This window comes from Populus alba, chromosome 4, assembly GCF_005239225.2.
Source record: "Populus alba chromosome 4, ASM523922v2, whole genome shotgun sequence".
Taxonomy (NCBI): domain Eukaryota; kingdom Viridiplantae; phylum Streptophyta; class Magnoliopsida; order Malpighiales; family Salicaceae; genus Populus; species Populus alba.
In genome coordinates this window covers 351694-461043 of record NC_133287.1, presented here as the reverse complement: position 1 = coordinate 461043, position 109350 = coordinate 351694, and the positions used below count along the sequence as shown (strand labels likewise).

At 35.3% G+C, this 109350-nt stretch overlaps 17 protein-coding genes, 1 long non-coding RNA gene and 1 other non-coding gene across 28 annotated transcripts; 7 read left to right on the top strand and 12 right to left on the bottom strand.

Annotated features, from left to right (window-relative positions):
* Positions 1-9752: 9752 nt before the first annotated feature.
* LOC118058398 (plant UBX domain-containing protein 4) lies at positions 9753-14812 on the bottom strand. 3 transcript variants are annotated; one of them, XM_035071105.2, is made up of 5 exons: positions 14558-14809; positions 13409-13705; positions 12920-13126; positions 12466-12561; positions 9753-11164 (listed from the first exon to the last, which is right to left on the bottom strand). In XM_035071105.2, the coding sequence occupies exons 3-5, from the start codon at positions 13118-13120 to the stop codon at positions 11039-11041; spliced, it is 423 nt and encodes a 140-aa protein (XP_034926996.2). In that variant the 5' UTR covers positions 13121-13126; positions 13409-13705; positions 14558-14809; the 3' UTR covers positions 9753-11038. The 3 variants fall into 3 exon arrangements, with proteins under 3 accessions (XP_034926996.2, XP_073264682.1, XP_073264681.1); XM_073408581.1 differs by having other exon boundaries at positions 9753-11248; positions 12920-13705; positions 14558-14812; XM_073408580.1 differs by having other exon boundaries at positions 12920-13705.
* A 4898-nt stretch (positions 14813-19710) lies between these two features.
* On the bottom strand, positions 19711-22688 carry LOC118058393 (plant UBX domain-containing protein 4). The gene is made up of 4 exons (XM_035071101.2): positions 22458-22688; positions 21626-21911; positions 20504-20599; positions 19711-20289 (listed from the first exon to the last, which is right to left on the bottom strand). The coding sequence occupies exons 1-4, from the start codon at positions 22607-22609 to the stop codon at positions 19906-19908; spliced, it is 918 nt and encodes a 305-aa protein (XP_034926992.1). The 5' UTR covers positions 22610-22688; the 3' UTR covers positions 19711-19905.
* Positions 22689-23663: 975 nt separating this feature from the next.
* LOC118058396 (uncharacterized protein At4g22160) lies at positions 23664-24431 on the top strand. Its single transcript, XM_035071104.2, has 2 exons — positions 23664-24167; positions 24258-24431. The coding sequence occupies exons 1-2, from the start codon at positions 23749-23751 to the stop codon at positions 24304-24306; spliced, it is 468 nt and encodes a 155-aa protein (XP_034926995.1). The 5' UTR covers positions 23664-23748; the 3' UTR covers positions 24307-24431.
* A 68-nt stretch (positions 24432-24499) lies between these two features.
* LOC118058387 (uncharacterized) lies at positions 24500-32418 on the bottom strand. 2 transcript variants are annotated; one of them, XM_035071095.2, is made up of 14 exons: positions 32265-32418; positions 31998-32155; positions 31725-31889; positions 31404-31534; positions 31099-31243; positions 30732-30994; positions 29923-30047; positions 26633-26676; positions 26202-26333; positions 25996-26073; positions 25402-25484; positions 25197-25319; positions 24891-24951; positions 24500-24812 (listed from the first exon to the last, which is right to left on the bottom strand). In XM_035071095.2, the coding sequence occupies exons 1-14, from the start codon at positions 32359-32361 to the stop codon at positions 24645-24647; spliced, it is 1773 nt and encodes a 590-aa protein (XP_034926986.1). In that variant the 5' UTR covers positions 32362-32418; the 3' UTR covers positions 24500-24644. The 2 variants fall into 2 exon arrangements, with proteins under 2 accessions (XP_034926986.1, XP_034926985.1); XM_035071094.2 differs by having other exon boundaries at positions 32232-32417.
* Positions 32419-34107: 1689 nt separating this feature from the next.
* On the bottom strand, positions 34108-35397 carry LOC118058390 (uncharacterized). Its single transcript, XM_035071098.2, has one exon. The coding sequence runs from the start codon at positions 35241-35243 to the stop codon at positions 34164-34166; it is 1080 nt and encodes a 359-aa protein (XP_034926989.1). The 5' UTR covers positions 35244-35397; the 3' UTR covers positions 34108-34163.
* Positions 35398-43269: 7872 nt separating this feature from the next.
* On the bottom strand, positions 43270-49011 carry LOC118058388 (pyrophosphate--fructose 6-phosphate 1-phosphotransferase subunit beta). Of its 2 annotated transcripts, XM_035071096.2 has the most exons (16): positions 48761-49003; positions 48485-48646; positions 48279-48400; positions 47814-47867; positions 47604-47710; positions 47363-47468; positions 46456-46519; positions 45970-46058; positions 45357-45488; positions 45053-45223; positions 44845-44960; positions 44559-44670; positions 44281-44365; positions 43979-44023; positions 43727-43795; positions 43270-43589 (listed from the first exon to the last, which is right to left on the bottom strand). In XM_035071096.2, exons 1-16 carry the CDS (start codon positions 48933-48935, stop codon positions 43513-43515), a joined length of 1686 nt encoding a protein of 561 aa, XP_034926987.1. In that variant the 5' UTR covers positions 48936-49003; the 3' UTR covers positions 43270-43512. The 2 variants fall into 2 exon arrangements, with proteins under 2 accessions (XP_034926987.1, XP_073264910.1); XM_073408809.1 differs by lacking the exons at positions 43270-43589; positions 43727-43795; positions 43979-44023 and having other exon boundaries at positions 44289-44420; positions 48761-49011.
* Positions 49012-51334: 2323 nt separating this feature from the next.
* On the top strand, positions 51335-52608 carry LOC118058395 (probable transcription repressor OFP9). The gene has a single exon (XM_035071103.2). It carries the CDS (start codon positions 51793-51795, stop codon positions 52261-52263), a length of 471 nt encoding a protein of 156 aa, XP_034926994.1. The 5' UTR covers positions 51335-51792; the 3' UTR covers positions 52264-52608.
* Positions 52609-55176: 2568 nt separating this feature from the next.
* LOC118058386 (uncharacterized) lies at positions 55177-58368 on the bottom strand. Its single transcript, XM_035071093.2, has 6 exons — positions 57696-58368; positions 57450-57599; positions 57036-57215; positions 56730-56774; positions 56083-56666; positions 55177-56010 (listed from the first exon to the last, which is right to left on the bottom strand). The coding sequence occupies exons 1-6, from the start codon at positions 58198-58200 to the stop codon at positions 55348-55350; spliced, it is 2127 nt and encodes a 708-aa protein (XP_034926984.1). The 5' UTR covers positions 58201-58368; the 3' UTR covers positions 55177-55347.
* Positions 58369-59534: 1166 nt separating this feature from the next.
* LOC118058400 (uncharacterized) lies at positions 59535-63161 on the bottom strand. Its single transcript, XM_035071106.2, has 6 exons — positions 62122-63161; positions 61846-61995; positions 61588-61764; positions 61267-61311; positions 60610-61142; positions 59535-60279 (listed from the first exon to the last, which is right to left on the bottom strand). Exons 1-6 carry the CDS (start codon positions 62648-62650, stop codon positions 59644-59646), a joined length of 2070 nt encoding a protein of 689 aa, XP_034926997.1. The 5' UTR covers positions 62651-63161; the 3' UTR covers positions 59535-59643.
* Positions 63162-65599: 2438 nt separating this feature from the next.
* Positions 65600-68083, bottom strand: LOC118058402 (plastid-lipid-associated protein, chloroplastic). Its single transcript, XM_035071107.2, has 3 exons — positions 67485-68083; positions 66446-66641; positions 65600-66099 (listed from the first exon to the last, which is right to left on the bottom strand). Exons 1-3 carry the CDS (start codon positions 67961-67963, stop codon positions 65785-65787), a joined length of 990 nt encoding a protein of 329 aa, XP_034926998.1. The 5' UTR covers positions 67964-68083; the 3' UTR covers positions 65600-65784.
* Positions 68084-72513: 4430 nt separating this feature from the next.
* Positions 72514-73925, top strand: LOC118058403 (uncharacterized). Of its 2 annotated transcripts, XM_035071109.2 has the most exons (2): positions 72514-72908; positions 73067-73925. In XM_035071109.2, exon 2 carries the CDS (start codon positions 73115-73117, stop codon positions 73748-73750), a length of 636 nt encoding a protein of 211 aa, XP_034927000.1. In that variant the 5' UTR covers positions 72514-72908; positions 73067-73114; the 3' UTR covers positions 73751-73925. The 2 variants fall into 2 exon arrangements, with proteins under 2 accessions (XP_034927000.1, XP_034926999.1); XM_035071108.2 differs by lacking the exon at positions 72514-72908 and having other exon boundaries at positions 72925-73925.
* Positions 73926-81017: 7092 nt separating this feature from the next.
* Positions 81018-83198, top strand: LOC118058404 (1-aminocyclopropane-1-carboxylate oxidase). The gene is made up of 4 exons (XM_035071110.2): positions 81018-81336; positions 81475-81701; positions 81836-82169; positions 82595-83198. Exons 1-4 carry the CDS (start codon positions 81232-81234, stop codon positions 82883-82885), a joined length of 957 nt encoding a protein of 318 aa, XP_034927001.1. The 5' UTR covers positions 81018-81231; the 3' UTR covers positions 82886-83198.
* A 1518-nt stretch (positions 83199-84716) lies between these two features.
* On the bottom strand, positions 84717-87799 carry LOC118058405 (protein CLMP1). Its single transcript, XM_035071112.2, has one exon. The coding sequence runs from the start codon at positions 87430-87432 to the stop codon at positions 85075-85077; it is 2358 nt and encodes a 785-aa protein (XP_034927003.1). The 5' UTR covers positions 87433-87799; the 3' UTR covers positions 84717-85074.
* Positions 87800-87915: 116 nt separating this feature from the next.
* On the top strand, positions 87916-89773 carry LOC118058407 (uncharacterized). Its single transcript, XR_004689173.2, has 2 exons — positions 87916-88351; positions 89033-89773. It is a non-coding gene; the product is annotated as an uncharacterized lncRNA (long non-coding RNA).
* On the top strand, positions 88301-88429 carry LOC118058431 (small nucleolar RNA snoR111). Its single transcript, XR_004689178.1, has one exon. It is a non-coding gene; the product is annotated as a small nucleolar RNA snoR111 (small nucleolar RNA).
* Positions 88746-90659, bottom strand: LOC118058406 (inositol diphosphatase DSP1). Its single transcript, XM_035071113.2, has 5 exons — positions 90200-90659; positions 90018-90111; positions 89434-89491; positions 89302-89345; positions 88746-89216 (listed from the first exon to the last, which is right to left on the bottom strand). The coding sequence occupies exons 1-5, from the start codon at positions 90427-90429 to the stop codon at positions 89019-89021; spliced, it is 624 nt and encodes a 207-aa protein (XP_034927004.1). The 5' UTR covers positions 90430-90659; the 3' UTR covers positions 88746-89018.
* Positions 90660-93814: 3155 nt separating this feature from the next.
* LOC118058408 (E3 ubiquitin-protein ligase COP1) lies at positions 93815-98287 on the bottom strand. Of its 2 annotated transcripts, none has more exons than XM_035071114.2 (13): positions 97742-98287; positions 97510-97587; positions 97224-97379; positions 96808-96990; positions 96413-96570; positions 96259-96324; positions 96036-96114; positions 95644-95799; positions 95266-95364; positions 95057-95161; positions 94563-94742; positions 94277-94387; positions 93815-94201 (listed from the first exon to the last, which is right to left on the bottom strand). In XM_035071114.2, the coding sequence occupies exons 1-13, from the start codon at positions 98009-98011 to the stop codon at positions 94034-94036; spliced, it is 1809 nt and encodes a 602-aa protein (XP_034927005.1). In that variant the 5' UTR covers positions 98012-98287; the 3' UTR covers positions 93815-94033. The 2 variants fall into 2 exon arrangements, with proteins under 2 accessions (XP_034927005.1, XP_034927006.1); XM_035071115.2 differs by having other exon boundaries at positions 97224-97383; positions 97742-97961.
* Positions 98288-99040: 753 nt separating this feature from the next.
* LOC118058409 (ubiquinol oxidase 4, chloroplastic/chromoplastic) lies at positions 99041-102871 on the bottom strand. Its single transcript, XM_035071116.2, has 9 exons — positions 102652-102871; positions 102368-102554; positions 102082-102175; positions 101595-101710; positions 101014-101122; positions 100246-100314; positions 99679-99750; positions 99548-99595; positions 99041-99397 (listed from the first exon to the last, which is right to left on the bottom strand). The coding sequence occupies exons 1-9, from the start codon at positions 102813-102815 to the stop codon at positions 99171-99173; spliced, it is 1086 nt and encodes a 361-aa protein (XP_034927007.1). The 5' UTR covers positions 102816-102871; the 3' UTR covers positions 99041-99170.
* Positions 102872-104553: 1682 nt separating this feature from the next.
* LOC118058410 (uncharacterized) lies at positions 104554-108946 on the top strand. Of its 4 annotated transcripts, none has more exons than XR_012169637.1 (5): positions 104554-105107; positions 105299-106429; positions 107181-107626; positions 107811-107999; positions 108228-108946. XR_012169637.1 is itself a non-coding variant. In XM_073408571.1 (5 exons), the coding sequence occupies exons 2-3, from the start codon at positions 106334-106336 to the stop codon at positions 107430-107432; spliced, it is 348 nt and encodes a 115-aa protein (XP_073264672.1). In that variant the 5' UTR covers positions 104563-105107; positions 106293-106333; the 3' UTR covers positions 107433-107626; positions 107811-107999; positions 108228-108716. The 4 variants fall into 4 exon arrangements, 3 of the variants coding, with proteins under 3 accessions (XP_073264672.1, XP_073264671.1, XP_073264670.1); XM_073408571.1 differs by having other exon boundaries at positions 104563-105107; positions 106293-106429; positions 108228-108716; XM_073408570.1 differs by having other exon boundaries at positions 104563-105430; positions 106296-106429; positions 108228-108716.
* The last annotated feature ends 404 nt before the right edge of the window (positions 108947-109350 follow it).

Sequence of the window (109350 nt, the reverse complement as noted above, 5' to 3'; positions counted from 1 at the left end):
AGGGTGTTCAAAAAAACCAACCAACCGATTAAACCGAGAAACCAAGAAAAAATTAACCGAAAAAACCGAACCGATAGAAAAAACCGAATAAACCGATTAAAATTTTTTAAAAAACGACCCGGTCCGGTTCTGTTCCGGTTTAAAAAAGCTTAAACTGATTGAACCAGACCAAACCGAACCGGGTTAATTGAATCTAAAACAAAATATAAAAAGAAACATCCTAAACCTAAATAATAAATACCCTAACCCTACAAAACCTTTTCAACCCGCCGCCCCCCCTCCAAAACTTTTCCAGCCCGCTCACCCTCCCCCTTCCCTTTTCCCCCTCCCAAAACCTTTCCAGCTGCTCACCCTCCCCCTTCCCCCTTCCCTTTCCAGCAACCCCATCCCTCCCTCCCCGCTCTCTCTCCCCCCTTCCCCTTTTCCAGTGCCCCTACCCCTCCCTCTCTTCCTCTTCTCTGTGCACAAGGCTTAAAGCAACTCATTTTCTCTTATATTGTTGCCTTTCTACTCTCTACTTTACAGGATGCTATTGAAATCTTTGTTAACATGTAGTTGTGCTACTATGGATAGATCCAGTGATTTTGATTCAATTAAGGGAGATTTTTCAGATCTCAACCGAAGAGCTTGAATTCAAAGTTTTCAACAAGGATTTTTTTGAATGTGATTCGACCAAGTTTGTTCAATGATTGTGATTCAGCCAAGTTTTCTTTTATTTAATTAGTTTTGGTTTTTCTGGTTTCTAAGGCTAAAAAACCGACCCGAACCGAACAAAATCGGTTCGGTTTGAATCGGTTCTCGGTTCGGTTCGGGTTATATTAACAAGAAATGGTATTTTCCAGTTCGGTTGAATTTTTATGTTAAAACCGGACCGAACCGGACCTTGAACACCCCTACTTCGGATATTACTAGATTTTACATCAGCACCATGTTGCGTGGAAATTTTAAAAGCTACCTTTTATTTAATTTCATGACAATTAAAATAAATACTTGTAAGAATTTGAAGGACTTCAATTCTGAAGGGGAAATTATATCTCTCAAGTCGAAGTCCTCGATTTTTGTTTTGTTTTGACAAAAAAGATATTTTTAAATGTTTTCAACGGATACCCAAAGTAATTAAAATAAATATTTGCAAGGATTTTAATAGTTTAAATTAAGAAGGGATAAATATTATTTCTCGAGATAAAACTCCCACTTTCTTATTAATTGTTTTCAAGAACATATCTTTTTTTAATTAGTATTACATTTTTTTTAAAAAATAAAAACTCATCATAATCTAAAACACAAGTTACAATAATAAAATTATATCTTCATAATTTTTATGGATTGTATGAAAACAATAAGAGAATAATTAATTGGTGAAAACTATATAAAAAATATCTTTTTTTATTCTCATTGGAAATTCATGTATAATTTTATTTTAAATTTGTTGCATATTACATTCATGTATAATCATTACCAAAGTACTGCAAATATATATAACTATAATAACTAATCTTGGCATGAAATAATAAAAAAAAAATCTCAAATATCATTGTAATTATTAATTTAAAAATGAATTTATCTTATATTTTTAGGGAAAAAGAAAGAAAGAAGAAGCGTTTATAGCCTTACAAGATAGGACGCCGACCTTCTAAATAAATTTTTAATGGTACTTGAACTGCTACCATATCAAGAAATTGGACTCTCTTCTCCTGGTAATCAGATTTCCATCAATTGAAAAGGAAAATGCAAGATCTCTAGTGATCTTGCCTCGAATGACAAAACACATGTAAGCTCACTCAACCACGAGCCAATTTTATATATATATTAGAAGAGTTTTAAAAAATATTGAAACTTATTGTTCTATATTCAACATAAAAACTCCGTATGTCTACTGGCTGTAGCTGTGTTTTATTTAAAACGCGACTCGCAATCGTTTGATAATAAAAAAAATCGATTTAATATACATGGAACCCACATAATTTTTACTTTTAAAATGTTGTAAATAAAAAGCTATGAAAACCTGCTTTTCATGTATTGTAGACTATAACGAACAGTGCAAGCACTTGCACTGTCCGCAGCTAGTTTTTTTTTTTTAAGTGTATTAATTGTATTAATTTTTTTATAAAAAAAAACTAGCTTAGAGAATTAAATTCATTCGCGATGTGAGTAATATTTTTTTCTTGAAAAACTAGTATAGAGTGAATTAAATTCACTCGCACAGTATTATTAATTTTATATCTGATAATATTTTATCTAATTTTATTACACGCTCAAAAAATTATGAAAACTGTAGTTCTTATCGGATGTATTTTGTACGTAATAGAATTATAAATAGTTTAATGGAATAATAAAAAATATTTTATATAAAATATTATTTTTTTTCATGATGTAATAGGAGTAATTAATTTTACAATATTTAAATTTAAAACCATCAATATTAATATATATTTTTTAAAATTATTTTATAACCTTAATTTCAAAAGCATTTTTAACCAAACACATTAAATTATTTTTTTTAATTTTAATTTCAACCACAGTTTTAACCAAATACTAATTTTTTTAAAATAACCTTAATTAAAAATATTTTTTATAAAATATATATTTTTTTAATTATTATAATAATTACAACAATTATCATAATACCGAACATACTCAAAGAAGATGCATTACATTGAAAAACAACGCTAAGAACAACAGCATGAATACTCTACGGCTCATGGACAAGCCAAGACGAAAAGAAACAGAACGAAGAAAATCTTTTTGCAGGATTGGATGGGAAATGTGTAGCTTTTCTTGCAGCCTAATTATTAGGTTAGTCATAGTCATAGCATCTAATCCAAGCTGTTTTAGTAGCAGAGATGAAAGGTGGGTTACCGCCGATTAAAAAGCTGATAAAGCTTGTGGGACAGTCCGAATGTCTCTGCTTCTCTCCCTCTCTCTCTCTCTCTCAGAGAAAAAAAGGATGGATGGCAGCTCTATCTTCAAAGAATCATGGCTCATGTTCTGCAACTTGTCTCTTCTTCTTACGGGAATAGTAGAGTGCAAGCGGAAGGCATTTAGCCACAGGACCTGCATACGGAGAGAGGGGAGACTATTGTCCATGTACGTATTTAAATACTGTATTTTTTAAAATTATTTTAATGTGGAAATGTTATTTTGAAAATCCACATCCTCTTGAGAACCTATAATATAAGAAAGGAGAGACCTAAGGTGCCTTTTCTTTTGCTAGTCATCAACTGGTGGTGATGGTGCTTTCTTTTGTTTTATGTGGTGAACCTTGATTGAATCCATCATCATGTGCTCTCCATTTTCCTTTTTATGCCACTGTCTAGTCGCTTGGAAAGACGGGGAGTAAAATATCCTTTATTCCCTACTTTTGAACGAAATTATAACATGATCTTTCCTCTTTAAAAGCCTTGATTTAATCCCCTAATTGTTGTTTTCTGTTGATATTTCTCTTAAAGTTGATTGGTTCTTCTCTCAGTCTCCACTATCTGGTTTTTTCCCTAAGAATTTAAAACTTGAAACGGTAGCTAGACAATGCCGGCCAACAAGAGTCAAGGAGCTAGTTATAGGTAAACCTATGCCTAAATATTTGTTTGTATTCTATCAAGAAAAGGGATATGTCCATGAAAGGCAAGCAAGGTTAATGTCATGTCGTCCATATGCAAACCCAAGCATCTGATCCTGTTCAAGAACAGAAAATCTACAAGATCCGCAAAGTGGTGGCATCGGGTCCAGGAAGTGTGTGGTTCCTGATGGAGCACAAGCTGGACACGATGCTGGGTTTTTTTACAGGCTCTCACACAAGCTCGCATGGGAACATAACTCTTAAATTCTTTCTTTGCAGTTTGCATATGGCAAGGATTGTTATTCTAAAAGACAAGAGTTCTGTACGATTTCTTCCTAATGATAAAACTAATATATATATATATATATATATATATATATATATATAATATTAGATTATCAATTCAAGGGTGTATTCGTTTTGTGAAAAATATATTTTCAACAATTTTTAATATTTGGCAAACACTGAAACTGGTCTGAACGAGAGATATTTTCTCAGTTTTTTAACCTAGCACCAGAAAACAATTTAGGACTAGAAGGTTTTGGATTTAAATCCTGAAAGATGCTTTAGGGGTTTTAAGGAAAATTTAAGAAGCACAAAAGGGTAATCATAAACCATTAGCAACAGGTGAGTGTTTCAGGGGTTAGGGTTAGGGCAAGGGCGACAATTTGGAGAGGGAGAGAGAGAGAGGATCACAGTACGCGAATCCGTCACAACAGCGTAAGAATAAAAGGGAAGCAAACAAGAGAAAAGCTGAGAGAGAGAGGAGGTACGTCATCAATGAAGTTTTGGTTCATGAAGGCTGTTGAGAGCAGGGGAATGCAGAGGGTATATTATTATCGGGAAGGGAAAGGAAGGGACAGCAAGCCCTAGCTAGGAGAGGAAGGCCCTTTCAACCTCCTGTATTATTAGCTTTTCTGATCCACTTTACGTCTTCTCCATCAACAGTTGCATGATATAACGTAAAGGGTTTTCTTCCTTTTTTTCAGTTTTGTACATTTTCTCCTTCAATTTAAAGTCTATTTAGACATTAGATTAAAGCAATAAAACAAAGGAAAACAAAACATTAATCTCAATATTTAGGTACCCTACCTCATCAATACAAACAACTAAAAACACCTCTCCCCCTCTCTCTATATATATATATGTTTATATTCTCTTTGATATGGAAATATTCTGCACGCCATCACTTCTGGAAATGTTCGTACTCCATATATTTCTCTAATTCCCTCCCTTACGAGTTGTCATAATCAACAAGAACATTCAAAACAACGAAGAAGACAAGCCAGTAAAATTTATTGCAGGTCCACAGAATCCCTAACATCTCTTGTATATATTGCAATTAATCCAAATTACTCAATCTTGTCCCACAAAAAGGGGGCAATAGCTATGAACAAAATTTATAAGCGGCTACCCAGCTCCGATTTCCTTTCCTCTTTGAATGACCCCATTAATCTTAAGAGATCATTTGTGGTCCACTTGGCTTGCAATAAATAAAGCTTTAGCTCATGCTCAAAATTAGGGCATGATTTAGCCTACCATCTAGGGTTTGTTGTCCTATCCTATCATCTCTTTTTTCTGTGTGCGCACATAAGGGTGGGTTTCGAGCATGTTTGATGATACCTTATCTTAGCTTTTTTTTAATATTTTTTATTTAAAGATATATTAAAATAATATTTTTAAGAATTTATTTTTATATTCTGCCATAAAATACAAACGAACATGATGGCAGAACCGTCAAGTACATGACATGATTATTAGCTGAGCTTAAATTAATTAACAACAAGGCAAAGATATGACCCATTAATATTTTTATATATAGGATCCACGGGTTTGAGTGTGGATAGCTTATATGCAATGATCTTAAGTTTCTACGACTCTCTCTAATAATTCTAATTTAATTTAATGTTTGAGATTATTTTAAATATTAATAATTAAATTTTAAATTGAATTTAATTTCTAAAAATAATTTAAAATAAATTAAATACTAACCCTTTTAACTTATTATACTAAGAATTAAATTAATATTAAATTTAGTTTCTTTAAAATATTAAGTCTTGATTAACCTTTATCCAGATTGATATCCAATTGGATAATCTTTCAAGTGATGCCTGTTAATTTATCCACACGCACCTTATTTAGTTCTCTTAGAGAAATGAAGAAAATTTCATGTTTATAGAACGACCAAATGCATCAAGCCGTATACTAAACCTTGCAAATTCCAACATTCCAGGAGTGTCCATAGCAGCTGCTGTAAGGATTTCTGCTTGATGGCAATCGCATGCTCGCGTTCCTTTACAGCTTATGAGATGAGTTGTGGGTCTCATCAAATCAAAGGCCTTACTCGACCGTTATTACAAGAACCACCTGATTACTTGAGATTAATGATAATTGCATGCTTTTGTTCATTGACAGCTTATAAAGGCATAATTGTCAGGGGAAGGAGGAGGTGTTATTTGAGGTTTTAGGCATGGAAATGATAATTAAGGCAGCTACTAATGATCTTGACAGCAGGCCAGTAGCTACTGTGGTGTCAACTTATCTAGATTCAACTTGGAGGCCAACATGGTTGGCAAACAGTAGATGAACTTGACCATAAATGGGATGTTATGATTAGTGTAAAGTACAGTCAACTTCTAAATCAAAGAGAAATTAGCCATCAATGGAAACACGTTTGATTAGTGGGGTCTTAATTTTCTTTTCAAAATTGTATGCGCAGCATATTGCAGAAGATCTTCAATCAATGCAACCACCACTACTCTAATTATTTTATCGATCGATTTCACTTAGAAAGTTGGATGGCACCACACTTACTGGTTTACTTTATATCGCGGATATCAAAGTGATCAATGTGTTTCCCTAATGGTCTAGATGGGTCCATAAATTTCCTACAGGAAGATGTCAATGCTTATCTGCTTCATGAACAGCTAGCTTACCTTTTATATATATATATATATATATATATATATATATATATATATATATATATATATATATATACAATATACTACAAGGCGTGCGGAAAGCACTGTAGCTTCCCACGCCTTTCACTTAGTAATATATTATTATATTATAATTATAATTATATTATATTATATAACTTTTTTTTTAATGAATTTTTTTTGTTTGATTTAGTTTAATAATGTTAATTTTTTTTTATTTAGTTACCAAATTTTCATAATACGAATCTTGGATTTGATGGGTTAATCTGGTTTGACGAGTTAACCTGAATTTTTTTTAATTAATTTTTTTCATTTAGTTTAGTTTGTTAATGTTAATTATTTATTTATTTAATTATTAGACTTTAATGATACGTATCCTAGGCTTGACATGTTAACTTGGTTTGATAGGTTAATCTAGTTAATTATGGGTAAACCTGTCAAATTTTTTTTCTATTTAGTTATCAAATTTTCATGGCGCGAATTCCAGGTTTTACGGGATAACCTAGTTTAAAGAGTTAACCCAATTAATTCAATTTTTTTTTATTTTTCTTCATTAGTTTTTTTTTCCTGTTGGTTTTTTTCTTTTTAATTAATCTATTTAATTATTATATTTTTATGACACGACCTTATAGTCAGACCCACATCCAATATTCTTGGGTCCGGTATTGTAGCTAGACTCACTTAAATTTGGGTCATGCAAGTTTAATGTTATTATTAATATTATTCTTAGGTCAGGTGTTGTAGCCAAACCCAAGATTCTTGGGTATAACTTTGCAGAAAAACCCAAGACATTTAAATCTTAATTTTTTTATATATTTTTTATATAAAAAAAATAACCCGCAGCATTGCGCGGGTCAGGGTCATATAACTAGTATATATATATATATATATATTGTGGACATGAATCCCATCCTTTGTTTATATTGTGCCCTAATTTTGTAGTTTTTCTTGGCTGAGAAGAAGTGTTGCCCATAGATTTTGTAGATTCCTTTAAAAAAAAAAACATTTTCACGTCTCTTTTTGTCATTTTAATATATACAAAAAGAGAGATGAAAATGTTATCATTGACAACAACCCAAGATAAAAAGATAGGAATTAGAATCGATTCAAGCAGAGTTTTAAGGAGTAAATAACCCAAAAAAATTAGAGTCAAGCCATATATTCACAAATTCTATTCGCACCTTGTTTTGTAAAACCATCAACCATATAATTAGCAGCGCGCAGAACATGAGAGAAAAACATAGAATTCAATTGTGAAGAAAATCTAAATGCAAGGATAAAAAGCTTATGAAATTATCATGGCTTATTCATCTAGTTAATTTTAGAAATAAACTTTACCATGACAAAATCATCTCTTAAAAAAGATAGTTCAAAAGCTTTAATCATAGCTAGCAACTAAGCTTCATTTGAATCTTTAATCCCAAAAAATCAAATAAAAAGCCAAGCACTAAGCTTTTAGGATTGTGAAGAACCTTTTTAATACCAGCAAGTCTAGGATGTGCCAATGGAATAACCATCAACAATCCATTATAACATATGAAATCCAAGGTAAATAATGAAATGAAAGCTTTAACACTCTTGTTATTTGACTATCGAATCAAACCATCAACAAAAATTAAAAAATCAAAAGCATGATAAAAAATATCAAAGTATAAAGCTTTAATCCACACAAAGTCTAATTAGAATTATGAGAAAGATGATATCATAGTTAAACCGAGTATGATTGAAGAGTTACAATAATAAAAATCAAAGTATAAAGTTTTGACTCACACACACAATTTGGTTAGAATCGGGAGGAAGGTGATATCATAATTTGGTTGATTATTGTTAAAGAGTAATTCATTTTGAAAAAGCCTAAGATACCTTGAGATTGCAAAGAAAAACATGAGCCAAACTTTTTTTTTTTGGAGTTTTTCATAAACAAGAGATTTCTATATATTGATGAAATAAGGATAGCATGTTTTATGGATAGCACCAAGATAAACTCCTCTAGTCAACAAATTTAGACCAAATGAGCAAGTGATTATTGTGAAGATAGTAAGATTTACACAGAAAAGGAATAGAGATGAAGAAAAGCAGAAAGTGATTATGTTAAACAGAGAAGAAGAAGAACTTTAGCACTGATTCTTTTATTAATTGATTACTGTTCTCTTATCTGACATATATTTATGTATGCTATAGTAGAAAGGTTATACATGTTATCTATTTTCTCTTTATTTACATTGAAATAATGCTAACTAATTCTCTTAACTGACAAACAATACTAACAACTACTAACAACATTTTAACAATTTTATTCTCTAATCTTTTGACATGTGGCAGGATTAGAGCCTTTGATATCTTTACAATTATGACATTGAATAAGTAGATGATCCATTAATTCCTCATACGCGAAACATAATGGTCAAAATGCATCACTAGCTTCAAGAATATCTCGCTTAACCAAGACTCATCTAGTATTGATTTTACTAAGAATAGCCATCCAACAAAAAAAAATTCAATCTTTGGAGGAACAAATCCTTTCCATACCCGATTAAAAAGAATCAAATGGACACTCCATGAGATGATAAAAGGCCACACATAGCTTAGATTTGAATAAATAAACACAATTAAAATTTGTCTTCCAAATCAATTTATTATCATCGTCACTTGATAATAATATATTAGATAACCTATCAAAGAGAGCATCAAATGAGTCAATCTCTAAAAGCCTTTTTCCATTTGATTCTATATTTGTGAAAATCCATTGCACATATCCATATTAGCAATTGAGCAAACAAGATCTTCAAATAGACTAAAAAGTCTAGGAAACTAGATAAGAAGGCATGTAGTCTCTCAATTACACATCATTCCAAAAGCTAGTATCATGAACATTACCAACCAAAACACAAACATCTTTATTGATAATATTATGAAGTTTCTACAAATATTGACAATCTTAGACCATGTGCTACCATTAACCACCAATAGATTTGTGCGTCCATTTATTTTTGTATTTTAAAAGTATCTTAAAAGAATAATTTTTTTTTCAAATTAATTTTTTTTGGTGTTTTCATATTATTTTTATTGTGTTGATATCAAAAATAAATTTTAAAAAATAAAAAATTATTTTGATACATTTCATACAAAAACACTTTAAAAAACAACTACTATTATAATACCAAACGAGCTCAGCCGCAAACTACAATTTAAAATAAGATTGGTTATGTAAACAAACGACCCATAAACAGGACCATCCTAGTGTGTGTGAGATGGCGAGTTCTTGATCGAATTGATCGGGTCATGTAGGAACAAGGTTTAAGTCTACTGGTCTGTTAGGATGCCTCAGCTTGTCTTGAATTCTCAAAACTTTTGTCGCTTCATTTGTGCAGGGGTAGAGAACCTGTCATTGTCTCGGTAGTGCTACCTGAGACTCTAGGAAAGTCGGAATAGAAAAGTACTCATCTTGAGATGAGCTTACTACTTAGATGTTTTCAGTAGTTATCCGCTCTGGAGTTGTGTGTGTATGTGTATAAGTTAGTAAATGAATTGTCTTGACCAATTTCATGCTGGTTAGGTGCACCATCTCAGATATAGCGCAACTGAATTGAGCATGGACAAAATGCAATTAAATATTTTTTCATGTTATAGATGGTTAAAGCTGGGATTTGGAATGTAAAATCAGGTAAGGCTGTGATGTGATGCATGGTTTGCACATGGGCTTAGAGGGACCCTTTAGTCGGGTGAGCCCTAACGAGGGAAAGAAAATTCAAATGGGATCGAGCACAAATGCTTCTTCTGGCCGACAAAGGAAGCTTTATCATGTCTAATCCATGGCACTATGAATGGAGATGGAAACGATGAGGAGTGTCTTGAGATGCCTCACCAGGTCACTGTGATCATGAGATGCCTTACCAGGTAGTGAAATCAGATACCATGCGTGCATCAGCAACAGAGACAGGCTTCTATTGGACTCAAACAATATGTGGTACTCCCACATAGGAGAATTTCTTACTTTTCATAGGATGTTAGCTTGGCAAAAAGAGACATTTATTAGATTGTTAACTTGGACCTGCAATTCTGGGCTTGAATCTGATCTATGGGATGGAGTGTAACTGAGTCGTCCTGTAAAGGCCAACATTCCTTTCCTCGGTTCGGGACTCGGCTTGTAAGAGATTGGTCTCATCCAGCAAGGTATAATAAATAGTTCCATATATCAGTCATATGCTTCAATCCTCTTCACCAAGTTGAGGCATGCTTGAATGAACAGACAGATGAGAGAGAGATTATATTTTACTGTGGTTTGTACCATTGTAGGGAGGGAAATGATACCAGCAGTGATGGAAAAAGTGGGAAGTGAGAACATGTCAAGCAAGCAAAACAACAGCATACAATTTACAAGACAACGCCGAAAACTCAACTCCATCGTCCAACCGTCCAGCCACCAAAACCCTCCCTTTCGTATATAAGGAAACGGATATTTTTCATAAAATTGGTTAACTTACTACAAGAGACAGCTCAATAACAACTAGAGACAGCGTGCGGCCTTCATGCAGCTTTGCTACAATTTCTGAATAACAACTAAACTGGAAAGGTCTGCCTGCTCTATTTTCTGAGAGTTGGATAAGTAAGAAGCTTCGGAGGGAATCCCATCAACTGCAGCTGATAATTCCGAGCACCCCCAGGCCTGGATGCATCAATGGAGGATCCAATGTCATTAACTGTGCGGCTATTATTGAAGTGGGCCACCATGCGGGTCCCATCAGCCAACCTAAGTTGAATTGATGCATACACTCATGTCTTTCAAATGCACATATGTGAAAGCATGTTGATGCATTTTTTGGACAAGAACTATCAACTAGAACACTGAATTGGTATTGACAAACAGGATGGTAATTTCTAAAGTTCCACAAAGAATTGTTAGTCTTAGGCTCCGTTTGTTTGCAGGAAAGTGAATTTCTTTTGGAAAGTGAATTCCTGGAAAGTGAATTCCGGGAAAGTATTTTCCGATGTTTGGTAGTGTTATGGAAAATGAACTGGAAAACACTTTCCAGTGTTTGGTTATGTCATGGAAAATGAGCTGGAAAATAACTTATTAATATTTTATTTTTCTCAAGTTTATTAAAATAATAAGAAACAAATCTTACAAATTAAAAAGTTGAATGAGAATGAAATTGAAAAAAAAAATATAATTTCATAAATTATCTCAAATAAAACAAATAATAATCAAAATAATAGGGATCAAATCTAAAAAATTAAAAAAAATGAAAAATGAAGAAATTAAAATAATAATAATCAACATTTCATAAATTATTTCAAATAAAATAAGTAACAATCAAAAGAATGAGGATCAAATTTGATAAATAAAAAATTTAAATAAAAAAATGATAAGGAAAAAGCAAATAGCAATTATAAAAATAAGAACTAAAGTTAATATAAAAACAAAATTTTAAGAGATGAAATTGAAAAATAAATATTCAAAACAAAATATATATAGCAATCAAAAGTTTGAGGATCAAATTTGATATAATCAGCAAATAATGACATTTCTAAATTTTTCACAACTTCTGGAAAGTGTTTTCCCCTCAAATTTTTCAGGAAAACACTTTCCTGAAAACCAAGCCAAATTTTCCTTTTACTGGAAAGTGTTTTCCATTGACCAACTTTTCTACTGGCAAACAAACACAAGAAATTTTGGAAAGTGATTTCCCGGAAACCATTTTCCGGAAAACAAACACAGCTAAAAGGAAAACACTTTCCTGAAAACCAAGTCAATTTTTTTTTTTTGACTAAAATTGACTGGAAAGTGTTTTCCGTTGACCGGAAAGTGTTTTCCGCTGACCGGAAATTGTTTTCCGTTGACCAACTTTCCTAATGACAAACAAACACAGGAAAGTTTGGAAAATGGTTTCCCGGAAACTACTTTCCAGGAAACAAACAAGGTTAGTAAATACTAAGAAAAGAAAGCTGGTAGAGAGAGAGACTCACCGGGCAGTTTTGATCCCTCCTAGTCAAATTGTCATGAACCGAAGACCTTCTATCAGCAGGTTCAAGCTCCTTTGGACACTCAGACTTCCTTATGCTCTGAGATATAACAATATCATAACATCACCACAAACAATACAGATGATGACATAAGGGTGAGGGTGAAAGCACAGCACAACAAAATAAAACAAAAGCTGCACTAGTTTATGTTGCTACAAGTGAAGGTTCAAGAGTATATAGAAAAAGAATCCCAGGGATGAACTACCTATGTAACTAGATCTGTTGATTCAAGAAACATAGTGAAAAGACACTGATTGAGAATGCTTTATTAAACACATGCTTTGAATTTTTTTCAAACACAGCAGAGTGCTGGAAACAGATATCTCCAACTCCAAAGCAAAAGTCCACCTTCTGAAAAAAAATCTTTTATTTCATTTTAAACCAATGTTGCTATTACCTCTAAGAAAGATGCATTTTCAGGATCGTCCAGCCTCCTCAAGGGGCCATCTGTTGGAATATTGTCAATTATGTTGACATTGTCAAAGAAGGAGGCTTGTTGGTGGCAACCACCAACCTTGACTTTGGCAGCCATCTTTGTAGAAGAAGAGATGAGTTTGGCAGCCACCATTGATGACAAAGGAGCAAGAGGAGCTGTCATTGAAGCCTATAAATAGACACCAAGAGTGCATCACAAAATGAGAGAGAGAGTCTTGTAGGAGAGCTACAAAAGAGAGAAGAAGAGAGAAAGAAAGAGAAGGGCTGCCACCAGCAGCCCTGCTGCCTTATGCAGCTGCTGCCCCATGTAGCAATGAGAGATGGGAGTTGAGTGAATGTGATCCTCCTTCATGTGTTGTATTCTTTCTCTATCTCTAAATAAAATGAACCTCTCCCATGGATGTAGGTAATTTGCCGAACCACGTTAAATATTGTGTTTCAGTGTGCTTACCCCTCCGATGAGCAATTATCAGTACATCACCGTTCGCCGGATTCCGCCCCATCACCATCGTCTACAGTGAAACCTTTAGTCCAGAAAACAATATTGTGAACAACAGCCTCAGGTTGTTGAGGAGCAGATGGTACAGTCTCACCGGAGAGTAATATTCTACCAGTTCCAGTAAAGCTTCTTCAACTTGAAGATTGATTAAGATTCTCCAGAGGACCTCCAACGGCTCCAAGTTGTCTAGCTTGATTGAAAATTGCATCCACATCATTACCTTTTGTAGGATCTTGGACGAGCATATCACTGCAACAATAAAAATTAGTGTTAGAAGTATGAGAAGTACTTAAATATAAACACATTTCATACATGGGAAGGAATAACCAAGGGATTCGAGTCAGATAAAAGTAAATGATAGACATTGGCATAGCAACTAAAGCTTTATGTGCAATCATGTGAATTTACCAAAAGAGTTGGATAATATCAGGTGCCACAATTACAGGATTGAAAGAGCAAAATCTCAAAAAAATTGAATTAACAAATAGTTGAGAATATGAAAATAAGCAAATATCAAATTTTGTTCTTCATAGAATTATGAAAGGTTGAAAATTACAAATGCTTCGAATACAAAATATAACGGATTTACTGATGACACAACCTGATAAAAACAAGGCCGAAATAATGCTAAAAATGCACAAAAGAACCATCATCTATACACATTCCAAGACCATAAAGCTTTCTCTGGTCAGCACCCAGTCTACAGGCCTAGTCTTGAGACTCTGAATAAGGTGCTTCTTCTCTACCTATGCTACCGCTACAGAATCAAGTAGGAAAAAGTGAGCTCTATAGATAAATCCCATCGTCATCCAGACTCTACTAATGCTGTTATCCGGATGCTCTTGGAACCTCCCCAAATGCATTTTCAATACAGCGAGCTCAGAGATTACTTCTAACCAGAATCAAAATGAAAATTAAAATCCATCCAACAGACAGAACTGTTTCCACAGGCCAACAAAACTAACACTGCACTAATAATATCACACTGTGCGACACACCAAAAAAGACTGCAACTTTATATTAAAAATCATAACTTTGAAAAAGCAGAAGAAATAAATTTGAAAATAAAGTTAGGTTCAAGGGAGAGTAGTTGTTTGTTGCCTTTTCTCGCCACCAGTGGAGTACTATTCAGGAGCATCCTCATCATCGCTGTCAGATTCAGGTCCAGTCCACCGGTCCAGATCGGAGAGAGTACGGATACTGCCTGCTCCACTGCATGAGGGCTTTGCTGGTTTCTTGTCCCTTTAAACCATTGTTTTTTGCTTTAGATTGATTTGTGGAGACTCGATGAGGTAGAAAAGGAAAGACAGGCGCCTCAGACCATCAGATATTAATAATGATAGTGTGGTGAACAACTCATTTGCCATTTTAATTAGTACTTTAAACACATGTATACAGTCTTATTTTATTATCCGAATGGAATAAATAATGCTAATATGAGTGGATGTCTTATTCAGTCATAAAAATTTAGAATTAATGGCTACGACTTTTTAAATACATGAACATTTTAAGACTAACATTTTTTTATTTTATTTTAGGCAATGAAAGCCTCTGATAAGCAAGGGAAGATACAGCACCCTGCATTAAAACGTGATTTACCATCAGCTCATAAGTTCATTTCCAATGCAAGAACAAAACACAAGGCATTTAGCTGTCAAAGTAAATCCAAATGGAGTTCGACAAGCTGCACATAAATAACCCATACCCTCCAAGTTCAGAATTGGTGTGCAAGAAGAAAGAAGGAAAGAAAAATTACGCTCAATGAGTACGTACCTTGATAAAGCTAGCTAGAAGATTCTGCAGAAAATAAGCAATGCCCAGAAACGTGTCCATACAAATCTGTTATAATAAAGGTAAACAAAACTCCAACAAAAGCTAAAAACCTGAAAGAAAACCCTCGAATCAATCCCAGTAAAGCAAGTTCCTTTACCATGAGAAGCTCGAAATGACTGACTGGTCAGACTAGAAGAATCACCACAGCGACCAAACCCAGAAAATGATCCAAAAGAACGCAAAAACCTTCTCGAAATCGAAATCGCAAAGCCATAACTCCTACTGACTATAAAACACAGAGCTGTTAGTAGCTCATAATGCATTAAAATAACACATGAAAAGTTACTGCAGCAACTAGCATCGCATATTTTGCAGTACTTTTACATTGGGAGAGAGTAAAACAACATACAAAACTTGATATGTTAATTACCACCTCTAAATGAATCTATATAATAATTTAACTATCATCATGAAAATGTAGGGTTATGGCATGTTTATGGCGAAGAGATGAGCAAATTCCGGTTTCCTTAATTTTTGCATGAATTACCACAAAAGATTCAGTAACGTTTTGACTGAAATTTGATTCTGATGAAACATCCTTAAAAGTCTAATGAAAAAGCTATTGACGATGGAGAGACTCTTGCAATGAAAGTGCAAGGCTTCATGGAGTTATATATAGATCAATGAGACTCTAAAAGACCACCTCATTATGAACTTACCCTATATTTGCATAAGGGAAGGAAGAGATTATATGAATACAAGTTCAGCAACTTTCTTGTATCGACTCAGAAACCTTCATACGGGGGTTTAGGGTTTCTTTGACGAAGATTGAAGAACGCTTGTGAGCTCCAGAAACTCTAACACATACCTTGTTCATGCTCATGAAATCTGACATTTTGATCAAAGAGTCATAACATTACCTATGATATTAATGAAATCCATTCGAAAAACTAAGAGCTTAATAATTAATTATTTAGTTGTAAATGGAATGGATTGCACCTTTACACCGAATGAATATCCTAATCCCTGTTTTCACCTGAACAAAGACTTTCTAATTAATGTCTAAAGAAACCGGCATATTAGTGCTCATTTTAGACTCAGCGGTCTATCTTGCTCCAAAGCCAACAAAGTATGAAGAATCTATGTGTACTTGTCAATACTTATAGCTATAGGCCAGCATTATCTGTACATGCAGAATGTACGAGAAGCATATCTTCCTCTCTTATCACCTAGAACGGAGACACCACCATGGCACATTGCAACATTTTACTCACAATAAGCTTCCACAGCCTTCACATAGAGCTGTATGAATCAAATGATGCAACACATGACAGAAACTACTGCAATATTTGTGTGCTTGAATTCATAACTTCAATTCATATGACTTAAGTTACTTGACATGAAGTAAGGGCACTTTCAGTCAGCATCATTTGATCGCCAAGGCAGACTTTCCTTTGAAGAAGAACTTCGTGATTATTTCCCACAATTGGTCAACCTTTTCCGGTATACTCATGAGTTTTGTTGTAAATTTTAACTGTTGAATGGTAGCTGGTTAAGGTATGGTGACTAAGTCGACTGGATGAACTTCCTCCCAACTTGGTTTGTTCTTATTTTATAGTAGTTTGTAAATGGTCTTGTATGTATCTCCCGTGCTGGTTTGTCATTACTTTCATGGCACTAGAACTTTATTTAATAAAATTCCTCAATTATTAAAAAAAAAAAACTAGAAGAATAATAAAAAACTTGCTAAAAAAAAAACTAAACCCACAAATATAATCAAGCATAATAAACCCTGTATAAGAGAAGTTATAACAAGACAACTACAATATATTCTCTAAGAACTTCCTGCTTGGCATGATTTGCAACATGATTCTTCTCTCTAAGAACATGTTTAAAACACACAAATTGAAGCTTATTGCATGCATTGGAAATATTATTGAATTCAATTTGGAAGTGCCAATCCCAAATATTTTTCCTTTTAATCCAGATAATGGCATTATAAGAATTTAACTCCATAATTCATTGATTTATAAAAATATAGCTGCAATTATTACTCATAAGTATAGCCTTTTGAATTATCAAGACCTCGGCTTTGTTAGATTGTTAGATTTCATATTACATATGGAACAAGAAAAAATACAAAGAGATCTCCCTTCTAATCTTTGAGAACACCATCAATTCCTAAATATTCTAATTTATTATTTAAAGACACTTTCACAATCTACTTCATCATACCTATAAGAGGAGGTAACCAAGAAGAATCACTTCTTATATTTGTCTTGTTAGTCCATATAAAAAGATAATTTAATCAACAAAGTAAACTTAACCTAGTATAGCAGAAAATAATAAACATCATCCTAGTCTATTTCATTCTCATTAACAATGATTATTATAAGCTTTCCAAACATACTAAACTATACCAAAGAAAAACAAACACCGCATTTTTTTTTTGCATAGATCCCCATACCACACCATCTCGTATCAAGAAGAAATCATTTAGAGTTTGAGGTAAGATTAATTGTTGTCCTAACCAATCTACCACTCGAGACCATAGCTTTTAAACCATCTCACAATGAAGTAAAACATGAGTTGTAGTTTCAGTCTTATTTTATAAAAATAACAGTTTAAACCATTATCTTCTAACATACATCTTCGATTCAGAAAGTCTTTTGGAGGTAATTTATTTAAGATGGGAAGTCATACATGAAACTCTATCTTCGGGGAACACCAAAATACTATATATTTGATAGAAAATGTGTTTCTCATGTCAAAAGAATTGACTCAAGAAAAGAAGTGCAACTCTTAACCAAAAAAAAACTCTTCAGATTTAGTCTCCAACTCTCGTATCATTAACATTTTGGCATAAAGATATGCAATGGTGGTTAAAAAGATGTTTATTTAATAAAGGTGTTAAATAGTGGTTGCAAATAAATATGAAGAGAAAAAATTAATACCAGTTGAAGAACTATAAGCTAGCTATTGGTTGTTGCCTCAAAATAAAAAATAGAGAAATAGGAGCCATGTCTCCCTATATTTCATGTTTGAATACAAAAAACCCCTTTAAAACTATTCTAAGTTATAAATTTATTTTATTTTATATTTTTATTCAATCAAACACAGTTCTATATCTTATAAATTTATCTCTTTTGTTTTACAACACTAACAAGATGTAACACAAAAGTTTAATTTTTGATTTTTTTTTAATAACCCTAGATTTTAACAACAAGATTTGTATAATTGAGGGCATATTTGGTATAGTAATAGCTTTTAACCTTAGCTTGATTTAAAATCTAAAAAACTCATTTTATAGCCTTTGACTTTTATTTTTTAAAGGGCTTTCCATAAATTGCCAAATAGGCTCTCATTATTATTTGTTGGACGTCCTGTTGTCTTAGTAACACAAATATTTTAGGATTTTTAAGAGCTGTTAGGACCTTTGGCTCTAAGAGAACATCTATTTGGTAAAATCCCAAATGAAATACTTTGAAAGCCATTTTTAAAACTAAAAGCCAGAAGCTATAAAATAAATCTTTCACTGTTTTTACGTTTTGTTCAACTTAAAAACATTTTGACACAGTATTCATTCTCAAACACCTTTTCCATCAACTCCCACAGCTACATCCAGATTTATCAGTCACCAAAAACCACACTTGAAATCCCAAAGTAGGAATGGGAATTGAATTACGATTAGTAGAGTGTTATTCGATTCCGTTGGATCAATCTTTGTTTTAGAGTTATAATCCCTTTTTCTTAATGTAATGTATGAATTTCTAATTTATAAAATATTTTTATAGTTTTATGAAGGAATTTGAAATTTAAACTTTGTTTTATGATTGATAAATGAAGACCAAAGCTGAATTTTTCTAAACCAAAGGGATGTAAGAGCTATATCATCAAAAGTACATGGATTAGAATAAACTTTTTGTTCTTTTTTTTCCTTCAAAATAACCACATGTTTTCAACACCTATTTTCATTTCCCCTAACTTTTATTTGATCAATTACTAACAAATCAGAACCAATTGTCTATTAATTTGATATTGAAATGACTCAACTAAGAAGAAAAAAGAATGGAGAATAAAAAAAAAAAAAAAATGCTCAAATCCATGTTGAGAGCATGTTTATTATTGCTGTCACATCATTTTTAAAATTTTAAAATAATTTTTAGTATTTTTGAATTGTTTTGATGTTTTAATATAAAAAATAAAATTTTAAAAAATACTTAAAAAAATCGTGAGGGCATTCACAAAGCAACCGAAAAAACAGGAGGCACCGGCTTTAGTTTTTGTTGTAATTGTAATAGTCAGTCATATACTTCAATCCTCTTCACCAAGTTGAGCCATGCTTGAATGAGCGGCGAGGAGAGAGAGAGAGAGAGAGAGTAAAATATATTGTGGTTTGTACAATTGTACGGGAGAAATGATATCAGCAGCATGAAGTGGGAAATGAGAACATGTCAAGCTAGCAAAACAAGAGCATACAATTTACAAGACTGCAGAAGAATATATTTTCGAAACACAAAACTCAACTCCATCGTCCAAGCAACCAGCCACCAAAACCCTCCCTTTTGTATATTAGGAAACAGATATTCGAGGTCTTGATGTTCATAAAATTGGTTTAATACTACAAGAGAGCACAGTAACGACTAGAGATAGTATGCGACCTGCATGCAGCTTTGCTAGAATTTCTGAATAACAACTGAATTGGAAAGGCCTGCCTGCTCTATTGTCTGAGTTGGCTCAGTAAGAAGCTTCGGAGGGAACCCCATCAACTGCAGCTGATAATTCCGAGCACCCCCAGGCCTGGATGCATCAATGAAGGATCGAATGTCATTGACTGTGTTGCTATTATTAAAGTGGGCCACCATGCGGGTCCCATCAGCCAACCTAAGCTGAATTGAAGTCGATGGCAGCGTTTCATCCACAACCAGGCCCATTAAAGGGGCTGGAGCAGAGCTTAGAGGAGCAGAATCAGCTGGTGGTTCAGATGCAGGTGAAGCACTGCTGCTTCCTAGAGTCCTCCCTATACCTTGGAATGCAGCATGGCGCTGCTTCTCTGGTTCCTGCAGGAAAACAATAGCAGAGTTTTGGTACAACTCAAACACCCATGTCTTTCAAACGCTTACATGCGAAAGCATGCGGGTGCATTTTTTGGACAAGAACTATCGACTAGAACACTGAATTGGAGATTACAAACAGGATGGTAATTTATAAAGTTCCAGAAAGAATTGTTAGTCTCAGTAAATACTAACAAAGGGAAGAGAGAGAGAGACTCACCGGGCACTTTTGGTCCTTCCTAATCAAATTGACATGAACTGAGGACCTTCTATCTGAGGGTTCAAGCCCCTTTGGACACTCAGACTTCCTGATGCTCTGCAATAAAACATAATAGAACAATATCATAACATCACCACAAACAATACAACTGCAGAAATAAGGGCACGGGTAATATGTAGCTGGAAAGTAGACTGAATTATTGACAATCTTGCTAATTTTCAGCAAGTTATAAAATGGTAACTAGCTGGAAAAAAAAAAAAGGAGTTGAGGAGTGCAAGCCAACCCTCATGTGGAGGAATAGTGGACAGCAACATAATGATTATAGAATTGATGAGATTGTTGAATTACGAAGACAAGTTGAGCTCCTTACAGGGCTTGGACAACAAATGGTTCTTCCTAGTGTGGTTGATCATGAACTTGAGAATTCACTTGTTTTGCTACCTTGCTGATTTTCAGCAAGTTCAATGGTATGCAGCTAGAAATGTTGACTAAATTGATGATTTAGTTCCTGATTTCTAGCAAGGATTGTGGGCAGCTTTCAGTTGAACTTACAATTGGGTTTTGAGCCATAGCTTTTGACTTCTTTGTCCAAGTCATGGCTGTAATTTTTTACTATTGTTGTTAGGTGTTTACAAGATGTAGGAAGTTTATAAATTAGGCCTTAGATTGTATTCCTAAGTAGTTTTGAATGTCATTTTATAAAATAAATTTTAGAAAAAAGCTTCTTTCTAAGGTTTATGTATTTGTTCTCAATTCCTATCAATTCCTTCATTCTAATTCCAACTTTTCCTTTGATACAAATTTGGATCACATCAATAGGTAAAAGTAAAACACAACAAAATAAAATGAAAGTTGCGCTAGTTTATGTTGCTATAAGTGAAGGTTCAACAGGATGTGGAAAAAGAAGCCCAAGGATGAACTACCTATGTAGCTAGATCAATATGAGCCATTGTTGATTCAAGAAAAATAGTGGAAAAATTGTGATGGAGAATGTTGCATTCATCACATGCTTTGAATTTTTCTCATAGTAGAGTGGTGGAAACAGAGATATCGAAATCCAGAGCAAAAGTCTAATTTCTGAAAAAATTCTTTTATTTCATTTTAAACCTTTATTGCTATTACCTCTAAGAAAGATGCATTTTCGGGATCGTCAAGCCTCCTCAAGGGGCCATCGTCTACAGTGAAACCATTAGTCCAGAAAACAATACTGTGAACAACAGCCTCAGGTTGTTGAGGAGCAGATGGTACAGTCTCCCCCGATAGTAATCTACCAGTTCCAGTAAAGCTTCTTGAGCTTGAAGATTGATTAAGATTCTCCAGAGGACCTTCAACGGCTCCAAGTTGTCTAGCTTGATTGAAAATTGCATCCACATCATTACCTTTTGTAGGATCTTGGACAAGCATACCACTGCAACAATAAAAATTAGTGTTAGAAGTATGAGAAGTACTTAGTTCTAGACAGAATTAAAATGAAAATTAAAACCCATCCAACAGAAAGAACTGTTTCCACAGGCCAAGAAAACTAACAGTGCACTACTAATATCACACCGTGCGACACACCAAGCTGTAAAACCCAGAACCCGTTTCCACACTATACCTCCACTCAAGGGTCTAATTCTCAAATGCCCAACTTTCTACTCCATGCTTTTCAATGTTTAAACTTTCAAGTATCACTCTTGCCATGACTAAAAACACCCCCCCCATCCATTTTTCTTCTTGAAAAATTCATCCTCGACCCTCAACACTAAAAACACACTTCATAATTCAATCAATTACCACTATTACCCCATCAATTAACAGACAAATCAAAGAATTCATAAAATTATAAGAGAATCCCATTTTTGCTAACCCAAAAAAGACTACAACTTTATATTAAAAATCAAAACTTTGAAAAGACAGAAGAAATAAATTTGAATATAAAGTTAGGTGCAAGGGAGAGTAGTTCTTTGTTTACCTTTTTTCGCCACCAGTGTAGTACTCTTGAGGAGCATCCTCATCATCGCTGTCAGAGTCAAGTCCAGACCGCCGGTTCAGATCGGAGAGAGTACGGATACCGCCTGCTCTACTGCTTGAGGGCTTTGCTGGTTTCTTGTTCCTTGAAGCCATTGCTTTTTACTTTAGATTGATTTGCGGAGACTCGATGAGATAGAAAAAGAAAAGGACTGCTTAGAATCATCAGATATCAATAATTTCGGTACAGTATATTATATTTATTTTTTTAATCCATGTACAGCGATTGGTTTTTTTTTTATTATTATTATTATTGTTTCCTAATCACTTTGCTTACCCAGGGGTGTTCGGAATTAAGTTTTAATTTTTTTTTTTTTAAATTTTATATTATTTTTTAATTATTTTGATGTGTTAATATTAAAAATAATTTTAAAAAATAAAAAAAATATTTTTTTGATGCATTTCTAAAAAAAATATTTTAAAAATTAATCGTTATTATACTTTCAAATACCTCTAAGATTATTATTGTTAAATTATACTTTAAGCTAATTATTTATATAAATAAATATATTTATTAAAAATTTTACAATCTTGATATACCTAAAAATTTAATTTTATATGACAGTGTAGTTAACAAACTCATTTGAAGTTTTAATTAATATTTAAAACAAGTGAATGATTTTATTTTATTATTTGAGTCTAATAAATAATGCTAATTTTGTAAAAAATAAAAAACAATCTAGATTTATTTTGTAATACGAATGGATGTATTTTTTAATAATAAAAATTTTAAATTAATGGCTATTATTTTTTTTAAATACATAGCAATTTTGATAAGCATTTTAAGGAAGATAAAAAAAAATCAAAATTTATTTCTTTTTATAATTTCTCATAATTTTAACTCTCTTATATTAAAAAAGATATTAAATGATGTATTTTTGGGATAAAAAAACACTTTCAGCTGCACTGCCATACACAAATTTATTGCTCTCTTTCAATGGAAAAAGTTTGAATTCTAATGGATTCAACTTCCTTAATTATGATTTAACGTAGCTAATCATCCTATTAGGTAGTATGAAATTCATTAAATTTCCTTAGGAATGATTGGAAAAAAATAAAATGGAAGTGTAGTTAGCTATTTGGGCCACTGGCTGCTTCAATCATTAAAAATATCAAAAGGTTCAGTCTTGTTGGTGGGTCCTATTAACCACGAAGTTAGATGACGTGGCAGCATCTTCACAAATGGGTGACTGTAATAATGGAGAGAGAGAGCGTTATTGAGCAAAGCTTTTGTGATGGCAGACGCAGCCGATCGAACCAGACAGAACAGGGCCGAGGAGAACCGCTTAAAGCATGCCTGCGACGCTGGAATGGTGTCTGGTGAAATCCCTTCAGACAGTGAGGATTCTAATAATCCACCGAGTTCTGACTCTGTAAGCTCCGTGTCACCACCAAGACTTGCTGATCTTGCAGCGAATTTCCGAGTCTTTTCTGAGACAATGGCAAGGATGGACCTTGCGGAGATGGAGATGATCAAGGCAAGAGAGGCTTCAAGGCTGGAGGCAGAGAAGAGGAGGATGGAGTTGGAGGCTGAGTTGACTCGAATGATGCTGCAGACTCGGTTGCGGATCGCTTCGATTGTGGCAGGGAAAGGAATGGGAAGCAAGAGGAAACGAGCTGGTGAAGAAGAGGAGGAGACGCCCATCTCGTCAAGGTAACGTTCGTGCTCTTTCAATGAAAAAGTCTGGAACTTTAAGCTGTTTGTTAATCGATTGACTCACTGAGTTGTGATTGGTGAATGCAGGGAAGGAGCTTTGCTACTAAATTTGCTACAATGCAACAACTTCTTTTGAAGTCTATCCATGGCAATCTGACCCTGATTTCTTGTCCTTTTCTTTTGTTTTTAACGAAAAAAAATGTCTGCTTGATGTTCTCTCTGTCAAGAATGGACAGAGCAATAAAGAGATTTTGCATCCAATCTTTGCATTATGTTTGATGGTGTCGTGTAATGAGCATGGGACATCCTAATCCTAAGCACAGCGAAACTTGAAATTGGTCTTCTGCTGAATTATTTACAAGGACTAGTTTGCATGCTCCCCATAAGAAACTATATCTAGATATGATTGTTGGAACACACCTTATATACAGAGATATACCTATGGTTTGTGTCTCTATCACTGAAATCACCTCTCTAACATGTATCCAATTGAGGTTTCTGTGGGCGCATGATAGAACCTTGGCTTTTCTGTTCTGCAATACTAGCTAGAGCCTTCCTTCGATTCATGGCGCTCTCAGTGTATTCTGCCAGAGGTGGAAGATTTCCTTGTTCTCCATCTTTACTCGCTTGTCCTCGAATTATCTATCAGACGCCACAATTACAAACACATGTAAACAATACCAATGTGAGGTTGAAAAATGTAGATGCTTAGTTGGTTACCTTCGATGCCCATGACCGTTCTGCCTGTTGACACACATCTCTAATGTCTCTTCCAGACATGCTGAAGCCAGCAAGAGCAAACATGGGTGTTAAAGAAAATGGAAAAAGACTCGCATGTTAAATAAATGATCTCCACATATGGGCCAACACGTATTCAAATTACCAAAATCTTTTCAAATTAAAGAAGCACTATGAGGATACAACCATTGCACCCCTCCCTCAAAACCATATTTTTAAGAATTTTCTATTTAACAATTTAAGAGAATGACGGAAGAATTTGATTTGAACGAGATCTGTCAATCTTACTCCTCTGTAACTCTAGCAAATTCCTCCAACTCAGATTCTGTTAGGTGCTTCGCATACTGGGCAGCTATTTCCTGTCGATTCTGCCGATCAGGTAGGCCAAAGGTAATCATTGAATCAAACCGACTGAGAACACACATAAAACTTGTTAGAAAACTCTCCAATTGACTCAGGTGAGATGATCAACATCAACTTTTCACTGATATACCTGATTAAAGCAGGGTCAAGGTCTTGTTTTCTATTTGTGGCGGCAATTACTACCACTTTCTTATCCTGTTCAAATCCATCAATCTGAAAACAGAGAAAGTCTATTTCATCAAGGACAACACAAATTTGGCTGATACCATCCATTTAAGTTCATGCAAGTTAAGCTCATGAACAAGCATCCAAACAATTCTATAAATGCTACTTGCACAATATAAATAAAACACATATAGGAAAAAAGCCTTTATAACGTAAAGGAGCGTGAAATCTAGGGCTCAACATGAGATTGGATTTGGGAAAAAATTCTAACATTAATTTGCTACTAACAATTAAGAATAGAGACTCCCAAATGCCCTTTATAAACAAGTCAAAATTTTAAGCATTTTTTTTACTAGTATAGCAAGTGCATTCTTACTCCAAGAGTTTCAGAAATTGATAATATAACCTATAGTAATGACATTAATAAAAAAAAATAATGAAAGAAAGGAAAGGCCGGGGCAGGACCAGGACCCTTAATAATGAGAAGAGAGTCTTATGTCCTTAGCAGATAATAAAGGCTCAGATTTTTGTCCCACAGAAAACACAAGCCCATTTTTACCTGTCGCAACAGAACTGACAAAATTCTACGAGTGGCTTCATGCATTTCACTGTCTCGAGCAGCAGCAAATGAATCAACCTGTTACAATTTTGAAAAGAAACATGAAACCAGATTGTTTAGATTTGCATTTATTTCTAGAAATGGAGCATAATGAAAAAAAATAATACTGTGTACAGTATCAAGTGCACATCACTAGCATATGTTACCTCGTCTAGAAATATAATAGCACCATTAGGGATCTCATTTGCAAGTGTGAAAACTTTTCCCAGCAAGCGTTCACTTTCTCCATAGTATTTTGACATGACAACCTCCAGTGGTACATACAACAATGGGACACCCTGCCAAGGCATATGCAACAGGCATGTCTTTTCAGTATTGACTCATTCAGAAACAAATGCAGAGTGATATTTTTTCCCCATTGAGAATCTATCAAATCTACGTTCTATGCAACCTTCCTCATCCTAAAGCAAGTAATTCATGTGTATAAAAAGGTTTTCAATGCACATTAATCTGCTAAAAACTTATTTAAAACTGTAAATCGTAATTCTAAAAAAAGTAAAACTAATGTTCCAATTAATGCACAGTGATGGCTAAGATGAGAACTGTTAAAATTTTCCATAAACTGCCAATGGCTCACCGCTTGAGTAGCAATGACCCGTGCACAAGATGTCTTCCCTGTACCTGAAATTGATCACAATTTTTAAGTAAGCTGCCCACTCCATCAGCTAATGAGAATTTTCAATATATAGGGTCTTAAAGCCAAAGTAAGCATGCAGAGAGGAATGCTGACAAATGACAGATAACTATAAGGTCACCTTATTCAATGTAACTGCTCTTATGGGGACACCGGACTTAAGACATTTTTTATACAATCATATGATCATGGACGATGGAGGATAGCCCAAACCATTGAGAGATTGGGTTTTAACTAATGTTTTAGTTTAATTTATTTGAACTTTTAGTTGAGGTTTATTAATTAGACTTTATTTGTTGGGCTTGATTTAATTATTGTTGGATATTTTATTTCGTGAGCTATAAGCTCAATTGTTTGTCCTAGTTAGGGTTTTAGTATTTATATCCTACTTTTTTAAATGTTAAGGGGTTTTGATGAATTGAACAAAAATTGCAAAGTTGTACTTTTCCAACCCCCATTCTTCTCTTCTCTGGTTTTTTCTTTTCTTTCTTTGGCTTTTTCTTCTTAGCCTTCTCTTTTCTTTCTTATTAGGCTTTAAATCTTCTTTTCTTCTACATCAATTTTGGTATTAGAACAAGGCAATTAATTGTTCTCACAATTAAACAATTCATGGGTTTGTTCAAATCCTCAAATTCAAACCATTCATAAACCCTAGATTTTATAGATATCATTATGTGATTAAAAAAAAAGTGTCTTTTGCCTTCTATTTACTAAAAAATAAAATAATCCAAACATGCCCTTTTGACCCAAACACTAGTCATTTTTCACCTTCCCCACACCACCAACCATATTATTCATAGATCAACCCAACAACACTTCCTTAAGTAGCCGGCAACAATCATAACCAATAGATTAGATCAATCCGCAACAGTCTTGGCCTTTTTTGAGGAATGGTCACAACTTCAGTTTTGTTTTTTAGCATTGATGAAACTTCCAACATGGACGGCTTATCAATAGGATTTTTTTGGACACATGATAGTGCAATTTCTAAGTGGTTGATTAATTTACAAGAGGACATTGTATTAGCAAGCTTTGTATTCATGATCTCCATGCCTTTACCATCTTTCCGCAACTAATTTTTATTTGTAAATTTTATTTTCTTTTATCTTATCTTAGTTCAAAAAAATAAGTGGTCAAAAGAACAAAAAAGTTACAGTATTAAAAAAAATAGAGTGAAAAAGTGACAACAACAAACAAGTCAGGCAACATCAGCATTACATCGACAACATTTTACATGATTCGAAAAGGTCCATCCATGATTGAATTTGACAATTTGAATCTTTAAGTAAATTTCTCTATCTTTTGCTTTGTTGAGTTTTACTTTTCTGGTTTTACACTTGTCATTTAAAGTTGTCATTAATATTATTTTTTATGCCTTAAAAAAAATCCCACCTTGCATTTTTATTTATTAATTTTTGCTCATCAACCTCTTTCCTCATTGATATCTAGTATCTAATCCTCTTTGATAATTATGAGTCCTTGTTTGCGATATTGTGATTGATTAATCCTTTGCACTCAAGGATTTAGTAGTACATGCTTAAAAGTTTATTGGTGTATTTTGTTCTTGATTAATCTCCACATTAAAAAAAAAATAGAATTAGTTTTACTTTTGTATTGTGATTTCACTTGCAGGAGTTATATGTGATCTCAATTCCATTTCTAAGTTAATGTGGCATGCATTTATGAATAGTCATCTAGTATCTAACTTTAAAGTTTAACAGCTACCATGGATTCAACTTTAGTGATACTTTAGAGCTGATCATGAATAAAACATCATAGAGTTTCAAACCATGAGGTTGGGTGTAGTTAGATATGCTTCGATACAATCTGTCGGAATTGAAGATTGGAGAATGACTGCTATTTTTCACACCTATATCAAGGATTCAAACTGCTCAAGAGCAATATCATCATGAATAAGGGATAAGAATTTAGGGAGCTCAACAAACTGCTCAAGACTTATGACATGTTGGATTTCAAGCATAAGAGACAAAACATTAGGGAGCTTTGGAGGTTGAGCTTTGGAGCTTTGGAGGTTCAAAATCTATATCCATCCAGGCTTCAAAAAGTGTGTGTTCCATTCCTCACTCCAGGTCATATAAGGTTCATGATATATATTAGACATGAACGGTGTCCTTTGAAAACCAGTCATGAATTGTAAGTGAGTAGTGCTAGACTATTCAAAGTGTTGCAAATAATTAAATCAAATATTTATGTCATTAAACTACCACTAAACTTTGATATTAGCTCTACTTTTAACATAAAAGACCTCGTTATATATAAAACACAACAGTCTATCATTGATTCTCCTTTTGATACCCCCACCACATTATCTTTACCATCGACAAAAAAAGAACATATTAATGCTACTTTGGATGTACAAATGTTTTTTTACTAGAGATGATGAACTTTAGCGAATCCCAATATATGAGCTCGACGACTAGATTCAGACTATATTTGGATTATCAGAGAGACATCACAAAGATTAATCATGATCTTTTGGAGCATTATTGAAGCCGCCTTGAACCATACTCGACAGGGTCGAGTTTCTCCAATTCCAAGATGATTGGTGGAAACATAGGACCCGAGACATTGTTTACGCAATTGTATGATCATGGATGATGAAAGGTAGTCCAAACCATTGAGAGATTGGGCTTAAGCTTATATTATGGTTTAATTTATTTGAACTTTTAGTTGATGTTTACTGATTAGGCTTTATTTGTTGGGCTTGATTTAAATATTGTTGGTTATTTTATTTCGTGAGCTATAAGCCCAATTGATTGTTTTAGTTGGGGTTTTAATATTTATATCATACTTTTCTAAATGTTAGGGAGTTTTGTTGAATTGAATAAAAATTACAAGGTTTCAGACTTTTCTAACTCCTATTCTTCTCTTCTCTGGCTTTTTCTTCTCTTTCTTTGACTTCTTCTTCTTAGCCTTTTCTTTTCTTTCTTATTAGACTTAAAATCTTCTTTTATCTTGCATCATACTCTATCCAAGACCACAAGAAATAATACTAGTAGTTTTGGGTAAATTGTCTGACAAGTACACAAAGACCACAAAGCAAATACATTCGGACCAAGTTTAGAGTTGAGGCTTTGAAGTGGCATACTTATATATGTGCAATTACCCTTACAGCATGGCAAATAAGAAACACGGCTGATGGAACAAGGAAAATTGCTCATATAGATTAATCACTCAATATCTTTTGCTAAGGTCTGGACATGATAACAAACCTGGTGGACCTTCAAAAAGCACAGCTCGAGGTCTATTTGACTCAAACTTGCGCCGAGTCCCACGAGCAATATCATCATATACTTCAGGACTTTGAAGAGCCAATAAGATTGTGTCTTCTATCTCTCTAACAACCAGTTAAATATAAACATTCATGAGCACTTCCATGCATTTTATTGGATGCATCACATAACATATGCATATAGTAAAGGGAAAAAAGATGATGCAAATGCAAAGATAAGACATGGAAGAAATAAATATGCTATCATGCTAATGGCATACATTCTCTAAACTCAACATACAGTAGATTGACCAGTCTTTGTGGCTCTATCAAGACATGCAATAGCAACTGAACAGCATAGCCTTCACAGGTTATGTTGCCTAAACCAGGGACCTATAATTTGGGCCAAACAAATAACTGCATGACCAGCAATCAAGAGTCTTTTAAGTGGAAGGTGAGAAGAAAACCGATTCTTGATTGTTAGCCCCAACACAGGGCATGCATAGGGATGAAATCTCAAAACTTTTGCATCTCAAATAAAATAATTAGGCATCTCTATGGATCCCAACATCAAGCTTCAGTTATTGAAAGAACAATTCATAGGGGGGAAATATGACAGTCTATCCTTGCAAGGTTTTTTTTTTTTTTTTTTTTTTCGTATAATTGTTTCCGTGTCTTTAAATTATATGCTATTTCATTGTGATTTTTAGCCCAAGATTGGATTTCAAGCCAGAAAATAGAATAAAAAATTATAATACAAATTTGAAAGAATTAAAAGAGATGCATTATGCACACTCATGCTCTGCATACCTTTTTTGATGATCATATCCAGCAATATTTTCCCATGATATATCATTGCTAGAAGAATTCACAAGGGGTTCATCAAGTCCATATATTCTTACTCCCATGGACTCTAAACTGGCAACTGATTTGTCTGCAGATGGCACCCGTGCAGAACCTTCCGCTGGTTTTCTGTCCAGGGGCCTTAATTTACTACCAGCTAATTGTAAAGCAGACACAAAAGCATCAAGCTCTGTGGTGCTCAAGCTCCCACTCTTTATAAACTCAACTTCCTGCAAATGATGTGTATATTCATAATCAGCTAATGCACTATTTCGGATGTGTAAGAAGATCTTCATAGTATTGTAAATCAATGAATTTACAAAAATAAACTCACAGGTTTATCTGAACTTATAAGTGAACGAAATAAGAGGATGCATAGATCTCCCTCAGGCACTTTCATATCTCCTGAATGCCCCCTTTCCCCACTGATTTCCTTTTGTTTTTCTGGATAATTAAGTGTTAATTGCCAGGCAACTGCACTGGAATTGTGCACACAAAAAATCAGATAAATTTAGCATAATTCAAGCAATGAATGACTAGGAAGGGAAAAAAAACAATAGAATTAACAAGTCTCTATCTAATTCAAAACTAGATATTACTCCATACGGAAAATACAGAGACACTGAAACTGCATCTCACCTGTCCCAAGCACGTAATGACATATCTGAACCAGCACCACGCTCATCGACCTTCACTCCAAGATTAGAAACAAGGTTTGCAATCAACTGTGGCGTATCACATGCAGGTGGAATTTGGAACTTGATTGTAACCTACAATGCAACATTTAATCCCATTACTGTTGTCATAATGTTGATTATACATAGATTGAATTACATTGCAAGACTTCAATTTTTTACGACAAGACATAGACACTCTTAAGAGGAAAACAATAATTAGTCAAAAATGCATTTTGAAGTGTGATCACAATAGCTGTAGCATCACCAAATACTAATCAATAACCTTTTGGCCCTTCACAGCAATAGTGAAGCGAGGATAAGACCCATATTTGATTCCTTTGCTTTTAAGCAACTCTTCAATTCGCTGCCGTTCTTTCTTAGCAATCTCCTCCAAGTCACCGTAACTCGAAGGAGAAGATTCCGATGGCAAAGGAGGTTTACTAGCATTCTACATAAAACCAAATTGACCAAAAATTAAAAACCAAATCAAAGATTGCATCTTCTTAGCATATAAGTCATTATTTAGCAATAAAAATAATAACTTATGAAAGAAAACCTCATCAGAATCTGCATGGGCTACTTGTAACATTCCAACTCCAATGAAACTAGCTAGTAATGCTGGAAATAAAGTGTTCGGCAGCTCATTAGCATTAGAAGCCCATCTGGGCCGTAGAATTTCTGATGAACTTGAATGAATTTGGTGATTAAAAGAACCTGCATTTATCATTGAATTAACACCAAATTAAAAACTTCCTAATCATAGCTATAATCACAATAATCAAGAGCTTACGGAGAAATAGAGGGGTGGGAGGAGGAAGGTCACATGAGGTGGCACGTGAAGGGTTTAGGGTTCTAAGAGAGGAGGAGGGGATTGTTCGCCATGACCTAGTTGCTCTCGCGAATCCACTCAACACCGCCATTGCCTCCTGCTTCAGTCTCTGTGTGTTTTTTTTTTTTTTTTTAACAAAAATTCGATCTTTAGATTTTCTGAAGTATCTTATAAAGTAATTGATTTTCAGACCATTATGACAAGTGGATGATGACTAGACTTATGGAAGCCCAACGACCTTAATCTAGCCCATCTTTGTGTTTGAGTTTCTATGAAAGCCTAGTCCACTTATACACACTGATTTAGGGCATGTTTATTGTTTGCTGCTTTACCAATTGAAATCATGTGAAGAAGGCATCCACATGGGCTCGTCTAAACAAAGTCACTTTGATGTGCAAAACAATTGGAGATCGAACGCGGCTCATGCCCGATATTGGGTCTTGGAAAGGAGAGTCCTGCCTCCATCTCAAGCCTGGTAGGACTCTCTACAAGGAAGGGGGGAAAGCTCAGGAGCTACTGCCCCTAAAAGGACTGCATAAACATGGCCAGAAGAATCAAGTGTCGAGCCTACCACGCACCATGGAATGAATATTGGAAGGCAGGAATTGCTTATGGATCCCAGTGGGGCTTCGTAGCCATGTGGGTAGCAAAAAGGGTGAAATTAAGTAGCTGAAGGGCAATGGCAAACTCATGTGACTGCAACTTCTTGAGAGCTTTTCTTGCATTTATCAGTGGAGGTCCACGAAACAAACAGAAAACAACTACTGTTTAGTAGCTGGTGGTGGTGGCCGCCACAATTCACACTTATTAGTTTGAGCATGGCTTGCCACGACAAGAAAGAAGCATGAGCACCATGCTAATAAAAACATTGACCAGGTAGAATTTAATGAATATAATTGGAACTGCCATGTTTACCTGTCCCCTCCCCTAGCTTCCTTTCATAGCTGACTCCCGCCTTGTGTTCTTCACTACGTGAATTTGTTTGACTAGACAGCAACAAAAGAAGGGGGGACACATGGGATGAGGCATCCACTACTCGCAATTCAAATGCGAATCGGGAAAAACAAATGCAGAAAACCAAGCTCATATTATATTATGGGTCCATCGTTCATTCATCTCTATCTTGCTTCTGATGTAAATTAATTTTGTCCAGCTGGGTTGACAATTTGCCCGAGGTCAGTCCCCGTTACAGCACTCAAGATCACAAGACTTCTTTCACTCTTTCTCCCTATCTGGACTTGACGCGTGTACTGTTGCTCGAACAGCAGAAGATAGCGATGATGAAAAGCACAAGCTCAGACAATGATGAGCTAACCCCTGCGTATGCTTCCTTAATTTTGATGAAACAACAAGGGTTTTGATCCTTCCCCATTAAGTAGTATTTTTTAATATTTTTATTTCGTTAATTGGTTTTAAAATCTACACACTAATTTCAATATTTAAATTTAGAAGAAGAAAAAATCATATCTTTTTAACCACCCATTAGTACTCTTTCAAAAGTATATTTATCTTAAAAAAAACTTCAAATTTATATTATTTCTTTTAATGGGTTAATATAAAAATTAAAATAAATATTAAAAATTTATTTTAACATATTTTCAAATTTAAAATATTTTTACAAAACACCATTATCAAAAAAAAAAAAAAACATAATAAAGTATTAAAGCCAACACAGAATGTCTTGAACAAATTATTAAAAACACTATGTCTACAAGAAAAATTAGTAACCTTTTTCTTGTAATTGTACAATACGATTGTTGGTGAGAAAACTAATTAATTAACTCTGTTTACTTACACAAGGAAGAATATAGAGACTTGATACACAGAAAAATACATCTAAATCAAACCTTAAGAGAAAAATATATAATTAGAGTGTCAATTAATTACAAACTCTTAATGAACCTTTTTTGAGAAGAGGCTGCGAAAATTGAAAAGATTGCCACCGTTTCCAACATTTATGGTGCTATTGGTAGCATTACTACCATCCGTACTGCTACCACCAGCAACATTTTTGCCACCGCCGCTGCCGCGGGCACCAATAGCACTATTTTCATCACTTCTACAGCTCAAATGGTTTCTATAACCAATACACACGGGAACATTTACATTCAAAACCTTTGCTCTAATGCTGCCATTGCCATTTCCTATGTTCTTACCGCGGCCAGGCTCGGTAACTTCTTTTTTGCTGCTCAATTTTTCACCACTCCGAACCACGGGTTCGGGGAAACTAGTCTTCATACCGGAACTACCTCCACGTCGAGCCTGCCAAACCGGGCTGCTCCGACCCACATGGACACCGGGTCGACTCGGACTACTCGGCCAAGACTTTCTTGATTTGGATTCCCCTGCTGAATTACTCCTTGAACAAGGGGCACTGCTAACCTTCCGGGTTCCAGGAGCCCCGGGAAACAACTTGGGTCGGGTCACACTGTTCCCTGCGGATCTACTGCGTGAAAATGGCCATATGTTGATGATATTCAACTCAGCTGAACTCGCTCCACTCTGACTCCTTTTCTCTCTCTTCTTGTCTCTGTCTCTGTCTTTATCCTTTTCTTCTTGTTTCTTGGCTGCTGTTGAAGTTTTCTTGTCACCTTTCTTGAATATCATATCTCTCCATCTCTTTGAGCTTGAGGTTGGCTCTATGGTTATGCTTGCTGGTGAAATTTCTGGTCCAGGGTCAGGTTGAGCGTTGGGTGGTTCGGGTTCGGGTTCGGGTGAGTCAGGGTCAGGGTGGCTGTTGTTATTGTTGTTGTTAGGTTGGTGGAGGAGGTGGAGAGGGAGGAGGACACCATCAACAAAGAGCTCATCAGCAGAAACAAGATTTGGTTGAGGAAAAGATGGGTTTCTGACCATCCAGAACTCGAATTCGGGTGAGTTTGAACAAGTGCTTGTTCTCCTCCTCCTTCTAGCACTGCTGCATGGAGAGAGGATTACTTGAGGTTCTTTAATGGATATTCTTTGTGGGCTGTCCATGTTGTTGGAGAATGAGAGAGAGAGGGGGGGGTTTGTTTTTGAGAGGAAAGGGGAGGAGTGTTCTTGGGGCTGAGCTGAGTTCCGAGTTCGGTGCAGCTTGACCCTACAAGAGCAATAAACAAAGGAGAATGAGCTAATAAAAATGAGGAGATAGGGAGGTTAAAGGTTTTCGGTCCATTATATATGCACCCATGCAAGAAAAAGAATTAAGAGATTATTATTTTGAGATCTTTTACATATTAAATTAATTTTTTTTTCCGATTATATATTAGAGATAAACTATTTTTTTATAGAGAATTATATAATGAGAATTTAATTCCTTACCGTCGTCTAGCATAGGTTTAAATTAAATTTTAATTATATAGGTGTTAATTATATAATTATTTTCTAAACAGTGCTTGTATAAAGCAATATTAAAGTCTTGTTTGTCAATAAAATCTTTGTTGTATTTAAAACTGTGATTAAAATTAAAAAAAATATTTTTTTAAATATTTGTTTGAAGCAATATATAAACCATGTGGAGAAGGGAATATATACCAGTACCCTTTTTCAACGATAAGATTTTCAAAAACCTAATGTACATCATAAAAAATCTCTCTTTCACAATAATTTCTTTGAACTTGAGTGTTAATGATCTTAGATATGATCAATTGGGAAGATGATGGCTACATCAAATCTACACACGCACCTTCTTCATCATGTTGAAAGATGCATGGATTATAAGATAGTAACAAGGTTTTATGTATCTGCAGCTTAGCTATTTGCTAGTGAAACATGTCGGTTGACAACTTCTGTCAAGATCATAACAACTGTGGATTATCTCATGAGAGGTCATGATTATCATCATCGTATACACTCATTTTTTCCACTCCAATTAAACGAAGATATCCATAATTATCTTTGATTGCTTTTCATTTTGGAATAAAAAAGGGTGTTGTTCCATTGTTTTTTTAGCCTTCGTATTGTCATTTTCACTTGAAAGGGCACATGCAAGGATTTGAGCTGAATTTCAATTAAAAAACAACACCATAGTAAGAAACACACAAAAACAAACCCATCGAGGAATCTGAGCCATGGGATACTTGAATCTTGGAGCTTTTTGGAGATGGTTATGATAATATATACATACCCTACGAGAAAGGGAGGGGGGGTAATTTAATGACAAGAGTGGGGGTTGACCTCAAGACGGAAGGGGGGCCCTACATAGTAATGGGAGAGTGATGTCAAGTCATGGCAATTAAGTGGGGATAATCCATATGAGGGGGCCCATGTTAGATTCATATATCCATGCCGCCTATTCATATAAGTGAGGGTTCTGCAGTTTCGATCTCCTCTTGTATGTACACACAGAATGTTTTACTAGGTTCGCTTCTTTCTCCATAGTTTATTTTAGTGGAGGTCCAATATATATATATATATAAATATATATGTACGTATATCCCTGCTCCACTTTCCTTTGCCTAGATGACCAAAAATTTATCGAGCTTGATTCTTGAAGCACTCGTGGAACTGGATTGTCCATAGTTAGAGGTATATTTTGTTTAGATTATCTATAATTAATTTTTGAAAAGAAGTATTAGTTCTTCAATGTATGTACGTAGTTGCATCTTAAACCTGTCCAAATGCATTGTTAAACGGATCTTTGATTAGGGTTTCTTGTTTGTGGGAGATGAGACGAGGTGGGTTCGAGGAGATTTCGAAAGGCGGTGTTAGGTGACAGTTTCTGTAGCAGCCAAGCGAACAGGGTGGCCTCTTATGGAGGATATTGCTAATGGTCCCTTCTCCTTTTAAGAAGTAATAACGTGCGTGATGATCATCATCAATTGCTTTGTGGAAGACGATAAAATTAACACCGTGGCAGTAACGGGAGTGGACCCACCCTGTTCCATAAAACCACCAGCAAATCTCAACCATTCAATGCATTGAAAAGTCTAAAGCGGGAGAATATAATCAATCATTCGATTGAAAACACCCTTTGCCAAAGTGGATGCCTTTTCTATGCATGGGATGATGAGAATTTACTCCCTACTCCCTCTTTCCTACCTATTTCTTTGCTTGTTTAAATATTTTAATATATATACATATACATGCATGTGTGTGTGAGATTTATTGAAAAGTACTTGAAGAAATGAATATTTTAATAGTTTTTTTTTATATATAAAAAAAAGTGATTTAGGAATTGAGAATAATTTCCCGTAAAAGAAATGACAATAAATTATAGCAATAAATACCTCACCAAGTCTCTTCAGGCTCAACTCAGAAGTCCTTGGGATGGAGGATACGCTAGCTGGCCGAGGCCATATATATCCTAACAATCTCCATCATGCCATGGCCATACATGCAAATTAATGGGCACCACTCTCTCAACTTCAATATGTATTAGGTTTAAGGTTACAATATATAATTAATTAATTGCACATCAATTAAATATAAATGAATCAGGACACAATATGTCTAAGATCGATGATTACCACGTACCCACCAACATTAGGGCTTCAAGTCTTGAATTGAATATATGTATGTGCGCTATCATTAACGTTTAGATAATTGCATGAGCTATGAATTGTCTCATCTTTTTTCACACAGAAACCTCCAAGATGGTACGAGCGATGCCTTGCGAAATGGACAAATTTTCACGATCTTAATTTCTACCACAAGTGTATCAATATATACATGGATTTGAAAGTGAGACACCTCCACTATTATTATAAAAAAAAAAAAAAAAAGATTTGGAAGTGAGTGAAACGTCGTCCCTTTGTGTTTGTTTAGTAGCAGGATGTTAAGTTTTTTTTTTTTTTTTTTGTAAAATTGATTTTCAATTAAAAATATATTAATATTATTTTAGATTTTTATTTTTAATATCAGCATATCAAAATCATCCAAAATACTTAAAAAAATATTAATTTAATATTTTTTCAAGCAAAAAACAATTTGAAAAACACTTTAATAAACAGGATGAATCACATTACCAAACAGAACCCGATGCAATTTCCAAGTGCGCATAATAAATAATTGATTAACATACCATGTCTTATCTTCTTTACAATAATACATATATATCTAGCTAAAGATCAGTGAAAATGACAATGATTCATGTCATGATGGGTTCCACAAAATATCAACAAAGGATTTGAACCATGTGATGGAGAGATATATAAAATAAAGTCAAAGGTATAAAAATTATAATCCATCACACGGTTGCATCATGAAAATATTGCTGAGAATCAAAGGGAAGGGAGGAAGAAAAACGGGGGTTTACAAGGCGACAACAAGAGTGGACCCTTGGGAAACAAAGGGACGATGGGTAAGTGGTTGGCTGTGAGCTACTAGCAGTGATGGTGAATATTTGGTGGGACGTCGGACGCTTGGGAATCTAGCTAGCAAGAGAGGATGATAAGAGAAGAGAATTATGCGTGGCAGAGATGAGTTTTATATATTGTTAATGGCGTTTATTTGTAGGGTACATGATGAGCCATGTGCATGCAAGAACAAACACTATTTCATTAACCCTTTTGGGTCCCTCCGATCCACTCTCCTAGAACATACCCCTCCCTTCTCTCATTCTTCAAATCTTGATAGCAACTGCCCCATGGCTTTTTGTAGGTAGCTGTTTGTTTTAGCCCTGTAATGCCTCGTTGCCCTAATCAATGATCGTCTGCTCACTTGTAATTCCCTTTCACGTTTTAGTCACTACCAATCAATTGTTTCTTGCATTGATCACCGGCCGGCCGGTATGCTTTCCTCTCGATCTCGTGATATTGAACTCCTTACACTCCATGCGCATGCAAAGAAGCAGTCGACATCCATTAATTCAGATCTCTCTGTCATGGTCTAGATAGATAAATAGCACATAAAATTAAAAACACAACAGAAAGGCAATACCGGAAGCACCGAGGAGGATACCCTACAGAAAATGTCAAAGGGATGCATGCTTAAGATCAAGAATGTACTTATAAATGCTGGGATAGCGATAAAGGGTATCCCGAGTGATGAACAGACGAGAAAAAGATCCAGCTTCAATATCCTATTGAAGATCACCCAAGACTTTTCCAGTTAATGGCTCCTGGTGTTAATTTGCATTATTGAATGTTTGAAGGAGTAGGATCTGCAGCTAGTGCATGATCAGTAGCATCCCAAAAGCACATAGCAAAAACCTACAAAAAGGCAGAGTGCATCATGTGGGGTGTGGCCATTATTTGGTACGCAATCTCTTGACACCCTGTTCAATCATCAACAAGTTTAAACTAGCTTCAGATCAGGAGAGATTACAAAAAGGGGAAAACGTTTTTGTTTTGTTTTATTGATAACGATATATATATTATTTGGTCAGATTTAATGTATCAAGACTAATTTCTTTTTCCATTTAGTTTTGTTTGGTGACAAATACATTCATCAGAAAATATTTTTTGCTTTTATATTTATGACTGGATTTAAAACATGAATAACAAATCTTCTTAGTGGTTGTTTTTATCGTTGAAACTGTTTTTTAAAATGTTTTTTTTTATTGAAAAAACATTAAATTTATGTTACTTAGATACTTTAAAATAATTTTAATATATTGATGTTAAAAATAAAAATAAAACTTAATTTAATATACTAAATTAAGTTTTGTTTTTATTTTTAACATTAATACATTAATATATTTTAAAAAAATATTTGGAAACACACTTTAATCAGTATTCCTGTTTTTTTTTTTTTTTTGTCAAGTTACAGACTTTCATATCTTGTATAAAATTAATTCATGCAATCCCTGCACTCATGCTTGTCCAGTAAGAATCAGATTTTAGATGAGAAAGTTGACAAGAACGAACCTTAAAAAGCCGGTGGAAAGGGGATATTACATATATATATATATATATATATATATATATATATATATATATATATATATATAAAGCAACACAATAATGCAAATTAAGGAATGTTTAGAAAAAGAAATTATGATGATATTGAAAAACCTTAAGGTAGTCAGAGACACCATGATCCTTGATTTTACAAGGACACAAAACACTTGACATTTGAATTATGATGCCCTAGAACTAGAAACTACAAAGTGAGTACTGTGCAAGAGGATCTCTTTGTCTGATTATACGCAGCCCTTTCATGGGTTCTCGGATATTCCTGTACTTCATGAATTCTCATTTCCGCATCTAAATCAAAAACACTTTTATTCTCGAACTTCAAAAATTATGTAAATTAAGTATTTTACTATTTTTTAAATTTATTTTTTATATAAAAATTTATTTTATTATTTTTTAATTCCTAATTAAGAGAGGAAAAAAAAATATCACCAGATTTCAGGTGAAAACAATTTAGGCCACAACAAATATCAAAATTTGTGTAAAGTTCTTTTTTATCAAAAAAGTTCATATTATATTATTTTTTTTTACCTTTAAAGTTCATGAAAAAATAGATCTGAGCTTGGTCATACTTTTTTTTTTTAGTTGATTTCAGTTTTCGGAACAATTTTTTTGGGTTTTTTAGGTTATTAATAGGTTTATCACACTTCCTAAAATGTTTTGGATCAAAAATAAATTGAAAAAACAAGTTTTTGAATAAAAAACTTAAAGCCTTGATTTTTCGACCACTACAATGCCTAGAATCTAGACAATTGCACACGATGTGTTGTTAATTTGCCTCAGTAGACGATACATTATTTGATTTTGTTAAAAAAAAAATTTGAGACAAATGACATTTTATCAATTTAGTTAAAAAAAAAAAAAAGTCACACAAGTCCAGACCTTTTCTAGATTTAGTAAAAAAAGTTATTGATTTTTTATGCTAAACAATATAAATTTTTTGAATTTACTTTTAAATAAAATAAATTTGCAGAAAATCCCATGAAAACCCTCTCAATTCCTCTCTATTTCTATACAACTCCTTATAGAAAAAAAAATTGATCTGGATAGTTGTTGTCGATGATCAAGTTTAATTAAAAAGAGATTTGAGTATTTCTTTTTCTATTTTGCTATTTCTCCCATAATAAGAGTAAAAGAGAGGAGTTAGAAGGAATTTTTTAGAGTTTTTTTCATCAATTTTTCAATAAAACCCTGATAGAAGGGTATTTTTTAAAAATCATATTATTTAAAGGTGAAAAATCAAAGATTTCTCTGTTGAAAGGGCATTTACTTTCTTACTAAATCTAGGAAGTTTTCAACAATTTGGCCTACTACGTAAAAGCCGTTTCAATGAATCAGAAAAAAGGAAAAGAAAAAGCCAGTCACAGAAGCACTGCTGCTACCATTTAAAGGAATAGCAGCAGCAACGGATATGTTTTGGGTGTTTAATGGTTACAAAATGGAGGAATTATGGCTGTTACAAATTACAATCACAGTTAATTCATGGAGGTTGGAAGAATAATAACAGAGGCAGCTGAGTAGGTGGTGTTGGTGAGGGTAAAATGATACCACCATTAATAACCTCCTCGAGCCATAGCATGAAGTTACAGTCACTGCTAGAATTTGGGTGGTCCCATGAACCTGTGCCATGGCTTTAGCCTTTATGTCTCAAGCGTTGGAAAAAGTAACATAGCCATAGCCATTGATGAAAGTGTGAAGCTAGAACGAAAGCTACACACGAGCATGATTATGGGGACATAGGTAATGGTGATGACTAAATGTTTGGTTTGGAGTCACACACCATGTGGCTCGTAGCACAAGACCTTGGGTTTCACTTCATTTCTTCTCTGTCCCTCCCTCGATGATCACACTCTTGACTTTCGATTGCTTTTGGTTCTTGTCACTGTAAAAAGGAGTTCTTTAACCTCTATTATATATTATACCACCTTCCTCTTCCTTCCAAGTTCCATCTTGTTTTTTCATCACCATCCGATGAACAATACACACACACACTTCCTTTTTGGGTGGCTGTGATGTGATGTGATGCGATGCTTACCCACTTCAAGATGTTGTAAAGGACACCAAATTTGCAACTATTCTCTTTGGTTTCACATGCAATGAGCGGTTCTTGCACCTTGTTGTGAACCATTATTGCATGGGAGAAGGTCATGAATGAGCCATGGTGCTTGGTGGTTAAGAGTAGAGAAGATATACAACTCTCCTCTATTGAAGCAGATCACTTGCATCATATGTGTATAATAATGAATTCCTTATCAGTCCAGCTAGTGTTTTTCTTTTATCACAGTTCATCTACCGATATTCATACACCAAGACTAAATCCATTCTCAAAAGGGGTTTTAAGCAGGTAAACTGTTTGAAAATTTATGTTCTTACATAAAAAAAAAATTATTTTTTATGATCTATCTCAAGATTTGTTGTTGATAATAACGTGGGGAACATCCAAGATTATTATTAATTGCTAGTCAAGATGGCGAAGATCAATTGCGAAATATAATATTACCACCCTGAAAGACTACCGGAATACAAAAAAGAAGCCGTACAAAAGGGAAAAAGTTCATCTTTATAAAAACATAAATAAAAAGGAAAAGGTGGATGGAGAAGCATGCCAAGCTCCATAAAGGTTAGACATTTTCCAATAACGTGTGAAGAGGGATCTAAAAAGCCAAATAAACAGGGCATGTGATTCATGGAAATTCTGGACGTGAAAGCATAAAAAAAGAACGAGAAAAAGGCAAAGAAAATGGATGCTCTGTTTGTTAGAGAAGAGCTCCAAATCCTTTTTGGGATGCTTTGTTTTCTGTCTTGATTGAAAAAAAAATAAGAAAAAAAGTGATCAAAATCCTTTTTGGCCTGTTTCAAAGTGAACGCCGCTGCCAGAATCACACACAGCCAGAGGGAATGAAGACAGTTCTGCAATGATCTTTCCTTCTCTATCCAGAGCGGAGTAGATGCTTGCTACTTTTATCATAGTGGGGACCCAAACACAAGTCCACGGACTATAATTAACTTGCTCTACTCGAAATCAAATCTTGTCCTGCTGGTCTAACAAGTTTGATTCTTCTGCTGCTTCTTTCGACTTGATGGGTTCAAGTACTGGATCTTAAATGAATGTGTTTCTTCAATGGAACAGGCTGGGACTGGTAGCCTATTTCTTTTTCCAAGAAACATTTCTTTAAAACTATAATTTTAGTGAGAAAAGACAATATCACAAGCTTCATATTTTACAAGTGCAGTCGATGGATGTAGAACCGAGTTTTCCAAGGACCATCATCCAATAAAAACACATACAAAATCCACAACTCTAACTCAGATAACAGCATCAAAAACCAAGAAAACGAAAAGAGGATCTCATGCATGTCCAGGAAACTTTTCAGCCCTTGAAGAACATTAATTTGCATCTATCCATATGCCTAAGCATGAGCTCCCAATTCCAGTCGTAAAGTGTGACTAATGGCATCTGATCCTGGGCCTGTGAATTGGATGGGACCTGAGATTCAATCAAAACAGATAATCAATCACAAAGGATGATGATATAAAGTGCATGTTTTACAAGGATTAAAGTGTATTAAAACTCCTATCAAGATGGCCAAATAAAGGATACTGTTTGGTAAATTTATGACTCACCAGGACTAATGTAGCGATTATTGATTGCCCACTCATTCTTCAGGGATTCAAATTTTTTGAAAGGACCACCTGAAATCTCATTGATAGCATGTAAAATTTGCTGAACAAGTTTCTAGTTTGAATCCATGTTAGTGATCAGTGCAGAAGCCATTTATAATGAATGATACAGAGGTCATAGTTACTATCAGAAGTGAGATGGCACTATGTATTAAACGATTTAGGAGAGGAGAGTGAATAGAAAAGAGTTTACACCTTCGAGTTCCACCATTGCCTTCTTGATCACAGGCTTGAATTTACCTGAAAAAAGAATAAATGTATATAAATTTGATAACCTTTTTATCATGAAAAAGACAGGGAACTCCAAAATGTCCCTAGATTGGTCAACTAAAAGTTCTGTGAACTTTTTGAAGCTTATATTAGATCTCAATAACCCAAGGTCCTAATGCAGAATACTTTAACCCATGACTTGATTTGTATATTCCAACCAGGAAATGAATGTGCCATGGTCAACACAAACACGACTGTACAAAAAATGCTAAAGAACAGGAGAATACCATGTCTCCTCTCTACGTCCATCAAAGAAGTCAACGCAGTCCCACCAACAGTCCATTCTGCAACAGGAGCGCCCAAATTCCCAACCTGGAGACGTAACAATATTAAATTAAAATATTAATTCAGCAGTGCCAGAACTTTCCTGTTGCAAAAACAGCACAAGTTTTTAGTAGTCTTATAGCACTCAAAAAAGACAAAATAAAACTAGAAGGAGAAGGAAGAAGGAAGAAGAAAGAAGAAAGAAGCAAATAAACAATGTTACAAATGTAGAATCACTCACCGATGATATCAGCCCAGTTTTTCCACTATGAAGGAGAGCTCCAGCACCATAGCCCAAAGCATAGCAGTATGTAGCATCAAAGTTTGTTGGCAAACCACATCTTCCTTCATACCTAAGTACAATCCAAATATCAGGAAATCTATAACTAATCCTACACTAATTTTTTCATTACATTCCAGGATAGGAACAATGTCAAATGATTTTTCCAAACAGATCATGTAATATCAGACCTAGAAAATACTGACTCAAAATGGAGAATAGATTTGTAGTTAATAGAGATAATTACCCGAAGAAGTGGGACTGTCCTTTGAAAATGCAATTGTATTGACCTATCTGCTTCCTCTTCTCCAACTCAGTCTCAACCATTTGAATAAGCATTTTCTCTGTCTCAATTTTGGCAACCTTAAGGTAAAAACAAAGATATGAATGAATAATGATGCCAGCTTAATTCAAATGGTGAAAAACAGACATAAAATGGGACATATAATAAATACCTGGACATTTCCATGTGGATCTCTTTCAAGCATCAATTGTTCTTGAATTGCTGGTGGCAAAAATTCAAAAAGCTGCAGGGATTGATTTGTAAGTTTCTTTTTCCACAGCCCGTCTTCATCTACCACATCATGTGCCAAAATCTCATTTAGTTCAGCTATAAGGTACTGAACCTGAAAAGAAACACCCAATAAACATTGCCACTTCAATAGATAGCTGTAGATTGAAAAATGAACATCACATTAAGATAAAATAAAAATAAAAAATAGGAGCAGTGCCACTAAAGTTACAAAAGAAGTAACCTACCTCAGGAATGAAATCAATTAAACCTTCAGGAACAAGAATCACGCCATAGTTATATCCAAGATCAGAACGTTTACAGATTATATCAACTATGTAATCTGTAACATTTTTCAGTGTCAGCTGCTTTGCAGCAACCTGCAACAAGATAAAACAGGGTAAGAGAATGTATATGGGAAGCTTTTCTTCAAATGAAAATAACTGAACTGCAGATACCACCAAAATGATTTTTCCTGAGAACTTTTAAAAATTCATATCTATCAAAGTGAGCACTCTCATTTGACAGCCCATTGCAGGGGCCAATCAATTACTAAGCTTTGCAATCAAAAGTCAAAATAACCTCAACTTTCCCATATCAACTTGAGCATTAATTACTAATGAGGTTAGGTCAAAGGATCAGTTTGGACAAGTCAGCTAACATAAAATGGAGACCATAATTACATGCAGCAAAAGAAGGATACAAGGTACTTGAAACTTGTCAGAGTCCAAAGCAATCACCAACTATGGAACAGAGGTTTTTTCACAGAGATGCAAAACACATGATGCACTGATAAATTACCAGTAAGCAAACTCAACCAATAAAATAATTGAAACTGAAGAAACAAATTAACAGAAGTACCTCTTCTCCAATGATGGTGATGTTTGGATGAGTTTGCAAGGCACACTCCAATGTAATGTGTGAAGCTGCACGTCCCATAAGCCGGACAACTGCAGCAAGCACAAATTAAGAGTAATCATTACTTTCAATAATTGTTAATATGTATAATATGCCTGTGTACATTCAAGATAGTATGGAGAAAGCAAATTCATTATAGCATATTGAACTCAATTTGACACAGGTAGTTTAAGCTGTGTGGTTGCATGAGAAACTAAAGATTTCAGGAATAAATACAACAAAGTGACAACGTGGAAAATACAGAAGTTAGAGCCAGTTCAAGCACAGGTATTTGGTGAAAGAACATGAAAGCACAGTTTAAATTGCCATCTGCACAATACTATATGGAAGGAAAATCGAACACAATTAGCTAACCTTAATATCATCTTCACTTCAAATTCATTAACAGAGAAAACAGATTATTTGGAGAAAAATTATGTATTAACTTACAATGATAATATTTTCCAGTTGATCGAGCATCAATCATGACATTTCCAATCATTTCTGAATATATCTGCATGCACCAAGAATATTATCAATGTTCTATAACATTAAGTTAGTGACAAAAAGGATATCTAACTACCAATGGCATTACGATTGGTTGTGACTTCATCCCATGACAGCATTATTGAGAACACAGACAAAATAAGTTGACTGTACACGCTATTAGAATCAAACTGAAAAGACTTGCAGCATGGCATGGGAAGGATAAGATTGAAAACTCCAAAAGTAGTTAATCAGAAATACAAATTGCATACAAGCAATAATATCGATTCAGCAGGGACTTCACTGTTGAGTGCGCAAAATAAACATCCATGAAATGGAACAACTCAGGCATGGTAGGCCAAGCAAGTGTTAAAGGCAAGAGCAAAGACTACCCCTGCACACACACACAGAGGCACATATGTGTGTGTAAATATATACTGCACACGTGTGCACATGCAAATATATATACAGGTGAAGACCATAAATAACAAAATTGAGATTCTACAATCTATAAATAAAGTGTCGAGCTTTGGGAAATTCACATTTGTATAATGAAATTCTATACGATATATTGACATTTTTAGGAGAGTCAATAAAATGAAACAAATAAGGTTAAAAGCAATAAATTTTCAAGAAAAGATAAACAAGTTTAGCTCAATCGTCAATAATCTGTAAGGTTTTATATACAGAGATAATTTCTTGTGCTTCAAGCATGGTGTTTCCATCCAATCACAAATAATTTTTAAGCAGATCTTCATGAAAGAGTAGAATCAAGTAATTCCAACAACAACTACATTCTTTAACATGTAATATAGGGAAAATCTGATATACTAACATTTTGATTAAAATAGAAAAGAATACTTATATTTACCTTGCAAGCAGTATCAAATCCAAAACTGGTAGGAACCTCCTTGGATTTCAAATCACCATCAATGGTTTTTGGGCATCCCATCACCCGAGTTTTCAAACCTTTAACCCTGATTGAACCATAAGGGAAACAAAATTTATACCAAAAGGGCTCCTGGTAGTTGAAAAAAGTTCTCTTCTCATTCCACAGTATTAACATACCAATTCAAAAAATATTCCAACAACAAACTTCCATCAAGGCATACCAGAAGTCTTCAGCAAGGAGGCAAGCATTTGTGTTTGAGTCATCCCCACCAATAACAAGAAGCCCATCCAAGTCAAGTTTCTTTGCTGTTTCTTCAGCTTGTTTGAACTGCAGTTCACACCCATTAATCCTCAGCAAGTCTTAAGAAAAAAAATAATCACAAAACCTACAGAAAAAAGTCTCCACTGGGAACAAGTATGGAAATAGTCACCTGCTCAGGCGTTTCAATTTTGTCTCTTCCACTGCAGATCATATCAAAACCACCCTAAAAAAAGATACAAGAATAAAATCAGATACAAACTTCCACTTAATACTGCATGTACACCCGTAAAAAAATGGATGGACATTCAATAACTATATTAGAATGGAGTCAAAACAAGTACAGGACAAGAAAAGAATGAGACCCATGTTTAAGCTAACTTTCACACAGGAAAGCCTTCAAATTGCACTGAACCAGTTAATAATCCAACATCTAAACTAACTACATCTCATATCGCAATTACCAATACACACTCTCGAAGCATCTCAATCACTAAACTCTGTGCATTATTAACTCAAAACCATCCCACATAACTGAAAAATTAACAATTTCCAATAAATATATACTTACAAAAACATTGATCCAACTTACAATTCGAAACCATCCCACATTCACTTGAAAAGAGGAAAACTTTACCTGATTTCTATAAGGATAGATATAGTCGGCATTCAATTCAACATATTTGCACTTCATGATCCCAGCTGGACCTCCCTTAAACCCATACAATATACTTCCTTTCGCCCGATCCTGCAAATAATCTAAACTACCACCACCGCCAACCAATCACAAACCCCACGATACCAAACCATAACAGCTACATTTCGTTCAATAAGATGACTTACCGAAGATTCCAGAAATAACATTATGACCACCAGGTGCTTGTCCACCGGACAAAACCACACCAATCTTCAACTTCTGATCTGAATTCAACGTGTCCACATCGTTTGGCACCAACTTTGCTGATGGTTGCCCAAACAGCTTCGGAAACAGCTTCGCTATCTCATCTGCCAAAAAAAATATATCAAAACTTCAGATATTTAATTAATTAATAAACGGTTTAATCAGCACAACACTGATCAATCTGTGAAAATAGGGAAGTGCGGAGAGACGAAAATGACCAGGATTGCCGGCGGCGGAACTACGAGTGCCGTCGACGATTTTGAAAGGGTTTTTAAGGACAGAAGGTAGAGGGAGCGCGTGATCGATACGGCTGGATTGGACTTCGCTGTAAACAGAAGCAAAGCGACCGCTGGCCCGAGCGGAGTCGCCGTGAATTACAAAGGCAGGAGCCATGTTTGGCAGTTACACCTGACTGAACTCTCACTTTAGTTTTTTTTTGTTATTATTTATATATATTGTAAGAGAGAGAGAGTGAGAGCGTTTTGTTTTGGTTCTGGGGTCTCAATGGGATTTCCGCCCAAAATAGTCCCTAAAGTCTTGACATGTAGTCAATCGAAGCCTAATTAACTAGTTGACTTTCTTTCATCCACAAATACATGGAAGGATAGAGGTGGGTGTAAGAAGGGAAAATACAAGCCTTAATTTGACAGATATTATAGAAGAGTAACTGATTTGAACAAATATTCCTAATCGAGGGACCATGTGGGGGGGGGGGATTGCGAGATGTCTCTTCCTCCCTGGGAAGAGACTTCGATAATTAGCGGCCTGGCCCACGGTTTTGAGGGTATTATGAAGATATGGATGACTGGAGTGTTAGACGTGGCGTGATGTAAGAATTGATTGGGTACAAATGGACGGTTCTGATTCTTTTGTTGAGTTTGCTGTGGGTACCTAACCACTGTGTTGTTGTTGTTGGTGGGCGGCGCGTATTCTGTAAACGCTATAGGATATTCCAGGATACTTATTGGATAATGATCCACAATGATCCCAAGCAAATTACGTAATTGTTTTTGTGTATATGATAAAAATAGATTAAAAAAAGTTATTAATTATAGTATTTTTTTTTTTAATTTGAGTGAAGAGTTGATGGTATCCTGTATTGTCTTTTACATGGATACATGTATTATTATGTTTTATAATGTATTTGGTAATTATAATATATAATATTTTTTAAAAAATTTTGTTTGAAAATATATTAAAATAATTTTTTTTTAATTTTTAAAAAAACTAAAAAAAATCCAATTTAATATTTTAATAAATTTTTTTAAAGATAAACACATTTTTAAAAAGAAATTAAAAGTAAAAGCTGCTACACAAAGTGATAAGCGCAGGTAATTGCACAATGTGCTGGGTGTTGTTTTTGCTATTTTCACTCAAGTGGAAGCAAATACTTTTAAGTAATTGTTCGATTGCTATGTTTGTCTATTGCATCCAAAAACACTAACCAATTAAACCTCAAGAACCTTTGATAGTAGCTAAGAAATAATGCAGTCAAATTTGCTGACATAAAACTATTACACTGCTGAACGGACAGCTAGTAGCATGCTTTAGGCTATGGAAGTTCCGCAAAATGAAACAAGAATCCAAGGAAAGGCCAGTTTCATCTCCTCTCCGCCGCATTGCATTCACTGAAGCTCCCTTGCTGGTGTTATGCAGTGTAGATGCAAATGCTCTGGCTATGAAAGTTTCTGCTCAGGTACTTGGAATACAGACCACGGAGTGATCGGAGGTCGGAGATAGGTTGCTTAGTGGCTAACCGACTCGCCTTCTTCACCTGACGAAAAGTAGCCATTCTTGTGGACATTGCAATGAGTTATGAGTCGCTGGTTCTTCCCTTTATCTGCCCTACATGTTCTGAAAGGCCAGGGAACAGTTGTCATTTGATTAGTCTATACTGCTTCTTTAATGGCAATGGCCTTAATTAATTAGGCTTTATTACCTTCGTGCTAATCATTGCGCCAGCATGTGGTGTGCAGCATTTAGATGACAACAAGTTGCTTTAAAGAGATAAAGCATATCCATTAATTAATTGAGAGCAAGATTAGTTATTCATGGTGTACCACAATGATTATCACATGCTAAACATTCCCATTTGATCTTTGTTAACAAGGAGGAATCCATTAAAGAGATCGATTCCCCTGTCTAGCTGTGAGAATCCATGTAAGATTTCTTCCATGATTGCACCAACCCTTCATCGATTCAGTTCATCTCATCATCTAGAAGTGGTTACAGAGGAGAATCCTGGCTCCATTATGAAGCAAAACTCAAGAATTAATACGTGCTTTGTCTCTCATCCACTCACAGCCTTCCTCGATAATCATTATGTTAATTATCGCCATTTGGACCACCGTCATCAGAATGTGGTGAAGTAGTTCACTGTTTTTGCCTCAAAAATCGTCAGAACAGATCTAGAACTGGATCGCAGCTCTTTGATTACCATAACCTGACAACTAGATGCTACATGAATAAATCTTGCATGGCATTTACGTCGTCAGCCATCCCAAACCGTCACTTCCCTATTTCATTATCAGTATCCTAGGGCAAAGCTTGCTGCGAACACGAATGTACACAATTAGGTAAAGGACTGGAGCTAGAGCTTACTAACGAGCTGTTCTTTCAAACTTTTAGAAGAGGAAAGCTAGGCCAACAGTTAATAATTGAAAGCCTTTATTGAGACTCGAGAGAGATGGTGCTTTCTACCTTAACTAGCAAGGATGGCTTCTTTAAAGAGGGGAGCATGTGGGTCAAAAGGAATGTCTTTGCCCCATAATTTAATGGATAATCACTTTAACATCATCTTCAAATTCATGATTAGTCCTCCCCACCATGCCAACAACAGCCTTCGCTTCAATCCTTGAAAATTCAGCAAGTACACCCGAACTGATTCGTACCAGGCACGTGACACCAACCAAGAATTCTGTCAAGGCAGTGCTTCCTTTCTTAATTAATACAGTATCTTAATTTAATCCCATAGGCTTATTGGAACCTCATACTTTCAAAAGCATGCCACCTAACACTGCCATATCAAGGGAATTGTTAAAGGTCTAGTTCACATCATAATCACTAGCTCAATAAACAGACCAAATGTGCTTGCTTTTCTTTCTCAGACAACCAACCTACTAATCTCATAAGTTATGTGTACATCTTTCTACATTCAAGACATAATCATGCCTGATCTGACCCACTTGCCAATTGTGCATAAATCATTTTGTTTTTGTGCAAATCTTCCTTCATAGCTCCCTGGTTCAGGATGAAAGCATCCAGGGTAGACAGGAAGCAAAAACTTCAGCAAAGAGGATGCAAGGCCTTCTGTTGCAGCTGCAGACTGAGTGTCTCTTCTTCTGAGGAAGCTGAGAGCTCGAATCCCGATCGGTTTGCATCGATCTCAAGCCTCGCACATGCGATGGTACAAGAGAGACTAGACCAGATGATTAGAGAAAGGCAAGAGGCAAGACAAAGAGAGAGAAGAAGGAGACTGAGAAGTGACGGGACCAAGTTTATAGTAATGGTAGCTATGGAGAAAAGCTCTTACGATCCAAGAGAAGATTTTAGAGAGTCCATGGTTGAGATGATCATGGCAAACCGGCTACAAGAGCCAAAAGATCTCCGTAGTCTGTTGAATTATTACATGTCAATGAACTCTGAAGAGTATCGTGGAATGATACTGGAAGTTTTCCACGAGGTTTGCACCAATCTGTTTTTATGCTGTAAATGCCATTGATGGACAATCTTGTGAAATCTTTTAGATGTTAGTGTTGTTAGTCAGCATTCTCGGTGGATGGTTACTCGAAGGTTCAGTCCTGCCAAGAAAGAGAGTAGTCTTATGTTAATAAGCATGCTGTAATGCTACAACAAACAGTACTATCCAAAGCTCAATCAGAATAGTCAAAAGGTTATTTATCTTGATTCACTTCAAGAGATTTCGTCATTGGAGGTTGAATTCAGCACTAGGTTTTTGCAGATCAATTTCATGGAGTTAATGCTTGAACTGTTATTAACTTGTAGTGCTGATAAATATTTGAACAGAACATGTAAGCAAATTATTCACTTGGAAATGATTCTTCAATGCACCAAAGTTATATATATTTAGAATTTGCAATAGCTAGCCAAGTTTAGATTCATCATCCTGTATATTGATCTGACCAACTCTCAAGCAAATTATACTGTCACTAGTCAAGTTTAGATTCATCATTTTGTATATTGAACTCACCATGTCTAAAGCAAAATGTAGCAAGCCAAGTTCAGATTCATCATTCTGTATATTGATCTGACCAACTCTCAAGCAAGATATATTGTCACTTGTAAAAAAAAAAAAAAAAAAAAAAGAAGGACCAATAACAAGAAATCACTGGTTAAATTTACACCCATATTTCAAGAATTGAAGGGTTTTTGTTAAAAAATAATACAAATCATATCTTAGAATCTTATCTAAAAGTTTAAGCTTTTAGATTGAATTGGTTCATTGACATAGTACCAGAGTCTTGATAATGATCAAGCAGTCATGAGTTCGAATCTCATCAATTTCATTTATTTGATAAAAAAAATTAAGCACAAGGTAGTATGAGTCTGTGCAAGTTTCAAACCTGAAGGGCTTTTATTTAAGGATTTGTATTAAAAAATAATATAAATTATATTTTAAAATTTTATCTAAATGCTTAAATTTTTAGATTGAATTGATTGTTTTTTTTTATCTCTTGAAATTGTGATGTTGTTTATGTATGTGATGGGTAAAGTAGAAGCAGCCAAGTTGCCTTAATGATGCATTAGGGCAATTAGCACAATCATCTTGTCTACTTTCATATACTCCCCTGACATGCATAGACTGTCCTGCAGCTAGCAATAATGCAATCCCTTATTGCAAGTAAAGAACGTGACCACAAATAACCAATCACACTCATCAGAACATTATAATATTTGGAATCCTTACAATGCAAAAATCAATAACTTATTGCCTCATTCTTATAGACATCATACTTGTAATCATCCATGGTGGTAGCTGTTTACAGACAGAAACCAAAAACTTGGTGCTAATGGATACGTACATGACCAGCATCACGTACAGATTGATGAAGAAATTGTGAAGACTTTATTGTAGCATAATTATATGTGGGATATTCATGGAATATGTGCGAATCAGTGGATATTATAACTTTCCTTGTTGTATATCATAAGAATGATTGTTGCTCCAAATGCTACCATCAACATGGTCACGGAGAGGAAGAGAAATGTGATCAATCCTATCATCAACTTATCAGGAAGTGTATGTTTGAAATCTTTAAATCGAAATGGCGATGAGAGGATAGAGAAAAATGTAACTACTGATGTCAAAGAGAAGGTAAGGGAGAGCACGTCCGTTACAGTGAAAACCATACGAATAATGGTTTGTTGAGGAGGACAGGAACACCAGTGCTCTGATTTGAACCTCCTGGAGCTTTGTAGGCTGCAGCAAAGGCAACGGTGGCTATGAGAACCGCCACCACGGAGCAGCCTTCCGCTGTGGTCTTTAGCCATTCTTTGGCTAAATTACGAAGTTCAGAATTTGCACCAACGAAAGACCCTTCTGCAGTGAGCTTCTTAGTGCTCTCTTGATTCAGGAAATGGGATGAAGAGCCGCGTTGGCCCAGTTTTCCTTGTTGTATATCGTCAAAATGATTGTTGATCCAGATGCTACCATCATCATAGCCACAGAGAGGAACAGAGATGTGAAGCCCGCCATCAACTTGTAATGTTGATTTCAACAGAACAGACGCTTACGTTTGTATTGAAAAAAAAAAAAAAAAAAACTTGCAATTGGACTGCTGTCCATTTCATTTAACACAGCTTGCATCTTGCCATAGATTTCAAAGCTGCTAGCTGCTTGATGCTTTCTGTGGTGACGCTTGCCACCATCTCCCGCCGAATCAACTGCAAATGATTGAACATGTTCTATAAGCATCCAAAGGGGTTCTCAGTTAATGAGTTTAAATTGTTTTGAAACTTCTGTAATTTGACATGTCTTTTGAGGACAACAAAGGCTAATAGTATCACGCATTGGAGACAGTGGTAGAGCACCATTAGAAGCAGGTAGCCAAACTATTGACGCAATACAGGAATCTAACAACGACGTTTTTCTTAGTGAACAAACAGAACTTGAAAGAGCAAAACCTATTAGAGTTTTGGGTAATTGAAATGAGATGATCGGAAGCCATTATGTTATAAGAAAACAGTGCAGCATTACACACCAATTAATCACCCTATTTTGGTCTGCATGAACTGATTCTGCGTAATAATTCTGTAAAGTCCTTCCTTGCCTGTCAGCGAATTATTTCCATGTTCAGCGAAGCTAATTATGTAAAAGCTCACTTAATTCATCACCATCCTCAAATTAAAATAAAACAAAATAACCCAATTTGGAAAATTAAATTAATTTCTCCAATTTCTTATTATTCCTTCGCAATCAAATAGATGGAAAGCAAAATCAAAGGGCCACATTGGTAGTGAGTCCCCCGGCCCGGTTTCTATCAGCTTATATGAAAAACACATGAAAACTAAGTATCAGCTCTTAGCGGCATAATTGAGGGTCTTGAAGGGGTGAATTGCTGTTTTTTTCTGAGATTGTTGCATGTATATTAATTCAATTGGGAGATAGTGGCCATTGGAAAGGATTTATACTTTCTTGCGGTCAGAGAGATCAGGTACCCTTTTAATAAAGCTTGATAGCTCAAAACAGATAACAAACACCTTGGAAGGTTATTTTAAGGGAGGTTAAGAGATAGGGGAGCAGTAATGATAGAAAAGAGTGTAGGAAGACTGCTTATAATTCATCTCAACGCCTCTTGCAAATGGAGGACAGAGTGGCCCTAACCAAACTAAGGACGGAGTTAACAGGAACCCTGATGAGATTGATTGAGATCTTCATGGCTTTCATAAATGTCAAATACAAAGGGACCTGCAAGATAGCAAATATGCTGACCGGAAGGAATGCAACGGTGTAAATGAGAAGCGTAGTCCAACGTTTCTTCAAATGAACAATGAGCAAAATGGTCGCGGTGAATGTAAGCATCATCACTGCGACCGAGAAGAAGAGGAAAGAGAAACCGAGTATCAGTTTTAGAGGGAGAGAGTGGCGGAAATCCTGAAGCTGGAATGGGGAAGTGAGGATTGACAGGAACATTACAACAGAAGTCAAGGAGCTTGCCAAAGATAGAACATCCATGACAGTGAAAACCAAGAAAATAGGATCATGCAGGAGGACAGGAAGACCGGTGTCTTGATTGGATCCTCCTGGTACAGTGTAGGCAGCAGCAAAGGCAACTGTGGCAATGAGAACAGCAACAGTAGAACATGACTCTGATGTCCTCTTTAGCCACTCCTGAGCTTCCTTGAGGAGTTTAGCGTGTGTTTTTTCGAAGAATTCTTGAGCAGTACTCTCATCCTTGGTGCGGCTGCGGTGCATTTCATAATGGGGAGGAATTATCTTCCGCACACGCTGCATATCATCAAATCAGTATGGAATTGAACATGTTCAAGACAAATGAATGTAAAGAGACAAATGGCTCACATCAAACCAATGCAGTTCCTCTTGTAGTTGGAGTGCAGGACCAGGCAGGGTTCCTCCACTGTAGTACTGCATGACAGCAACATGGTGCAACAAGGTGTAGCCATTTTTGTCGATCCGTCGACGCAACCTGGTCATTGGTATTTCCATCTTCTTGACCATGTTAAATATCTCTTTTTGACGGTTCTTAATAGCCACATGCATTATGTTCTGCCCCTTACGACTAACATGTTCAACTGCTTGAGGATATACATCAAGTATCTCTTTAACAATCTCTACTATTCCATTGCTAGTTGCTAATAGCAATGAGGTTTCAGCTTCACCGTCTAAATTGTTTGCTTTTGATTTACCCGGGGCTTGTGCCAATGATGGAGGAGTTGGTGCCGAGCCAGCTTCACCTCCTCCTCCTCCTCCTCCTCCTCCTCCTTCTTCTTTTGCTGCAGGGTTCACAAAGCTTATCTTTCCTATGTCTTCTTCGGTGCTGATATGTTCCCATGAAGTGTCGTCTGCAATCAATAGTTTGGCAAGCCTTAAAGCAGATTCATGTTTTCTCTTCTCTTTCCTGATATTTTCCATCATTGGCCAACCTGTTCAACTTCATTCATGAGAGAGAGATCAAGAGAGAAAAATGAGAGAAGGGAGGAGATCACCTATACGAAAAAGGCTCCATAGTGATTGATTCATCTTCCTTAGAACTGCAAAAATGGGAGTTGTATATCAAAATTTGATAATCACACATAAGACCAAAATGTTGAGTTGTAAACAAATATATAAAAATAAAAAAAATAAAAATAAAAAACCCTTTCAGAACATCAAACAACTTTTCATGCAAAATGAATAAGAAATATATGAAATTAATTCTATCTGGCAAAATACACTGTAGGAAAACATCAGGACAAACATGTGGCAAAATACATTGCAGCAAATGTTTATGGAGTTGTAAGAACATAGCATACCTGAAGAAATTTTTTGTATTATCATAAAGAAGAAGTCGACAAAAACTTTAAGCATTTGGGGGAGATTGGAGTCTCTTGCTTTATCACCATCCTCATCTTCTTGGTCCACAACTAACATACACTTATATCTGTCTTCGTCACCACTGCTGTCTTTCCTCTCCGCATCATCATCGGGAACACCTAGAAATCACCATCGTACGCCAGTAAACTAGTTAACAAATAATCTGGTTTAATATGTTATGGGGAGAGAGCACATCTCATTGATTTGTTATGCCAATATCACTTTCTATTTTTTCCTTAATCTACCTTATATCAGCGACAGTGTGTGTCGATTCCTAGTATACATGACCATGTTTCATTTACAATGTGCATGGCCTTGAGAATGTATGCAAAGAGAAGGAAAGATGGCATTACAATAATTAATGAAACTCTTCAGGAAACCATAGCTGCTCCCACTCTTGAATGCAGATGGATTACTTGAGAGCAGCTGAAGCGCTATCTTCCCCTTTCCGTCTTCTGCAGCAACCAAGCCCGGGTACTTTTTAGCTATCATATATGCCAGATCTGCAATAACAAATAGTTTGACAATGTAATAGCTAGTAAAAATTATTATCATTCAAACATAAGAGCATATGCAGGATGAGTTATAGTTGTTCCTACCAAAGAACTCGGCAAGGATAGTCATGTGAAGGATGGTAGTTTTGTCGCTCCTAGACAGATGATGTTCAGCTTCCTCTGGACCTTCATTCTTCACTTCACCAGCGAGAAGCTCGAACATTTCAGGTTGACCAAATTGGGCTGCTTTAAACAGAGGCATTTCACCGTACTTATTAGGCATGGATAGTAATAGTGGTTCCTTCTCCAGCAATTCCTTTACTAGTTTTGTCATGTTGGTGGAAGCAGCTTCGTGGAGTATGGTGTCTCCGAACACATTCTCCCGAGTCAATATTGTTCCAGGATCTTTGATGTGATGCTTCAAGATTTCGCTGGCAATTCTTTCATGCCCCATATTGATCGCCATATGAAGGACTGTATCTTCACAGACAGTCATGCTGCTTGATGGTTCCTCGGACATCATTGCATATTGACGTATCACTTCTGTCTCCTCACCCTTCCGCATACTTTCATATAAGCCTTTAAACTTACGATACTCATCGAAATCCATGTCTCTGGCTTTGTCTGTGATGGAATGCGTGAGCAAGTCGTTTATGTGTTCAATTAATTCTCCCTCATACAGCAATATATAAATCCCACACACCAAGTATGATCAGTGGTTGTCATCGTGTTTCACATTCCTTCTTTTTAAATAATCAAGCAAAGAATCACGTCTACTTTCTTCACTTTTCCTTTCGGAGTCCATTTACTCTTGATAATGTTACAAACCAAGACTTCTCATTTCTTTTTCAGAGCACTAATCACTAGAATATAAACTCTCCAAGAATTCTCATATCTTCTTCAGATTTGTAATCATCAGAATGCCAACTTTAATAATATGTATGGTCCATTAGTTTTTTCTTTTCTGCTTAACGCTCTTTATGTGTTATTCAAGCTTGAAGGCTTTGCCTTTTGCTTTATGCTTTGAATCTTGCTTCTTCTTCTTCTTTTCCTTCCGAGACACGTTAATTCCTTCTGCTATGGACTTGATTGTGATAGGATATTGGTGCAGGTGTTTATGATCGATCTCTAGTTACGGATCTGGAACAACTGGTTTACATGGATAGCCTTGAAGAACAACTAGGTTACGTGGAAAGCCATGAAAAAATATTTATGGACTGAAGGGACAAGTCTAAGCTTAAAAAACCGGGGTTGTATGGAGTGATTGATCTTATAAAAAATACATAACTTTCGATATGATTATTGAATCATGTTCAAGTTTTGCTAGGAGTTTCCCAAGGCCTATTTCTATAGGTTAGTCAGCTTGCTATAACAACTTATGGTTTGAAAGACATCAAATTTAGGCCTAGAAAGTACTCTTCAGTCTAGTTTAGGATTTTATTTATTTATTTATTCTCAAGTTACATAGTTAATTTAGGTCTTTTTAAGTTTATTTAAGGGGTTTTAAATTATAGGTAGGCTACTTGAAGAGAAAATATTTAAAAATAAAATTTTTAATTAAGATTTTTGCATAGTACTAACTCTATTTAGCAGGATTTTGTGTTGCTTATAATATCTGCTTTTCTGTGATGTTTCTCTCTGCATCAAATATTTTATGGACTTACAGTAATGGAACTTTTTTTCCCATGGCAGGTCATCTTTTTTCTTTTTTTTTTTTCACATGTAAAAGCAGAAAACTTCTATAGCTTTTAAACTTCGTTCAAATTATCATCTAAAAATTCTATATATCTTCACAAATTCGTGGCATGATTGTATATGTTTTATCAATCTTTTTGTTAGTTTGATGATGAAGAGTACTTGTAGTGCTGTGCAAATAGAAGTTCAGGAAGCCAAAAGGATGTAGCAGGCTAGCTAATTCCACAAATAAGAAGGTAAAATCTGGACCGAATTATGGGGAGGAATATGATATTTCCATACAATATTTCTGAAAACATTCATCAAATGGAGAAACAACAAATTCCACAAGACTTGCTACCTTGTAGCCAGAAGCTCATCAGCAACAATATTTCATACATTTGAACGAAGGTAGAGAGTCAATGAAACTCCATAGCATACCCTTCACAGTAAACCAAGCAATATTGAGATAAAGAGGGAACTGAAGCACAAGGAAGATTGTCACTGGGCAGCAAGCAACTGTGTAAATTGGAATTGCAGCCCAATGAAGTCTCTGTCTGATCATAAGCACAAGAGTTGCTGCGAAAGCAACCATCATTGCCGTAACAGCAAAAAACAGAGTAGTTAAACCCAGGACAAGCTTCAAAGGAAGAGACGTCTTGAAATCTTGTTCGTTCATGTTGGATGTCATGATGGACAGAAACACCACCACCGAAGTGAGGGCAAAGCACAATGATATTGTGTCTGAGATTGTGAAGACATGAAATGGAGTCGTGTCGATAAGCAAAGGATGGCCTGTCTTTGAGTTGGACCCTCCTGGAACTGTGTAGGCAGAGGTGAAAGCAACTGTGGCAATTAGAACTGCAATTAGCGTACAAGCCTGTGTTGTTCGCATTAGCCACTCACTCCCGTCTTTCACCAACCTTTCGTGTTCAGTGGTGAACAATTCTTGGGCTGTCTGTCCTTTCTCGTTCCGATGATTGACGAAATATGGAGGCACAATTTTCTTCACCCTCTAAATAAATTGGACAAAGGAAAACTAGAAGTTAGTTTGTTATGCAATCTGGTGTCATAAAATCTGAGGCATTCTGCCTTCAAACGGCAAATGTTTGCAACTGTTTAGCATGCCTGCTTCTAATTGATATTGCGTTTCTATTGCAGCATTTACTTGTTTGTTTTGTACGTCCCTATGAGGCCATATAAACTGCAGTCTAGGTAACTAGAAGGCAATTTAAATGGGAAGAAAAGCTACCTCAAAGCATAACGTGCCACACCGAAGGGGAAAAAAGCTATGATAGGCAGTATACATGGAAATTTTGAAACCTCAAGTGAGAGAATAAAGCACCTTAAACCACTGAATATCGGACTGCATGCGTAGGGCATCTCCTGGTCTGTCCCTATGATGAGTCTCGCCTAGGTATGCAGCTTGATGCAAAATACTGTCACCATTAAGCTTGATTCTCCTCCCAAGCCTGGGCATTAAAGCATAAGATAGAAGAAGGTCCAAAATTTCTTTCCTATGGCATCTGGCTGCAACATGAAAAATGCTTTCATCCTCCTCATTGATGTGCTCTATAGCCTGCGGATACACATCAAGAATAACTTTTATAATCTCCACGATCCCATGTCTTGTAGCTGCAATAAGAGGAGTCTCCTTGGGAGAGGTGGTTTTAATTTTCTCAGGAGGTTCCGAAGGGAACTGGTACTCTTCTTCTCTTTCTGCTTCATCTACCTTGTCGTGAGAGAGGATTTCATAGCCAGACCTCCCATGGTTTACATTCCACCATGTCAAGTCTGTTTCAGCTAATGTTTGGACAAGTTCAAGCACTCCCTTTTGCTTCTTTTTTATGCCCCACAATTTTTTAATAGCTGGAAATCCTATCAAAATATCCATGCTATATAAGAGCAACAAAGTTGAGTTGCATCCAAAATTCGCTCGAGATTATTTATACTTGCAGATCATTAATGAAAATATAACATTTGTAGAAAAGAAAATGCATACCCTTAGCCATGCACCTCAATACGCCATGGTACATCTTTGAAATTGCTGCAATTTTTCATCAAATTACATGGTTAGTCGAAGAAGATCTATGACAACTTGAAAATGGAACAAGAACCTTCTTTAAATGAAACCAGATAGAGGATCTGAAGGTGATTTATTTTCAGTTGCATGACAAGAATGAACAATCAAAAAACAAACTATAACTTGAAGAATGCCTATTTTGTAGGAGATTCACTGGAAATAAGACAGATTCTTGAGGAAGTAAAGTAAATTTATCGCACATGCCAGTATTTTCTTTCAATCTGAAGGGACAGAAAAAACCTGAACCAGCATTGTTGGATTGGTGGGAGAGAATCCTGCCATGGCCACTCTCCAAATCTTGTCCCTGACTCGAATGGAGCTTTCCACTTTCCTTGACGTCGTCGCTATCATCCAGCTCCTTGTCATCATCACTATCACCAAGCTCCTTATCATCATCACCGCCAATATCTGGAAGGCCTATTGAGAATCATGAAGTTATAACAATTTCCCAGGGCTTAGAGATACCATTGAAAACCATAACAAAAGCTGCAAACATACAAAAATAAAGAAGTCTCTGCAGCTTTCCCATGGGATATCCACTCTTGAAAGCAGATGGCATGCTAGCAAGGAGTTGAAGACATGACATGCCATTCTCATCCATCGCCACCGGAAGGTATGCATCCCATGCTGCCAATTGCGATGCTGTTTCTGCATTAATTGAAAAAACAGAAATTTAAAGCTACATGCCTTCCCTTAAAACATATAGCTGTTAATTCGAGAAGAGCATCACAAAATAATGAAAACAAAATTTCCGAGGTTAAGTGAAAGAAATACCAAAGTATTTGCCAAGGACCGCAATATGAAGAATGGAGGTTGAATCGTGTCTCCTACGATGAACACCCTTGTTCATAATTTTAGAACACAAAAACCTCACCATTTTGGTTCTGCCAAATGCAGCAGCCCTGAAGAGTGCAGTTTCTCCTCTGTTGTTCATGATTTGGAGTAGGTCGTCAGAACAATCCTCGTTTTGCTGTCCATCATTTGTTGTTCTGCAATGGAGATCTCTATCAAAATTCAACAGGATCTTGGCCATTTCCACATTGCCTGTGGCCGCTGCCTCGTGAACAGCATTATTTCCATACACATCAGTTACCTTGTAACTGAATGGTGGTGCGTTATCCAGTAAATGTTTGAGCAGTTTCTTGTCATTACTGTGGACTGCAATGTGAAGTACAGTGTCCTTGGTGACAGTCAACGGAAAACCTGCAGCTTCAGGATGTTTCTCGTAGTACCTTTTCAAGCTTTCCCAATCTTTTTTCATGGCAGCGCGATAGGGCTTTGTTATTCTTGCAACACTTCCCATCTCTTGATTGCAACCTCGCACGCACGCACACTCACAGGGAGTGACTTCAGTAGTTTAGCAGCATGTATAGCCTTCTGAAGATGACTGTTCTTTGCTTTATAGACGTAAAGTGCATCCTGATTCCGAGTTAATAGCATCTACTTTGCTTGCAGCTATCACCTAGAATCCTGATATGCCTACAGGTAATGTTTTATGCTGTGTTCCTTCTTTTCCCTTGGCTTTATTAGCATTAGCATTAACAATTGTTAACATTATTATTAATCAATTGCCATTAACAGTAAAAAGAAAGTGAAAGAGGATATGGGTTTTACTGTGTAATCCATGTTCATCCAGATTACTATTTATGGCATTGTTCACCGTGCAGTTCCCTTCCTCAGTCCCTCGAATTTTTTTTTCTTTGATTTAGCCATCCAACTTCAGTTTCTTTCGATTTGTTTCTCAATAGTCCTTTTGTTACTGTCCTTGATTTTCCCTCTCTCTTCGGATTGTGTATCATCGCGTGGCTCGTATGTCGAGGATTGTTTTCAAGAATGAATTACATGTCGATTTTACCTGAGTGAATTTTTAGTAAAAAAAACAAATTAAAAAAAAAATGGACCAAAAATTGACAACAATATAAGGATTGTGCATTATCATATATGTGAGGTGTCGATGATTGTAATGAATTGAATGAGATTTTGATTTTACATGAGTGGGTTTTAGTAATTGTTAAAAACAAAATTGAAAAAATAAAAATAAAAATCTACATCTTTTTTCCATGTTTACTATTCAAGTGGCGTGTAAATCTACACTTTAATCCCTTGATTTTCATTTTGTTTACACATGGTCCCTTTTATTTTTTGTTTAAGTCTCAATCTTTATTTGTTTTATGTCTTAGTCCCTGAAAGTTGATAGTAGAGAGAAAGTTGCTAAAAATACTTGAGGAGAGAGAGTTTTCAAATGACTAGATTTTGACCATTAATAATTTGATTTTGGTGTATATGGATTTTTCCTTGAAAGATGAACTCAATATAGATGGTTTCCACTTTTAATATGATGTAGGCGGGGAGCAAAGGCTGGTAAGAAACATAGAAAATATGGATTTGATGAGTGAAAAGATTTGCAAGTATGAACCCTAAACTTGTAGATTTATTCTAAAAAAATAAAGTTTAATAAAGTCTACATCTTAAATGAGATTTACAATTTTTTTAAATATCGTAAAAAATTGACATCTACTAGGTAATAGTATTATAAATTATAATCCTAAATCATAAAAGAAAAGAACATGATACATAAAATCCAAGAAAATCAAGGAAAATTGGCTCAAGCAAGATCTTCTAATCCTAATTTCAAGAAATTTGTGTAGCAAATGGACAAGTAAAGTTGGTCTACTATGGTACTAGATCTTGAAAATCTCTTATAAAAATTTAAGTCTTATCCAACATTTAAATAAAAAGTTATGGCTTTTTAGCTATCATGCAAGTCCGATGCGACCAGATCTTCTTTTAAACTTAATTTTATCTCAATGGCTTATACAAATATTTATTAGGTTAACTACATAATTTATTTATGGCAGCTTCATGTCTGGTTGTGACATATCTCTGTTTAACTATTCAAAACTTTTAGTTTCAACTCACTCGACTACATTACAATGATACTAGAAAAAAAAAGAAATTTGATCTCGATAATTTTTCTTTATTTAGTTTGATTTTGAGTTCTTACATCAATTATAATTTTTTTTGTTATTATAATCAGAGTTATAAAGGTTTATGAGACTGTTTTTTTTTCATATATTTTAAGATGAGAAGTCTCATCTATCCAAAAAAAAAAAAAAACAGGTGTGTCGACATGGGTTTTCATGTGGGCTAGGCATGCATGTCCATACATGTCTGACCCTTCAGTTTTTTATCTTGTGACTTTTTATAATGAGATTCTTTTTTAAATAAATTCATTTAAATGTTATTTAAGTAATTATATAATTATGCAATTATTTTCAAATAATATTAGTATTTTTATTGTAGTATTAACAATTATATACCCTAATACATTAAATATTAACTTTTGTAAATTTTATTGTTAATTTTTTATATAATATTTCTTAAGTTTATTATTGTTTTATTTTTTAATACATTCATGTAAAAATTATCAATTCATTTTTTTTATATTGTTATTAAAAACTTTGTTTTTAAGATTATGATAATTTTTTTGTTTTAAAACAACATAGTTTAAGTCAAATATATTTTTGGTTAAAACAATATGTTAACAAAGGAGAATTTATACTACCAATTATATTTTTTTTCAATAGAATTTAAATTTCTTACATTTCTGATAAAAATCTATTTAATAAATAAAAGCAATCAAAGATTCACATATAATAAAATCAAATGTTTTCATGTGAATTTATTTAACTTCCTGTTTTAATTTTTAATTAGCATTATAAATTATCAGTTTATATAATTCTTATTTTATTTTTTAAATGAAAAAAGTTTTATATGGCCAACATAGTCTTCTATTACATTAAAAAATTAATATATAATAACCATGTAAACACTATTCATATTCATATATGAATAATGATCTTTTCAGACAACTTAATTAAACATAAATATTGTAATAGCAATTATTTTTTAAAAATATATTTTAGTTGAAAATATACTTGAATAATATTTTTTTTAAAAGAAAATATAAAAACATAAAATATTTAATTTAAAACCAAAAAACATTCAAAAACACTTTCTAACATCTCCAAACAAGAGGCTATTGTACATTGTTTTCCATTATCGAACATTCACAAATAAGTAGCTTCTTTCTGTTTTCTCACTTTTATAGAAATGAAGGAAACGATCAGTCCTCGAATTCCATACAAAAGTAAATGTAGCTCCATCAGCTATCATGGTTCTTCAAGCGTAGAGGCAGCTTTACTTGAACAGAAACTTTGGGGCAAAGTACATGAAAAGTGTATAAACCCTGTTAAAATGGGGAAAGGAGCCTTGTCATATCCATTAAAACCATCTTCATCAAGTTTTCTAGTTTCAGACATATATTATTACATACATAATTTAATATCTCCTTCGCAAAGCAGCACTGTACGAAAAGGTGGAAAAACAGGGGGAAGAAAAGAAAGAAATAGGATATTTCTTCTTTTTTTGGTATGTTCAGGGTGTCAAGAGGGGACTGCCTTCCTTAATGAGCACAAATATACTGCCAGCATCACCTCTTGAGATCCGAAGGTCATCGTCAAGGTATGTGGTTAGCAACCATGATTCAGCATTCCTGTTTGGGATAGAAAACTTCAATGGTGGTTGGCTGGAAATGGTCTTTGCAACAGATGAGGCTGTATCCTGCACCGAGGAGATTATGCCTCTGAAGGGTGTGAGGTCGATCGTTTGTCCCAGAAGTTCCACATTTTCCGGCAACTCTATTGAGTCTGTCAGCTTGGGAGTCGCAATAATGCCTTCTTCAAACTTGATCTAAATCAATAGATGAATAAATTGACAACGAATGTCAGGCCAATTTTCAAAAACTAATATTTTCCAATAAAAAAGAGAACATATTGAATAGAAAATTAAAAAGATCAATTGGTTTCAAGTGTTAATTAAGTGGTAATTCTTTCACTGGTTAAAGTCTTGCTTGCAGTAAAGTCTAACGCCTAAATGTAGAAAGATAATTTTGAAACATTTAGAAGACAAAGAAGAGAGTGAAATTCTACATTGAAAAGCTCAAGAAATGATTTCATGTTGATTGATTGGTATTTCTAAAGTTTTTGCACCATTAAAATGGAGATAGGGGATGTTAGACATGTAGTACAGAACAAACCTGCACACGCTTGGGGCTTCGGACTTCAAATTTGGCATTGGTACTAATGGATGTAGTAGCCAGCGGCCCTGAGAATTGCACAGAATTCTGGACAGTTAAGTTCTCCGAGTCGATCGTCTGAGATATTTCCTCAACCTTTACCAATGGCAGTGTACCACTTGACAGCAATGGGAACAAGCCCGCAAAAGATGTGTATCTGCAGAAGCACAAGGTCTCTAAGTACATGAACAGTCACCAAATCAAAATCCAAAGAGAGACTAAAGCTAGTGGTGTTTTGTGATTCAGATCTAGTTTTGTTCGAGAAGACTAAGTACGAGATGGCATCAGTCACAGTTCATGCTGAATCGAACTCTATAATAACCATCAACAACAAAATCCATTAATTATTTTGATCATCTTTACTCGCTTTTTAGGGGTCATTGCTTGGCAAAATATATAATAGTCCACGCTTCTGTAGGACTATTAACAGGTACTGGCTTTTTTTTGCCACGGTAACTAAAGCAGAATGAAGAATCGATTATGGGCTTCCTGAATCGAAGTATATCAAGAAATATGTTTTACATTGTTTCAAAAAGAATGGCTTCTTCGTCATTATTTTTCTCTTCAATTTGTCCCCCCATACACCAGTAGCTTTAAATGCGTGCTTCATAAGGAGGTAAGGAAGGCTAGTTCTTGAGGGAACATCAAGAACTAGTTCAAGGAAGATTATCATTAATGAGAGAGAAACAATACAGTCGGCACTGCAGCGAGCATAGCTCGGGACTGCAACAAGCATGAAATACAGAACGAGCAAGAAAAGTGAAAGTAGAAACCTGGAAAACCATTATGGTGGGCCTCAAAACTAAACCTATGGTTGAAACTTGTATGGATTCAATAAGCTTTTGTATCATAATTAGATGATTAAATCTTGGTGTAGGCAGCTGCGCCCAAACCAGAATACTACATAGCAAGATGTCATCGGCTATATTCAGTAATACACACACAACAGATCCTAGTTTTATATATATATATAAATATATAAAGAAAAAGAAAAGCTTACGCAAGAATCCATTTGCCATTGAGCAGAGTCAAGGCCTCAGTGGGAGCAGGATTGGGGTTTCTGGCTTCAAGCTGAGTAATAAGCTCCACAACCTCAGCTCTAGTCTCACTGGTAGCATTCAGTCCACGATCAGTCCCATAAAAAGTATCCACCAGCTGTCCCTTCAAGCGATCAACCTCTGCCAGCTCTTTCAGCTCCTCCTCCCCCTTCTCAGCCAAAGCAACCGGAGGGCCTTCATTTTCTGGACTCCCCTCGCCCTCATCCACAGCCTTAACCAAGAAAAGATTCCTTTTCTTGGTGGGTTGCTCTCTGGTTACCAGAATTCTTGGTTTCAAGATCGAATTGTTGCTTGTTGGGTTGTTCTTGATCGAGTTTAGAGGGATAATCGAGGGTCTTGAAGAACTAAAGTGGGAGAATAGAGGTGTTTTTGAAGAGAGAGTCTTGCATGGAAATTGATTTAATTGAGAGATGGCTGCCATTTCTTTGAATTTTGGTTTCCAAGACAGAAGAGAGGTGGGTTGTGTTCTTTGAAACAGAGTATCGAAGACAGGCAACTAAACTATGATGTTGTCACCCACCCGTTGTCCTAAACTTGTAAAGATACGGACAGTTATAAATAGCTTGCACCCGTTTTCGGAATTACCATTTTATTTTATTTTATTTTGTATATTATCTCCGTTAGCTTCGTCCTGTCCCTTTAATAAATATTTCTTAAGCAACGAGATAGATATAAGAGTACTATTACAAGAGAGCATTTTTTTTATTGTAATATATTAGAGAGGTTAACGGTTGAATTATTTTTAAAGATTAAATTTTAGTTGAAATTCAATTCTTAAAATTTAAAATAGTTGTATATATAAACTTTTATTAAAATCTCTAAATAAAGATTAATCCATAATGTTCAAAGTATGTTGTTACAGATATTGAAATTATAGCAATGCCAAACTTCACTCTCTCGTGTTTTTTTATGTTATTACATATGAATTATATATTAAATAATACTTTAAAAAACGTGAAAAAGCACTCTAGCTTTTCTCATGCCGTCTATACTTATATATTATAATTATATTTATAATAATATAATAATAATAACATATACTAAAATACTAGCTGTCTTTTCTTTCTTTTTTATTGTTTTTTTTTATTTAATTTTTTTTTGCTTTTTTGCTTTTTTGTGTTTTTTGCTTTTAATAATTTTTTTTTAATTTAGTTTGTTACTGTTAATTTTTTTTTATTTAGTTATCATATTTTTATGACACAGATCCCGAGTTTAATGGATTAACCCGAAATTTTTTTTATTTTTTTCTTTTTAATTAATTTTTTTCATTTAGTTTAGTTTGTTAATGCTAAATTTCTTTCTATTTAATTATCAGACTTTCATGGCACGTATCCTAGACTTGACAAGTTAACCTGATTTGATGGTTTAACCTAGTTAACCTGTCAATTTTATTTTTTTATTTAGTTGTCAAACTTTCATGACATGAATTCCAGGTTTGACGGGTTAACCTGGGTTGAAGGGTTAATCCAGTTAATTCAGATTTTTTTTTTTTTTCTTCATTAGTTTTTTTCATTGATCTATTTAATTATCATATTTTTATGATACGACATTGCGGCCAGACCCACATCCAAGATTATTAAGTTTGATATTGCAGCTAAATTCACTTACACTCATGTATCGCTTTCTCTGCGCCTGTACTTATATTATAGCTATATTATAATAATATAATAATAATAACATAGATTAAAATACTCTGAGCTTGTACTTTTCTTTCTTTTTTGTTTTTGTTTTTTTTTGTTTTTATTTAATTTGTTTTTTGCTTTTTTCTTTTAATAATTTTTTTTAAATTTAGTTTGTTAATATTAATTTTTTTTATTTAGTTATCAGATTTTCATAACACGGATCCTGAGTTTGAAGGGTTAACTCGGAATTTTTTTTCTTTACTTTTTAATTAATTTTTTTCATTTAATTTAGTTTACTAATGTTAAATTTCTTTCTATTTAATTATCAAACTTTCATGACAAATATCTCAGGCTTGACGGCTTAACCTGGTTTAACGGTTTAACCTAGTTAACCTGTCGATTTTTTTTCTATTTAGTTATCAAACTTTCATGACGCGAATCCCAGGTTTGATAGGTTAACCTAGGTTGAAGGGTTAGCTCAATCAATTCAGATTTTTTTTTCCTTATTCTTCATTAGTTTTTTTTTTCTTATTGGTTTTTTTATTAATCTATTTAATTATCACACTTTTATAACATGACCTTGCAACCAGACCCACATCCAAGACTATTAGATTTTGTGTTGCAGCCAAACTTATTTAAACTTAGGTTATGCAAATTTAATATTTATTATTAATATTATAAATATTATTTTTGGGTTAGGCGTTACAGTTAAACTCAGGACTCTTGAATATAACTTTATAAAAAAATCTAATATTTTTAGATATTTTTTTTTATTTTATCTATGTAAAATAATTTAATCCTCAACCTTGCGCGAGTTATGTATCCAGTGTCTGTGTGTATGATGTGACTGAGATTATGTTCATGAAAATTTGATTTATAAAACTGAATGAGAAACATTTAATTATTAAGATTAAATAAAGAAGATAATACACATACTTTTAAGATAAGTTAAGAAGAATAAAATAAAAAAAGGGGGGGTAGCTGCCGAAGTCAGTCGGTAGTGTCTTCAGCCGCAGACACGTGGAGAAACGAAGGAGAGGGAGACCATAGCTGCCAAGTCAGTCGGTAGTGTCTCCAGCTATAGACACGTGGAGAAACGAAGGAGAGGGAGACGAAGCAAGGTGCCGTGAGGCGGAGAAAATCTTGGTGTTTTTTGGAGTAGACGAAAACTCTAGAATCCTCTGTTGCTTGTCATTTATTGGTGTCAAAAATATCTTAAAATGTTTCTTCTTTTTTTTAATAATAATAAAAAAATGATATTATTTTCCAGCAATAAATGTAGTCGTGTTGAATTTGGCATCCTGGAATCGGGAAGATCACATTTTTGACATCTCTGGTTTGTTATGAATCATGAGGTTTTAGCCTTCCTCCAAAGAACACACTTGCTTCACTCCATATCATATTTTGATTTTGTAATTGAGTTATTTTTTTTAAATATTTTTTATTAAAATAATATATTTTTTTATTTTTTGAAAATTATATTTGAAATTAACACATTAATATAATTTAAAAACATTAAACACATATTAATTTGTAGCAAATAAAAAAATAATTTTTTTTTTAATTTTTTTAAAAACATAAAAATAAACAAGGTCTAAATCTCCATCTCTTTGTTTTTATGCTATAAAGTCTTCACTCGTTTTAACCTCTTTTGTTTTTTAAAAAGGGATTTTTCACTTTAAAAATATTATAAAATAATATTAATTATCATCGTATGAATATATGTAAATTTTAAATTTTAAATTTTAATATTATAAAATAATATAAATAATATATTAAAATCTCACCCAATAATTTTAGACTCTTATATCCACGTATGGAAAGATGAAATTGCAATCATCTACGTTAACCAAGAACCTGTTGTTCGTTTTTTGGACGGGGGGACAAGCCATTTTGCAGGCTATCTTGTTTGTTTGGCAATGATCCATTGTCCATCTCTACAAGGCCTTGTTTTGTTGGGCCAGGCCTTCGAAGCAAACATGGATGGGATATCAAACAATTGGAGCTGGAGAGGTATGCCCAGTACTATACACGTGGAGTCCACATAAGGCCTCATCTCTACAAGGCCTTGTTTTGTTGGGCCAGGCCTTCGAAGCAAACATGGATGGGATATCAAACAATTGGAGCCTCTCCAAAACACCATGCATTGTGAAAAGCCCCTCATTTCTCGTACGTAACTGCCCCATGGTGCAACAACAAGGAAATGCTATACCACAGATTGATAGGGCTGAAGAGGGATGCCCTGTACTATACACGTGGAGTCCACATAAGGCCTCATAGCTGGTTGAAAAAAATGGAACAATCATTGACCCAAAAATATTCCTTATATCCGGATATTTGACTCTATATTATGACTAAAAAGATAATAATAAGTCTTAAAATAAAAAAACTATAGTCTATATCCTAATCAAGGTATCCTAATCAAGCTATGTCTAAAGATTGCATATCTAAATAAGATTTTTGGTGGTGGGCTTGCACTAATTATGCAGCGATATTAGGGTTTTATATCATGGCTTAAATTCTAAATCACGGCAATTATTGACCTCGAAAAAAGAATCCCCATGCATGCTAGCTGTAATATTATGTGAAAATTCTCATATATTTTCTATTTAATTAATCATACCTTTTTTGGGAATAAACGATTAATTAAGAACGTTATCAAGTTTTGGTAGAGACATTAATGAAACTTCACATTGAAAATAAAAATTAAGACAGTACAGTTAGCACGGGATTTATGAATAATAATTATGTAGACGACGAGATTAGGTATTCCGGACGAAAGGTAGATTCCGATCCATAAAATACCCAATGAGAACTGCCATTTACCTTCCTTCCTTGACCCTCGATTCTTGCGCCAACCCCTATGGCTCTTGACTTTATTGTGGCCGGCTAACCAAAAACATATATATATATATATATATATATATATATCCGAAGAACTTCGGTTTTGTTTTTATAAATAAAGTAAAGTAGTTTCATTTTAAAAAGAAACCATTTGTAATGATATTATTCCGGAGGAGTTGAACCAATTTATTAACGACTGATCAGGCCTGTAGCCGAAGATTCTATAAGACAATCCAATAATTATGAGAAAATCACGAATGCACATAAAGAAATGAATTTGTTCATATGTCATGTAAAAAAGTAATAATTAATTTTATATATAATAAGATTAATGGGACGGCTATGGTTAATAATCATTCCTCTTTTATTATAACAATAACATCAGTATATACTAGCAAGAAAAATAAAGATAGTAAGTATTCCACCAGCGAGCAGGATTGGTGTTTAATTACAACGAAGTATATATTGCTTTCGTTACTTCTGCAAATCCAAAGTTTCTAGCGACTGATCCGGCTCTTTGTAATGAAGCGGAAAGAACTCATCTTTCCTCTTCCCAACGCCTCCTTGTCTTCCTCCTATCTTGTCCGACGTTCATCCTTCTCTCTATTCTTCAATAATTAATATCTACACACAAATCATAAATCCCATTATCTTTATCTTCCAATATCATGAATCTAATGATGGTGATGATCAGCTCCAAAATCCTACAACGGAATTTACCTTTCTTTTCAGTCACTTTCACCTCCATTATCAGCAACTGACTACTATCAAAATCCTACACGTACAGCAACATAATTTTCAACAACAAGAACCAGGCGGTGTCCATTAAATTTCTCTTCACTCTACAATAAAGTCTTCACGAGACTTCCATGCACGATTATAATTAACCCCTATTCACCTGTATGTATTCAAACACTATTCAAGCTTATTTCCTCTCTCTCTCTCGCTCTATCTATCTATCTATAGATAACACATAGTAGTAGCACTGTTGCTTTTGTTTTTTGTGTTGGGTTCTTGTTACTTGTTGAAAAATGAGTCAACTCAGTGTGTTACTGCAGGAACCAGAAAGAGAAGCAATAACAATTCTTGCATTGCTGGGTGACCATATGGACGGCGTAGATTCTTCAAGGAGAAGATCAAGAAGAATGAGTCTTAAGGAACGGCTAGGACTAAGAGGTTTGGGGTGTTGTGGGGCCACTTGGGGTTTCAGTCCCACCACCATCGTCACCAATGATGATCTTGATATTGATGAAGAACGGGAAGAGATAGAGGCTGTGGTAAACACGGGCCAGGAGGAGGTGGAGAGAGTTTCTGATCCGGGCTGTTTGGATCCGAACCCGAGTCCTAACCAGCAGCATTCTTCGGGTATGAACTTGGCTGCTGCTTTGGCCGCAGAAAGACAATTCAGGGAGGCAGGAAGTAACATCATGGAGCCCACCAGTGTCACTGATGTGGGAACCGCAAATGTTGGTTTGACGGGGACGCCGTTAAGGGTGTCGTTGATGAGGCTGTTAGAGGAGAGCACGGAAGGTGGAGGAGGAGGAAGGGTAATTACGGAGACGACGGAAGGAGGGGTGGGGAATGATACATTGTGTTGCGTGTGCATGGGGAGGAAAAAAGGAGCAGCATTTATCCCATGTGGGCACACGTTTTGCAGGGTGTGTTCGAGGGAGCTTTGGTTGAATCGAGGTAGTTGTCCCCTTTGTAACCGATCAATTCTTGAAATCCTCGACATTTTCTAGTGTTTAATTTGATGATATGATCTTTCTACCAAAAAAAGAAATTGATGATGATCACTGCCATTCTGTCCCTCATCATCATGATCATGTTGCTGATTAAGTGTGATGCTTCCTCGAGATTCATGATATATTGATCATTTTGATAATGGGGGGGGGGGAAATCAACATACAATTTGATCGTTGTAATTGCAATGTGTGGATTATAAGTGGTATAACTTAATATAATTATATACCGTGATTACATTAAATTATTTCTCCATTAATTTTGTTGATCAGTTCATGTGGGGCACTACTATTTCGCAAATCAGAAACCATCACAGAGAGTAATAAATAAATAAATAAATCTTTTCTTGCCCATTAATCACAAATGCTCTTACACTCTCTCTGTTTAGCATAGGAAATGGAACGCTGTCAAAGTTCATCGATTTGTCAAAGAATAATACGGTTTTCAAGGATTTATATATTTTGACCCAATCGAAGGCAATGATTTAGGCTGGCACCTTCAGTGACATTGGACCGCACCACCATCCTTTTCAATAGGCTTTACTTACAGTAACCCTAAGTATGGGCTTAGCTGAACCGGCTCCAAGGTGGAAAGGCCACGAAAGGGATATATGGAGAGCTTATTGGCTATCAAATAAATATACTTTTCCTTTTCCATGGAGAGATATCTATCGAGTAGGGTGAACCGGTTCGAATTTTTTTTTTTTTGAGATGAGGGGAAAAACCGTATGATTTTTCGGTTTGCAAGCTCTCAAAACATCAAAATTTAATCGGTTTTTTTTATTCGATTTTAATTTTTCTCACATTTGATGAGATCAGCTCTCATCTCGAAAAGATGTCATTAAAAGGACGACATATCACACACGTAACTCGTACGTTCTCAAGAGCTAGCACGTACATATATACGCCATATAGTGGATAAGCATTAATTAATTAGCCACGGGGATCGAGGCACTTGTGATCTCAAGCAAAAAGACGGCAAAAAACACGAAGAACAAAGTGCTGAACAAGTAAAGGGACGGGGCATCTATATATATATATATATATATATATATGGTTTTTAATAGCCATCTCTTTCTTTTTGAAGCAAAGGAACAAGAACAAAGTGTAATTGAACAAGTAAAGGGACGTCGGGGCAAAAACATGTCGAATTTCACTTGAGTCATGAGGTCTCCCTCTAATGCTAACTCGGACATTCACTGTATTGGACTCTATATGGATAGATACACGCAAATCATCTAGCTATATCCGAGTTTGTGCTGTCATCATCACTTGAGTCATCATACATCTGCATGTTTGGATGTTTATACTTTTTGCATAAAGAATATATAGTGCTTGCTATTTTCCTGTCATTTTCCAACCTTTCCGAAAACCTTCAACATATATGGATGCTTCATGCTTGATTCGAACCCCTCTCGAAACCCTTCTCTTCCATTACACATATAAACAATATGTAATTATATATTCCAAGCACCCGGTGCACCGTGCGGTAATTAATTATAGGGTTAATTAAGGGCATATATATACATACATGGTTTATTATTATTTTTAGAATGAAATTAAGATGTGCAATTATAATAATACCACATATATTGTATCAGATTATAACTTTGGATTAGAGTTAATTCTCTCTTGATTTAGACTTTTCGATTCTTGACATGTTGAATGAAATCATATGGTCCCAAATCAAAGTTAGACTATAGTAATTTTTATATATTCTTCTGATAGCCATATTAGTATTCAAATTCATAATATATACGGTATCTTTAACAAGTGGTACTCCTCAAAAACACCCATCTCATGTTCCACTACGTATAATGAGTAGTGGGCTTACTTCTTAATACTGTGGTCACATGAACTTATACCTTATTCAATTTGCAATTAACCGACTAGAAACTTCTATTAATTGAATTGTTTATTCCAATATGTTATTATAGAAGGGGTGAAATATTTGTAGCTTAGACGTCAAGGATGCCAACTACTTGGTCTAATAATGCAATTCTCTTATTGACAGCATATTTTTTTTGGGTCTGGTCATTTCAAATCTAATTTATGGTTTAAAATGGCTCAACTTAAATTACATACAAACATTTTATATATGTGGTTGGCCATCTAAAATCAACTTTCTACAAGTGATTTTTAAATAATTATCTTTTGAACAAATACATAATAGATATTTTATTTTCCCGTAAACAATCATTTAACTTTTCAAAAATCAAATTTTAAATGATTATCCTTTAATTAACATACTCAATTATGATATAAAAGAAAAACCACATGTTCAATGACAAACGATATATTTTGGTGAGTTATATTGGGAAAGGGTCCCATTTTCGTATCATTTTACATCAAAAGATCTACAATCAAATGGTTCCATGATTTGATCATGTTTGTCCCATATTCTAATTTTAGACCGTTAATCGATCGCGCAAGGGACCCCTTTCTTCTACTTTCGGTAATTGCGGGCCGCTTCATCAATCATGCCTAACTACAACAACAACATCATCATCATCATCATATTGAATTCTTGACCAGGCAAAGAGACACAAACATAAGTCATTCAATTATTGATGTTTTTTTCCCTTTTTAGCAAGGAATTGCGGTTTGGTCACAACTTGTATGGCATTTTGATGATAATGATGATGTGATCAATAAAATCTATGTCGATCCCATGTAGGAGCTAGATTGTGCAACTTCACTCGGTATCCACTTATATATTTCGGCAATATCGATCATTGGAAAATGGATATATACCAATTAATGGGGCTTTTTTTTTTTTAATGATAATTGTAGCATATATTAATTTTTATTTGAATATTCTACCCATAAGTAGAACTTGACTGGAAATAATTAATATAATCCCTACTCAATACATAAACGCTCACAGAACAATAATTTACTGATCATGCAGCCATCGTCTTAATTATGCCATATACCATGATTTATAAATGGAAGCCTTTTAGACTTCGTAAAGGGCTTCATACGCACGCAAAGAATAATATTATAACTATTAATTTCGGGAGAATTGAATGTCCAATATTGATCAAGAATTGGAATTGGAATTCAACCTTAATTTAATTATCCATTTGTCTAATCGAGAATCATTTGTTAGTTCGTTAGTTATAATGAACTAGATCCTTAAAAGATAACTCTACTCCAGTTTTATAATATATACTTTTTATAGGGTTATAAATGTTTCTGCATGGCTGCTAGCTGTTCACGTGTCATCTTCATTAGTTTCATGACATAGATAATGTTGAAGATTGAATAATATTGTCTACATCCTATATCTACCCACTTGACCCAAGCTTTTTTATATATATATATATATATAAATGCAGAAATTCACCATCAGTCATAGCCGATATATATTACGTGAAATTCTACATCCTATATCTACCCACTTCTGACTATACATACTTGGTAGGAAATGAAGGAGTAGGAGAAATGGAAAGTGTATGATGATCATAAAATACTGGGTTTAAAACATGGACCACAGTACCCTCACCAGCTTTGAAATAACAGAACATATCATGTGCGCGCACAAGAAATTAAAGACTGATCATGTCAAACAGAGACCAAGAGATTTTCCAGAAATGTGGTCTTGGTCTTCTCTCCTCTGTATCCAAAGCAAGCCGAGGGTGCACCCATACATGGCCAAAACAACACAATAATTAAGTTTATGGGGATCTGTCGTCATCCACACAAACATTTACGTGAAAATTGTTGATGATATATAGTGTCCCACTAAAAAGAAATTCCAAAAGGAGGAGAAAATTAAGAGGTAGGACAAGCTTAGTATGGATAACTACATGTATATAGTCTGGATGATATATGAGCTCAGGTTTTTTCTTCTTTCTTTTTGACGCTCGACGGAGACCACAAAGGAACAACACAAAGCTAGCTAGCTAGGGCATGCATGCATGAGCTAGGGGAATGTTCATGGAACTTGGAAATGCATCCAAGAGACCTAAAGTAGCAGTGACCACACATCTTGTTCCAATCAATGGCTGATCGATCATGTGCTGTGTTTCCATTACGAAGTTAATTTAGTACGTATGGCATCGATCTTGCTCGAGAGTTGTTCCTTTATCTTCAATTAGGTAAGAGGACACTAGCTATATATGTATTAGTGGAGACTTGCGTGTTTATTTCAACGTAGATATTGTTAAAAACTTCATCTCAAGAATAGAAAATCTTATAGAAACAACAATATCTAATTGCATAATTGTTGACTTGGAGTAACTATAGGCGTGTCGAGGTATTCATTCTCAGACTATTTTTCATGTTATTAGATATTGAATCATTAGATCTCTAAAAATACTTTTTTAAAACCCATTATTTTTAAATTATATTTGTAAAATCTACCACAACACCAAACATACCCTAAGATTCAAGGAAAAACAAATTTATGGAATGTGGATAATATATAATATATAGAATGGAATACTATTGGATACATGAAGGTAGTTTTGTCAAGAGTTACCTTTCATATTAACAAATTAGGTCATTTTCATAGTTGGAGAAACTAATAATAAAGTTTGATTATAAACTAATGAAGTTGTTGATTTCCAGTACTCTTGCTACAATTAATTGGATGGTCAATTCCTACTCATGTCTAATTAGGTGGTCTTAATTAGATCAATTTCAAAGAGATGACTGATGATGATCCACACACACTTACGTGGGTGTTCCTGTGTTCTCTGTTCTTAATTTCTCAGTGGAAATGCCGTGAGAGTCATCCATGGAATTGTTACTTTGCTTGCATCTACAAACTTTCTTCCCAAAATAGTCATGATCATTAGGGGTGTTCATCGAGAGAGTTAACCGAAAAAGCCGATTAAACCGACCGGTGTGTGTCTATAATAATATATATAGTTTTTTTTTGTACCCCCCACTACAAGAGTAATTTCTTTCTTTCCTTCTTTGATTTCTTGTGAGAAAGAAGCCAATAGCTTCTCTCTGGTAATTAATATAGTTATATTTTAATTTAATAATTAATCACTGACGAAGGCTGGTCACCATTGCTCACTGTCACCCCTGAGGTGGTACGTACCTGCCCACCTGGTCCCTTTACATTAAAGAATTACAACCAAATAACTAACTCACCGTCACTTTTGTTCAAACCATGCTTTGCTCCTCTTGGAATATTAAAGAACCTAACTTATTTTAAGCCTTTATAAAAATCTACGTAATATACAAAAAATAAAATTTTAAAATTTTTAAAATTATAACTAAATTATATTTTAAAAAAACTCTATTTAATAAACTCTAAATATTGTCAAATACCAATAATATACAAAATTGTTTTAAATAATTACAACCTAATTGACCTAGCTAGTAAGAACTTGAATTTAAAAAAAAATCACAAATCTAATTAGAAAGGAAATAAAAAATATAACAAGAAGAATAAAAAAAAAGAAACAACAACCCCTTAACCCATATAATACCAACTAGTCTTTGAATTTGCGCTTAGTTTGTGAGTCACCTAAGAAGCTAATAATTGCATAAATAAATACGAGTACTTGTTATTGTTGCTTGTATGCGATGAAATATTTCAAATAAAGATTAAAAACTCAATTAATGTACCAGATAAAATTAATTGATCATTACAAATGTTAATAAATAAATAAATAAATAAATAAATAATTGGTATGATTTCTTTGATCTGAACAGGTCAAAAACGAATTGGCTGGCCCATTTAAATAGTAACATGGTTAATTTTAAAAAATGGAATTTTCATGTAGTCATTGCTTTAACTTTACCTTACCCTATCTAAAAAGTGAAATAATAAAATATCAATGGATTAAATAAAAAAAAAAATAAAGGAGTAAAAAAAAAGACAACATATTTTATTATATAGAATATTTTAGTAAAATTTCAAAATGATCATATTAAAATTTATTTTAGTTTCCATCAAGAAGTTCATTTGGCATCTCCTAAGTTGAGAAAATTAGGGCACGATAAAGACATCTTGCAATCTTACTGGCCTGAAGAATCTTTTAACTAGTAAATTAATGAATCACACTCGAGAATCCAATCAACTTCCATAGCCAAGAGGCTTTGGCAAGCTTTCCTAATAGCAAGCACTTCCGCTTCATTAATCCGAACGTTGGAATGGAAAAAGGTACACAAAACTCTTCCTTCATGATCCCTCAAATTAATGGCCACCTATTCCCGAGCTTTCCCATAGAAGATCATTCGAGTTTCATCTCTAAGCTATCTTGCTTGCTTTTTAATGGGAAGTGCTTTACAGGAAGATTTAACCACAGCTTGATGCTTTCATGAGCTCCACAAAGCAGGTCATTTCTTGTCATCCATACACTTTGGCCATCAAGCCACTCTATGAAAAATCAAGCTAAGCCTGTTTATCCACGCTATTAAACGTGTTTTAGACAAGTATTGTTGGCCGAGTAAATATAGCTCATCATAACTATTTAGTAGGTGGTCCAGTTATAAGAGTTTGGAACCAATAGATTTGCTTCTCCTGTAGTCTCAAGTTCGAACCCTATGATTGCTAATTTAATGGCACTAGAGACTTATATGATCGTTAATTTAAATGTTGTAAGATTAATCGAGAAACGTATAAGCTGATCCGGATAACCATATTACTACTAATAATAAAAAATAGAGCCCATTATAGTTTGAATCAAACACATATTAGCAATCAGTGTAGATATGTAACTCATTTCTAGCTGGCAACACCTATAAATTATGGATTAGGATTTCACTTAACTATGAAGAAGGTGAATCCACTCAATTATTAAAAAAGTGAAATATTCTATTAACATATATATTCCCTTAACATTACGATCAATAATAATAATAATAATAATAATAATAAGAAGAAGAAGAAAAGAAGAAGAAGAAGAAGCAATTTCGTGGACACCTTCTCTAGCCAGTCGACACGGACGTGGCCACTCGAAACACAAGAAAAGAGACAGATAGGGATGCATGGGAAAAAGAATTGCCACTATTGCTTGGTCAGGTCCGGAAGGAAAGAACGTAAACTAGGAAGTGTACACTGTACAGCCACAAAGAGGTGGGGTACTGTCATACCCCATAAAAGCATAGGTCATAACTAGCCAGAGAGATTACAACAAATTCACAAGTCACAAAATATCATAAAATCATGGCAGTAGCCTGCCTGCCAGCCAGCTTAAGCTTACCCTTCAAGACAAAAGTTGTGGGGGTCCATCATGCTGTGATCTCCATACATGCTCCACGGGTTCTGTTTATTTTACTTTCCCTGAGATTTGGATTTATTAATTTACTTGATCCCTCTCTCTCTTTTCTTCAAGTTTTTATAGCTACCCTCCCCAACTTTTTAGCCTATTCCTTTTTTGCTTCTCTTCAGGGTCTATAAATTGCATCTTCCCATCAACTCCTTTCACACATAAGAGAGTTACAACATCAGAGAGTGGAAAGAGCTTACACTTGGTGTCAGAGAGGTAGATATATAGTCAGAGAGAAAATTTAGAATGGAGACCTTCCCAGTTGTTGACTTGTCAAAGCTTAATGGTGAAGAGAGGAAGCCAACCATGAAGGTGATCAATGATGCCTGTGAGAACTGGGGTTTCTTTGAGGTATTTGAAGGTTTTTTAACCTGTAAATGTTTATCAACTATGTAATTCTTTGAAGTATCTTCGAAACAGCTTGTACGTTTTAGTCATACTAACAATCTCTTTGATGTGTTTGTTGATGTTCACTACTTGCAAATGAAGTTGGTGAACCACGGGATATCTCATGATCTCTTGGATGCTGTGGAGAGACTCACAAAAGAGCACTACAGGAGATGCATGGAGCAAAGGTTTAAGGAGATGGTGGCTAGCAAGGGTCTTGAGGCTGTTCAATCTGAAATCGATGACCTTGACTGGGAAAGCACTTTCTTCTTGCGCCATCTTCCTGAATCCAACTTGGCTGAAATCCCTGATCTTGGAGAAGATTACAGGTTACAACATTTACATTTACATCTGATTTCAATTTTCTGTGGTAGCTCCAGGAAAAGAACTGGGCTAGATCTTGATGAATGATGATCATTATTCATTAATATTCTCTGTTTACTTGCTTTCCTGAATATAACAGGAAGACAATGAAGGAGTTTGCACTGGAATTGGAAGAACTTGCGGAGCAACTTTTAGACTTGCTGTGTGAGAATCTTGGGTTGGAAAAGGGATACCTGAGAAAAGTCTTTTGTGGCTCCAAGGGACCGACTTTTGGAACCAAGGTCAGCAACTACCCTCCATGCCCTAAACCAGACCTGATCAAAGGACTCAGGGCCCACACTGATGCTGGGGGCATCATTTTACTGTTCCAAGATGACAAGGTCAGTGGCCTCCAGCTGCTCAAGGATGGCCAATGGATCGATGTTCCACCCATGAAACACTCCATTGTTATCAACTTAGGTGACCAACTTGAGGTACAACTATTCCTCCCTGAATCCTGACCTCTGCTTTCCATTCTTTTTGGTCACTTTCAATTTTTGGCTTTAAAGTGTGAGAATATGTAGTTCTGATCAAATCATGAACAATATATGGGCGACTATGTTTTAACAGGAATATCAAGGGAAGTCATCTTTAATGAAATCTGGCATCATGGTTTACTTTTCAGTGTCTGTTTGTCTACATGATTTCTTCTGTTTCAAGAAGAAAAAAAATAAAAAATTATTATTTATTTTAATTACTCCCGTGTGGATGAACGGGTCTTTGAGTTTATTTGTTTTTGTATTTTAAGAGCTTTTTAAAAAAAAAATTGAAAATTTTTAATATTAATTAGCTTTTTGTAAGAGCTATTACAGCAATAAATTAATATTAATTAACTTATTTTTGTGTGTGGTTAATATAGGTAATTACGAATGGGAAATACAAGAGTGTGCTGCACCGTGTGCTAGCTCAAACAGATGGTACCAGGATGTCCATAGCATCATTCTACAACCCGGGAAGGGATGCTGTCATCTACCCAGCACCAGAACTGGTTGAGAAAGAAGAAAAGGAAAGCCAAATCTACCCGAAATTTGTGTTTGAGGACTACATGAAGCTCTATGCAGGCCTCAAGTTCCAAGCCAAGGAGCCAAGGTTTGAAGCTATGAAGGCTGTAGAATCCACAATCAACATGGGTCCAATTGCAACTGCTTAGAGAAATGGAAGTGGGTGCTGTCTGCTGTGTTTGTGCTGATGAGGAGTGTTGAGGTTCTAGTGTTGGGATTAATTAAGTCTTAATCTATCTATATTAATGCTCTAGCGTGGAACTTAATAGTGTTTGAATAAGCTGAAAACCTGGACTATATATGTAGTACGTAGTTCATGTGATCATGTGTAAGGGGTGGGGTGGCTAAGGTTTCAACAGGACTTTATGTTGTAGAAACAAGAACATTTCCAAAATCCTCCTTGAGACTTTGACATGTAATTTGTCCTTGAATACCATGTGCTAGTACTGTTCTGCTTTAAAATATTGCTTCTCTGCTGTCTTTACTCTCAACCTTGAGCCCCGTAGGCAACAATGGCGAAACTCGTTCAAGATTTTTGCTCTCTTTCTTGTTTTGGAGGAAGCTGGCATGAGAATTGATGATCACAGAGTTGGCAAATATTAAATTATTAAGACCGTGGCTGCTGTCACCGTGAATTCATTAATAATTCTAAATGAACTTTTTATATTAATATGCTTTTCTTACATGTTAGGATAACAATTTAACTCGAAATCAAAACCCGATTCAAACTCATCCCGAAATATTTATAAAACATGGATTTTGAATCCAATGTAATATATCCATTACCATTCCAAGAATAAAAACACAAAAAGTACCGATTATTTTTATTATAACAACAATTATTGTCATTTAATGGCAACAAAGTTCTTTGATTTCATTGAATAACAGCGTAGATACTCGCCATCCTCTTAAATTGAATAACAGCCCCCAGAGAGAGTCGGGAGTGTTTTGTGTCACATCGAAGCTCCTTTCTCGCACAACCCTATAGAACGCCGTCTTCCGAGTGTCGAAAAAATAATTGAAAGATAGTTGCAAGGCTAAACGAATCCAGCCACGAGGAACAGTTTGCGAGAAACATGCACAGAATTGACCTCCCCCTTTCATTTCAAGCAAATGCTCATGTTTCATGACGACTCTGCCATATGTTTCGCTATCAAATATGTATCATGCAATCTGAATATCTTCAACAAAATACAGGTGTTGTAAAGTCAAACCATCAATAAAGAAAAAATCCAACTCATTTGCACGGTCATGCCTACAGGTTCGAAACGACAGATGGCTAATCACTCCAAACTATTCATTTATTCAACACAGTGACTTGTTGCTGTCATTGAACGAATCTAATCAAATAAAAATGTCTGCTAGTTTCACTTGCCACAGCAAGACCACAATCATGTGATTATTCAACAAACTGTTCGCCAATTCAACTAAAACGATAGAAGGTGGGTGGTGATTTGGAGAGGGGTAAGCAAAGCATCAGCAGCTCTCACACTACCTCTTGGTTTAGTTCTTCTAGCAGCAGTCCATTTTAATGTGCCGCTTGGTTACAGTGGTGGCATCAACCAAACTCTCTCAAGGAGGGACAACTGGTAACACCCACCAACACAGATGAAGAACATGGTTTCATAGCAAACTCAAAAACTTTAGAACAGATTATTCATCCTTGGCGACTGAGTTAAAGTACAGCCATGTTATTTATCAAGGGGAAAAAAAAAAAAAAAATAGAAATCCTCAAAGTCTAATGGATGGACAGCAGTCACAGAAACAGGATATGCAGAAGGGTTGCTTGGATGCTCATGGGTACGTTAACATGACATACTACATGGAATCCTTTCCTTTTAAAGAGGAAGAAAACTTAACTTGATTCAACACCAAATCTTCATTTCTATCATAAGAAAAAAATAAAAATTCCTACATGCTACATCCAGAATATCAACAAATTAAAAAACTAAGAGAATCAATAATTAAAGCACAACCATCTGCAACAACTACAACCAGTATAGGCTGTGTTCCATAAAAATCAAGAATTCATTATTTGACCACGCTAATGTCAAAAATCCTAGGAGCATAAAATTGTTTATGGAAAACTCATTGGTATTCAAACAGAAAAACATCACTTCCAAAGTTAACATGAAGACTTTGCAATGCAAATATTGTAAATATCTGTTGAAGTACACTCCTTTTCAATGCTGAGACCCAAACAGTCAATTCCAGAATTCATCCTCCAGCAGAGAGAAAAGAACTTCTTTCCCCCGGCTTTCTGTTTCATTAATGAGAGCACAAGGAGGATATTCATGGATGCCATTGCACACTAAGGAAGCATCAGTCTATACTTCTATCATACTTTATTTAACTCACTCTTATCTGCCCCATCAACATTATCAGTGTTTGAATTCTGAACCTTATTGTCATCTCCTTCCGCTGCATTTCCATTGGAGCAATGGTTCTTCAAAACCATTGAAATGTCAGCGTCAGATGCTCCAGCAAGCCCAAAGCGCTCAACTGCAGCATCAAGTTTATTCTTCCAACCATCCATTCCTAACTTGCACTCAACTTGGGATCGTTCAAAAAGCATGTTACCCCAGAAAAGATGTATCTGTGATCTCATCACTGCTGCTTGTTCAGCTGCTTCTTCCGGCGTAATCTCACCCTGAGCACCACTTTCAGAGGACTCGCATTCAACATTACTTCCTAGTTTCTTTCTTCTTCTCAACATTTCATCCTTCTTGCTTGCACTTGGATCTTTTAGCTCATTTGCTTTCTGCTCCTCCAGCTTCTCCCACATCTCAGTTGCTGCTTTCATCTTCTCCTCTGCACTGTCAAAGAGTTTAAGAGTTTCCACAGAGTCCCAGCTTGAGAGATCTATTTTATTAGCAAGAGCAAATGACCAATGAAGTTTGGCCATTTCAAATTGCTGCTGTCCCAATGCCAGCAAGCCCTCATAAAAGTCAGGCTTGATCGAGAGTGCTTCCTCATACTTCTCCCTGGCCAAAGAATAACTCTCCTTTACCCAGCCATAAGCTGCTTGAAGCTGTGCAGACACAACCTCCTTTCCAGCAGACTCGTCTACGGGTATGCGTTTTCTTGCTGCACACATATGGACATTTCCCCAATTGAAAAAAGCCAAAGCAGCCACTTCCTGGAACTTTGAGGCAGCCTTATCAAAAAGGCTTTGAGCTTCTTCACTTGTTACTGTCTCCTCAAGAGCATCTGAACAAAGCTCCATCCCAAGTTCATGCAAGTCAATATGAGCATCTGGGTCAATACCAACATGGGTGCGAAATAGTTGAGCAAACTCAAACAACCAATCATCCATCTCTACTTCCTTGCTTTCTGGATCTTCTGAAGCTCCTGGTTGCTCCTTTGTAGTTTCTTTCTCTGCCTTATCAATTTCAGTATCAACCACTTCTAACACAGATTCACCAAGTGATGAATGCGACCCACTTTCACCCCCCTTGTTCTCTTCACTCTCAAGAGGCTTCTCATCCTCCTCCTCCTCTTCTTCCAGTAATGTTGGCTCTTGCTCTGGACTCACCTCAACAACATGCAATCTCAACATTCCAACTGAATCAGTTTTATCTGCATCAGGCTCCTTTACCAGAAGGCTGTCTACAGAGGACTCTGCTAATCTGAGTTCAGTTGTGCATGTTATAGTCACCAAATCCCCATCAGTATCTTTGTATTTGATCAAAACTGACTTGGATGATGGAAAACGCTTGCTCACCATCTCCCTTAGCCCTTTAAAAGTACAATTAACTGGCATCTGTGCTAGCCTTATGTCATGGTCATAGACAAGTTTCAATGGTCTTAATCGAACTGCCACCTCTGAAACCTGTCTAGGCAACGACATTGAGGAAGATATGGACTCCTTTCCCTGTCTATCCTTTCCTGGATTAGCAGAAGCTTTTGAAGAATCACTGAAAGGCTTCAACACAAGTTTCGGTAACTGGTTTTTGGTCACAGTACCATTTTCACTGCCCGAATCCATCAGTGGCTTTTCCATCTTATTACTAGGAGATACAACAGATCCCCCAGGTGGTGCAGCTGCCTTCTTCGAAACTGGCCGGGCTGGTAAACAAGCCCCAAGACCACCAATTGGGGCACCACGCACTGCAGATGCCCCTAAGGCAGCGGGGGATGGACGACTCTGGAGGTCCTGCTGAGCCTCTTGGCGAGGACCCAACGCAGTCCTCAATCTCCGAGTAATATCCAAAGCATCACGGTGATTCGGATCAGCCCCTAACAAAACCTGAACATCCTGCATAGCCATTTCATACTTCCCTATGGCCTCAAATGCACGAGCCCTCCTAAGAAGAGCCCTTACAAACTGAGGCTGCACTTGAAGTGCCATGGTACACTCAGCAATAACAGTATCATAATCAATAGGTTTCATTTGCATCAAACAAGCAGCCCTATTGCTATGAAACACAGCACGATCAGGGTGTGTTTTGGGAGTTAAGCGAAGGGCATTGTCATATTGTTCAAGAGCACCTGCATAGTCCTTGTTCTGAAACCTCTTGTTCCCTTCTTCTTTAAGCTCATGGGCTCTTTTAAAAAATATTGAAGAGTCTAAACCAATACCCCCATTAGCATTTGGGATAGCTTTTGAATTTGAATTACCATTATTTTCGCCACTTAATGCTTGGTTTGCACCAGCACCAATTCCCTTCTTTTTCTTACCTCCAGATTTCCCCATATAATTATACCTTTCCTAACTCACAAAATCTCAAGAACCCAATTGGAAAATTACTTACTTGAGCTTAAATTCAATCAAAATAACATTGAAAGTCGCAATCTTTGAGCTCTGATTATAAAGGGGCATAGAGAAAAGAGTACTTACAGTTATTGAAAAACTTAAAGTCGATGCCTTTACAGCTTGAAAAGGCTCAAAAGAGCTGAGTTTGAGAGGGGTTTTGAGAAACGATGAGCTGGAGTTCAGTTCAGAGTAGGATTAGATGGGGTTTTGGGGACCTTCAAAGAAAACCCTAGAAGATGATAGTAGGGATCAGTTTATTGGGTCCAATAATCTAATATGGACTCCGTTGTGAAGTCATTGTCAGCCGTTTGATCTGACGACCCTTTAGAAGAGAAAAATCCGACTTTTGGGCTAGGAACCCAATTGGATATTCATCACATCATGCATGGCCCAGAGGATCTAGTCTAGCGGGAGATAAACACGTTGTAGCACAGATACGTCAATATGAGAATTTCAAAGGGTGATATGGTAATAGTAAAAAAGGCTTCTAGGGTTTTATCATTCCTTTATAAAAACCTCTGTGACCTCCTGAAAACCACACCGCAGACCCTAGAAACTAGCGGTGTCGCTTCAAAAAAATTTCTGCCTGTGTTTTAATAGTTTGTTGTTTTTTGAATTTGAAGCGATGATCTTTAACATCAAAACAACCTTTTTTATTCCCTGATCCTTACAAGGGGCTCTGTTTTCTTTGTTTTTGTTTAGAGCAACGTTTTTACGCATCAAAACTTGAGTTTTCTGGTCTATGCTTCAAGGGGTCGTGTTCCTTTTGCTTAAAGTGAAGATCTTTAGCATCAAAGCCTCAGTTCTGTCAATGGGATGAGAGACGGATTCAGTGTCTCTTTCGCTCGAAAGAACAGAGGTAGAACAAATGTAATGGCCGAGATATCGTTTCAGTCGTCATTCTTTGATTGACGATTCGATTGTTGCTCGTCCACATTTTCTTTCACTTTCATTTTACAATGAATTGTTTTTTTTTATTATTGAATTGATTCTTTTCGTGATTAAAAATAATCTTTTTCGATCATTTGAACAGATCGGAGGTAATCATATTTGAGGATATGGTTAAAATTCCTTTTGGCTTTTGGCTTTTGAAAATATTGATTCAAATTGTCTTCTAATATAGTTCTGCCGATGTTGCGTCTTTCGGATACAAGGAATCAGCAGCATAACTGGAACTGGATGCCTTTGATTCAAATTTAAACTTGGAAAACTTTTTTCAAAATATTTTTTATTTTTTAACATGCACAACAATAAAAATTAAAAATTCTCAAAAGATACTGGATTTGAAGCTTGTACTAATTTGCTTAGGACAGTGAGAACCATGTAAAGATACTGGATTTCAGGTTCAATTTCCTTAGACATTTGCATCCAGTACAGCACAGCACAATAAGATGGGGGGAGGAAGAAACAGAACACTAGGAATACTGATATCCTCTAGCTTCCTATACCATTGAACTTGAATCAGTTTCTGCACTCGTCAATCTCGTACAGACACTTTTATCCTCGCTAGGTTTATACATTCTCTTTTATCTGTTTGCAGAAGATCTGGTTGAGGAAAAGGACAATGGTAAATTCTTAAAGCTTGAAATGTCAAACAACTCCATGAACCTCTGATCTGACACTCTAGCTTTGGCTGCTGCGTATCTCTGGTATTCATCAAATATAGATGACAAGCACCATCTTTGCAACTTTCTCAAACATCCCACAAGACATCCAGTACGATGCTGGACATAGACCAAAGATCCAACTATCAGCACAAGCACATACTTTTTTCTAAGAAAGCAGAGCAAAGTAATATAAACAAGCTACCTTTCCTCGCTTGCAATGAATCAAGACAGGGTGATTCCTTACATCTGGCATGGGAAAAAGACGATCATGAGCATATTGTAAAACAAGCAACTGCGAACGACAAGTCTAAAAAGTTGGAAGCTTTCAAGATACCAAGGATTACTTTCAATGCTTCACGGATTGTTTCCTCTGGAATGTTTGCAAAAGGTTCCTGTCCACTCCGCATTATCAATTGCCATCAACTTGGAGGGAAGAATATTGTTTCAAATGCAAAGAATATAATCCTACAATTCTCAACTCTAAGACCAAAAGGCCAATATTGTTTCAAACCTCGTCAATTGCACAATAAAGAAGTTTCTTCCTGGTGAAATTTTTATTATTATTATTCAAAAATTTCATAGCCGGGCTATCCTGATACACTTAGAGGCCGTTTTGGGATTGAGGTGTGACCTGCTTTTCGAAAAAATTCAAACTTTTTTTTTTTTTTTTTTGCTAAACGGTTTGTACTTTCTGGATCGTTTTGATGTACTGATATCAAAAATAATTTTAAAAAATAAAAAAACATTATTGGCATAAAAAGCTATTTGAAAAGCAACAGCTATCACACTCCCAAACACCCTCTAAATTTGCAAACTTTCACTCATTATGATTAATCAACCAAACATTTGAAAAAAAATTTTTAAAAAATTTTAAGAAAAGCAAATACTTTTTCTTAAAAAGAAAAAATAGGAAAGTACCTTGCACATTTCAATCCCAAACTGAAAAAGCCGAATTCCATTATCCTTCAAGAACTCATAATTTGCTGCTGGATATGGTTCTGGGCACAAATATCTTTATAAAGAAGAAGATGATGATGATGAAGAAGATTAAAGCCATTTAAAATAAAATAGTAAAGTAGATGAAGGTGGTGGATGCTTACAGAACGGAACGTAGACCTAGGGATTGCAAGAAGCTGAAATTAGCAGAATCAGGGAAACCCGACCTAAATATTCCATTATCCACCATCGCAAAATTCAGCGGTGGCACCAACAGCTCTTCTTCTCCCTCCCTCTCCTCTCCCATGGCCGGCCGATTATTATTTGCCGGCGAGACCTCAATCAGACTCCCTCTCTCTCCCCCTCCTAAATCACTCCTGCTACCAACTCTCATTTTCCGCTATCGCGCCAAAAAAGAGAGAAGAAAGGATCTTTTTTATATAATTATAAGAATGAATCTGCAAAGAGGGGTTTCCTTAAAAAGGAGGGATCGCAGAAAGACAGGAGTGCTTCACCCCATCAATGGGATTCTTCAGATTAGATTGCACACAACTTTGAACTCTAGTACCCAATGATGGACTGACAAGTGTCTAACATGCTCCCTTTTTTTTTCCTCTCTTTGAAATATTTTCGCGTGTTGTGCCTCGATACACAGGCAGTGTTTGTTTGAGTGTATGCGGTAGCTGTTGTGGTTGTGGTTTAAAAAAAGTTGTTTTATAAAAAGTGCTTTTAGTTGAGTTTAATAAATTGAAGTTGAAGAAAAAATAATTTAATGTGTTTAATTAAGAATGATTTTAATTGAGGTTATAAAATATTTTTAATTATTTTTTAATAAAAATATAATTAATAAATATATTTATTTATATATTATTAAAAAAAACAATTTAAAAAAACAATTACTATGACAAGTATTACACACCATGTTAGTTATAAAACAGTAATTCAAATTAAAGCTTTATGATAATGATTAGATAGCACTTAACCTGTAAGGTAAATCGAGTTTAACATAACAACTCCAATTTGATTTAACATAAGACCTAGCTAGAGTTTATTATTGTCAGGTTAACTTAACCACCTACAAAGCTGGAACATGTTTAGTTACATTGTTTAAGTGAGAATTATTCATCAACTATAGAACGGATTTCTGTCTAATTAATTTGGCCCGTTAAATATTTGTTAAGCATATTTGCTGCGTCGAATATTAGGAATGATAAGGCACTCCATGGTTTTTCAAGACCCAAAAACCTTCCTGATGAGGATATATTTATAAAACAATATTAAACATAAGGATCAAAATAGCTTTTTTCTAAAAATCTAGGCACTAAAAAACTACTTTTAGCTGTTATTCTTTGGGCACCAAACGGCAGGGTATGTTTTGGGTGCAGGTTTACAAGGGCAGTGAGGGTTTTTCAATATATACTCTTCTATTATTATCTATATTTATTTTCATGCTATAATCTTAAGTATGTATAAGACTTTATCAAGAGAAATTGACGGATCAAGTGGGTTAATAGACAAGTCTTTAATATATAAATATGCAAAAACTGAAGACGTCAGCGCCAATAGTACTAATAGAATGATAAAAGAGGTTAATGGGAGCATTAATGGTGGTGGTGGTGGTGGGGCGGCGGCGGCTTAAAGAAATGAATTCGAGGCGATGGTGGAGGATTACTTGCTAGCTTATGTAATATATTTCACCATGCAAGAGAAAGGATTCATTATTTAATCTCTGATACTAACATATTATTAGTAGGATAAGAGTGTCGGCATGCGTTTATGGCGAGGACATCTGCTCTTTTGTTCTTCATGTTTTATTAGCATTTGTTTTATCGGTTTATAGATCAAAGACATGCTTAATTCTATCAATACTTTTTTTTTTTTTTTGGATTTGAGGAAACTCCATCTTCTAGAAAGTGCATTTTATGAGTCCAGATAAGCGAGTAAAACCTCAGCTGTTTCAAACTCTTACAAGAGATGCATACTCTGATTCGAACTCAAGATATTTAAAATCTGCTGTGTAGATCTCAAATTCTTTGTCATCACGTTACATCTTTTGGGGACTTAATTCTATCAACACACTAGGATAATTTCTTGATCTACCCCTCATCTTTAGTTAAAAAAAGCTTTCAAGTCATAGAGGCAAGCACATGTCGGCCATGAAAAAAAAAAATAACTTTTTTTTATATAATTATTAGAAATTTAGATTGATTTGTTGACCCGGTTGATCTAGGTTGATTTTCCTGTCAAACTCTTCTTTTTATTCTTTATCCCGGGCCAAGCCTGGTGCAAATTGGGCAGACACCTTTTATAGCATTTTCCAGTCTTTGATTGAGATGAGACGATTATTTATTTCTACGTGGGTTATCAGCCTCCCCAAAAAGCAGGAAGCTCCTGACAAAGAAATCTCAAGGCTCCCAGCATCTTCATTTTTCAAGTCTATCCTGATAATAATAATAATCATCGTCACTTGCTAGGACCACAATTAATTGAAGGCTCTAAATGTGTGGTTTTCCAAAAGTAGAGAATGGAGCATCAAAGCATCCCTCGTGCTAAAAAGCAAGCTCTATTAATTATGGAGTTTAATTTCCAATGTTATAGCTCCTGGCTTCCACAACTTTGTACCAAATTATTGTCGATCCCAAGACTAAATTTATACTTGACCTATTCCAAAAGCTGCTTCATCAATGAATGATTGTAGAAGAGAGAGTCGAATCTCAACGAGTGCTTAATTTCCACCTGCATACTCTTAATAAATACTAAAGTATAATGATATTTTAGAGAAATAGACTCTAAAAATATATATGCTAAAAATATTAAAAATAAAAAGTTTGTAAATCTAGAGCTGGAATGATTCATGAGAATATTTATAATTCATGGGTCTTGTTTTTTTATGAAGAGAAGAAACTGAAGTGTCATCTTGAAATGATAATATTTAATGAGGGATAGATATTATAAGCCCTTAAAAGATTTTTTTTATATCTAGGGGTGTAAGGAAAGTAGGATATAAAAAGTAGCTGAGTTCATGAAGGTTGAGCTCTTTTCTAAGAATAGATCAAAGAACTCTACCACTAAACTAAGCTTAAGAAATGTAAGTCCTTTCCTTGGTCGTGCTAAAGAGAGCTGGGTGTTTTTTCTTGGTTGAGCCCAAGACAGCTAGGCCCTTTTCTTGATCGAGTCCAAGCTAGTTGGGTCTGTCCTTTGACTGTCTGAGGGAGCTAGGTTTATTTTTTTAGTTGAACCCAACTATATTGGGTCTGGTAATTTGTTAGACCCTTACTGTTGTAGGCTCGATATATGACTGAACTCAAATATATTGAGTTTTTTTTTGGCAGAGCCCAAAACAGATGGGTCATTTTCTTGGCTAAGCTCAAAGAAAAAAGGTCATTCTCGTAACCTTGTCCAAAAGAGAAGGGTTACTTCCTTGGCCGGGTCTAAAGATTCCCTATGTCATGTCAAAGGGGGAAGAGTTATTTTCTAGATAAAGCCCAAGAAAAAAAAGTTATTTTTTTGATCATGATCAAGAAAGATGGCATCATTCCAGGTGGCAGCCACAACCAGAATGGGAACGTGTCACGTATCATGTTGTGTCCAAGGTCCAAAACCTCCAGCTTGAAACAATTGGCTGAGGATATTGGCAATTAACCTTTCAGTTTATTGCCATGGATTGATTTTGAGTGACTGCAAGCTTCTTTCTAATGCAAGATCTGGCATGCTATTGAGGTTATTTCCTCGTAAAGACAGCACCCTGAGGTATGGAATATTGCCCAAACAATCCGGGATTTGACTCCAAAAGGAAGAGCTTTAGGAAAAAATGATATTGCAAATTAACACAACAGAAGGCTTCTTCGTAGGTGGGAATGCACACTCTCCTAATCCCCGCCAATCTCATGCCTAGTGATAGGCATGTTACTTGCCAGTTAATTTGCAAGTAAAACGCATAATTCTCCATCTGGATACATGAAGTCAATGTCGAGTAGGGTTTAAAGAGTTTAGATCATTCATTCAGCAAGAACAAGCACTTTAATGGTTCCTTGACTGTTTGCGGTTAGTATTGTGGGGCTATCACTCTTCCAACACACAGCGCTTATGAAATACGATCCAGCATCTTCCTCACCGTTCTCCAAATCCGTACTAAATCTATGCCAAGCTGCGGGTTTAGAGATAGCCTGCAATTGTTGGCAACACTGTGTTATTAAAGGATTTTTCTTATGCCAAAGAAACCAATTCAAATGTTTTCTGACCTTGTGATACACAAACACTTCGTTTGTTTCGCTGCCGCAAGCAATGTACTCGCTGTTCACTGTGAGACCCACAAAATTCTTCTCATTTGTATGGCCTCTAAATGTCCGCAACTGAAAAACATAAAAGGATCGTGGAAATCTGGAAGTTAGTTGAAATGGGTTCAAGATCAAAGTGCCATGGAGAGAAATGGAAAATAGTACAACACATTTCCATAGAAAGCAATGAAACTAGTGCTTTGTTCGGAGGACTGTGTTTTCTTTCTTGGAAAGTACCGTCATAACTTACTGCTAAATTATCCCTTACATCCCATAAGCGCAATGTGCTGTCCGTAGATGCAGACGCCAGTTCGTTGCTAGACAGGAATTTCACATATGAAACAGCTTTCCGATGCCCGCTAAATACATAAAGCGGTTGGCTAATGTTTCTCAAGTCATAGTAGTGAATATGATGATCAGCAGATCCCACCTGCAGAATATCAAGTGTCATTTCTCTTAAGCATGAATTCATTGAGAAGAATATCTGATGTGTTCCATCCACTTAGATTTTCAACATAAACTGGATGATTGAAAAGGCGCTGTAAAGTTTCTTGCTTGCTCTCTAATTAGAAAAGAAGAAAAAGGAGTTTTATTTCTTTGCTTTTAATGGAAAATATGATATTAGTGGATCTTTCTAGGCCACGGGCTTTCAAAGGAAAAAGTTCAGACATAAGATTTTCATTTTGTGCTGGAAAAAATCACAAGGAACACGAATCATTTAGCGAGAATCTTACAGAGACATACCGCCACATGAATGCTGGATCCAGGATTATACTTGACAGAACAAATATTTGCCTTCATATCAATGTTAAGAACACTTGCTTCTTGCTGTGTGCACCAAATTTTGACCTGTTCAACATAGAATCATATCTAAGCAGCAGGGATGCATAATGAAGCCAGTCTTCAGTCTATAACCAACAAGAAAAATAGTTTCTGGATCACTTCAATAATACCTTGCAGTCATCGCTACCAGATACAAGCATTGAAGGTTCAGTCCGTGAAAAATCAACACTCCAAGCTCGCTTTTCATGCTCCTCGTATTCCATTATGCTCTGGTGGGAAGAGTCTTTGTTAAGTGTAATTTAGCACCTCGATCCAAAAAAATAAATAAATAGGGAAATGACAGGTTTATGGAACTGTAAGGCCATTTTACAAAGCAACAGAAAAATCATAAATTTGCATTCCAGCTTTGCAGGTCTCAGGCCTGAGAACAACATCGATTTCATATAAGAACATTAAAGCGTAGGACTATATCCAGAGTTTCCTTCACTGGTGTCAGCCTGTCATGAGCATAAATGGCGGAACAACAAAAATGAAGTATCATGATGTACCTGGCGAGTAGTTACATCCCAAACAGTTACTATACCCTCATAATCACTGCTAGCAATATGATTTTTCGTATACTTGTTCCAACTTAAGCAACTAAGTTTAGATCGCGTGGACATTTCCACAACAGGACAATGCACATCTGCCGGTTCGTTCATCACCTAGAAAGAAAGAAATGAAACAAAAAATCTCATTACACAACAACGAACTTGTAAAATGCTGGCTAGGTTACAGCACACTTGCATTCTGTAATATTATACACATCCTCAATAACGTCTTAGCCACATCACAAAGGTTGCATGACAAGAGTTCGAGTCCATAAATTTTCACTGGTCTACAAACTAGAAGAAGAATGAACTTCACAACTCAATTCTATAACCCTCTTTCCCACACTTACCGAGGAAAACTCAAAAATCTTAATGCGCCTAGAAACTCCAGCAGTAGCAAACAGTTCATCATCACGATCAAATTCTATGCTGCAGCATAATGTGATTTTACAATGATTAAGATATTTGACTGTATATATAAAAGTTGGAAAAGAAAAACCATGGGAAATGTAAACTTTATGAGCAAAGCAGAAAACATGTGAAATTACAATAGTGGTAGAAATTCCAGCTAACCTAGACACAATATTAGCAGAGTGGAAAAGGTCACCATGTCTCAGTTCAGCAACGGCCCTCAATCGACTAAAACAACAACCAACCAGAAGTATAAGTAACAAAAGCAAGTTTTCAAATTGCAATTAAAACAAAGGACACTTAGAAATCCATCCACCTGTATCGAGTAAAATTGGTCAGCACAGATTGGAAATCCTCAAGACCTGGATTATATCCTTCTCCATTCATAATATCTGTATCCTTTTCTTCCTCTTTGTATGCTTGTCTAACCCAATTTCGCCGCTTTTGCAAGTAACATTCTTGCAAATCATTGAACTGTAGCGAGAGAAGATGAATAAGGACCTATTTGGATAACCAATCAAATTAAACAGCATAGCTACTACTGCAAGAATTCAATGATATGATCCAAGTCTGCAGCAAGCCCGGGAGGTTGGGACGGTTATTATTTTGGCCAACCAAGTGTTAAGAACAAATGGGAAACCCTTGTGCAATCACACAACCACTAAAAACATGAAGAGACTAGCACATATGCGAGTTCAAAAGATCACTTACCTGTGCTTGGGCCCATTTCTTTTTAGATGCAACTGGTCCTGATTGAGTAACAAACTGAGTATTCGGATCATCAGCAAACATCCTAAGTTTTAGTGAGCATCTTTCCTTTGCCCTGCATAACTCTATCCTTTGCCTCTCTACAGCATTTATGTCCTCCTTAATGTACTGCAGGTCTGTTTGAATCTGCAAAGGGCACAAATGACTATCAACTGCAGATTATTCAAACACCAGTAAGCAATCAAACTAGTACCGACAAGAAATATGAGACACAATCAATGTAGTTTGATATTCTCTTGTACCAAATGCTTATGATTTTAAGTTTCTAATTATAGAAATGTTGCACTGCCCACAAAAATTTCTCGACTACAAGAAAAATCAGATTACAAATTAACCTAAAGCCATAAAAATTCAGGAACCTCATTGAGCTCATCAAGCTTTTGCTTCCTGAGGCAGCACAAGAAGTCAAGCAAAATCCGCATATTTCTCTCCGCTTCTTCTTGCTCCATCTTTCGCTTCTTCTCTGCAAGGAGGGTCAAAAGGCCATCTAGCTCTTTAACTGAGACTTCACAACCCTGTCTAAGAATCCCAAGAAAATCATTAAAAAATAAAGAGAAAACCAAAAGAGCAAGAGGACGTGGCCAACAATTTATCCAAGTAGATAATATTGAATCCCAATTAACCATCAAAACTACAACAAGAGACCTGTTGTAATGCCTGGCGAAGGTGTTCGTAAGGTGATGCATTCTTGGCTGCTTGACGAGCATAAGTTCTCTCCAATAACTACATCATTCAATACTTATAAAGCTGTAAACAAGCTAGCTTCACAATTGTGGACGCAAAAGCTTAGTTTTCTAAACATTTAAAACTATCATGTCAAGCAGAAAATTACAAAATAAAAATAAAATTTGGCAAAGATGAGAAAGAAAGAACAAACCTTATTGAGCAAAAAATTAGGAAAGATATGGTTGTTGGTGAGGTAATGAGAACAACAAGGACAATCATTCTTGTTTCTTAAATGAGTAGTAATACACAGGTAACAGAAGCTATGTCCACAGGAAGTGAGAAAAGCATCCTTAATGATCTGCATGCAAATAGGACAGAGCATATCCTTGTCTAACTCCTCCGTTGGTGGTTGCATTTTGGAGGTTGTTGCCTCAGAATTCACAGAGGGGACAAGTGCCCCCATAGAGCTCTCTCCACCCATGTTTGTTTGTTTTTTTTTTTTTTGTGTGGTGGGTGTGAGTGAGTGATGTGATCATGTGGAGGAGGAGGAGTTGTTGAAGGGTGTGAATGCTTCGCCCTTCTTTTGTGGTGAAGGAAGAAAAAGAAAAGGTGGCTGTTAGCTAACTAGAGAGAGTAAAGAATGTGCTTTGTGAGGGTGCAAACTGCCCACGTTGGGCGGGGGATAGTTTTGGTCTCAAAACGTAGAGAAGTTTCGTATCAAAACGACGTGGTTAGCCCTGCTTCATTCTTTCTTCTTCTTCATCTTCTTGTTTTTTTATTTTAAAAAAAGTGATACATGCTTTCTTGTCAATAAGATTAAATTTAGCTTGTCTATTATCAAGCAGTGGATCCCACTTGTCTTCTGTTAATCTTCTTGTCTTAATTTGTTTCTGCTACTGTTCTCATGTATTCCTCCACTCCACTCTAGTCTAGTTTCATTTGATTATTGTAAGTGGACTTGCAAGTTGTGACCAATTAGAGTGTTGTTGGGTTTTTTTTAGTGTCCTTGAACAATCTTAAACACACACCATTGGCAAGCATTCCCCTTGGTTCTTTTCCTTTGACACAATAGAAATCAACTCGTTGAGCGACCAGCAAGACAAGCTGTCATCACATAAATTGTTCTACAGGAACTCCTGTTTCATTTCTGATTGTTGATTTGCAACAAACTTTTGCGCATGCCCGTGAGCCCCACCTAGACCCAGCAATAACCAAAATGACGATTTTGTGACGGCATTGGTATTCCTGTGTTGAAGATACCAGGCTTGCTGTGTCCATTTGATTTTAAAGAGATGGTTGTACAGGCTCGGTTTACTTGACCTGTGACCGTCGAGAAGCTTTAAATGTTCAGTGTTCCAGTCAATCCAACAGGGATCCGGTAAAAGCACTAGAGCCAGGTATTCTGGATTTAAATTCTATCACAGTCTATGCCTTCTAGGCAGTTGCAATAACAGGGGACCATATCAAGTGGGCAACTCTGTTATCCAGGAAACTACTCTAAAAACGCAACTTTAAGGGGTATTGAATTTTCATATATAACTCTTACAGGCCTGTATAATTTGTAACTTTGTTATGTTTGTGTATACAATTTCTCACTATTCATCACCTGAAGTGTATACTGTTTCCTTGTTCTCCTTTCCTCAAATATTTTGCTTTTGCTTTGACGGAGATGTTACAGATTTCTCTAAACAATCAGCAACACCTCCACAATCTGCTTGACGAAGCTCACTGCCAGTGTCATCTTTGAAAGCATCCTCTGGATATGAATGTGGAGAGCGGAGATTTCCATGAGTTTGACAGGCCCCCATGGTCTTACAATGTTCAGCCTCATCATCTCTGATGTTCAGAAATACATCATACAAATTCTCTGGAAAGAAAAGGAAAATTTTAAAAACAGAGAACAAAAGTTCTGTTAGTCTCTATGTAAATTCAACCCCCCCCCCCAAAAAAAAAAAAAAAAAAAAAAATTCCTCTTTAAAATAAAAAATCTCGAAAAAAGACTTGAAATTTATTTTACCTATTTTTGGCCTACGAGAATGGGGAGCTCTGGAAGTTTGAAATTCATCTGGAAGAGATCATAATAGAGTTGTTATGCCATGCTCTCACATCATATATGATGCAACTGTAGTTTGTTACATAAAAACTTACCAAACAAGTACAAATCACCCTCAGTGTAATATTTTACAGCAACCTCAGGCGCAGGCATTTTTCTCAAATCCTCTACAACGAAGCAAAGCAACCAGAATAACTCAGAATAAGTCCATTGATTTTGGACGAAATAGAATCTATATTCTATAATGTTAAGCATATGATAGAGATCCTTCATCAAACTGTTCTGCATGCTGATAGATTTTTGGGGTGCCCCATGGCCTGAATGCATTTGCATGCATATAAAGGTTTTTAAGTATCATCAACCCATGGATTAATAGCATCCAGAGGAGTCATAACTCCCAAGTGATTGATCATATTACACTATTCACATAAAAGGTCATCTTATGGGTTAGGCAACACTATTCACATAATTCCTCTCAAAAAATAAGAAAAGGAAACATGTACAAGACGAACAAATGAAGTGATAGTGGCCAACTGACCAGCAAAAAGTGAGAGCACGATAATGACAAAATGTTTTTTTTCTCAACATTTATACTCGCAGATGATGGATGTGCAAGAAACTACTCTAATATCATCCAAGAACATATGAAAGTCATAGCATACCTCCTTGTGCCTTGATAAATTTGTCATAAGTTTCAAATGCGTGGTTCTCAACACATTCAGAGAAGTGATCTGAAAAAATGACCAAAATTAATTTATCAAAATCACCATTTTGAGATAAATGACTTGTGGGTTATTCTGCAATGGAATTGTCTATTAGACAATTTATTTTGGGTGTTTTTCCTATGGGAATAAAGCAATACAAGTAAATTAAAGTTACCAAAATCAAAAATTTTGACACAAGTATCAAGTTTTTTTGACATATAAATTCTCTGCTCCCCCATTTAACTAGTTCAAGGTTCAAGTCCCAAACAACCCATTACTCACCAATCTGAGATAAACGACTGAGGGTGGGCTTATTCAGCAATTATTTTGTCTACAAGAAGATTTATTTAAGGTGCTTTTCCAGTGGGCTTGAAGCAACTTAAGGAAAAACAGTAAAAAAGAAAAAAAAATAATTAAAAGTAGCTATAAAGCAAATGAAGTTTATCCTCTTCCAAACTAAAAAAAATCCAAAACAATAGAAATCAACAAATATGGGACTTTTTTGAGCTCTATGAATTCAAATAATGGTTGCAAGAGTTCCAGAAATATGTCAGAATTGAAAATTTTATACAGGAACACCTGGTTCATCATTTTTTTCGGTTATGTTCTCATTAAATGATAAATTCTCATATCATTTAATCTCTCCTGACTCAAGAGGATTGAATGAGTGGGATGTTATAATGCAAGACAGTTCATAACCAGCAAAGTCCAGATGCAAGTACTTACATGCCATTCTTGGGCTTAATGCATACATTAAGACTGTCATGATGTAATAAAAAAATGCCATGTGCTGAGCAAGAAAGCGGTCAAACCACCAAGAATTGCCACCCAATTCCTGCAACCAAATTACAAGGCCATCAGAATCATGAGGATTTTGGTATGGTATTTTTATACTTGGAGCCACTGTACTGCATATAAATAGATTGGACCTGCTAAGGTTTGTACTTGTACATGCATGCATGCATGCATGGTTATGACTCATGAGTGTGCCATAGGTCGAGTTTGTGTATTCTGTATTTACAACCAATCTTCATTGGAAAAGGAGCAGTTTCTCTTTTCTTCTTCAATTTACTATAGACTATTCTCATGCTAACTTTACTTTATCTATATTAAATTACAGACCATTCATTATTCAAATGCCATCCCATGGAAGGAATCACAAACTGAAACAGTGAAGGGTTTGAAAATAACAACATTTAGTGAACTTGATACCATGACCAACAGAAAAAAGGAAAAAAGAAAAAATGTCCTCCTAACAGAATCGATAAAAGAAAAATGTAACCACTAAAACTATGAAAACTGCTTACTTCCATAATAAGCAAGTGATGCATTTCATTCCAGCTCTCAGCAAAATGCACTTTGATATAATCAGATCTTCTCCACCACCCAAAACTCTCATACAAATGAAGAACAGATATAAAGGCTGCCATAGTTCAGAAATTGGCAATTACCATCAAATTCAATATATCTATAGCATAAAGAGAGCAACTCAATAAACCTCAAAACCAAGTCAGCGAATTCAATTTTGATGAACTGCAATGATTTCTTATTGCATTTTGGAAGTGAAGTATGATGTCTATATGAATCAATGGGGAGTCAAATTCTCTCTTGTAGAAAGTAGACCACATCAAAAAGATCATTTTATCAGTAACTAGCATGGCCATCCAAATTCTAACCCATCAATAACCTCAGTTCTAACATTTAAGAACATAAACTTGTTTAGTCAAACTACTAAACCCTTGATGGGTTTAATCAAAATTGAAAGAGAAATCAATAAATATGAGCAGTACTCACCAAAATAAGGAACTCTAGCAATAGTTTCCAAAACATAGAACCTAGCATAATCACGGCCATGATACAATGCATCAAGAATCGTTACCACCGAATCCTGACATAAAAGAAATCAAGAAACGAAAACAACAGTCAAATTCATACTTGATACTACAGCCCCAAGTGTTTTCTCCTATAATAATAATAATTAAAAAAAAAACTAGAAATAAAAATGGGAACAATTAAATCAATTATGCCAAGAACAAACTACAAGCCCTTGTAATATGGAAACAAATTCAGGAAATCTTACAGTGAGAAAGACATTGACAGATTGTTCAAGCTTGACAACCCACTTGTCTAATTCAGTAGGGGATGAAGGTTGTGGTGAGTTCTCCGGGCCATGAGTGAAAGTGCTGGGTCTAAATGATTCCTCTACAACAACTTTCTCATCTTCATTTTCCTTTAATACAGTTGCTTGAACTCTACAAAACTTTGCACTAGAAAAGATAAAAAAATTTGTATTAGTAAGGTAAATAAAGATGAAGAATTTAATGATTATTGTAGTTGATTAACGATAAAATAATAAAAGAATACCTCCTTGTGGAAGGAGGGAATGGAAGTGAAGTGTGGTTGTAGTTGCGTTTGAAAAGAAAAGGGCTTTGTGGGGTTTTAGCAATACATCTCCTGGTTTTAGTAGTGGAGGAAGAGGATGAGATTGTGAATACCGTAGCAGAAGAAGAAGAAGAAGAGAGAATCATTTTTTTTTTTTTTTTGGTGGGGGGGGGGGATTATCAAATTGTTAAAAGACAAGAAAAGGAGAGAAGAAAAGTGTGAGTTGATTTGATTTTATTATTTTAAGGTAAGGAAATGGAAATGAGAACAGTGAAATTGAGAAACACAGTAATGGTGATGTTTGTGGTTGGATTCGGACGTGGCTCCGTTTGGTGTCTAGTTGTGTGTTTTGAGATATTTTTGGTTTGACTATAATTTTAAAAATTATTTAATTTTATTGTTTAAACTTAGGGTAAAAATTTAGATATGAGAAAAATTAATATTTGTTAATGTATGGTATTTTTATAAAATAAAATATATTTTGTGCAACAGCAGCTCAAAAGATTTATGGCTCTTAATCATCCAAAAATTATAGTCTTGTACTAGTTTTTGTTATAAGCTTGATTAATTTTTTAAAATTTTTAAAAAAATTGTTAAGAGTGTTGTAATTTTTAAAAATGTAAAAAGATGGTTAAGAGCGTGATAATATTTTTTTTTATCATGTTATTAACTTTGATTTAATAGATGACTTTTTAAATTTTATAACCTAATTCTTTATCTAACTTGAGTTTCAAATGAAATCACAAGATAATTGACTCGAATTAAATTGATTGATTTTATGGATCAACATGTAATTTTAATTACTAGTAAAAACATGGTTTAGTTTTTAACAAAATTTTAAGATGATAATTTTTTCACAAAAACTATTAAGACAATCACAAATCGATTTCAATTCTTAAGCAAATTGTGTTATGTACTTCATTGAGTTTAATAGTTTATTTTTAAGATAATTTTTTTTAATTAATGATTATAAAATTGAGCATCAATTTAAAACTAAAAACTTATTTAAGATAGTGATAACCCTAGAAAAAATAAAAAAAAAATCATTCAATTTATTTTCAACCTGACAATTACACAAAATACCTATATGAAAGTAAAAAGAAAAACAAATACCCCAAGATGCTAAGCTTGTATTATGTCTCTTCCAAGGTTAAAGATATAATTGCATTATACATTAAAATTCAAAAACTTTAAAACACTCTTATTCGGTAGCATAATAGTTTTCTTACTCTGGGAGAAAATATGTATTTTTACTATTAAGAAGCTTATGCAAAGTCATGAAAATTTTTAGTCAACAATTTTGTATTTTGTTGTTTTTGAAGGCAAAATAATATTTTTTTTGTGAAAAAAATTAAAAAAAAAAAAAAAAACATCAACACCCCACTCTAATAGGCTTAATTTCTTTGGATTTCTTTGTACAAAAGGATACAAAGATAATTTTTCTATAGCGTAAAACATATTTTACTGTAGATTGGGCTAAGTAAACAAATCAATTTATTTTTTTAGATAATAATAATAATAATAATATCACTACTAGGCTCATGCATGCAAGTAGCATAAAGAAACAAGATAATTGAATACAAAAATAAAATAAATTAGGGAAACAAAAGGGAAGGGTCCTAATTAAAAGGCAGGAAGGGACTGTAGAGTGGAGCAGGGTGCGAGTTTCAAGTATTATTATTATTATTATTATTTAGTTATGGTCTATTTCAATCAACTTGCTCAAAAAAACAAAGTACTTTCGAGTTTTCAGTGGTTGTTTTTGGTTTATGATTCATTTATTGATTTTAGCTAGCCTCGATTGTGTGGTAAAATACAGAAGCTTTCACATTAAGTGTTATAATCCATGTCGGCATCTGCTACTGTTCATTGTGTTTATACATTGAATCTGTGACAGGTTGGATATTCTTTAGTATCTAGAACTCAAAAGATCACAAGAAAGGAGAAGACTTGCAACCAATATCATACAGATGATGATCATAATGCCCCTTTTCAGCTGTGATTTTCCTGGGAACGTGTAGGTGACAGCTTGATCCAAGATTTTATTTTTATTTTTCCAAGATTTTCTTTTCTGGGGTGGGGGGTCATAGATTTAAATCCCAATATCATCCTGCAATTATAAGCTTAATTCAACAATCAGTGTAAAAATACAACACGGCTTTTCTTTTCCTTTTGTGTTTCCACCTCATCCATCAGTTGAGAAATGCAGTGCAACAAATTCACAGCAACGAAATATTCTTGCTGTAAAAAACCGATATTCTTTCCAATCCCCGCTGATATATCGAAGAGTGTTTTCTTACAGTGAATTGGACATGAAACCACCTTGAGTTGATGGAAGCTCGATCAGCTTCCAAGCTTCATAAATGAAGGGAGAAATGGAGGTGGCACATCTAATTGGAAGCAATACAATAGTCTAGGATTCAGCAGAGCATCATGTTGTAAGTTTGAATCATGGAAAATTCAAGAGGGTATTTGAATTTCCATTGTAATGATTGTTTCCTTTGTTTTCAAATCCTGTCTTCTCATGTTATTGTTATCTTATATATGTGTGTGTGTTTTTAGTTTTAATCCAAGGCTACACTTTCTAGTTTATTCTTCTAAGCAAACATCTCTACTTCTTAATCAAAAGGAGGTTGGATCCTACACACACCATGGAGAAGAACAGAATAATGTGAAGATAAATTAAATTAATAAAAAAAGAAGAAGCAAAGAGACGTAGTTGTTCACCTGTCACAGTCGACTTGGGGTTCGATGGGCACAGGTAAAGAGGTTTGTACAAACGAGGAAGTTAAATTAATGCCTAAAATTAATTTGTTAAACCTAAGTGGTTTCGTGAGCATGGAGATTAATTCAAAATAATTTTGTTTTAAAAGAAAAAACTAAAAAATCAATCACGTTGGTTTGGCATGGAAGAAGTAAAATTGCCAAGTTTATTTGGGCATAGGGATCAACGCCATGTGAATTGGACACAGCGTCACCATCCCATGATGAGAAGATCCAAGCCACCCAATTTATTAAAATTGAATGCCTGTCCTTTTCTTCTACACTAAGGATTTTTGTAGTTATCATTTCAATTTCTTATAATGCTTTCACGTTAATTAATATATGAATAATGTTTGACTTCAATAGTGTTTTGTGACTTTTGTCTTAATTTAAAACTTCAATAGGGCCACCATTGTAAGCAAGAGCTGCACTCTCTGAGCAGGTCCCTACGGTCTCGAAATCTCTAGATTTTCCTATCCTTCCCGATACCCTCTTTCATCACAATCTCTAACATCCATTATCTTTATAAAACAAACATGTTCATTACAGGACTCTTGTAATATTTTTTTTTTCTTCTCCGAGAGAGAGAAAAAAACTCTTTTGGTAGTCCTAGAAAGATTGTCAAATTTAAAAACTTTTTTCCCGTTTTGTAAGAAAGTCTAGCTCAATATGTACAAACATTACATGTTGCAAGGATGAGGACAAAAGAGATTGATTCATAGCAAATGATGGACAAGATCCTGTATTTCTAGAAGGCTGCCGCCTCAATTTTTTAGTGGCTTTACGTGTTTCCATGTCTTCTCCTTGGCTCTGTCAACTTTGTAAGAATCAAATTACTGTGTCAAACTTTGCAATCACAGCAGGTTCATTCCTAGGCATTTCCTGGACTTCTTCAACTTAAATGCGCCTCCAAGCTAAGCTCGTTGTCATTCTTGTCCTTTCCTTCTCCAGTGCTTCGTCTCTCAACCACTTTGAATCATCTGATCCATCAATGCCTGTAAGTGATTTTCCAACTACAATATAGTATATCTGGTTTCTTTCTTCATGACCACCCCTTTTTTTATGTTTTAATGATGTTTCTCAGTATTGGGATCTTCTTTTCACAGTTCTACATGATGTAATATGTTTCATCAATCCAGATTTTAAGCATCTTAGTAAGCCCTTTTTGCAGCAGGTTTAGTTTTCTGATAAAACTTGTAACATGTTAATCTTAGTTTGAAATGGTATTTCGTAATAAGATGATTTAGTTTTCAGCAACCACTCCCTCCATAATCTATACTATGTTCAAATGAAGTAAAGCTGTTCCACTCACTTGGCACTCTATGCTATGCTATGTCTTGGTGATTTGATGCTTGAGAAATATTGATTCTAGTAAAAATTCCTGTAACGGATTTTAAATGGTTTTGATAATAGATTTGATGAGGCATATATATTGCATGTGTTAAACTTGGACGCTTCGTAGTTTTATCATTTTTTATTCTTGCAATTCAAACTACTAGAGGGAAGAAATGGTGATAGCTTTCCGAACAACAAACAATTACCAACCCAGGCCAGGAGCTGGCCTAGAAAAATCTTCATCCATCGATTACTTACAACCCTAATAGACTTCCAACCTTCATGTATAACAATCTGTTGTGTTAGTTTGTAGTCTGTAAGTACTTGCATGCATTAGTCCACGGTCGTAACGAGATTGAAATCAAGAATTTGCTCAACATTTCCCCTTTCTTTCGCATGATTTTCTGTCACAGCAACGGTCCCATGTCCCAAAGTTCGGCGGCTGGGATAAAGATAATGTGCCATACACTGCCTATTTTGATAACGCACGGAGAGGGAAATCCGGTGTGAGGATGAACCCAAATGATCCGGAGGAGAATCCAGAAGCCTTCATGTATGCTAGTGGGGGCATGGAAGATGATGTTGATTTTGCTTCCGGAGCCTATGAGGGAACTAACTCGGAAAAACAGAACATTGAGTCAAAGGGCACAATGCACATTCGATGAGCCCTTCTGACCATCGAAAGAACGCAAGGCACAATAACCTGACATCAGAATCAGGAAGTGAGAAAAGTAGTTCTGACCATTCACTGTTGCAGGCTCAGAAGACTGGTTTGGCTGTTGAGGGAAATAAAGCCTTGTCTTCATCACGACATTCTAGACAGAGAAGTGGAAGTACTCATCCATTTGATCATGGGGGTGTAAGTCTTCTGATAGCATCCTAATATTTGTAGAATTCCCTCTAACCTGAAATTTTAAAGACCTCAGCAGCAGAACCAATAGACATCATTACTCTTTTCTTCATTTTGACATTTTCATACTGCAAGCAGTCGTTCTGCTACTGCAACTTTGATTTAATTTTCTTAAGTTAAATGGGGATGGCAGCATCACAGGGCAGCATCGATTCCCAAATTTGGAGCATGGGATGAAACAGACCCCAGGTCAGGGGAAGGCTTTACTGTGATTTTCAACAGAGTGAAAGAAGAAAAACAAATTGCATCCACCACATTTCCTTCTGTGCCAACCCAACCAGGAAGTCTAAGAAACAAGGGAAATTCTTCCTCTCGATCAAAGGTAATCAAGGTGTTGGCTAATTCGCTTCATATGATCAACTTCATAACCATAACATATTAAATATTCTGCAGCATGCAGCAGATGTTCTAGTTATTGGAGAGAATTTTCTAAGACAATTTCAAATCTAAAAGCTCTTAACAACTTATAAACTTCAATATTCTCCTCTGCTATGCTTCGACTTTGATCTGTCTCATGAGTTATGAAAACAATACTACTATGATCATGCAGTTCTGTTGCTGTTGCTTTCCGAAGGGGGGAAGGAGTGACTAGCTAGATGGCTACTTCAGCTTCTTACAACCTTGCTTAAGAGCAGAAGATCATTTCGCTTGATGCAATGCATATATCAATGGTTTCCCACAATTAGTGCCCAAGGATTCTGTAATTTAAGATTTTACTCTTTGCATTACATTTTTGTTTATTATTAATACGGTAAAGAGAAGAGAAATGTTGGATTTAGCTCATTTTTCATGTGGTTGCACGTCAAGCTTTTCTTCCTAGTATTATAGTCCGTAAATGAATATAAGGAAAGAATTTCCTACAGTTTAAGCCTTTGAAACTGTCCTGTCCTTTTCATTTAATTGTTTTTTTTTCTGGAGAATTGGATTCTGAGGGGTAGTCTACCAAAAATCACAAGGTTATATGTGGCTCTCTTTGCTGGATTTTCCAATCTGGTTTTGGGTCATCCTTGTTGCAGCGATATTTTATTGGCTCATTTGTTTTGCTCAAATGCCAACCAAATCCTTTGTGGACCAGTACGTAGTCAGGCTCATGAGTCTCCCTAGCTATCTGTAGCTAGGTGCGGTCTTGAAATAAAATATTAACAGATAAAAATATGTTAAATTTATTTAAAGATTGTTATGTAAACATATTTATTTTATATGAAAAAAGCCTAAAACCAAAAACCAATGAGCTTTAGCCTAGCTAGTTTGAACTAAGATCGAATCTAGACCAGGCTCTTCTTATTCGATACATTCAAAACCTAATGGGCTAAAGTTGCTGCCCAATCCATGCACATGTATGTTCTCAAAGATGTCCTGGAATCATCCATGTATAAGAAATATAAACTCAATGGGAGAGGAAAGGATGAGAGCAGAGAGATTGAGAATTATTGCTTCACAACCGTAACTCCTATTAGGTTGCATGCAAGTATATATATTAGTACAGGGGTAGACTTTCCTATTTACAGAAACTCAGCACTGTAAGGTAAGTCCAATCAATTACATGTATTACAAAGGGAATGTCAATTAATCATTCTAACTAAGGAATGTAGTTGCTTGAGATTCGGAGACTTCCAAGGCTGATGTAGTGGAATCAGCAGATTGCATGGGACTAACAGATTTTATAGGATTTG

What these genes read in the sequence shown, in the direction of transcription:
- LOC118058398 (XM_073408580.1), bottom strand. Translation starts at nt 13,120, where the DNA reads ATGACAGCTCCTCTTGCTCCTTTGTCATCAATGGTGGCTGCCAAACTC. An exon ending in AAAATGCATCTTTCTTAGAG is followed by an intron (nt 12,562 to 12,919) that starts GTAATAGCAACA and finishes GTTATATCTCAG; the next exon opens with AGCATAAGGAAGTCTGAGTG. An exon ending in GGAGGGATCAAAACTGCCCG is followed by an intron (nt 11,165 to 12,465) that starts GTGAGTCTCTCT and finishes TGATGCATCCAG; the next exon opens with GCCTGGGGGTGCTCGGAATT.
- LOC118058393 (XM_035071101.2), bottom strand. Translation starts at nt 22,609, where the DNA reads ATGGCTTCAAGGAACAAGAAACCAGCAAAGCCCTCAAGCAGTAGAGCA. An exon ending in TACACTGGTGGCGAAAAAAG is followed by an intron (nt 21,912 to 22,457) that starts GTAAACAAAGAA and finishes TTATTGTTGCAG; the next exon opens with TGGTATGCTTGTCCAAGATC. An exon ending in GGAAGGACCAAAAGTGCCCG is followed by an intron (nt 20,290 to 20,503) that starts GTGAGTCTCTCT and finishes GTTTTCCTGCAG; the next exon opens with GAACCAGAGAAGCAGCGCCA.
- LOC118058396 (XM_035071104.2), top strand. Translation starts at nt 23,749, where the DNA reads ATGGCAGACGCAGCCGATCGAACCAGACAGAACAGGGCCGAGGAGAAC. An exon ending in GAGACGCCCATCTCGTCAAG is followed by an intron (nt 24,168 to 24,257) that starts GTAACGTTCGTG and finishes TGGTGAATGCAG; the next exon opens with GGAAGGAGCTTTGCTACTAA.
- LOC118058387 (XM_035071094.2), bottom strand. Translation starts at nt 32,361, where the DNA reads ATGGCGGTGTTGAGTGGATTCGCGAGAGCAACTAGGTCATGGCGAACA. An exon ending in GGATATGATCATCAAAAAAG is followed by an intron (nt 30,048 to 30,731) that starts GTATGCAGAGCA and finishes ACTGGTTGTTAG; the next exon opens with AGAGATAGAAGACACAATCT. An exon ending in TTTGCTAGAGTTACAGAGGA is followed by an intron (nt 24,952 to 25,196) that starts GTAAGATTGACA and finishes TGCTGGCTTCAG; the next exon opens with CATGTCTGGAAGAGACATTA.
- LOC118058390 (XM_035071098.2), bottom strand. Translation starts at nt 35,243, where the DNA reads ATGGACAGCCCACAAAGAATATCCATTAAAGAACCTCAAGTAATCCTC.
- LOC118058388 (XM_035071096.2), bottom strand. Translation starts at nt 48,935, where the DNA reads ATGGCTCCTGCCTTTGTAATTCACGGCGACTCCGCTCGGGCCAGCGGT. An exon ending in TGTTATTTCTGGAATCTTCG is followed by an intron (nt 48,401 to 48,484) that starts GTAAGTCATCTT and finishes GTGGTAGTTTAG; the next exon opens with ATTATTTGCAGGATCGGGCG. An exon ending in GATTTGATACTGCTTGCAAG is followed by an intron (nt 46,520 to 47,362) that starts GTAAATATAAGT and finishes TGGTGCATGCAG; the next exon opens with ATATATTCAGAAATGATTGG.
- LOC118058395 (XM_035071103.2), top strand. Translation starts at nt 51,793, where the DNA reads ATGAAAGCATCCAGGGTAGACAGGAAGCAAAAACTTCAGCAAAGAGGA.
- LOC118058386 (XM_035071093.2), bottom strand. Translation starts at nt 58,200, where the DNA reads ATGGATTTCGATGAGTATCGTAAGTTTAAAGGCTTATATGAAAGTATG. An exon ending in ATGGAGCCTTTTTCGTATAG is followed by an intron (nt 56,667 to 56,729) that starts GTGATCTCCTCC and finishes GAAGTTGAACAG; the next exon opens with GTTGGCCAATGATGGAAAAT. An exon ending in AGGAACTGCATTGGTTTGAT is followed by an intron (nt 56,011 to 56,082) that starts GTGAGCCATTTG and finishes GATGATATGCAG; the next exon opens with CGTGTGCGGAAGATAATTCC.
- LOC118058400 (XM_035071106.2), bottom strand. Translation starts at nt 62,650, where the DNA reads ATGGGAAGTGTTGCAAGAATAACAAAGCCCTATCGCGCTGCCATGAAA. An exon ending in GGTCCTTGGCAAATACTTTG is followed by an intron (nt 61,996 to 62,121) that starts GTATTTCTTTCA and finishes CAATTAATGCAG; the next exon opens with AAACAGCATCGCAATTGGCA. An exon ending in CCGATATTCAGTGGTTTAAG is followed by an intron (nt 60,280 to 60,609) that starts GTGCTTTATTCT and finishes CAATTTATTTAG; the next exon opens with AGGGTGAAGAAAATTGTGCC.
- LOC118058402 (XM_035071107.2), bottom strand. Translation starts at nt 67,963, where the DNA reads ATGGCAGCCATCTCTCAATTAAATCAATTTCCATGCAAGACTCTCTCT. An exon ending in AATGGCAAATGGATTCTTGC is followed by an intron (nt 66,642 to 67,484) that starts GTAAGCTTTTCT and finishes GTGCTTCTGCAG; the next exon opens with ATACACATCTTTTGCGGGCT. An exon ending in GAAGCCCCAAGCGTGTGCAG is followed by an intron (nt 66,100 to 66,445) that starts GTTTGTTCTGTA and finishes CTATTGATTTAG; the next exon opens with ATCAAGTTTGAAGAAGGCAT.
- LOC118058403 (XM_035071108.2), top strand. Translation starts at nt 73,040, where the DNA reads ATGAGTCAACTCAGTGTGTTACTGCAGGAACCAGAAAGAGAAGCAATA.
- LOC118058404 (XM_035071110.2), top strand. Translation starts at nt 81,232, where the DNA reads ATGGAGACCTTCCCAGTTGTTGACTTGTCAAAGCTTAATGGTGAAGAG. An exon ending in AGAACTGGGGTTTCTTTGAG is followed by an intron (nt 81,337 to 81,474) that starts GTATTTGAAGGT and finishes TTGCAAATGAAG; the next exon opens with TTGGTGAACCACGGGATATC. An exon ending in GATCTTGGAGAAGATTACAG is followed by an intron (nt 81,702 to 81,835) that starts GTTACAACATTT and finishes TGAATATAACAG; the next exon opens with GAAGACAATGAAGGAGTTTG.
- LOC118058405 (XM_035071112.2), bottom strand. Translation starts at nt 87,432, where the DNA reads ATGGGGAAATCTGGAGGTAAGAAAAAGAAGGGAATTGGTGCTGGTGCA.
- LOC118058406 (XM_035071113.2), bottom strand. Translation starts at nt 90,429, where the DNA reads ATGAGAGTTGGTAGCAGGAGTGATTTAGGAGGGGGAGAGAGAGGGAGT. An exon ending in TTGGGATTGAAATGTGCAAG is followed by an intron (nt 89,492 to 90,017) that starts GTACTTTCCTAT and finishes CGGAGTGGACAG; the next exon opens with GAACCTTTTGCAAACATTCC. An exon ending in TTCATTGCAAGCGAGGAAAG is followed by an intron (nt 89,217 to 89,301) that starts GTAGCTTGTTTA and finishes GTCTATGTCCAG; the next exon opens with CATCGTACTGGATGTCTTGT.
- LOC118058408 (XM_035071114.2), bottom strand. Translation starts at nt 98,011, where the DNA reads ATGGGTGGAGAGAGCTCTATGGGGGCACTTGTCCCCTCTGTGAATTCT. An exon ending in AGAAATGGGCCCAAGCACAG is followed by an intron (nt 96,571 to 96,807) that starts GTAAGTGATCTT and finishes CTCTCGCTACAG; the next exon opens with TTCAATGATTTGCAAGAATG. An exon ending in CTGGTAGCGATGACTGCAAG is followed by an intron (nt 95,162 to 95,265) that starts GTATTATTGAAG and finishes TATGTTGAACAG; the next exon opens with GTCAAAATTTGGTGCACACA.
- LOC118058409 (XM_035071116.2), bottom strand. Translation starts at nt 102,815, where the DNA reads ATGATTCTCTCTTCTTCTTCTTCTTCTGCTACGGTATTCACAATCTCA. An exon ending in ATCACTTGCTTATTATGGAA is followed by an intron (nt 101,123 to 101,594) that starts GTAAGCAGTTTT and finishes ATTTGGTTGCAG; the next exon opens with GAATTGGGTGGCAATTCTTG. An exon ending in GGGTGATTTGTACTTGTTTG is followed by an intron (nt 99,596 to 99,678) that starts GTAAGTTTTTAT and finishes GATCTCTTCCAG; the next exon opens with ATGAATTTCAAACTTCCAGA.
- LOC118058410 (XM_073408571.1), top strand. Translation starts at nt 106,334, where the DNA reads ATGCGCCTCCAAGCTAAGCTCGTTGTCATTCTTGTCCTTTCCTTCTCC. An exon ending in CATCTGATCCATCAATGCCT is followed by an intron (nt 106,430 to 107,180) that starts GTAAGTGATTTT and finishes TTTCTGTCACAG; the next exon opens with CAACGGTCCCATGTCCCAAA.